Source organism: Scatophagus argus, chromosome 16, assembly GCF_020382885.2.
Source record: "Scatophagus argus isolate fScaArg1 chromosome 16, fScaArg1.pri, whole genome shotgun sequence".
Taxonomy (NCBI): Eukaryota; Metazoa; Chordata; class Actinopteri; family Scatophagidae; genus Scatophagus; species Scatophagus argus.
Window position 1 is genome coordinate 12,510,496 of NC_058508.1, and position 137,079 is coordinate 12,647,574.

The following is a 137,079-nucleotide window of genomic DNA, read 5'->3' on the forward strand; positions in this document are numbered from 1 at the left end:
GAAACACAACAACAAGTTTGATAACGTGTGCGTACAAACACAAAGACCGACATGCAGTGATTCCCCTTGAGACTGCAATTAATAACACTGTAGATTTCCGGCAGAACAGCAGTGTTAGCTGCATTGTTGTCCTACCATAAACCAGGTACCGCTACAGCTAACCCCCAACCTCAAACAAAGTGTCCAAGCCACAGAGGACAAATAAACATGCTTGTTTGTGTCATGCGGTGTATTTTTTTTTTTTTTTTTTTACTTTTTTTTAATTAAAGTGAGATGTTCACAACGAGTGTCTAATAAACACACGTCAGACAATAAAGAGAAGCTACAAAGTTCCACAGTAACAATCATCCGGTTTCCCGCCAAAGCCCTCGACATCCAGGAAAAAACAAAAAAATGAAAAGAAAAGAAAAAGAAAAAAAACCCCTTCATGTGACACAATCTTCAAAAAGGTGACGAGCGGCTCCTTAAATCACAGGTGACAGTTTTAAAGGGTGAATGTGACCCCCCCCCCCCAACTTTCACCCTCACACATCACTGTTCACCCCGGCTCATTTCTTCTTTTTCTTTTTCTTTTTCCTTTTTACAAGCATCACTGCCGTACTTCTCCCTGCAAAAGGCACTGGGCTCGTGTGACGAGGGCTGACCGCCGACAACCAGCCGCGTCACTTTGTGGCATCGTCACACCGGTTCGCAGAATCACGCGTGCTCTTCCTCCACATCGCCTGGCAGCTCGCACTGAACAGGCGGTGCTCACAATTTATTGTTTTTAAGCCCAAACACGTACATTGAAGATTCAGTGGATTTCGATGTGGACCTGCAAAGACACGACGCACTGAGTGGATAAGACAGGACATCTCAAATGTTAACACAACATATATCAAAAAAACAAGTTGCCAGTTTAGTGGATTGAGGGTTCATTTTGTCATGCTGCTGAACTTGCAGCTGGTTGGTTACTCAATTAGTTCATCGGCATTAAAATCAATTAACCACAGTTTTGCTCATCTTTATGATCTTTTATGACTGGATGTGAGCGCTGAAAGCAGTGGACCTGTCAGTTAATCCGTCAACAGTATAAGCAAATAAAGCTTCAGCGGAAGTTGAAGTACCAAACATAGCTGAAGTGTCAGCTAATATGCAAGTATTGACAGTAAATAGAATGCCAGCTGCAATGGGAAAAGTAAAAATTAAGAGTTGATGTGTAGAGGCTGAAAGCAGTTGGGCCGTCAGTTAGTGTATAAGATCTGACAGTAGTTTAATTGTCATTTACCCGTATATGTATTTAAAAAATCTATTTAAGAGTGAAGTTGAGCAGCTGATAATCAAGAGCTTTGTTTAAAAAAACAAGCAGGTGTCAGCATTCCAAATGTGAAGATTTTCTATAGTTAAATATGGTAATAATAGATTGATTACTTTTAACTTAATGTACCTAATAAAGTGGAGTTAAAAAAATAATGTACCTGGAGAGGACAAATTCTTCAGCAGAAAAACAGCAAATATTCCAGTTATCATGACTTAAGGCAGCACAGTGATTATAACCAACTCAATATAGGAGTTAGTCTTTCCCATCAGCTGCTGGCTCATTCACATTAGCAAGCTTGCAAACTGGCAACTTAACTGGTGACTTTAGCTACCTTGTTTGGCTTAATAATTCAAAAACAATAATTACCTGTAACCTGACATTAAACATCATGGAAGCGACGAGGTAGATATAAGGGAATCTGATCCGCAGTCGCCATGCGAGATCAAAAAAGATCAACAAAGTCCTTGTCAAGCCTTTGCAAAACACTCCATAAGTCCGACCAGCGGAGCCCGAAAATCGGAGCACTAAATATGACAGACCCGCCATACAGGCGAAGTCTACCCCGGCGGTGTCTACAGTTTACTGTGTCAGTTAGCGAGGCGACAAAACGAGTGAAGTGATGGCTGATAGGTGACAGGTCATATTTCTATCGCTGACTGACACCAAGCTCCATTTTTACATCGGCTGGTTTTGTTGGCAAAGCTGCTCCACCCCGATAGCTTCTTTACCGATTCCTGTTATGGTCAAAGGGAGGAAACATAATGGTGTGACACACACGGAAATCGAATTCAAATGTATACTTTTTACCCTGACCTTAGACTCTCAGGCAGTTTTTCTTTTCTTTTTTGTTAATTTCCCTTAAAACAGAGAGAAATTTTTACAGCAGCACAAACGTGATCATATTGCGATTATAACCAGAAAGTAATAAAATAGTTAATATCAAATAACTTCTGAAAAATAAACTAAATGATGTATTACGAGTTTTAACATCCTTCTTTTTGAATCTAATGGTAGTTTCATACTCAGATGATTAAGAATATTTATTTTTATGGATGTGGAATTTCCCCATTAATAAACATTTTTGTGACATTATTGGTCATTATCATTATTGGTTAACCTGAGATTTTTTAAAATTGATAAATCAATTGTTTAAATTGATTTATCATTTGAATTGTGTGATTCTCTAATTTCTCATTGCAATTTTCCTAAGTAACAGGTGATATTTTCAAATGTTTCGTTTTTTGTAATGTAAAAAAAAAAATGAACATTTTAAGGTTAAATGTTAATTTCATTCGGTGTCAACGAGCATATGGTGCGGTTTCTTTAGATGTCTGGAGGTGCATCTTAATCATCTTTACTCTTTCAGACTTAAATACTACATTTGTCCAAGTGCTGCCTGGTAAGCTTAATTTATGGCCCTGATATTTATCAGAGAATATTCTGCTTTGAACTACTTGAAGGTTTGATCGAGACAGTGTACAACCTGGAAGACTAACTTCAGGGAAAAATCTCTGCAACCAAGTCCAATCAAGGTTCGTTGTAATGACGCAATTTCCTCAATCCGTGCTACATTTTGAATAGTCCGTCTTACTTTTCATTTTCGAATATCTCATCTAAGTAGAAAAGTTAAACATATTTTTGAAAAGAATAACCTCCGGCCACATTTTGTCTGATTACAGCATTCTAATTTAGAAAAACTGGAGAATTATTTGCAGCTTTTTTCATATTGTTAAAATCTCCGTGGGCGTATCATCAACCAGTGCACCGGATGCACCATCTGGTGGTGGTGGCTAACTTCTTTTTTTTTCTCAGGGGTGGTGGCCGCTGTTTGGCTTCATAGTTTCCAGATCAGCCCACGAAAGCATGGGAATGTTGCGAGGGAATTTCTGAGTTAACTTCTGTTAAAGTGCTAGATAACTTCCCTTAAGTTTCTCAAAAGCTGTTCCACATACCAGGAGCTTCGTTGTACCAACAAAGACTGTTAGCGAAACGCTGTTGGGGCATTTCACCAGCGAGCAATTCCGGACAAAGGAAAAGAGACTTGTGAGCTAACGTTAGCTGGCTCACGGGCTAACTTAGCATTCCTCTAGCTGCAGCGCAATGCAGGCCATAAAGTGTGTCGTTGTCGGAGACGGGTAAGTTAACTTAATAGTGCTGACTTTTAGTTTCTATCTCACGCCTAATATTTAACTAATTTAAGAAAAGTAACGTTAGCTGTAAGCTTAGCTTTCACCAAACCAGCTAACGTTTAAGTCGTTTGCCTCAGATTTTTCCCAAGTTAGCTACTAAGCGTTAACTCAAACTACCTGTTTACCGGCATGATCCCGGTGTGTTTTTAGCTTAACTTTTATATGTTGCTTTTCCGATCTATATGCCATTAATTATAATCATCACTGATAATTGCAGCGTATTGCATTACAAAATAGCTATATTAATAATGTAGTTGGCTAATTTCTGTCTTAACGCTCGTGTATCCCGGTTACATTGTTTTCCTCACTTCTGGGTGAGTCAGATATCACTGCCTAAATCACCTATCCCTCTTAAACAGAGTTTGAGTTTGGCAACAGTTGCTGATCAGTTGAGTCATTTTAGGAGTTAAGCTCTGTTTGTGTCCGGCGTTTAATGGGTATTAGTTGCTGGGTAATGCACTGTTGTGTTATACATGGTTTCAGAGCTTCTTAAAAGACTTTGCCCGCAGCAGCTGAGGATTGGTTAGCTACAACTGACTTTCATAGTGTAACAACATGTGGGAGGAAAAGACACTCATAACCCCTTGTTCAGGGTGTGGTGGATACCACAGCAGCAGAGTCATTCGTGGATCTTTGACTATGTTTCAGTTATTATTTTCAATTTTTGAAGTGGGAAACCTTGCAGCAGATGGGTTCATACCTAAAGTCCATAAAGTTCCTTGTTTGGCATGTACACGTGTCTTTAAAAACAAAATACAGTCACCACCGTGTAAGTCTGTCCCTTCAAATTACAGAATGACCAGGGTGATTTTAATGGTATTTGTTTTAGATGTGGAGTTTTCAGTAGAGCTGAAACGGTTGGTAGATTAATCATCTGAACATGTCACCTTGGCAAACCTATGATGGGCATTTTCACAGTTTTCTGACATTTTGTTAACCAAATGCATTATTGAGAACATGATGGTTAGATGAATTGATATTGGGGTGAAAAACAACACAGACAAACATTAGTTGCAACCCTGCTGTTGACCTGCTAGTTATGTGCTACATAAAACCAAAGCTCATTTGTACAAAGCCATAATAAATTCACACCCAAGTGATTTTTTCCTTGCGTTCTCCCTTCCAGAGCTGTGGGTAAGACCTGCCTGCTCATCAGCTACACCACCAATGCCTTTCCTGGAGAGTACATCCCCACAGTGTGAGTGTCTGAGACTGTAACTCTTGAATAGTTATATATTTACTTATGTAAGACTAGACGCCTATCAGCAATCGCTGCCTGTCGTTTGTCTCCACCATTGTTTTCTATACAGTAACTGCATAATTAAGGTAGCGTCTTGCTCACCAGCTGCCCTTTTTTAAGATGAAATTTGATTTCTTGCCAAATAAGTTCCAATCACTGCTGTAGACAGTGAGTGAGATTAATAATGTTTTCAGGGAATATGAATGTTACCAAGAAAACCTGCACCATGATTCTAAAGCAGCCAAGTAAACTATGTTGATTTCTATCACTGTCAGTATTGCATGGACTGGCTCAGCGGTCTGTTGATAAACAAGTTTTTGTCTCGGAAGAGCCAGATTGAATAAGTGATGAGTCATTTTCAAGAGAGAGGAAGAGGCAAAAGTGCACAACAGATCAATTAAGAGCGTTGTTTTCCATTTTGAGACTTTAGATTTCTGTTTATTTCCTGTCATGTCAGTTTTAATATTTTATCAGTTGATCTTTAGTCTGATGCGTTTAGCTCATTTTACATCCTTGCCTTCCTCAGCTTTGACAATTACTCCGCCAATGTTATGGTGGACGGGAAGCCAGTGAACCTGGGCCTTTGGGATACAGCAGGACAAGAGGACTATGACAGACTCCGCCCACTCTCATACCCACAGACGGTATCATAAAAAAATAAACCTCAACACTCCTGTGTTATATTTCACCTATTGTGATTCTTTTCCAGAATTTACCTCCAGGGATTAATAAAGGAATTCTGATTCTGATTTTGGTGTTAGTGGTGCCTTCACATAATCCATTTGGAAAGTCTTGGTACCTAGAATAAATAAGGAAGTTAGAGGGGGAAAAAAAAAACACCACACCTTTGTGTGACATGGAGACAGGCATTTCTACTGTTCTCAGCAGGAAGTAATAGTTAAGGTCTCTGATTGCATTGTTTTCTTTTTCTTACCAGGATGTGTTTCTCATCTGCTTTTCACTTGTGAGTCCTGCCTCGTTTGAAAACGTCCGTGCCAAGGTGAGTAGATGCAGAGCCTGTATTGTCGAGTGGAAACTGTACCGGCGCTTGCGTGGTTCATGATAATTTTTCTCCAGGGATGAATCTAAATGTGTTCAGTGGTCCAGTAACCATAATCTTATCTCTCTATGGTCCCATTATTAAAATTTACTGTCTTTTTGTGTGTGCCAAGGCCAAAATCAAAGACTACCCTTTTCTTGTGAACTTCTGCTGAGATTGAAATGTTCAAAGTAGTCCAACCAACCGATAAACGTACTGAAATGATGCAGTCAGCCTCTCTGTCTTAACATGGACTAAAAGCACACATATTGAGCACAGACTGACACTTTCTATTTGGTTTCATCTCTATGCTCCTCATGGGAGTTGTTTCAGAGTTCAGAGAAGTCATTATAATGCACTTTGTTCATGCTAGGTGTAGCACGTGTTTATAACTCCAGGAAGAAAGGTTAACCACGCTTGCACCGAATTGTTGTCATTTCTGGCACTGACTGTTGCATTAAGGCCAAAGTTCAAACTGACAGGAGCCCAGTGTGAAGAAAATTGTGGCACCTTCGTCAATCTGAAGTGAGCAGTGCAGGGTCGCAGCTTGAACAAAGCTTAGATTTTGCTACACCACGATATCATCTGGCACAGTGCAGCATTGGCTGGTCAGATACATGCACGTGCACGATCTTGGTGGATTACTTTATAACTTGAACTCTGTATTTATGTACTATGGACCTTGTGGTCGTCGTGACAAAAGATAAAATAGTTGCTGCCATCAGTGTTTTGTCATCTGTTAAACCTTCGAAGGCATTAAACAGTTATTCAAGCTGATCACTATGGTTCATTGTCTTTCTGGTACCTTAAACAACACGCCCTTGCTGGACTCCTGCACTGTTTTAATGCAGGCTTGTTTTTCAGTCTGAATCCCTGCTCATCTATCGCTGCATCTCAGGGAAACACAGGGAGACTTTGTGAATATAAAATATTTATAGACTCAGTGAGAGGATGACTGTGGATGAAGAATGTGCCAGCTGAGCAGAATCTGCTCACTGTCCATTAGCATCAAATAAATTCTAAATGCAGCACGTTGGTTAGATTGAGATAATCAAAATGCAATGTGATTATCTGTGGTTTTTGCGCAATGGCAGTAGAAAGAGCCGCGATCAATTTATTTCCCATACTCTCTCTGGACTAGAACATGTAAATGCTAACCATATTCAACAAGACACATAGACAGTTATCTTTGCATTCATTTTCAGTCATGTAGTTTGAGAATCTGACCCTTGTGTAATGCTATAATCAGATGTCTCTGTGAGTATCACCCATGGTGTTTAAGATAATAGGAAGGTTTGAAAAGGTATGCCGCTCACTTCTCAAATTTGTGGTTTCTACGCAGTGGTACCCTGAGGTCAGACACCATTGTCCCAACACTCCCATCATCCTGGTGGGTACCAAGCTGGATCTGAGAGATGACAAGGACACCATAGAGAAACTGAAGGAGAAGAAACTCTCCCCAATCACATATCCCCAAGGACTGGCGATGGCCAAAGAGATTGGTAACAACACTTGTCAACTTTACAACTTTACTCAGTTTTCGCTGATGTTTCTGTTTTTCTTTTCTCCTCAGCTGAAATATTTAAAGAAAACTAATATTTCTGTTTCTGTTCCCTCAGGTTCCGTAAAGTACCTGGAGTGCTCAGCCCTGACTCAGCGTGGCCTTAAAACTGTGTTTGATGAGGCCATTCGGGCCGTCCTCTGCCCTCCACCCGTCAAGAAGAAGGGGAAGAAGTGCTCTCTCCTCTAAGACTTCCTCCACTGGAACGGTTACCGGGGAACATGACCGCTAGTGGTGAGGGTTTCTTGAGATAACAGGAGAAACACACCAGTATACACGCAAAAACAATGTACTTCAGATTCTTTCCTTCCATATGTGTAGCTACAGCAGTTATACCAACCATTTCCATGAAAGATTTGACTTAGGGGTCAGATTTAGGAGAGGGGGTTGGAGGATTATAGACCTTAGTTCTTTCCCAACATTGTATACTGTATAGACAAGTGAAATGAAAATCTTGAGGCCTTCTGAAATGGATTGGATGTTTTGTAAAATGGACCGTGGAATGTTTTCAATTTGTTCTTCCACTGGTTGTACACTTTTTTTTTTTTTTGTTTACAGTTTTCATTGTTCATTTTGAGTGGATGAAAATGTTGCCAAATGCATTTTGCAAACGTGCTGTATTTTAGCAGAAAGGCAAACTTTTGTTCTCCTGTCTCAAACCTTTGACAATACAACTGACAGTTTTCTGTGTGTTTGGCCTCATGACCAATGGCATTTTATCAAATTTCAGTTTCACTTCGTGAGGACAGTCATGTGTCATTGCACTGTCAATGAGGAACTTGAAGTAACCATCTGTGAAGTTCTTTTTGCCTGAACTAGTGTTCATTCCTAGCACGATTCATGTTAATCCCTTCTCATGGACAGAATGGCAACCCGAGACCTATTGGGAATATAGACCGAGAACAGATCTTCTGACACCATCAGTGCTATTACACTATTAACCATTGAAATGATCCAGTATTTTATGTGGTTGGCTCAAATTGAACCTGTCAGGTTTATGGTATTTTTCTTTCCTCTGCAATATTCCCCCTAGAAGCGTCTCAACTGTGTAGCTGCCCAGAAGTGCAAAAGTTCAAACATTTTTGTTAGATATTGGATTAGAAATGTTTAGGTGTATTGGTGGTGGGGAACAAGAGCACCTTTAATGCTCTGTGGGCATTTATCAGAAACCTTTTGTGCAGCACATTTTGATTTTAATAGCATCACTACTGGCTAAGCAATGTCACTAAGAGCATTAATGTCTGCTAATAACAGTAACAAAGCTACTGTCGGTTATGGTGTAGTATAAAGTGTACTCATCTTTTTTTGTTATAATCATGTGATTTGACTATTTTGTATCTTTCTTCACAGAAGTTACACTTCACTCACTGTATTGTTTAACTAACACTATGAATATCCTTTGTTTATTACCTCTGCAGTTAACGCTACCTTAATCTCCCTACAAGCCTAGCTTTTTGTAATTAATGCAGACAGCATGTATGTGCAACATATACTGAAAACTAAGATTAGAATTGCTACAGTTATATTTTTGCCTATTTACAAAATGTATTTGAACTACTAGATCAGGGGTTAAGTACATGTTGCTCATCTGTATTGTATTCAGACATCAAGCTGTGCTTTAATTCAAGCCAATGTTGTGACTCTTAAGTTTTATGGATAAAAGCTATTGTCACTTTTTGAAAAGCCAATAAATTCAAGTAAAACAGACTCTATTCTGCATTTTTGTTGCTTGACAATTGGGCGGGTTGACTTGATCGATGGTACAAGGTGCTTTCATGGTGTGCGCATAAAAAAAGAAAAAAAAAACCCACAAGGGAAAGAAAATCTTTTAATTAAAGATAAAGCAAAACCTGACAAACACATGTCAGAATATTTGGCAATTTATAAACCCATGAGATTTTATAATACATGTAACACAAAATCTGAAATGTTAAGTTATTCAGTCTTCATACAGAAACGGTCTTTGTACAACGCAAGTATTCCTCATCTTAAGTCACTGGCGTCGACCAAAGTGCAGATCAGTCAGTCTTGTTGCTGTGGTTCAGGTATCAACAAATCGTAACAATGTTCCTGAAGTTGTAGGTATGCTGGGAAGAAAGCAAACATGTTATACAAAAAAAAAAACTACAAATTTCCTCAGTGGTTCAATGTGAGTAATATATCAATTTGGTCAAATTAAATTTGCTCATGTTGCCTTGGGTCATTTTCTGATGGGGCTCAAGCTGGCTGGTTTGACAAGAACCACAAGCACATATTTTACCACCTGAGAGACAGCAACCAGCCTGTGGCTAACGGAAAACCCCTCAATTACTGGACTGAGAGGATTGTAAAATAAGAGAGCAGCTGCTTGAAGTTCTTGTCATTTTCTTTTGACAGACCTACTCCAAAACCTCAAATTAAAGAAATCAAAATCTTCTCAGAAACAAAAGCATGCAACCAAAAAAAAAAAAAAACCAACCAAATATTACCTCTCCACCAGCTCTGCACCAACAATGTCATGGATGTGATATTTCATGTGGAATTTCACATTCGAGGCCGTTCGCCGCTCTTCTAACTCTGCCTTTAAGACTTCACTATATTTGGACTTCTTCACCATGCCAAGCACTGCTTTACGACCTAACAGGAAAAGCAGTCAGTGGTTTAGAAACAAACAATCAATTCGCATTAGGAAGGCACTGTCAAACAGCTTTAAAATGAGAAGTTTACATGTGACATCGTTAAAGCAAAGTTGCAACTATCCAGCAAACTACTTATACCCACCTTGTATAAAGTACTTGGTGAATTTGCCAGAATTGGGAATGGAAAGCCACCAGCTGCCTGCGTCCCTCACAGTAAGGACCCCTGATTTAACCAGCTGCCTACATAGTGAGAAAGCAAAGTATGTGCTGATCCTTTTTCAAAGTAAAAGTAGAAAAGCTCCAAACACACGAGAAAAACAAAGTTAAAGTGAGTCCATTATATAAAACCTATATTTTGGGGTTTTTTTTAATACTTAAACCAAACTATGCTGCTTTAAAATAAAAAAAAAAGTGACCTTCTTGTCTTCACTGTTTCTCAAAAGCAAAATACAGTGTTTTTATTTCACTCAAACAATATTGTTTAAAGCTTGGTGTGACATCAAACACAGCTTCATTATGGAAAAAGCTCCAATTTTCACTGTAGTATTTCAAAAAGGAAAAGCTAAAAAAAAATAAAAAGTGGGATGGATCATTTTCTCTCGTACGTAATCTCAGAGTCTGTGAAGAGGAACTCCCTGAGCATCTTGTCTTTGCTGAAGCTCAGATCTGTGCAAGACGAAACCACTTTCTCCAAGAACTTCTCCACCGTTGCTCTTGTCTCTCTGCCCTCCTCTCCTGCCAGCACTTTGGCCTTGTAATCTGAAGCAAAGACCAGCCCGAAAGCTTCTGCATCAAACCCGAGCTGAAACATCAGCAGTTGTCCTTGTTCCCGCAGTTTATTCTGTGGACCACAAGTGGAGCAGTGGGTTGTGGTTTCACATTTAGACAGATACAAATCTGACTTTTCTGATACTAAAGAGCCATCTTACCAGCTCCTTGTCCACCAAGGTCTTGTCACTGTGTACGCTGTAGAGCTGGTGTTTAAGAACAATTTGAGGCAAAGTGTCGTTGAAGAGCTTCCTGGGGAACAGTGCCATGAGGTGCTCGAGGGTGGATTTGATGTCAGTTGGTCCTTTCGTGTGAAGAAATAAATGACAAGTGGATTTGACATCTTTAAATGAGATTTCAACAAAACTGTTTATCGCTTTGTTTTTGTTTTTTGTTGGAGTGACACCCACCATCTCCATTGCTGACAGCTCCAAACTTCTCTGTAGCCGTTCGACTTTTCTTCACCTTTAAAGTGTCTGAAATGAGGGTCCGTTTCCTGTTCATACCTGAGAGAAGAAATAATGGTAAAGAAATCATGACTTGCAGAATTAACCTGTTCATCACGCAGACAGCACCCCCCCATGTAAGAATATAATTTGGGCATTCAGAAAAATGACTAAACAATGAATTACAGCCACTTCCCTGCCACCGTGACATAAATTAAAGAACCACTTTATAAATACCGGCTAACTTAGCTATCATTTTCAAGCATTAGCGTTTTCTGATCCTTTTGTACTTATCTTGTTTTAACACAAACGATAGCTCTGAGGGGAAAAAAACTGTCTGTCATACTCATTTGAGACAAACACTTCAGCGACCCTATAGTTCAGTTCCTGGGTTTGTCTCTCGTTAGCCAAGCTAATGCTAACGCTAGCTGAACACACAAATAACAAATATCTGACTAGTCAAACTAGCCGAAAACCGTACCTAATAGCTGGCAATAGGAATAATACTTCTCATTGCCTTGTTCTTGTTCAACACTGCACAGGGTTCACAGCTTCCAAAAACAACCTAAAGAGTCTCCTTTAAAGTGACTCTTGGCAGGAAGTGTTTTGACTACTCCTCCACGCGGATTGGATGACTAACTGCATGCGGAAGTGGGGTTGGTTTTGGTGTTAGCCTGACGCTAGTTAGCTACCCAGCTAACGAAACAAACACACTCTCTCTCTTTGATTCGTTGTCACTTGCATGTCTTGTGGTAATTAAAGTAGACTCTTCAACACACGATAATTATTTTCAAAGAAAGCCGTGGTTTCCATCGTGGCGGACACCGGCACCGACAGAAACTTAACGTTAGTTAGTTGCTTCTGATGTGAATTCTGAATAAGGTAGGTTTTCATTTATTTACCTGTAATCAAATACTTTTAACAAGAATGGCAAAGCAAAGCACACTAAATACGTATATTTGGGAATCTTTATTAATATACAGCGGACATGCAAATAAGTTACTGGTTGCCCTGCACTCGTTTGTTTACACAATGCAGACACATTTCTACACAGACGTCAACACAACAACAATGAACACCTTTAAATTTAAACAAGTATTTATTTACAACACGCACGACAGGCAGTTGTGTACACAGAACACGAGTTGATGTGTTCAACTGGAGATACGATAAACTGTAGATCCTATGCAGAGGAATTAAAGTGTTACAGCTGCAAAAAGATTTAAGATTTTTATTTGCCATTTGTGCACAAACAAACAGTCCAGACGCACAGGAATTCTTGTGCAGGGCTCTCTCTCGAGTCAAGTAAGTTAAAAGGAAAAGATAAGGTTCTTAAAACACTATACAAGAAATAATAACAAGAAAGAAAATATATAATAAAATAAGAATATATATATAAAATATCACAACTGAATTATAAATTATGAATACTGCAACTGAAGTATGAAGTGCAGTATTCAAGCGCAAAAAAGATTGATAATAAAACAGATAAGTAACCCAAAAATCTGGTATACTATAAACACTATGACCATCTAATATATATTTTCCTACCAGGTAGCAATGGACCACCACAATCCCAACTCAAGTCACCACAACCGCTACTCAGCATACACAAGAGAGAGGGGTGACAGTGGAGGAAATCACAGCAGGATTAAACATTCAAGATCAGCTCGCCACCAGCATCAGTCTGGGCCAGCTTTTTGGCAAAACCCACTCAGCTCACAGGGTTTGAGCACCAGAAAAGAGCTATATGAAAGAGACTTTCCTGTTTACAAACAGCCTGTCGAAGTAGGATGTTTTTCCCTCGACTCTGAACGTAGATTCTTTAACGACAGCAGACAGATGAGATACTATGTGGAGCCTGACAGAAATCCTAACTTTGACCTGAAGGATGGATACAAGGACCGCTTCATAAAGAGAAATGAAAGTGTGGTGGAGAGGCTGGACCTAATGCTCCGCTGGATCTTGGCCAACAGATCAAAAGTCAGCTCAAAGGCCACCACAGTCTCATCATGGTAAGTGTTATTGTGATCTCACATCCAGCCACCTCTGACCACGGCTGTGGTTACGCTTTGATCAACCTCTGCTCTTCCCAGTGCTTTAGATGCTGACTTTGTGACATGGCGTGGTCATCTCACCAAGCTGCTGACAACTCCCTATGAGACAAGGGAGGGCTGGCTGCTGGCGGTCACGAGGTTCAGGGGCACGCTTTACATCAGTGAAGTGGAAACAGAAGCTGCCCGCAGGGAGCGAGACAACCGCACTGAGAGGCATGAGGAGATGATGTACTGGGGCTACAAGTTTGAGCAATACGCATGTGCAGGTAGGTAAATTTAAATAATAGAATATTATAGTAGCTGCTGTTTACTTTGTTTTCAAATCTTGATTACAGATCAGTTGATATTTGATAGTTGATATGATATGATATTTCACAAGTCTATTTGTTTTATAATTTGTCATAGCTATGAAGGCCCTTTTCTGCCAGGAAAGGAAAACAAATATAAAATGTTCTTAATGACAAAAATAAAAATGGTATTTTGAAATGCAAAATACTAAGACATCACTTTACTATCTCGGCTTTGAGATAGCAAGTCTAAATTAGAAATGTCAAGAGGGAAAAAGTGAATTGTATGTATTTTTCTGCTGCATCTTTTCCATTCATCACCTACTGTCGCCAAATTATGGTTTAGTATTTGGTCATTTTAACTTTAAATGTGTATATTTTGACTCAATTTGACATCATTTTAAACTTGACGTGAGTATTTTTATCTTTACTAACACTCCTAACTTTTGGTTTTTCCCTTCCTGACAGAAATGAGTCTTCATACATACCCATCTGTCTCACTATTTCACATTTGACACACACACTTATACCATATGAAGGAAAAAACACTCCACCTTTGTCCATCCCTGTAGATAACGTACACAGTCTACCCGACCCAGGCGGAGTGGTTAACACTAATGAGGCTTTCTGCACTGTGGTGCAAACTCGGCTCGCAAATCACAGTCTTCTGTTCTCCGGTGAGGTGGACTGCCGGGATAAAGATCCCAATTCTCCAGTTCCTCCTGCATGCTACGTCGAGCTGAAGACCTCTGCAGAGATCTGCACCCCCAAACAGCGCAGCAACTTCCACAGGTAGGTGATGAAACAGTTAAGTGTTGCGTAAAGAACATTTTCATGCCATGCTGTCTGTGGGTGATTTAATTTATCCACTTTAAGCTATGTGGGGGTTTTTTTCTCATTTTGGTGGCCCTCAGGTTCAAACTGCTCAAGTGGTGGGCCCAGTCTTTTCTCCCCGGAGTCCCTCGTGTTGTGGCAGGTTTTCGGGATCACGACGGAGTGGTTGTTGCCGTGGAGACTTTTCTCATCTCTAAGATTTCACATCTCATCAGGGTGGAGTGTCATTGTCTGCTGTGATCGCTGACTGATCATCTCATATGTAATTATTTTGATGTATTTTTTTAAATAAAAGACTATAAGTATATATTGTTTCTTCTCGACAGAACGAACACAACTGCTGGAAGCCAACGGTCTGTATGAACTTCTGTTGTGATTTCCTGTCTTTTGTTAAGGCTACAGCTACTGAAGACAATCCAGGGTGAGTTGCAATGACAGACTGCATTGTGGGAAAATATATTTCAAGCCCTCTGTGTTGTTTATAAGTCATTATTGTCCCCCCCCCTGCAGTGTGGTGTACCTGTTCTCCTATGAGCCCTACAGAGATGTGACCTACTCCGTCCACAGGGACTCCCAGTATTCCTTTCTGCCACACTGGTATGTGGAGGAGATGACCAGTATTAAGGACTGATTTACAACTGATACATGGTCAACTTGGACCATTAATTCAGACCTCCAATGCAGGGTTATTTCCCAAAATACATTTGATGTGTATCGAGTTTAACTCATCCTCTGAGAGTAGCTTTGTGAGTTCATTTTATCTCAAATCATTTTTTGTTTTCAGTACTACTTTTTTCTTTTTTTTTACTGTAAATAAAACAGTCATTACTCTTTCAATAGTGTTTCTCAAACTTTTATTATTCATTGGTTATAACAATAACAGTGGTATGTTAATCAAAACAAAATTAGAAATATATGTAAAAAAACAAACAAACAAACTGTGATGTAAAATAAGTGAAGATGACTTCAAGTAAGTATTGCATCAGCAGTTACAGGGTTTTTTTTTCATACAAAAAAAGATAAAACATTTCAGCAACAGAATGAAGAAGACGGTAATTAAGGCCCATCGTTTTGTAGTTGTCCAAATGTGTCACTGCCTTTGTGCTGTTTTATAACTAATAGCGACACGTTCTCCGGCTTTGGGCTTTTTCTGAATTGTTAAAATTGAAATTTGGTTCTCCTGCCTCATCTGATTTATTGACATTTCCTTGTTCTTCCTGCTTTTCCACACTTCTGCTGTTTTTCTTTCCTGGGAGTCTAAATTTGCAGCCTTACCGAACATTCATTACTATCATCGCTATCCCCCAGCCGTCAAAACACCTTGGCCCACACCAAAACCTATCAAATGGCATTCAGAGTGGAAGGCAAAGGCAAGAAGTCCCTTGACATGAAGTGAGCCAAGACCTGAAAAGTTATTAAAGAGCACCTGTGACATGTAAACCCAAAAGTACACAGTTTATAAGTTTTACAACATAAAACAGAAGTGAAAATGTACAGAAGTGTAAATTGTAATCCCCTTTCTTGACTTATTTGATGTTAACTGTAAATTTACAGTATCACTCATTGAAACTAAGCTACCCCAAAGGCATTGGTTAATAACATTTAACAGTCAAAAGGCTGTGGTTTCCTAAATATGTTACAAAGTAATAGAGCAAAATCACATGGTGACAGATTGAACAACCAGTTTAACAACAAGAAGTCAATCAACATTCACATGGTTTTAAGATGACAGACTTTCACTCACCAAATCAGAGAAAGAGCACTGCGATAAACAAATACTGCAAACTACTGCGAGCTCCGGCTGCCCAACGCAAAGCAGGACGCTGAGGTAAGCAATGGAAGACCTGCGTGACGAAATGTTCACACTGACCGATATCATCATGAAGACAGCAGACAGCTGAGTGCATCATGGGTTCATATGAAAACAGTCGTTAAAGCTCAGTTGTTAGCGCATTTTGTTTGTGATGTAATTCTGAGGCCCTACTACAGTATTACTACACATGTAACTTTTACTCTCAAACTGTGTGGGCTTAAGTATTCATATACCTATCTATATTATTACATTTATTTTTACTTAATATAAATATTAAAATCAAAACCTGTCACACTTTACATGCAAATCTTAAAGTATGAATCAGAGCTTCGCTTCGTCCCCTTCTCACAGCTATTGTTATTACTGCTGCTTAAGTTCACAAATTCACAGTTAAAACACACAACTGAGTGTGTGAAGAATGGTCCAGTAGCTCAGATCAACGCAGTACAAATGGTGTCGAAGCAAAAAGGCTGACATTTTGGGAAAGGCGCTTATTCATTCTCTGGCCGAGATTTCACGGAGAAGATTGACGTTACTCATAATAACTCATTCTCTCCCCAAACATCAAACCTTTCCTTTATACAGTAATGTGATGTTTTTCCAGATTTGTTCTGAATTCTCAACTAATGTTTTTTCTCAAATTTCATGGCGAAATGCGATTCCAGTCGCGAGCGAGTGACTTTCTTAAGTAAGTGACAGTCTTTTTCCTGTGCGAATGAAAGCACTTTCATTCAGACTGGAGCCAGTTCAACTCTGCAATCGACAAACTACTTCTATCAGAAAAATGTGTGGGTAAGATAATGAAGGGACAAATTCATTCTCATAACTTCCGTTGCTTTCTTTTACTCTGAAAATCAAATTAAATTAAGCTCCTGTGAGGTCACATGAAATCATCTCGACTGAAATTCACCAGAGGAGAAAAGCCTGCACAAATGGAACCAGCTGAAGGTTAAGAAAGAGATCGTATTTTAAATATTACACCCAGCTCTGTTTGTACCCTATGTTCAGTGTGAGTGTAGCAATCTATGGCCCTAAAGACACCAGACCCATCTCTTATTATAACGTTGTTGTGACAGATACAAGTCATTGCATTAACATATCACCGCCAGGCACTGATAAAACCTACTGATGACGAGCAGTACTGCAGTACTGTATTCAAGTAGGTGCGTGTTCACTGCTTTAGTTTCCTCTGCAGGCCCATGACTTTGAAGGTTGCAGCGGTGATTTTCTCGTACACAACGAACATGAGGGCAGCCGTCAGCACCGTCTGCAGCAGCTTGGCCTCCAGGCCTTTGAACAAACCAAGAACACCATACCTCCTGCGAAAGAACGAAGGGATGTATGGTAACCAGCTATCATAACATATTCCCCAGTGTGCTCAGTCTGTCAGGGAATGTGTTCATGTTTGCAGATGCACTCACTTGATCCTGTCCATGAGCAAGGAAAAAATGTTTGAGAGGCTCCCAGTCACACCGCCTTTGCCATCACCTTTGTACTGGCCGAACTGACGAGAGAGCATAAACCAGGTTATTTTCCTTTCCTCCCATGAGACCTGATTTACTGATTTTTTTTTTTGGGGCTCATTTTGCTCACTGTTACCCAATACTGTGATGAGATTTTGAAGATACTGAGCATCAATAACATCTACAATAAACATTGATTACTGAGAGCTTCATTCATTTTCAGTGACTAGACTCAAAATTCTTTTAAGTAGGATGAATTCATGGCTGTTTTCTGAGGTTTTTATTAGAGTTGTTGATGATCCAGAAGTATAGATAATCAGCATGTGAGTCACCTTGGGAAAGAAAGGAAAAGAATGACATTTTTATAACATAGTATTTACCCTCAGAATGGCCTGAATTGTCTGAAGAGGATATGTCGCGGTGGTAGCAATGGCTTTGGCGATGGCTCCGATGACAAAGATCTCTGCTGAGGATATCTGCGGAGGGAGACACACCGATTTAACTTTGACCGTAAGGTCAATTGTTTTTCTACAAATATAATTTGCCTCTCAAACCATAAACTGAACAACGCTATATGAACTTTAACACAATCAAAATTCGACTGATTGTATTCCTTAAAGTGGTCTCCACAGAAATGTCTGTCTCGTGTCCACTCACCCTCCTCATTCCCTTCCCTGCCTTCCTCTTCATGGCCTCATAAAACATGAACTGAACAGCAGGGTTGAGGACGAGGATGAGAGAAGGCAGAGTGCCGTTCCACAGAGCTCCCACCCCCTCATTGGCTACGATCTGTGAGAAAGCATCTGAAAGAGAAAGCCCAAAAACAGGAGGGTTTTTACAACTGTGCAGCAACAGAAAAAACAAGTCTGCACTGTCAAACTGTAATACATAAATATCACTCACCACATATGCCCCTGTAATGGGTCTGCTGGAGGTCTTCGTTTCTGAACTTTGCCCCCTGCAGCTTCAGTCGAGTGTTGACCACCCACATAGGAGTTGTCAGGATCACATTCACCACCCCTGCATGAACAACACATCATCTGCTTTCTTGAATCATTCTTAAAGACACCTTGTCGAGGTTTTATTTTTAAAAAATCACTAGTAGCTCTATGGAGCATGATGATGCGCATGCCCGCCAAAGGTTTCATCTGATTGATCTATAGGTGGCAGTACTGTGCCAACAACAGCAGGGAGGAAGACTGCTAACAAGTTAACATGAATGTAAACCACAGCTGAAAGGATTGGTCGATTAATTGATGAAAAGAAAATGGACGTTTCTGTTTTACGTCCTTGTAAACTGAATATCTTTGAGGTCTGAACGGCTGGTTGAACATTTGAAGATGTAATCTTGGGCTTAAACTTAAAAAGGTAAGTAACTGAAACATATTTGTTTACAAGAAAACTCCACAGGGCACCTTTAAGTCCTCCACTCAACGCTTTTAATATTTGACAGGCGCCATTAAGTCATTCATGACCATCACTTCAGCTGTGTGCGTATTTACCTGATACGACGCCCATGAGCAGATCTTTGCCAGGTCTGGACTTTCCACTACCAGATGCCGTCAGCTTCTTCAACGTGTTGAACGTGTAGAAATAGACAAAGTTGGAGCAGCAAAGGCTGGAGATGACTGGCAACCAGCCTCTATACAGCGCCTGACTGGGAGAAATGGTGGAAAGACGTTTGAATAGTGAACATTCAGTCATGTGACCAAATCATCAGCCTAAACAGAACTGAGTGTGCAACAGTTTTAAATAAGGCTGCAACTACTAATTATTTTCATTATCTATTAATCTGGTGATTACTGCTAACATGTCAAAAAATTGTGAAAATGCACATTTCAGATTCTGTTCAAATAGCTCATTTTGTTTAAGAAACTGTCCAAAACCCCAAAGGTATTCTGTTCATTTTCATAGATAACTGGCAAATACTTACAGACTTAAACCATTCATTGATTAACAAGATCATTGCAGATTAATTTACAATTGACCAGCCAATTGATAAACTGACAGTTTCAGCTGTGGTTTAGAAATATTTTACTGATTGTGAATGTCTCACTCATTCAGTTGTTGAAATCAAACTAAGAAGACTGAATTTAAGAACAACACAAGCAATAACTTACACTTACTTACACACAATTTTAACTCTGCGACAGTGCGACTCAAATACTTACAGGCCTTCTTCCTTTGCTATCTCAGCTAGGATGATGGGAGTAGAGTTAGACTTTCGCTTCTCATCCACTGAAAAAACATTTACAAGAGTGACAAAACTCAGTGATCGAGTCCTTTAAACAGGCTGAATGAATACTGCTCAGCCTGAACAGCCATGTAATGATTTCTGTGGCTATGGAGAAGTTTTCTTTTGGTCTGAATAATAATCCAGGCAATGCCACCAGAGCAGCAGCAGAAGAAGAACTCAAATCTTGAGTCTACCACAGTGTAGAAACACTCTGTTACAAGTAAAAGTAATGCATTCAGTATCTTACAGTACAAACATATACTTAAAGTACCCAAAGTTAGAGTATTCATTATGCAGGATGGCATATTTCAAAATATTTTATATTACTGGATTATAATCGTGGAGGCACTGATGTGTTCATAACTTTAACCTGAAGCTGCTAAATGTGGGATGAATAATTACTGCTTTATATGCTTCATCTGCTGAGTAGCTAGCTCGAATGAGGCAAAGTATTTCACAATACAAAATAAGGCAACTGAAGATAAAGATAAATAAAAACTAGACAAGCGCCAGTCTCAATAGGTGTTACTTGAGCTGCTTCCTTAAAGATGTCCAAAGTGTGAGTCACTGGGCTCATACAGGACTACTCCTTTACACCTTTAGGAAGCAGCTATAGTGACTCCACAATGAAGTAAACTAATAATCAAACAATCAATCAAGTCTGTTTAGAGCAGCTGTAATCAGGTAACCTCTGTCCCAGATGATAAGACCTCAAGACTCACCCTGCAGTCTGCTTTTGGCCGTGTCCAAAGGGAAGAAGACGGTCATAGCTGTCACACTCCCCTAAAACACAACACATTGTGATGAAACTGACGACTGAAAATACAAAACCAAATGACAAAAGCCTCACTCACACCCAAAGCGCTAACATCAAGTTAGCAAGACGAGAAGAGACCAGGAACTTCCACATACTTCTCATAAACTTATCGCACGTCTTTTGCGCTTTTTCTCTGCTCACCATTGCACCTGCCACAGCGTGAACCAGAGTCTCGTAAGACAGAAGGCCAACAGTCGAGCCATCGTTCCCGGACATCTCTGCGGCGTCTCCCGGTAAGTAGGACGGCACAGACCAAACACTGGTAAGAAAGCGCGGCGGGCGACCGGAGGGAAGATGGTTAGTGGTCGGTCTGTTTTTTCTAGCTGCGGAACAGTTGGGGGGGGAATTAGATAAACATTCACAGATACAGCTCCATGGTGTTCATGGTGTTCACAAGCTCCAGGGCGGCCAGGGTGAGAAAGAAATGTTTCCTCCCAGTCACTATTCATTGGTTGAGCCGGGTTGAAAAACTTCTTCTTCTTCTTCTTCTCCTTATTGTCGGCTTGTTTTCTTCTTCGTCTTCTTTTTTTTTTTTTTTTTTTCCTTTGGCGTTGGGCGAGTCATAAAGATGTATCATCCACCTACTGGACTGGAGGGCGGAGCGGTGGACTTAAAAACAGGGACGCAATGTAATAAATGTAACTTTTCGGAACACAAAAAACCTACGGACATAAAAAAAATCATACAATTTATTTTTTTTATACTGCACTTACATATAAAACTTATAATCCCAGCGATAAAGCCATATGTAAAATATAGTCTTCTTTAACTATAATACATAACTTATAACTAAATAGGTTCATTAAAGTAATACACTAAAATGCAAATATTAATTTGTTTACTTTACAAATTCAGATTTTACACAGAAAACATATGAAGAATTTTCATTAAACTACCCAGCAAGTAGGAGCTTAAATGTGCTGCCTTTGCATCACATGTTAAGCTAATAAGTGACATATTGTTTAATATAAAAGATTCCAAACATTTTATTTTGTTTCAGGGTTATAAATGTGACGATTTTGTCTTAAATTACTGTAAACTCAGTCATTTTTAGGACTGAACTCTTGATTGGACAGCACATATTATTATATTATTATAGATTATTATATATAATGATAGCCAACACTCACAGAGGTTTCTGCTTTGGGTACTTTTACTTTTCATACTTTAATGTCTTGATATTACTTATTCTATAATGAGATAAGATGTATTTTTCCTTATTAACAGAGCAGTATGCTCATACATGATAATAGAAAGACTAGATAATCATTAATGCATCATATTTTATAAGGTGCTGTTTTCATATGTGATATCTTTATCTAAATCTACATTAAATAGTAACTATAGCCGTAAAATAAACGCAGTGAAGTCCTATAAAGTACCTCAAACTTGTACCCATAACACTGCTCTGACAGCACTTATGAAATACTGGTCTCAAGTGTTACTTGTGTTTGAAGAAATTGTGCATCTGACAGCAGTGAACTGGACTTTGCCACTGGACTTTTTGTTTTATGGCTCTGAGCTGCTGATATGTTGACGCCCAGTGATCACATTGTTTGCTCGGGTCCACAGTCACGTCAGTCCATGCAGTCCGTGGAGTGGGGGGAACAGAGGAGGAAGAGAGATTTGTTTAAACTTTCTGTGCTCTTTTAGGAGATGTCAAGGTACCACAAAGCAGCGATTGATGGATACTTGGACCTCTTGAAGGAGGCCACGAGGAAGGACCTGAACACTGCGGATGAGGATGGCATGACTCCCACCTTACTGGCCGCTTTCCATGGACATATCGATGCTCTTCAGCTCATTTGCAGCAGAGAGTAAGTACAACTCACTCCTCAATATCACCTGTGCTACTCACAGTCCATCCAGACACTGAAAGATCCTGTGATAATTGCAGGCTTTTCTCCATGATTATTACCTTTGTGCTCTAAAGTTTACTGAAATGTTTTGATTTCCCAGAGAAAGACTGATCAGTTTGGCTGTATATTGTTAAGCCGAGACAAAGAAATACAGACATGTTAATGCAAATTGTACAAAAATATGTAGTGTGTAATGTTTTAAAACTAAACTAAAATCACCAGCAGAACTGTAGTGTTCACTGAACAAAAGGCTAACATGTTGTTCAGTTCATTTTATGGCCGAAAAATAATGTGCTTTTTGTATTTTCATACTGTGCACCGGCTATTTAGGACTTCATCTGGGTTTTGACAACACCTGCTGGTGTTCACATTTCATTCACTATAATATAATGAGCCAAAACTCAATTCCACTCTTTGGACTGCTCTCTCCCATGAGCTGAGCCAAATGTTTAATCAGCCAAAGCCATGCTTTAAAACAAAAGAGGCCCTTTTCTACCTCCCCCACACCCCCCACCTCCAGCATTCATCCAACACAACAAAAGCCTATAACTGCATTCTCAGCGTAAAATGAGGTCCAGAAAAGATGCTGGGAAGATATTTAGTAGGGCAAGTCTCACCTGCGTGGCCAGAATTAAGTGACGCATTTCCGTTTTTTTCATTGCCGGCATGAGGTGGGATTTATGAGAAGTGGTTGCTGGAAACCAACAATCAAGACTTTTATGGTTGTGACACTGGGGCACAGCCCTGGAGGACTTAATAGTTTACTAATTATTCTCAGCCCTGTTTCGTAATATTTTGTTAAACGTTGCAAGTATGTTTTGTATAAATTTGAGCCTTACATATAAAGGAGTGGTTTGACATTTGGGGAAAATTTTTTTTTTTTTTTTCTCTCTCTTGTCAAGATCAAAAGACTGAACATGTCTATGAGGTAAATATGTAGCTGAAGCCAGCAAACAGTTAGCTTAGCTTTTGCATGCATAAAACATGGGAGCTCGTGTAATTCTCCTTCTGAAAGCAAAGAGTAAAATCTAACAGTATGAATGAGACAGACAACATTTGATTTCACATCTTCAATTTGTCTTTGAAAGATTTTTTTTCCCACATTTCCTCTTATTGGCTCAATGAGTCACCTTACTGGTTATGATTGATTGATCAGGAATCATTATTATATGGAATTATCCAGTGATAGACAGTATCAAAAGCTGCAAATATTTTTACTTTAATGAAGATTTTCTTTTGTGTCATGCAGAGGAGATCCCAACAAGAGTGACATCTGGGGAAACACACCGTTGCATCATGCTGCAGCTAACGGCCACATGCACATCCTCAGCTTTCTGGTCAACTTCGGCGCCAACCTGTTTGCACTCGACAACGAATTCCACACAGCCATGGACGTCGCTGCATCTCGTGACCACATGGAGTGCGTGCGCTTCCTAGACGCTGCCGCCGCACAGCAGACCAACCACAATCCCAAGAAGGTCGCCAGTGTAAAGAAGGAGGCAGTCAAAGAAGCAGAAAAACGTGTGAAACTCTGTGAGAAGGTGAAGAAGAAACACCAGAGCAAGATGGATAAAATGCAGCGCGGAACGAACAATACTGGGTCTGTTACAGAGGCCAGCATGGCATCAGCACTCTCGAACGGCGGCACCGTGACCAACGTCAACGAGCAGTTCTCCAAACTTATTGCTTCCGATAAATCTGGTTCTCTCACAGCTAGGGTTAAAGGTACACTCCAGAAGAAGCTCGGGAGGAAAGATAAAGGCACAATGGAGAGATCAGGAGGGGGTGGGAATGTTATTTTCCTCAAACAGGACAGCGGAGTATCCGAGAAGCCAGAATTTCTGGATGTCTTCAGCGAGCAGGACGAGAGCATTTTAGATGAAGAAGGAACATCAGGCTATGAAGATGATGATGACAATGAGGAACCAGGCCACGTCAAGCAGTCCATCTTCAACCGGCCCGGCCTTGGAGGTCTGATTTTCATGAAGAAGATGGGGCTGGAGTCAGAGGACATCCCCACTGGGAACAACGAAAGTCTCGGCTACCTTGTTGAGAACAAGATGTTTGATGCGGAGGACGACGCTGCTGGCTTTGAGTCCGATCTGCCCTGGGAACAGGAAGATCTGGGACTGGATGATGATGAGAATGATGAAACCTCTCCTTTAGATGTGTTCTTGTCTTCCATCTCCTTGCCAGAGTTTACCCTTGCATTCAACAGAGAGCACCTGGACCTGGAGGGGTTAATGCTTTGCTCTGATGAAGACCTGAAAGGCATTCGCATCCAGCTGGGACCCAGAAAGAAAATCTTGGAAGCTGTTGCCCGCAGGAAGAACGTGCTGGAGAGTCCTGGCATTATGAAGGACAGCTGTTTGTGAAAAGAAAAAAAGAACATTACCTTTTTCTAACCATTTTACCAACCAAAATTCTCATAATTTTAAGTGATCAAACTTACACTCTCTAGGAATGGAAATGTTTTGTGCAATGCTCTGTTTATATACAGTATAATCCATGTTATAACCAATTACAGCATGACGGTGTCAGAACCTACATTTAAAATCTGGTGGGAAAAACATGAAAAAGAAATGACCAGAAACTCAGTCTTAAATCCAGAATAACACTTGAACAAAAACAAGAGATGCTTTGATGGGAAATAGTTTCTCCCCATAAATGACATAACAGTGTGGCTGATTTGTTTGTGCTGTTGTATAATTGGTTTGACTGTTGACAGCGTGATTGTCAAATGAATAAAATTTGTGAAATATACTGTGTCTGGCATAGGATCCATGAATAATGTTTTTAATATAGTAATGCAGAGATGCAATATAATATTCATGGTTTTCATTAGTGTATATTTGCCTGAAACTACAGAACCGATGTTTCATAGCTACAGAGGGAGCAGGTCCTCTGTCATGGAGTCAGTCATGTTGCACTGCCTTGTCTCTGCAATTGCCCAGAAATGACAAACTAAACACTTGCTGCATGGAGAGCCTCCACCATAGAGGACAGAGTGACAGCGGGTGGTCAAGTGAGTTGACTAGTTGGCACTAAATCCTTCACACTGGACCTGTGAGGTGATATTATAAAGTAGATTGTTCCAAAATGGACCATTCCACACAATAAACTCTTTTACTTTTGGTACTGTAATTTTTATGCTAAAGGTTTTGAACTTCTACATGCAGCAGTTTTATTTGTGACAAAGCATTTCTGCGCAATGGTACTGCTACTTCCACCACTGGTCGGTCAGTGAGGTCCAGTGAGTTCCAAAACACGGGGGCGGGACCTACTTTTCCTTGGAGCGAAGCCGGAAGTACGGTGAGATTTGTCTCTTTACCTGTGGGAGGAGCTTCCGGTGAGAGGCGTAAATTGCTGCTCTTGACCGTTTGATGCTAGAACCGTGTGTGGGGGAGCGTGTACGCACCGCAGCGGTCACGATTATGCCTGACAGGTAATATGTGTCACTGTTACAGTTGTTATAGGTTTATTCACACCTGTCTGTACGTGGTAAGGATTCACATGAAACTGACTGACTAGTTTGACACGATGGAGACTGCTCGTTTGCGCCGCCAAGTTGCGACATGATTGCTAAGCCTCATTAGTGAGCTACTAGACAATCTCAGCTCGTCTCTCCGCCTTGTTGCTTTCGTCCGCTACTTTAGCAAAGTGAGAGCTTGTAGGAGCTCACTTACTGAGACCGAATTCCACTTTGCCCAGCGTGTATTTAAATCGTTGTTGGCATCCGATCGGAGCTTTTGTCGTCTAGGTGTTCTAACTATCATGTTTTGTTTTGCCTCCACTAAACCTCTCAGGCTTCCATAGCAAAGTGAGACATGGCCGAAGTGATTGGCGTCTGCGCCGGGTTGCCTTTGCCGTCCACTATGAACGTCACCTTCCCGATCCAGGAGGACGCCAGCACGGCTGCGGTCGCCCCTTCAGTCCCTCTGAGCAGCGAGGATTACCTGTTCGTGGATGCCAGGCACCCCAACACTGTCCTGCAGGGCCTCAACAGCCTGCGGCTCAACAACGCCTTCTGTGATGTGACCCTGTGCTGTGGGGGACAAGAGTTCCCCTGCCATCGCATCGTGCTGGCCTCCTTCAGCTCATACTTCCAGGTAAGCCTCTCATAGTTATGTCAGTGACAGACAGGTGGAGTCCAGCCTCCTGTTTCTAAACTAGAAGATCATGTAAACAGCCATGAGTTATGTCTGCTCTCGTCCCTTCAGGCAATGTTTTCCACTGACCTCATCGAGTCCAAACAGGAGCGGGTTGCCATCAATGGAGTTGAGCCTCAGATGATTGGGATGCTGGTGAGCTACGCCTACACATCCGAGGTGTACATCTCTAAAGCAAATGTGCAGGTGAAGTCTCTTGCCTTTTCTTCATCCGCTGTCACCCTTCCGAGGATGCGTGCTGAAAAATATTTGAATGTGGTGCAGGCCCTGCTGGCAGCAGCCAACCTGCTGGACGTGATGGCAGTTCGAGAGGCCTGTTGTCGTTTCATGGAGCGTCAGATGGATGAGATGAACTGTGTGGGGATTCACTGCTTTGCAGAGGCGCATTCTTGTAAAGTGCTGGAGAAACGTAGTATGGACTACATCCTCGAGCACTTCAGCAGCGTTCATCAGCAGGTGAGAGGCTCATCGAGTATTTATCAAGCAACAAATGCCAGTTCTGCTTCTCAAATGTGAGGCATTCGCTGCCTTTCTGTGTTTCATAGATATGTCGGTGTCAGTCAGACTGAGGATTATGTCCAGTTTTCCCTGGCTACATGAAACAAAACAATCAAAGCTATTGTCAAGTGAATACAAAGCTGCCTCTGCACATGTCACCAGTACCTCACCAGGATAATTGAACCTGGCAGTGTTGTTGGTTTCATGTGTGAAAGGGCTTAACGAAGATAATCTTACCTGCCTGTCAGCACTTAAACTGACATTTACATGTGATAAACTCCTATCATAGCCTGTTTAGAAAGCAGCCTGCCCCTGATTTCTGCCTCCTTCTTTTCTTTTTTTTTTTATTATTATTATCCGCCAGGAGGAGTTCCTGTCTCTGTGTGTGGACAAACTGACAGAAATCCTTGCCAGTGACTTCCTCAATGTGCCTAAAGAAGAGATGGTGTTTGAGGCGTCCATGCTGTGGTTGAATAAATGTCCCTCTCGCAAACAGAGCTTCGAAAAGGTAGGATTCACTTGAGATTATGCAACCTTTTTGCGACCTGTGCACAGTTCTGTCCTGTACTACGGTCCAAAGAGTATCCTGCAGAGATGCGTGTGTTTGGAGCTGACAGTGCAACGTGAAAGAAACCTCAGCAGCCGCCGCTATTAGTCTTAGAAGCAGCCATAAATCAAGGACTACGTGCCACCACTGTCAGGCGCTCATACTGACAGCACCTCCGATCCACCACCACCACCCCACTGCTGCAGCAGTCTGATGCAGCCAGCTGCTGCTTAGCTTAGCTTAGCACAAAGACAGCTAGCCTGGCTACGTTTAAAGGTGAACCCACATGCCAGCACCTGTAGATCTCATTCGTTTAATCCATGCAGAAAACGCAAACACGACACATTGTGCTTTTACGACAGGATTATGTGCCAGACTGCTTGCCGTTCTCTGTCATGTGGTTCCTGTTGTTGTCACTCCTACATTGCACTGTGGGATATTTATGTCGGCGTAGCGTCCAGTGCTTGCATATTGTAATATTTTCCTGGAAATAGTGTACATTTCACTTTCTGTTGGTTTCATACGAACGTTTTGGACATGCTGTATTAGCTTACTGTGGTTTGGAATTTTTCAGTCCGGGCTAGTTGTTTCCAGCTCCTGACTGTATCTTCACATTTAACATGTGAGTGGTATCGATCTTCTCATCTGAATCTTAGCAAGAAGGCGAATGACTATATGTGGAGGTGGCGGGTGGCAGATTCTCGTGTTGGACGTTGGACACATGAGGTACAGTGGCAGTTCACTGGAGCTTTTCTTTTTCCATTTGTTCCTTAAAGGTGCTTGAGCATATCCGGCTGCCTCTCATCAGCCCCTACTACCTCCATGATGTGATCGAGTCTCTGGATGTGGTGAAGGAGAGCCAGGGCTGCCAGAGGCTCATCTCTGAGGCCAAGGACTATCTGCTGCTAAAAGACCGTCGTGGAGAGCTCTACTGCCCCAGAGCGAGGCCACGCAGATCCACAGGTGAACACGCTCACACCTGCACGTTCATGTCAGCCGAGAGCCAACCACGTGCGCTTTCAGTATGGTTAGATGCTCTGTCTTTGTCATGCTAACGTGTTGACAAAGATGGGGAAACTGATGTCCCACTCATCAGTTTGGGGTACTAAACAGCTCACGTGCCTGGTAATCTTTCGTTTGATCTTTGAGAAATAATTAATGACATTTCTTGCACTTTGTCCTGACATTTCATGGGTGAAACAGTTAATTGATGAGCAGAGAAACTGATGAGCAGATTAGTGGGTAAGGAAAAGAATCGTTAGCGCATCTGTCCAATGGCCTGTTGACGTGCTTCGGCTCACTCCTCCTCTCTTCCTCTGCTCTTGTTGTCATGGCAACAGGGACAGCTGAAGTGATAGTGACAGTTGGCGGGGAGGACGACAAGGTGGTGCTGCGCAGCGTGGAGAGCTTCGATCCTGTGACGAGTCAGTGGAGGAATCTGGCCTGCCTGCCCTTCGCTGTGAGCAAACACGGGCTGGTGGTCTCGGGTGAGGAGGGACTCTGATTGAAACTTACTGGATGATGTTGCTCCCATATTGTCTCCATTCTGGAATGAACAAAACCATCGAAAGTGACGTGTTTCTTTCCCTCCTCCTCTCTGTGTCTGCAGACTCCACTCTGTATTTGGCAGGAGGAGAGTTTCCTGACGGCTCAGCCAGCAGGGAGATGTGGCGCTACGATCCCTGCTTCGACTCCTGGATTGAGATGGCTCCCATGAATGTAGCTCGCTCCGAGTTAGGTGAGGGAGCCTCAGTTTGAGGCCATAAAGTACTTCATTTTGCCTTTCTACTTTTGCTGACATCCATCCTTGTCCTTTTTAAAGTTTTTGTTGTTCAGGTAGATGCAGATGCAATTGTAAATTTGTAGTTTGTTGCAATCGTCCTTATTAAGATGTGACGACACACGGACTTGGCCACAGTCGACAAACCCTGAATTTCCATGAGACTTCTGAGTGATGCCACAGTGTACCTCGGAGAACTTGTGCTCAAAGCAGAACTAGTGACAATAGCTGAAGTTGTAACTTGGTGACCTGATCAATCTTCCTGACTTCACTCTCTCCTCAGGCCTGGTGATGCTGGACGGCTTTGTGTATGCAGTGGGAGGTTGGGAGGGTCGCTCTCGTCTGGACTCGGTCGAGTGTTATAACCCGCACACCAACTCTTGGCAGTTCACCGAATCTGTCAAGATGGCCGTCACAAGTCCCGCTGTAGTGGCCCTGGATGGACTCCTCTATGTTACTGGTAGAAAACAGGCCACTCACGTGCAGGTTTTTGTTGAGAGTTGTGCTTGTATTGAAAATATTTGGATTTACTGAAGTTAGTTTCTCGTGTCCTGGTAGGTGGTGCGGTTCTGGAGGATGGCGACGGCACGGACCTCGCTCAGGTCTACAACCCTAAGACCTCTGTGTGGACGGAGGTAGCCCCCATGCAGATCGCTCGATCCGGTTCAGCGGCTTGTACACTCAAAGGAAAGCTTTACGTTATAGGTGCGTAACGTACATCATAGCACCTTAATGAACCTCTAATGAAATCAAGAGAGTTAATTTCCATCTCGCTTTCGTTCTCGCAGGTGGATGGCATGCCTCGACGGAGAACACAGATAAAGTAGAGTGTTACAATCCCAAAACAAACCAGTGGACCATGTGTGCCCCCATGAAAGAACGACGCTACCGGCCCGGTGCTGCTGTGGTGGACGGAAAAATCTACGTCCTGGGAGGGGAAGAAGGCTGGGACAGGTGAGCGGTTTATCTGGGAAAATTCAGAAAAGGTGCTTATGAATCTAGTTTCGCAAAGTAGGAACCAAATTTAGCTCCTCTGTCATAGTTTGTGACTTTTTGACAGAGACTGACAACTTGTTTACAGCTTGTTTCACGTATTTAATCCTCCACCAAGTGCCGCAAGTATCAATATCAAAGTGAGGGACAGGCATTTCTTCGAATACTTAATAACTTTAAAACAGAGTAAGCTGAAGTCCAACTATGAACCAACTATTCTAAGCAGAGCCAGACAAAGAGATCCAGGGTGTGTTTGTATGTGTGTGTGTGAATTATGCAAACAAATGGACGAGACAGTGGACAGGTGGTGATTGAGTGAGCAAGCAAGTGAACAGGAGAAACCAAATTTTCTTTGCTATATGATTCAGCGCAGTTATGTAACCCAGTAAAGCAGAAATAAATAACATATAACACTCGAAGAAGTGTCCTCTGCATCTGCATATCTTCTTTTGCATCATAAACAGACAAAACACAGAAGTGTGTGTGTGTTCAGATGCTGTGGAAATATGCAAATGGGGACATTCGGTTATTGATTTACATCCTGAAAGAGAAGGACTGACGCATTTACAGCCTTTCTTCTTAGCGAAAAGCAGCATTGTTCGACTCAGTTTTTGAATGTACAGCTGTTTAATTCTGATCACCATTCACGTGCAGATATCACGACACTATTGAGAGGTACTGTGACGAGACAGACACGTGGGAGATTGTCGGGGAGATGCCCACCAGTCGCAGCTGGCTGAGCTGTGTGTCTCTTCAGCTGAGGAAGGACATCCACATGAGCAGCTGTCCTGGGACGCCAAATGACAACTGAGCAAAGGTGTCGGTGGAGAGGAAATCCTTCCTGGTTCTTATTTACACCCTCACTGGGAGACTGTGCACCACAATGCTCAGAGCTGAGGACAGCAGCGAGCTGAGAAGAGAAGCCTGGATTTGGCACAGCACCGTCTGAGCTGTTGCCGATGGCATAAAGAAGTTGGTTTTGAAATCGGTGACTGCTTGTGGACTGAGTCTCTTTTGGGGTGAAAGAAGAGACACGAATCTCAAGGGATCAACCGACTAATCGACGGCTCAGTCAGCCGTCTGAACTCACTCTCTGTGTGATGTGAACATGTTTAGGATACTGTTTTAATGTCCGAGCACCTCAAATCTGTGAAGATTTTCCCAGCCAACATAGTGTATTTTTGTATCATTATTATTATTATGTGATGTATTTATTGGGGTGTGACTAGGTATAAGCTCTTTTTTTTTAAAAAAAAAAATAGTAATCATTTGACTCAAAAGATGCTCTATGGGCCAAAAAAAACTTGCATTGTGAATATTTTTGAAGGTTACCTGTGAAAAAGATGTCTATATGTGATCTGTGTTTTTGTATTTAAACTTTGTAAGTTCTGAATGATGGTCTTTACTACCTGTAACATGTTGAGTATATTTTTGTAATGTAGCGTGCATCATGTATCTTAGTGACTTATAAATGGAGTTGGATTCTAATAAAGATGTTTAATTCTTTAATGTGACTGCAAGTGTTTGTTTCTTTCCTTTTTAAGAAAATGCTTACATCTAATCTGATGTAAACTCTGCAGTATAAATTGTTTTTTGTCTCCAGAAATTGTTTCTTTTCATTTGTATAAACTTAGAAGTGTTAGTCCTATGAAATGTATTGATGGGACCAGTGGAAAATGGGGGGAAAAAAAGATTAAATGTTATAGAAATAATCATTGAATCAAAATGATTTAAAGGGAAAGTTCACCACCAAATCAAAAATACATATTTTTTCCCATTCTACTATTATTTTTCCCCTGGATGACACGGGAGCTCAAAGTGCCCAAAAAAGTAAATTTGAAAAACTTGTCAATGGTTAATAAGGTTCTTGTGTTGGAGTTTTTGACCTGTACTAATGTTAGGGAACTGTATAAATGCACACACACCATATAGACAAAAGTATTGGGGAACCTGACCATTAAACTAACAGGGACTTTAATGGCATCGCATTGTTGAATACATATAAAGCTTTGTAGCTTTAACAGTTTCCACCCGTAAGAGAAGGCTCTCCGCAAGATTTTTAAATAAATTATTTGTTTATCGATCAAAAACCGAAGACTTTGTGATAGTTCATGGTAACTTTAAGCCTGGTGCAATGATAGGAAGTTTATCTTTACGCCTTCAATCATCTTTGATTCGGTGGCATGGTGCAGTGCATTGTGGGTAAGACGTCCGACCGCTGCTATATCTGTCTTTCTGCACCGGCTGAAGGAGACAGTTAGTAGCTATGAGAGGAATCCGGTCTCTGAACAATCTCCCCGTGAGTCCTGTTGTTTTCTCGGTTTGATCTGAGCTGGATAACCGACATGACCTAAAACATGCTCATTGTAGTTGTCGTTCTGCATGAAAAGTGAAATCGTGTTTAGCTGTTGTTAGCCTGCCGGCTAGTTAGCTTGCTAGTTGGTTAGCTAATGTAGGTTAATCGAAGCTATGGTGTGCTTGCGGGGTTTGACAGCGTTAATTAACACCGTCACCCTGTGTGTATTGAATGTTAAAATGAGGTCCAAGTAAAATAACCTGTTTATTCGGTTTAGCTTTGCTGCTTGTTGTAGCCTCTAGTGGTTCTTTGAATGCAACCTGAAGGTCATTTCCGAACTCTTGTATCTCATGTTTTTGGATCGAGGTGTCTCGAAACGCCCAACATCCCTAATTTGGTCATAATTTGGTGACATCCCTGTATTTTACTCATTCGCTGTTACAGTAACTGCCGCCTTTGTTGATAAAACACACAGTGTGTTTTTCGCCTGTACCAAATTTGCTCCGACCACTTGAGGAGATCTTCTTTGACCCAGCCCGGTCTTAATGACAGCTCGTCAGTGTCTGCTGTTTGACGTGCCACACATAGGGACAGTATGGACTACATGTAGTGCAAGTGCATACACATCGAATTAGCATAAAAACATCACTATTTAACTGCTTAACAATAGACAACTGAATCATATTTTTAATCGTTATTTACGTTAAATAAAGCTATCCAACATAATCATCTGTAGAGGCTTTTTTTGCACGGTATGTGAGGGATTTCTAAGTCATCACTTTTGGCCTGTGCCATTATTTTACCTCCAAAATAATAATAATAATAAATGTGATGTAGGGTTTTGTTTTTTGACTCCTGACTACTTGAGAGTCTCAAGTAGATATTTCATAGTTATTTCTTGTCTGTAAGTGGTGACCCGGTCAATTGGAAATTGACAAATTGATTTTTTTTTTTTCGTGTTTTACACTAATAGCTTTTAGGGGCTAAAGGAAGTAAAGTTATTCAGTAATTTATAGCTGCTGCTGACCAATTGATCTCTCACTCATTTACTTAGTTGGGTAGATGACAGCGAGTGTCATGAAACATTAGATGTCAAGTCAGTTTTTCATGGGAGGGGGAGATTTGGCCAGTCTAACATCAACCTGCTTTTGTCACTTGCACTTGAGCCTGTGGGGGAAAATATATCCTTCTGTACTGTTTACGTTTCTTGGAAGCTTTGCCACTCTCATGTAGAAATACTCTGAGCTAAAGTCACAGATAGTAGAAGTACTTCAGCATTTGTGCTTGTGTCCCATTACCACCAAAGAGGATGCTGTTGGAGGAAATGTTAAAGTGCTGCTAAAACACTTGTTCTAACTTTGGTTTCGACACTTCCTACAGAAACGTTGCTACGCCGCTGCCAGGAGGAGTGATTCTCTGACTGTACCCCTCCAAGGCCTCAAACCGTCCCCGGCTGCACCTCTCTCTCCCCAAAATGTCCAGGTAGGTGCTGCTCCTGTCAAAATCTAAAGCATTTATTCAGCTCACTCAATGCGGTTGTTAATTAATGTATTTTAATAAGTAAAGCAGAAGTTGTTTCCAGTTTGATTGCAAGTTACCAGTAAGATTTATTTATTCATATATATATTTTTTTACGCTGCTTCAGGTGTCCAAGCTTCCAAATGGTCTGGTGATAGCATCACTGGAGAACTACTCCCCCTTGTCCAGTGTTGGTGTGTTTGTGAAAGCAGGTAGTCGCTATGAGACTATGGAAAACCAGGGTGTCTCTCATGTGCTACGACTGGCAGCTAACCTGGTAATTATCTCTGCCAGGTGTGAGCCTGGAGGAGATTGTGTGTGTGTGTGTGTGTGTGTCATGAGGATTCATAATTTTTGAAAAACCTGTTTTTGTTCTGTTTCATACCATCATTGCCTGCTGACACCTCTTAATCAAACTAGAGAGGCCACAAGTGATTAATAACTGCCTCAGTTTGAAATAAAGGCACAGTAACTGTTCCCATCGGACCGATCGCTGCCAAATTTCAATACCCCTTGTGGGTTCTGTTGTGAATTCAAATAAATATTGATAAGATTCTTTTTTAGCTTTTTTTCTTTTCTTTTTTTTTTTTTTAATGAGTTTTTGCCATTTTAACCACATATGTTACAACATGGCTAAAGCGCTGATCGTGCCTTTTGGAAAACTGTAAAGCATGTCTTTAATAGCTTCTCTTAGCTGCTTATTGTGATTTAACATAGCAAAGACGCCATCTGGCAAACTGCAACAAGTGACCATGTGTTTTTACTAAATTAGCTGTTTTTGACAAATTAAGGACAGCTGACTCTCACTTTCCTTTTGTAGTGTATTAAACATTTTTAGAAGTGGTACCGTACAACTTGTACAACCTGTCACTTTTAATTCTTAAATCACCAACTCGCTGTGGTCTCTTGTCGTTTTGTAGACGACTAAGGGCGCGTCTGCCTTCAGGATCTGTCGTGGTGTGGAATCGCTGGGGGGTAGCCTGAGGTCAGTGAGGATACTCTCTGCACATGGACACACTGACGATCTTTTCCTGCTATAAATAAATACAACATCAGTGTAACTGTAGCCCACCACATTGAACCAACTGTGTCGTCGTCTGTTTTACCTGCAGTGTGACGTCATCGAGAGAAACCATGGTCTACACAGTAGACTGCTTGAGAGATCACCTGTAAGCGCATTCATGTTTTTACATCTTTTACTTCTAGTCAACATGAAGTTGTGTTGATGCGTCAATGTGTGTAGTAACTTTATTGTTTCTATGTGTGTGTCTGTCCAGAGATTCATTAATGGAGTATTTGGTCAATGTGACCTCAGCTCAGGAGTTCCGGCCGTGGGAGGTGAAAGACCTGACGCCCAGGGTGAAGACTGATAAAGCTCTGGCTCAGCAGTGTCCTCAGATAGGTTAGTTGAGCTCCCAACATCCTGCATTTTTATTGTGGAAATTGTGTTGTTAACATGTAAGGCTCAACACGGGGTTAAGTGATCTTGATCACTAGGACCAAAGCAAATAGCACAGAACTGTTGCCATGATATGCTATATTTTGCCAAGTTTGAGCGCAAAATTAGGGCAATATCAGACCTTTTTGACAAATGTAGGTCCGTTGTTCACTGACAATTTCTTCGGTTAAAAGCTGCAAGAAGAAGACGCTTAGCAGGCTGTTGATTCTCAGTAGGGCTGGCACATTGCGGTCAGGATTTGACGCTAACTTTTTTCAAAAGGAGCAACTGTGCTTCTAAAGGAAAAGAAAATTAGGAGCACACAAAGAAATTGAAGAGCACACAGAAAAATGTTCGAGTTTATTGACAAAAATATTACATATTTATACTGCTCGTGCCTGTGTGTCCAAAGTTATAAAATTGCCAATTATCAGGCAAATATAAAATATGTACAAAGTGTTATAATTCGTCTGTCTTCAATCAGTAAATTTAAACTAGACTTAAAAAGTAGTAATGTTTAGTTAGATAATACTTGACTCAAAGCAATAAAGATAATATATTTGCTCACTGCGCCTAAATAACTTTCTGGTTCACACATATCTATGTTCATGGGCAAATACGAGTGAAATACTCGCACTGTCAACCCCCCTGGACTCCATATTCACATTAACAGTAGTTCTTAAAGACAGAGTGAAATAAAAAATACACTTTCAAAGTACTAATCTCATGTCCGTTGTGTTAATTGTTCATGTTTGTCTTGTTCCATGCTGAATATGTGCCATTAAAAAAAATTCCCCCCATTTTCTGAGGTTTAATTTATTTATTTAAACCTTCACCATCCTCCTCTCTGTGACTCTGTCTGAGATTTAACGTGTCATTTATGGAGGCTGCTTTCTTTAACTCTGCGTGTTTTCTGTTTTCTCCCGCAGGTGTAATTGAGAAATTGCATGAGGCAGCGTACAAAAACGCCCTGTCCAACTCTCTGTACTGCCCTGACTACATGGTCGGTCGAATCTCTCCCAACCAGGTACTGCTGTGTTTTGTTGTGTTTCTCCACATTCTTTATGAAAGTAGTTAATTGTTTGGTCTCGGAGATCATTCTCTGTTAGTTTGTGCATAGTTCTTACACACCTCTACTCCTCCTTATCCTCCCCTCGTAGCTGCATTCATTTGTTGAGGACAATTTCACCACTGGCAGAATGGCTCTTGTAGGACTTGGTGAGTGTCTACCTGCTCTTGTCTGACTGCACGTTTTGTCACGGCTGCTCTCTTCTCATCAGAAGCCATGGCCAGACACACTGATGAAAATAAAATGTATGTGTGTGCGTGTGCGCTTATAGTCCTCTCACATTCCATTTGACTTCTGACCAGGGACAGGGTTGCTTAGTCAGTACTGTCTAGCCACAGTCATACCCTCACATGTATGCATTTTTGAACATGTTTGCACATGCTGGGTATGTCTGAATGATGACACAACGCGCTCTTATGGAAGTTCCTGCCCTTTTTTTGGTATGTGTGATATTTCTCAGGACATGAAGCTGCTCTGCTTAATGTTTATGTCAGTATTGTCTCATTTCTGTCTCCAGGTGTGAAGCACTCTGTCCTGAGGCAGGTGGGCGAGGGGCTCCTGAGTGTCCGCACTGGTGCTGGAGCACCTACGGCTAAGGCTGTGTACCGTGGAGGTAAAGCTCATGTTTGATCACAGCATTATGCTCTCTGAGATCTATTACTGTCTTGATGCTATTGGGTGCATGTGTGTTTGGTGAGTTTAGGTGAGCTGCGGGTTCAGACCAACGACGACCTGGTCCATGCACTGATTGCCAGTGAGGGTGGTGTGGCAGGTAGTGCAGAGGCTAATGCCTTCAGCGTGTTGCAAAGGATCCTGGGAGCTGGGCCACATGTAAAGAGAGGCTCCAACATCACCAGCAAAATGAGTCAGGGTATTGCCAAAGCTACTGGACAGCCCTTTGATGTAAGTTTTTTTTTTATGAAAGGAAATAAATCCAGCTATATTTCTTTTTTAGTTTTTAATACAGTAAGTTGAGTTTGTCACCTAATGTCAGATGACCTCTGGCTGTCTTTCAGGCCACAGCCTTCAATGCCTCATACTCGGACTCTGGTCTGTTTGGCATCTATACAATTGCACAAGCTGACTCAGCAGGAGAGGTGATTGCCAAATTCTCTCCTTCCAAGACAAATGTCATCCACAGCTAAAATGTGCAAAGGTGCCAGAATCTGTATTTCACTGAACTCGTGCTTGTTGCCATCCTCTGCGTAGGTGATCAAAGCTGCAGTTGCTCAAGCAAGAGGTGTGGCTGAGGGAAATGTATCAGCAGCTGACATCACCAGAGCAAAGTGAGTTCACTTACTGAAGGTGAACCTGCTGTGTACCAGATGGAGGTGGTTTAAAATGTGTTCTTGACTCTGATCTGTGTTTGACTTGCCTACATAGGAACCAGGTGAAAACAGAGTACCTGATGTCACTCGAGAGCCCTGAAAGCCTTTTGGAGGAGATCGGTGCTCAGGCTCTGGCCACTGCAGGGTACCAGCTCCCCGACAATGTTGTCCAGGCTATAGATGCTGTAACCAAGGACGAAGTGGTCAAGGTGAGTGCCTTCACTATAGAGGTGGAAACGCTGAATGGTCATAAGTTTAGCTTTTTTGTCAGTCCTTCATTTCTGTGATGCTTTGCTTTTTACATGTTCAGTAGAATCTACTATTGCACTATCAAACCTCCCAGCTTTCCAGCTGGGAGTGCACTGACCAGACTACAGGAGGTAGCTGTGGTGTTATTGGAGAATCAGCAAGCCTATCTATTAGACATAAGAGGCATCACTACAATTTATTTCCATTTCATTAGTTGAACTGTTGGTTTTGCAATGAGCTGCCCTCTGACTGCCCCCTTGGTGGAGGTCTGAGAGCAATTTCTAATCGAGTATCTAGTTATCATCAGGGACATCCCAGGGTTTTTAGGAGTCTGCTCACACTGATACGCTAATAAAAAAAAGATTCATTTGTAAGAAAGTGAAAATATTAAATATAACTGGTTAAGTAGGTCTAAATAAATAAAGTCCACCACACTGTCTACTTAGAAAAATCCCGGCCTTTAGACAAATGTAGTTGATGACCCCTGTTGTACCTAACCAGTTTACCTTAAGTGATAGTGAGAGTACCGATATCGGCAAGTATGTAATTGCAAGTATTTGTACTTGGGCAGAAAGAATTCCTCCCTAATAAACACAGTGTCCATACCTGGTAGGACCAGTTTGCGGATACACAAACTTAGCGATAAGCTGGTGAACACAGAGGAACATTTAGCAGCTTCCGAGACACATGTTTCCCTGAGGAGTGGAGACCAAAATCAGAGCTAAAAGGATTCATACCGATAAATGGGTGCTAATGTTGCATTCTCATTTTTTGCTGAATGTGTAAATAGGCATCTATCTGTTTGCTAACCTGTTCATTACAACAACTTCGTATGGTGATAATTTGTCAAGTGTTGTGTTTGCATTTTACAGATATATAAAGTTTATTAATTTCCACAGATGGAATTATTGAACTATTTATTTGTTTATTACGGATTTTACTTCAACGACAGTAAGTGGAGTTGTGTGCTGTTTGAGTAGTAGTTTGGCGCATATGCAACTGACCAAGTAGTGAATTAAAAGGTTTTAATGGAGCATTTGAATGAATTTCTTTTTTTTTCTTTTTTTACAGGCTGCAAAAAAATTTGTAGATGGCAAGAAGACCATGGCAGCTAGTGGATGCCTTAAGAATACCCCGTTCGTAGATGAAGTATGAAAGCAAAGTATAAGAAGTGCTGATGTTAAATCAGGCATGATGTGCCTGGCTGCGTAAAACAGAAAGAGGACCTCAGAGCTCAGACCTCAGAACCACAGCCACCTGCAGCAGTTCATCTGATTTCAACAGTCAATTGTAATTTGTCCTGCAGTAAGTGTAAACACCACACCAGGGAGCCAGAGAATCATAATGCAATTTTTTTTTGTTTTGTCAATTTAAGTGTATATCTATGTAAATTAAAATAATAACTTGAAGAACATCTGGTTGTCGCTTGAATCTGTATCCTGGAATGAATCCAGTGTTTACTGTAGGTTTTAATGGTGTGTCAGGAGTGTAGTGGTTGAAAGGGCTGTTCAGGCAGTAAGTATTTTTAGCATGTAGATAAATTATTCTGTTCATCAGCCAATAGGGGGACCCAAAGGTATAAACAAAACCAAGGATTGAAAGTTGGCTTTAATCCAATGCTGAACATCCTTAATTTTGGCTCAGGCAACCCTGTGAAATAAGCATCAAGCTCATTTACTTTAGTAAAAGTTGCTATAATAGCAAAATGTACATAACTGTACTCTTTGTATGTTGAGATCTAATCGAGATCTAGTATTGAATTATTACTGCTTAGTTTAGCAGAATTTATATGTTGCAGCTGGATGAGGCTGAGCTAATTTTAACTGCTGTAGTTTAACAACAACGATGCATTGTATTTTATAAACATGATATATTTTGCATGCAATATATTAAACACTGCAGTAAAAAGTACAATAAAATGGGAAAATGGAATCATAAATACCTCAGAATTGTACTTTAAACATACCACTTGGGTAAATTCGTCCTGTGTGCACTGTGTATTTTCTCTGTTACCTTGAAGTTCGCCTCAAACTTATTTTGCCCAGTCACAGAGTACCAATGTCATGGACTAAGACTACCATCTTGTCAATATCTGTGATAAATTCAACAAAATAATGTTGACTTTTAGATTAAATTGTTTCTTTGCATTTATTGTTCAACAATAAAATGTACCTTAGTTCACACTGCAGTTACATGGTGCAAGTTGCCAAATTTCCAACAATTGACATATGGCACTTTATTATCTACATCATGTGGCATTATAACGGTATAAGTGCAAAATCAGGGTCACTTCACAGGTGCTTGGCAGGGCTTTAAAAAATGACTCCTGCTGGACTAATTCCATCCCGACTACATCACTGACCGTCAGTCAATTGCCACAAAAGCGGCCACTCAGGACAACACGAACCCCTTGTTTTGTATATTATCGCGAGAACAGAACGACCCCCGCCCCCGACCGTGAAGAATGTGTGTGTGTGTGTGTGTGTGTGCGCGACGCTGCGTGGGGGTGTTCGCCTGATGTCATTTGGCAGAAAGGGAGGCTGAGCTAACGGTGGGCACTCGGGTTGAAAGCATAACAATAACGTTACCGTCCAGATTCGGAACTATAACGGATCGTTTGGATTTAAATACGCAGCGTTAAAAGTCCATGCTCCTTGTCGTGGTCCGAAGATGAAGATGGTGATGAGGAGGTGAAGCTTGCTGGCTAACGGACTGAAAGTACCAGATGCTATTCCAGCGGAGAAGGAGAACGGGCTCGAATAAGCAGGAGAGGGTGATGGGTTCTAGTTTTCCAGACGGCTAACGTTAGACCTTTGATAGTGTAAAGTGAGGAGATCTTGGTTTGCCTTTTCCCCCACCTCCGTCTGTGTGACATTGGGTCTGAAATGCTAGCGCAGACACGGTCTCGGTCGTCGAACAGCCTCTGGGCCGCAGCTCGGCACACCGAGCCCGAATCTGGGAAATAAGCTAGCTAGCTCTCTGCTAGCCGCAGCTGTACCCGATGCTGCTGCGGCGGCTGTTGCTGCTAAACGGATTCGAAAGACGGCGGTTCAGGGCCCTGGCGCTGAGTGAACTATTGTTTTACCTTACTGGACTACAACGAGCATTTGAGATGTGATGCTTTTGTGCGTCGTATTTGAGCCTTTTGTAGCCGGAGGCTCTCGCTTGCTTGACGCGAAGGAGCTACGTTGCTGCAAAATGCACAACAGAACCACAACAGACTCCTGTTGAAGGGGGCGAGGTTAGACTGATAACAGCCCACACTGTGTCCTCAACACCCGGGGTCACATTTGGACAACGACCACCACTTTTTCTCCACGTCATACACCGCTTCATCAGCTGGCGATATGGATAAACTAACGATCATTTCAGGGTGCCTGTTTCTGGCAGCAGATATCTTTGCAATAGCCAGCATTGCAAACCCAGACTGGATCAACACTGGTGAATCAGCAGGTAAACGAAGCAGGCCAGCACTGCCATTCAAGACCACTCTTATGTTTTGTGTGATTTTTACCAGAACATTTGCCATCAGATCATTTCAAAACCAAATCCACAACGTGTAGGATTTTATGTGCAACAATATCTTTTGTCCTCCACAGCTGGGTCTTTTGTGCATATTTATGGTTCTTGTTATTGACTGCCAGACCAAAATGTCACAGATCATCACAATCTAATAACTGATTGATCAGTACCATGGACGTCTGTAGAAGCGTAACTAATGATTATTTGTATTGGCTTTTCATCAATAGATGAATAGTTATGTCAGAAAACAGATTTCCTAGATACCAAGGTGAATTGCAACAGTAAAAAACAGATTTTCAATTTTGCACTGATTTATAAAAATGAAAAAGCAGTCAATCTTCAGAGCGTGAAGCTGAAACAAAAGATTTACTTGATGATATTGCTGAAACAGTTAATCAGTTAACAGTTGTTATAAAATACATTACCTACAGTTCTGATGAGTGTTTAATAGCTTTACCTCCTTTTAAGCCAAAAAATGACCTATGACAAACTCCTTATAGCTGAGAATTTGTGGCTTTTCTTTGATTTATATCATTTAAATTAAATATTTTTGTGTTTTGAGCCACTGGTGAAACAAATCAATCAAATCAGAAATCCTGATTTGATTGTCTTTTAAACTACAGAGGCTATTGATGGGAAAAATATAGTCGTAGTTTAATCAGACATGAAAAAAAATATTTAGTTGTGGACTTTATTCTGTTGACCAATGAATTGATTAAGCGACTAAAGGTAATTTGGTGCTTTGTTTCTCTGGTGACTCCACATTTGAAGTGGCCTGATCAATGGAATCAGCAACTTGAGGTGCTTATTTGTGGCATCCCTGCTGATTCTGGACAGAGGCACTCGCTGTTAGTCTTCTTTTATTTGCGTCAGTGCTGAAAACACATTCAGGCTATTGATAGACAGCTGCTCTTCTTTGTTCCCTCTGCAGGATGACAGCTTAGTAACTGGGTCAGGGAGGATCCATCATCCACCAATACACATCCAGGCTGTATTAGCTCAACAGAATAAGCAATCTGTGCAAAAGTAATAATAGGATTCAAATGAAATGAGGCCACCATTTGCAATGTAGTCCATTTGATGGTATTGGAGAGCAAATAACGGATTTGCAGCTGTGTGTGAGTCTGTGTGACAAGGTCAGGACTTTTTGGTTGAGTTCACATCTGAAGTTAAGTGTGCTACTGTTAAAAAAGCGCACTGCCACCAGCCTTTGCTATATTTAAACCACAGTGTTGTGGTTAGCATTGGGGTTGTTACAGGCTGTTACACACTGTTAACTTCCACCTTGCTGTCACTGTTCTCACTTCCCCTCACAGTCAATGCTCTCTTTGATGATTGTGATGTGAATTGTCTTGCATGGTTTTATGAGAGTTGTAGATGACAAACCCCTGACATACTCCCTCACACCTTTTTACCCCTCCTCATCATTTTGAGAATGTGTCAGCCACTCTTTTGGAATATATATATTAGTAAAATAATGTAGGTCTTCTGTAGTGTTCTTTAGTACATTTTCACTGTGGTCAGTACATTACACTTCCTGTCTATCTTTGTGTGGCTCAAGTGGCTATGTAGTCATGTCTAGTTTTACTTACTTATTATTTAATCAATGTAAAAATAAATGGAATTTCAGTACTATATGCGCCTTAAATGCCAGATGTAGGTGAAGTTATTTGTGACACACCTTTGCATTTTGCAAAGGTTGTTTTCTTTATGAGTTGAGTGTGCCATCTTTACCGCAAGCATGTAGTTAGATTTGTGGTACCAATTTAGCATTTAATAAATTACTCAGTAGACACTATGATGTAGTTTTAAGCAGATTGTCAACAACTATAACCCCTTCTGTGGGCACCCTTAAGTGGAGCCTGGAGTCATTTTTATAAAACTGTGTAAGATATAATGTCATTAAAAACACAAGCCACAAAAGAGCAGGTCCTATTTGTCAAGTACCTGCTGCAAATACTGCAGCTCATTCTGTTGTGTATTGTATTGATGTTGGAGTTGTCAAAAAGCCGACCTCTTCTTCTCCCCTTATCTGTGAAGCAACACTTACCAATAGATTTTCTTTAAACTTCTTCCATTCTACTTTGGCAATGGACACCACATATTTGCAAACTCTTTGTTGTTAGCATGAAATTCTCTTCTGCGAGTGGTCAAAACATGGTCAAAAAATTTTTAACATAATTTATTTTATTTCCCAGTGTGGATTTTTACTCACAGTTGTACACATAATTGTGTAATTCTAATATAGATTATTTTTTGCAAAGACACATTATGCTTGTCATATATAAGTAGGCAAACCCACAAACACATTTTCATCAAAAAAAGCAGCAAAGTTCATCATATCATTCTTGCTTACACCACTTTAAAGTTGGGGGATTTGCTTTAATTTCAAGTTATTCCCGGACCCCTCTTGTTGGCTGCCCATTTCATTTCACTTTGCTGTTTCAACTTGTGACCTTTGTTTCTTATTTTCAGTACAGCTTGTCTGTTTGTGGCTTGTTTTGTCTTGACTTTTAAGATTGCCTAGGCATATCAAGCAATTTCACAGTTTCTCTTTGGGGCTCTGTTAAGCTGTCTTTAGTTAATTTGAACACTAGGCCTCTGTTATAGCCGACATGCTGCTAAATTGGATTCAGCCTAATAATAACAACAATTCGTGCATTGCAGTACTTTGAGTTAAACTATGAATTAAACTAGCATGAGCTGTTTGTATTATTTTGTGTCAGGCATTCAGCAGTCTTGTTAGAAGTTATTGTGAAGTAAGAGCCTCTGATGACTCCCTGCATTTTATTATGCCCAGTCAGCTGATCTTGTGCGTTGTTGTTGTCCTACCAGAGGGGCTCAGTGCTGGACAACCTGCCCTCGTAGGACATCAGAGTGTCATCTTTGTGCAACATGTTACTGTGGGCAGTTAGATTCTATTAACGCTGATTGAACTAATCAAAAAGAAGTAAACAAACTATGAGGCTTGTCAGAAACACCACCTAGTACTGATAATGAACCCTAGAACATCCCAAGAGGGAGGAGAAGTAGCACTGAAAAACACGAGTACCTGTGACAGGCGTGTGATATCCTCAGGTATTAAAGGCTGAAGCTGATTTCCTTCACTGAGCTTTACGACAAAGCTATTGTTGTTGCAGTGTCAGATACAAACTGTGAATCTCTGCTGACGCTTGTCACCCTAGTCAACGGCTCAGATATCCTCTGAAACACTCAATACATGCACTCACACTTAAAAAGCTAAATTACATCTTGTCACTGACAGGCTTTTCATCAGTCCACCATATCCGGGACAAGTGATGATTTTCACATTTACTATCTTTCAGTGTAACTTTTCTAGAATCAAAACTTAAAAGGCTTTGTACAAAATCTTGAAAGTTTGGAAAATTGTAACCATTGTGTTTTCAAGGTTAGCAGTGTGCTTTAATTTGAATATATTCCCTGAAAAAAAAATTTTCAACATGATCTGGTGTTTCATCTAGATGGCCTCTCATGAGATGAAATGATCCATCATCATATTTGTCAACTGGTGTCAAAAGTGGCAAGGATTGGCTGCTAAAATAAGTGACAATATAAATTTATCGCTGTGTGTATGAAAAAGATGTAACCTTACTAAACGATTTAGATGTAATGATAAAGGCTGTGAGAGTCTGGAAATTTTTCGTTCAGGTACCTTGAAAGTGTGTCAGAAGTTTTTCAGTTTTGCTCTTAAATAGCTGTACGAACCCCCTGTTGAAAGAGGCAATTTCAAAATTCGGTTTCCAATGCCATTGCAAGTATTTCAGAATTGTCAGGTGGATTTAATTTGGGTGGAAAGCATTCTCTGTTTAAGAATGAATTATTAACACTCACTGTTGCAACCCTCTGTTTACTGAAGTGTTAAGTGAAATGTTTTATTGTGTGCAGTGAGCTACTGAATGAAGCAAGAGTTAAAGTGAAAAGGCCCTAGTTGTGATGGGAAGTTGCCACAATTTTTCTTTTCAAGCAAGCGTATTCTTAAGAACCAACAAATTGCACTTTACATTTTTTGCCATATCAGTCCTTGATTAGAAATATTCTCCACACTGCAGACCTTCTCCTTTGCACCAGCAGATGTTTATCACCCCAAAGTGAATGCTGTTCAGAATCACTTGTGTAATAATAAACAGATTTATTTTAGGAGCTGCAGTAGCTGCTACAGATGGTGTCAGTACCAGAGTTTTGTAATCTCTGTAGTCAAGCTCTTCATATTTGCGAGAGTATAACTATTGTAAGTCTGCGTTGAGCAAAAAACTGATTTATTGGAAAAAGAATGTAATACACGTTACAGGAAATAAAAGAAAAATGTATGAAAAAGATGAAAGTTGCTTTTGCCAAAACTACATAAACAATCACACGTGGTCAGGGACTGATGCTGTAGTTAGGCCAATTCCCTACATGATCTAAACCAGATGAAACAGGAGAATATTACATTGCGTTACATTTGGTGTCCCTTTTCAGAGCACAAGGACGCACATTGCCACTGGTGCACAGCAACTGAAACCAGGCCCGGGCGATATCATCCAGCTGCAGATGCAGAGTCAGCAGTTTTGACCTGCAGTTCAGGTCCTACCTGTGCCACGAGAGGCAAGGGCAAAATAAACAGCAGCTCTGGTTCAGAACTGCAGATGTAGATGTGACAGTGTTTGAAAATTACAGGCAAGCATAATTGTGATATGTGCACCAGAGTGTTGAATATAAAACCTTAACAGCTGTTTGTGTTAAAATTGCAGCAGCCATGACTTTCCTTTCCTGTAGTTAGAGGCTGCTTATTTACTTATTTTGCTTTCCCACATGTGCTGCAGGCTTTTCTGACTGAACTGAGGATGCCAATTGCCACAAAAATATTGTTGATCAGACATATACCTTTTTGTTTTTCTTTTATGTCTGATTCTTTATGCGTTTTTACTGGGTTTGAGGGGAGGGACAGTGTAATTTGCATATTTACATTTTAATGAGAAATATCACTCCTTTGGACTGCAGGTTGACTCTGGTCCAGATCTGCTGGATCTGCTGGAACTGGTTCTTGTTTGTTTGGTAATTTAAGTTTGTTCACCAGGAGGGTGTTGTTCATGACAGTACAGATACATTAAAGAAGCAAGTGAGTCTCCTTTCTGGGAGATTATTGATCAACATTTTATTCTCTGTAAAAGGGCAGATGACTGTGGACACTTAGACAGCAAACAGGATTCAGATAATAACAGCACCTAAGAATTTGAAGCATTCAGTAAGATTCCCCTTTACTTTCCAAAGTCTTGCTCATCGTGCTTGGCCAGTACCCTAGATAGTGGGGGGCTTACGTTTGCTGACACTGTGTAATGGACATATGTGTAGTTTGTCCTGTGAGTCTTGGAGAAATGTTATATTAGTTCAAGTTAATTATATTGTAACATTAGATTCAATTTGACAGAATGAACAGTAGAAGATGATAAGAAGCGATGCGTTTCTCTTGCTATCTGCTGTGCTCCAGTGTCCCTACAATCTAAGCGGCTGCTGTAAAAGCCTCTTAACAGCAGCGGCAGAAGAACATGCTGGTGGCTGCTTTAGCATGCTTACTCGTCGCCCACCACAGTTCAGAGGCCTGTTTGACTCATCCCTCCAGAGCTTTCAAACAGCAGCACCTCCTGTGCTCCGCTAATGACAGCATCATCATGCTGCAGATGAGCAGAGACCGGCCCCATTTCCTCTCATTTGGACTGAGATATGATGAGAGGAGTATTTTGATCATACAGAGTTGACTGCGGGGTAACACCATGATGGGGGATTGGTCCATTTTTTTCCCATATGTGTGAAGAATCAAAGACATTTTTTTTAATGAAGAGCATCAGTTTGGCTCAGGATATGGTCACACTTGCTCAGTGCAACAGATGAGTTCCAGTATGGTTGGGTGATAAATCAAATTTTGGCTTCCAGCAAATATTCCCTTTGGCTATGGTGCTCTCCTTTTGTCTTGTGGTATAAATCTAGCACACCTCTTTTCTTTGCAGCAGTGCCACCCCTTTCCTTAAAGTCCAGACACGTTTAGTTCAACTCCTGTGGTCAAGAGAGTGAACATTACACGTATGATAGATGAGTATTTCTTTTTTACATTATTACATTATTACAATCAATTAATGCATGTTTCCATTGTCAGTGGTGTACTGTGTTAAATAATCGTTATCTCAGTATTGACCAAAATAATCACTTTTTTTTTTTTTTTTTTTTTTTTATCGCCGTAATTGTGAAGCCCTGTGTTCAAGCAAGTTTCGATGCAGTTTCAAGTTGGGGTGGACTCGTGTCAGAGTTCATCTTCATTTGATCAACCAATTATAACGCTGAGGCACGAAATGGAGAAGTCATTATTTTAGTGCTGTATCACTCTACAAGACGTATTCATGCTCTGGGCTTCCGGTGAGAAGATTGACACCACTCTTATGTCTGTTAAATGTATCTCATCTCCTAAAAGATGGTCTTTTTTTAAAATTGGGCTGTCTGTGCAGTAGAAAGATGCACATTTTTTTTTGAAAATGTTGCTACATGATCAGAGAAAGCTGAGAAAGGGGGTTGTTGTTGCACTGGAGCACTTAAGGCTTTTGCTGCTGGGTGACATACTGTAAGCCGGGCGATGCTTGGTTTTGGCTCGTCATATTCAGTTTCTGAAAACACTTGAAGCGCGAAATGCATCAGCAGAACGTTGATTCATATTTGGTCTGCACTGCCTGGTTTGGCAGTTTGATTTGAGTTTCGTGAGCCCCCCCCCCCCCTCTTGATCCAACTTTTTAGTCCAAGATTGGCGACACAAAGTCACGTTTGTTCATCCAAACATAGCTCACGCTTTTGATGTCAAACCCAGGGAGGTTGGGGTAAGAGGCTGGGGTGGGTATTGAAGGTTTGTTATTATTGGATGATTTAGTCACCATGCTAGGAATAAAAAAATATTGTGTCTGTGGAGGCTGGGATATAAAAAATATGCAAGTACAAACTGCCCAGAGCTCTAGTCTTTCCAAAATGTGTATTCTTATCATTTCAACTATTCCTTTCATTTCTCCTTATGCATATTTTACATAGCCAGTCCAAATTTACAGGGTTGTGTGTCTGTCAGTTGAATGTTGCAATGAATATGTATCATGAACACACTGTCGTCGTTTTACTATCAGACCGGACTTCAACGTGAACTGTTTGTTGAGTTGTTTACCTGTATCCATGTACCATAGCGTGCCTGCCTGCTGTAGGGCAGGAATTCCACACAGAGCTAGTGAAACAGCAGGAGGCCCCAGGATCCAGGGGAAGTGGTCATAAACCGCTGCCATTAAACTTTTGCTTTGTGTTGTCCTGTTCCCAGCGCCGTTCCGTGCTTTCTTTACCTCGTTCACCTCCCGTTCTTTAACTTGTTCGAGTTTACTCTGCAACGCTGGGCCAACGTCAGTAGGCTGTTAAATAAGACTGTGAACCATTCTTCTGCCATCCTTTTCCCTTTTCACTGTTCCCGCACAAGTGTTCTGCACAGTATGACTTGAGTTGCCATAGCAATAAGACAGACGATAAGGTAAAAGAGAACCTTATTTTCACTTGTTCCTTTTCTGTGATGAAACACATGTTCTCTATTCACAGCATTACTGTGTTTGGTCTGAAAGGTAGGTTTTTATCCCTGTAGAAGAAGATATAAAGCTCTCACTTCTGCAGTTCCAGATATGGCTCACTTTAACATCTACAGACTCTCAAGGCGTTTCTTTTTGAACCACTGGCATTGTTTGTGTGGGTTGTTACTGTAAAAGCGGCGCTCTCACTGGTTGTTATAAAAGGGGACAGGATTTCCTCTGGACAGCCTGCAGAACCCACCACACCCCCCGCAGCAACACGAACACTTCCCACACAGGCTTTGCTTTTTTTGTTTGAATTCAAGTGCTTTAGACACAAGAGGGTTAATTAGCAGCATTATGTATGTATTCATTGTGTAAATATAAAAAAGGTAATTACAGACGGGTTATGAAATGTCTGGATTTGGGTGCCAGCTAGAGCAAGTATGACCTTCTGAAATTCCAGCTTGCATACTTGTCTCATGCACACGTCCACCCACCTGCTCAGCCTCTGTTGAACTTGATGGTGATGCCCACACAGGCTTGCCTTTTCCGTGAATGGGTTATTTTGTGGTCAGTGGAATGAGTGTTTACCACTCATCAGCTTTTCTTTTTTTTTCAGCTTATGCCTCAGACATGCAGAGGATATGTTGGTATATTATCCCAAGACAACAATGTGACAGTCAGTCCTCGAATTAGAATTAGCTTAGCCACATACCCTATATTCTGAGCTGTTTTCATTCATAAATGGACAAGGTTTGTTTAATGGTTTCCTGTGCTATGAAGGGGTTTTCCCATGTTTAGATTCCCATTTTGTTCATCACATAGACTTGCCCATGGAATTGCACTATTCCACTGACCAACAGACAGCAGTGTTGAGCCAAGGTGTGCTGCAGTGCACAAGGTAGGGGAGAAGAAGTCAGTTAACATGAATGTAAATAATGCAAGATTTAAAGCTGCGTGTGAACAAAACTCCACGGGACACATTCTAGTTTAAATTTGTTTTATTCAATTATGAGTGGATTTCATGAGCGTGGAATTTATTGTTTAGGAATGTATGACATGTATTTAGTGCCATTTCAGTACCTGCTGGGTTTTGGTACTAATGGAGTGTGAGACAGAAAACTGCATTTGTTGTGGTGCTGCTTCTGGTGCCCATTTGACTCTGAAATGCAGTGCAGGATAAAACATCTTTGGTTGAAACATCAGTGATTTGGAAGGCATTTCAAACCCCGGAATACACTTCAATAGCTTGTACCTTTGTTAACATGCCAAAGAGACAGCTGTTGTGCTTACTCAGGTAGATATATTCCCCTTGAGAACGTGCTCTTAATTGAATGGCATCCCTCCAGAGTGAATGCACCACTGGAGCGTGTTTCTGCTCTGAGTGCTGGCCTTCACACTCACCCTGAGTGAGGAATGAATCCATTTGTCTCCCTGTCTGATCAATCATGGAAGTCGTGCCATGTTTTGTAATGGAAGATGTGCATACTTACATAAGATCTCAGCCAAAGACGAGAGAGATGAAGGAAGGAGATGGTCATTATATTTGAGTATGAAACAGGAAATATTGTGTCTTAAAGCTGCTGAACATTTGTCTGGTATCACTGTAACTTCTTTCCCTGTCGATGTTAAGTGTCATATCTGCGTGGGACAGATTCAGTAATTGGCAAGATTGATTTAGCCCTCACCCTCTCTCCTTGACTGTGAGAGTGTGAGGAAAAAATGTAGGCCCTGCACTGGTTTAATTGGCTCCCACCAAATCCCTGCCAGCATCGAATTGGTTACAAATTAAAGGAGCTTCTCTTTTCTTTCTTCATTCTTCCCCCTTCACTTGTTCCTCTTTCACGTTGCTCCGACCTCTCCCTCACTGGACCTTGTCGTCGATTGAGGCACCAATTTGTCACAGCTTGACTGTTTTTCCCTAGCATGAGACCCTTAACCTTTTTTGCTCTTGTGGGTTTTTTTCCCACTTGCATTTTTTGTGACATACTGCTACCCTCACAGATGTAATGTAAGAAATAAGGATCATGTGCTCAAATGTCAGCTGTTAGAATGCCTTGCCATAATTTGATGTTAGTCTCCTGGTGTGCACAGATACACTATATAGATAGACAGAGCCACTTTGCTTGCGTTTTAATCTCTTGAGCTTGCAATGTACATTTACTGATGCTTTAGTGTTTTGTTTATGTGCTTTTTATTAGCTGTGCTGCTTTAAATTCTTATGGATGATGATTGTAGATGATTTCCAAACCCTGTGCCATGGACCAGTGCTGAACCTACGTGTGCTCCGACCATATTATAGCTAATATGTAAAGAAAACTGAAATCATCATTTAAGGTTTTTAAAAGAATTCACTAGAGCTGAAGTGCAGCAACTTTTGCAATTGACGCCTCACCATTATTCAACTCTCTCTGCAGGTGCCCTTACAGTCGGTCTAGTCCGGCAATGTCAGACCATCCACGGACGAGATCGGACCTGTATACCACCACGACTGCCCCCAGAGTGGGTCACCACGCTTTTCTTTATCATCATGGGCATCATCTCCCTCACAGTCACCTGTGGTCTGCTGGTGGCTTCACACTGGCGCAGAGAAGCCACCAAATACGCCCGTTGGATCGCCTTTACTGGCAGTAAGTAAACAAGACAATGACTTTCATAGTGAATGAAATTATTTTGCTTTACTCGACTTTCCATTAGCATATTTCCCTTTGTGCTTCCACACCTTCCTCTGTCTCACTGCATAACCTTTAGAAAAATAACCTTAGTTATTTAACGTAGCCACATTGGTATTTTCACAAACATGGTTTCTTTGGGGGCATGAAATAATGAAAGGAGAAGAGATGAGATTGAGTGAGTGTGAGAAATAGTTATGCACTGCTAATTTGATGGATGTGTAGATAAATATGACGTCTAAAATATCCAAGGCCATATACAGGGCTTTATGTGTTTTTGTTTCTGAGAGTGAAAAATAAATGTGTGTGTGTGTGTGTGTGTGTGTTTGGTTGCATTTGCACATCTGTGAGTGTTGTTTTTGCATGTTAGACGAACACTCTTGCTCCCCTGAAGCTGATTTATTGAGTAATGCAGCTGGTCTGGTACAGAGTGGGTGGCTTGTGTGCCACTGCGATTTTTTTTTTTTCCCCCAAAACGATTTCTGTATAGATGCACTTCCAGCACTCGATAATAACTCAGCATCCATCTCGCGCGCTGTGACTCGAGCTGGTTTCGTAAGGCTGTGTGGGAGAGCGGAGTTTGATTGGTCGGTTAGTTAGGGGAATAGACAGCCTCAAGCACACTTGTACAGACGGAGCAGCCTGTGAAGCCACAATGCTGCATATTATTGTTTGAAAGCTCAGGGCATTTTTTTTTTGTTTGTTTTTTTGGGTTGTTTCTTTTTTTTGGGACACTGTGCCCTTTTTTGCCCTGTAGATTTTGAACAAACACTCAGTGCTTTCCTCATGTTTTTGCATGTGGAGCCAAATGCAGATTCATAATTAGATTTTGTAACTCTTCCTAATCACTTGCAAATACCCGATGAATCACCACTTTACAGAAGCCCGAAGCCCTCCACAAACTGTCTGTCCGGTGAGCACAAATCTGTGTCACAAGCTAAATTGGAAGGCATTGAATCATTGTTTAACGAGCACACGCAAAGGAAAGTAAGGCGGTTGCCACGGCAACACTGAGCAGTTTTCACCCTTATCCCCCTTCAAGGCTTCTCTTGGCCATATTTGACAAGAGGTATATTAATAGTACTGGTTCTCTCTGAGGTGGCTAAAGCATGGTGATGAGTATGGCTTTAAATGAGGAAACAAATGTAGCTGAATGAGTTTGCTGAAGAAGATAGAAAATCATCACTTTATGTTTTTTTTTAGCACCCCAGTTACCTGACACTTAAGTGGCTGTGGATCTTCTTGAGATCCTCTTATTTCAAGAGCCTGTTTGAAGGATAGGAGGACAACAACAAAAAGCCAAAAATGGGACCAATGTACAAGCTTGTTTTTTATTCCATCTAATGTAGCTGAACTCTAGCTGTGATGGAGAGCACCTCTTTGGTATCAGCCGAGCGGGAGAGGGAGTGAGAGGTCAGGAGAGGGGAACGGGTGGTGGATTAAGAAGAGTAAAGAAGGCAAGCTGTGTGAATAATCATGTTTGTAGTGGTCAAGAGCCGAGACTGCGAGTGAGTGAGAGGTGGTTGCCAATGTAAAGACACAAATGGAAGGGGAGAATAAAGTGAAGTGGCTGTGTGGAGATGGGGGTGGTTCGGTCGGGGTAAACAGGTCATGAAGGTTGACAGAAGGTGGGCAGTCTGTAGAGTAACTGGCTCCAGGCCACCAGCACCTGAATGGACAGCTTTGTATGATCAGCACAGACCCGCCTCTGTGTCTCTATACTCTCTCTCTCTCTCACACACACACACACACACACATATATACACACACACACACCCCAGATGTGATGATCATCTGTGGCCATTTAATTGGGTAATAATAAGTGTAATTCTAACAAGACATTAACTAACTATGGAATATGTGGTTATAAATTAAATTCTGAAGACAAGGAAAATGTGTATAATTTCCCCTACCACCCCAGGTATTAATTACAGCCTCAAAGACGTTCATTGTTGGTCCACAATAACGAAGATGCTCCCTGAACAGAGAGAATAGCCACTTCATTATGGAGTGACTATTGATGGTGTTCAACGCAACAGAAGCTATTTTCGTTTTATTTTCTGCCCACAAACTATGAGGTGATGTTACCCTTCAAGTGCAGTTCAAGTTATTTTTCATTGCTTTTTAAAAGTGGATCGTTTTACTATTTACAGATTTTTATTCTTAATCCCATTTACCTGCACGCTTCCTGTGATGTAATGGCAACCTTTTTGCCAAACTGGTTGGTAACCAGTGCTCACTGGGTCCTTGTACAAAACTGAAGCAGTGAAAGAAAAATATCTCGTTAGCCAACATGTAAAATGATTATGATAAATCTGCTAATGTCAGCCGATTACAGTGGGTGACACCAGTTTAGGCACTACTGAGAAGCAGCGGACCGTGAGGTGCACTTCAGTTAAATTGTGCAGGAATAATGCTGAGCCATGTATTTCTAGGTCCATTTTTAGCTTACCTTTCACAACGTCCTTTTGCAATCACACCCCCCTCACGGATAAACACATGGCCGGAGCAATGAGCAGGCAAAATGACAGACATAAATATTTGCTTGTGTGCGGCTTGTGATACAGGGTTACCAGACGTTGTTCATTTAGGCTTGCTGACAGACTGGAGACGTTTGGCCTGTTTGAGTCAGCACAGCATGGACCTGATCATTTATGAACATACTGCCATTCTGATTGTATATAGTATGTAATGGCTCACATCTTAGATAAGGCACAGTGAGAAGTACAGGAGTCTGACAATAACAGCTAACTAACAGTTAAACTGTAAAACAAGTTTATTAGTTAACCAAGTAGCTGCATGAATGTCACACTCAGTTAATCTTATTCATTTATGGTATGAATATACTTGTGGCTCTATTAGGATATTTTGAATAACATTGCAAATAAGGGAGAATGGGTGATTTATGACAGTGTTTTATATTAAACTGTATTAGGCACATGGCTTTGTCAGGTATTTAAGCTGCTGGTTTAGCCAATACCAAATATTCCCGTCTGTTTGTTTTATCAGTTAGCAATTACTCACAGTGATAGAGTCATATCGCACATCCCTAATTAAATATTTAAGCCCCAAAATGTCTTGTAATACCAGTATCTGGATTGCTGTACTATAACAGGCTCTTCTAGCTGCAGGCTGCTTGAAGAAACTGTTAAACTGTTAAACATTAGATTATATTTGGAGCAGGAGAAATGATCCCTCAGGTACTGACCAGCACTGCACACTGACAAGCTGGAGTGAACAGGTTAAAGCTAAAAATGCCTTAATGTGCCATCACCAGGTCAATTACACACTGTTGAGGAAACCAGAATAATTCAGCACAGCCTCAGCTGACTTTCAGGTGCTGCTGGCGAACACAAAATCTTTATGCCTCTGCGCCAGCAATGCTTTATGTTTTTGTATAACGTCAACTCAGACTCGAGGATGAATTGTTTTACATTTTGGTGGTCAAAGGGACCGTTCCCTTACAAAACACGTTTTTCCACTTCATCATAATGCTCTGCAAAAATACCTCTGTGACCGTTATCCAACACCATAGCTGAAGAGGAGATTGTGACCATATTTCACATTTGATCAGATACTGGACCTTTGAAACTGAGCCAACATGGAGCAGTAGATTAATGTTATTGCAATAGTGACAAAGCTTTCTATCAGTCCCCTGTAGTCCTCTGTATAAATGAAGTGTGTGTGAAAAGACAATAGATATAAAACTGAAACTTGACCCATGCATGGAGACTTTTCAGTGCAAGGCAGTAATTCTGTTTTCTCCTCAGGTGGTGAAGTCATATTCAGTGAGCACAAAACATAGTTCGTACAGTCACAGACAGTAAATTGTTCAAAACACATCATTCTTGACGTCAAACCCAGTGAAGTTTGGCATTTGGTGGCTGTTAAAGGGTTTGACATCAAGAACAATGTTTGGATGATGATTCAATGTAATGAGTACTTGTGATTCTGCTGGAAACTAAGGTAGTTAAGAGTTTTTGTAGCACACACTAGTAACATATGATGGGCAGCCCTTTCACCCCACCACACTACTACAGACAGTTGGTGCAGGAAGAACCGACTGCACCGAGTCTTATTTTTATTTTTATTTTTACGTGAAGCTATTCAAAAAATTCTGCACTGCCATTGGCATGGGATTCACAAATTCACACAGCTGGCTTTGCTATTTAACTTCATTAACTGCATTACATAAAAGAAGCTGGACTGAATGTTTCAGGAAAAACATCTTCAAAGTAAGCAGAAGAGGAAGCAGTAGATGATTAGTCAACCACAGATTCCTGCTTCCTGGACAGGATGGTAAAACTTTATAATGACTTCACGAATAGCTTCACCTCTGATGTCTGCTTTGCTTTCAGCTGTAGACAAATCTGATGCATCACAACATGTGTTCCTTCAGTTTTATGTCATGCACATGCATGCTTATGAAAGGCTCCATCTGTCTCAAGGCTACATTAGCCACTGCTCGCAGAGCACAGCTTAATCTCCAACCAAACTGTCAGAGGTTGAGTTCATTGTGGTTAAAGTAGATATCGAGTTTCAGTAAAAAAGATCATATCTCTGGTTCTGCTGTATCAATTCTGATTTGGAGTCTGCCAGTCTTATTTGGGTATAATGCTAAATCGGTGGAGTGCTCCTTTAAATCAGGGTTCTCTTATCCCATACTGCACTTAAAGAAATTGGGTCTCTTGTGTATATATATATATAGATATATATATCTATATATATCTATATATATATATATATATAGATAGATATAGATATAGATATATCTATATATATATATATATATATATATATATATATATATATATATATATATATATATATATATATATATATATAGACATATATATATATATATATATAGACATATATATAGATCTATATATATATATATATAGATATATATATATATAGACTTTTGAGAAATCAGGTGCAGAAAACTAGCCTGGTTCCTTAAGTGAAGATGAGCTTAGCTGTGGTTTATGAACTAGTGTGTGTGTGTGTGTGTGTCTGTTCACACCATTTCTGATTAAAATCCCCACTTTCACTTCTGCTACTCTATTCTCTGAAAATGAGTTTCAGTCGAGCAGAATTCAAACACACTGTAAATGGAAATAATTGCTTTGTAATGCGTCAAGATTTATCAGTAAATTATGTCTTATACCTAACATGTCGTGGCAGCTATAGGAGAGTACGACAGCGTTAACATATGTGATTTCCTCCAAAGCCCCTAGTGTTTGTTTTTTTCTTTACTAGTGCAGGAAAGTCTGTTAAAGGATTTAACCTAATAAACAGAGCTGGATGTGGCTGTTTAGAAAGCTTGAAATCTGATTTGCACCTCTAAGCATGCAGAGAAATTTTAAACTGTGTTAATCAGCCTGAGGTCGCATAAAAAGCTTATTTATGGTTAACATTTACTGAAACTAATGCTGTGTTCAAGTAGTGTTGGAAATACTGTAAGTTTGTGTTGGGTTCAAGAATAGAACTTGATAATGATATGGTTTTACCCACAAATTCTCGCCTAAAGCCACATAAAGGTTTGACTTCAGAGCTTAAGTTCGGTGAAATACCTGTGGGATGGTTTTTAATGATTTGCTGAGATATTTGACTGTGGGCGAATGCTGCCTTCATGAACTATCGAAAATATCAGAAATGTTGTAATTTAAAGTTGGAAATACTTTTACAAAAAATAAAAAAGCCCCAACAGAACAACAAATATAAATTTTCATGTGCCAGAGTGTAAGAACTGGTTGACACACTTCTGGGGGAAACACAGCATTTGAATATCACTCCTTTTTTGTTTTTGTTTTACTGCTCCTGTATAAAATGTAGTCGAGTTTTTATTACTGAGCTGCTGTAGACCTGTGCTCTCCAAACATGTCTGGCCTCGTCTTTGAATTGCGTGTCTTTCATTTGTCTGGTTGTCTGTACAGGAGATGACTGATTTACAGGTTTAATTCGAGCACACAGCGCACATTTGTCATTCCTGAAACTTTTCAGATAACTCGTCCTTTGTTTGCTTGTTGTTCTTCTTTAGTTGAAAAGAAGACAAGACAGCGTTATTAATAAGATTGTGATCGCTGGGTTGTCATCTCTCAAGACCACAAATAAACAGAAGTATGAAATAAATGATGATATTAGAATGTCTGCTGCCTTTGCCTTAACATATGAAAAGAGTGACATGACGTACTGTTGAGAGATTTTCAGAAGTTTTCTGGAGTAATTCTTATGTTTCCCAGATTATATGGCATATAATGCGGACATGACAAAGGGTCATATGTTCTCCAGCTCTAGCGTTAGGGTTGTTTGTCCCTGTGACAATCAGAGGTGTAATATTTGTCGACAGGTTATTGACCTGGGAAACATAGGACCCCAGCAGCAAAGATATACTTCTGGTTTTCTTGTTGATGTTCAGGTTGCACTTTGGCTTTCTATGAGAGACAATTATTTGAAATTTCCAGCTAAAGGCCTGTTGCAATGATCTGTGCCAAATATGCTCCCCAATTTCTGCCTCTTTATTTTTTTTTTGCTTGGACGTACATTTGTTGGAATAATGTATAATCTGTGACGTTTCACCTATTTTTACACGAAATCATTAAACATTAAAGTTACATAAATGGCTGAGAGGCAGAGTCATGCTGATCACAAAGCATACCATGAGTCTGCGGCGTATAATTGCTCTTTGAAAGGCCATTTGAAAAGCGCTATTGTACATCGGTAATGAACTTGCTAAAATTGAATTCAATTTGAGCTGTCGAGTGAGTTCCTGCTTAATTTTCTGCAACTTGTGTGGAGCGCAAAGGCCAAAGCGTAGGCTGTGGTCAGACTTTTCTTGCTTTTATTTCTGTCTTAAAGTCTAGAAGTATATATTTAGTCACATGAGTCTAGCTCTGAAATACATTTGGTTTACATGTAGGATGGACTATGGAGTAAAAGCGGGTGTCTGTACAGAATCATAGCAGTCATGTTCAAGCGCTGAACTAACATTTTCTCTCCTGCTTCTTCCTTCTTTCCAGTGATCCTGTTCTGCATGGCGGCGCTCATCTTCCCCATAGGCTTCTACATCAACGAGGTGGGAGGCCAGCCGTACAAGCTGCCCAACAACACAGTGGTCGGCTCCTCGTACGTGCTGTTTGTCCTCTCCATCTTCTTCACCATAGTGGGACTTCTGTTTGCAGGCAAAGTTTGCCTCCCAGGCTGAGGACTCAAACCATGCCCGCCTCTGGACTGACACAAGAGGCTCTGAAAATTTTATGGGATTTACAAATACTCACAATGACTGAAAATCAAAAACAACAAACTCTGGCCACAGGGCTGATACAGAGATGTCTTTGATTTATGTGTCAAGGGACCGCAGACCGTGAAGTATCTAACGACTAAAAAATGAAAACGAATAAATGAACAAAACACTAAAGGTGGGACATGGCCACAAAGGGGTGGAGGAGTGTGACAGAGGGCAGCCGAGGCTGTCGCTGCACCCTGCCACTGTTGATTTAAAATATGGCCGCCTCTCCGTTGTTGTTCTGTTGGGGAATAGGGTGTTTAATGTGCCGCTGTCATGGCAACTGCGGCCATAATGCTGGCGCGCATTGCATGAGGACCACTACAGCCGCTCCTCGACTTGACCCCTCCGCTCGCCCTGAGCACACATCTGCGCCGTCACGACTGCTCCTGTTGCTATTTTTGGCTTCTCTTAGCTATTTCAGTTGTGTGGTTTTCTGTTGTTGTACATTTTGTGTTTTTTTTTTTCTTTCTTTCCTTTTTTTCCCTCTTCCACCTCCCTCCCCCAGCAGCCTTGCCACTGAAGCTCGAGTGTACTTGAGGTTCACTGAACAGGATCCTTGAGGGGAACTGAAGAGTTTCCTGCCAGCTTGGCTTTTAGAGCAGGGTTTATTCTCGCCTGTCACTTCAGGAGGCCCCAGGTGTGCAGCTGGGGAGAGCAGCTGTGAGTCCAGCTGTCTGGGCCAGTTCACTGGCTGCTGTGGACCTAAGGAAGGTGCAGGTGTGCTGCCTCTTTTTCTCACAAACAGGTGCAGCTAAGGAGCCGGTAGCAATGAGGGCTGACCTCCCTGGGCAGCAGAACAGGAGGTCAAGTACCACAAAGGAGAATGCCACTCAATGTGAGAGCTTGCATTATGTTATTTACATGGACAGCAAACAGAGTATTAGTGAGTGTTGACAGCTGTTTTGCTAAGCTAAAGCCATGATGCTGATGCACATCATTTGCCAATATCTAGAAGACTGTGAATTTAGAGAACAATCATCATAAACATAAACACAACTTGTATTTGTAGTAATACTCTTAATACATTTAAGTACAGGCCACAAGTACACTGGCCTTTTCAAGGTATTTTCAGAGGTGAACATTACTGTGGGGTTGAAATGAACTCATACATGTAATTATAGCAGACAGTATTGACTTGTACAAATAGAAGCTGATGTTACGTCTGGTGTGAAAATAACATATGTGAATGCTGAAAATTGGTGGTATTCTCCTTTAATGTTGGACAATAAAGAAGGGAGCCAGGAGTAATTTTTTTGTTGTTGTTTTTTGTTTTCTAAACAGTGAAGGCAGTGGGACTGCAGGTCAGGTCCATGCATGAGGCTGTGCCTCAGTGTGCTACCCTTGAGGCCTGTGAATGTAAAACACACACACACACACACACTTTAATTAACCTCAGTGAAATTTTAGTTTCCAAAGCCCAAATGTGATCCTTCAGATTCAGTGTGTGCTTCAGTGCAAGTCTCTCAAAATTAGGACACGTCACACAACTCATTTGTATAATGTCGTTCACATTTTGACTAATTGGCACCATTAAAAGTATGCTGAATTAGATATTTGAAGCTCTTGTTTGCAGAAAACTAAAAAACAACAAAACAAAACAGTGATTAGTATTCTTGGGCATATTGAAAAGAGTGCATTTTTTATTCTAAGCACATTTATAGACGTTTATTTGTGATGGATTATATTTGATAATTGTTAAAAACCTGGTCTGCAAAGCACAGAAAACCAACCATTCCTCAATTCACAGACGGGAGTCTGGTGACATTTCATAACCCACTGATTTACAATTTAGTATCACAAGAAGCAAAGCAGAAATGACTTTGACAGTCAATTGAAGCAATCAATTGATTATCAAATCCTTTCAGCTCTTCCACGTATGGGCTGATACTTAACATGCTCAACAATTTGGGTGGTGTGTGTGTGTGTGTGTGTTTTAAATCAATCACAGAGCCCAGTCGTTAAGTCTTAGACTTTTGTTTTGTATTTCTGTTTGCTGCTCAGCTTTTCTTACTCTTGGTCTGATGATGTATACTGCTATCTCTACACTCTGCAGTGGCCTGTCTTGGTTGGTTCAGTATTGTGCCATGACCTGTTTTTGTTTAATAATGTACAGACACAAGAGGCAGGTTTTCTGTATTAGGAAGCACTGTGCATTCAACAGTATAGGTAACAGAAATAGAAGCACCACAAATGTATAAAAAAGAGAACTTCTTACCTCATTGTTTTTGTTTCTGCTATTATTTTCTAATGGTGGCAATGTGTGCCCTCTAATTTGTCTCTTGCCTTGATCGGATGTCTTCACATAAAGCCTATGATCATAGGAAATTATTTATCACTGAATAAAATGAGAAAAATGGGTGTGTGTGACTCTGACGCCGGCTGTATGAGTTATTGTGCTTATATGAGGGGATGCTAAGTATGACTCTCATCAGTAGCTAAGCAGATAATTTAATCAGAAATCAGAGAGAACGTATTAATCTTATAATCAGTATACTTCTTCTGCAGGATGTTGCCCAAATGACCTTGTACTCCCACTTCACTCAATCTAAAAAATAAAAAAAAACAGGCACAAACCTAAAGTGATTCAAGGGCAGCTTACCAGGATGCATTAGTAGAAGTGCTATCTGTGTTCCTGGACTACATCTGTTAAATGTTCGACAGCTCCTCGCTGGGGAACAATCACCCCTAAGCTTCAGTATCGACAAGCAATCAAGCTGTCAGTGACCTTCAAATCTATTTTTAGAACATTATTGTCTGGGCTAAGTGGATTAATTTAATTTACACGGTAAACATTTTCCTTCCAAATAATAACTTACACTTTCAGTTTCAGCAACGGATGCACTTAAACTCTGGATAAGAAAGGTTGGGTATGAGTCAGTTTGTGGACATGCAGTCATTGCACCCTTCCTGTTAACCTTGCTAGGTTGTCAAATGCTTTGATTTGTTACCGGGAAAAAGAATAATCTGTCCTAGCAGGTGCTGGTGGCAGCCTCTGATGTTGCTTTTGAACAAGTTCCTCTCCAGATATGTTTTATTATTGTATGAAGACATAGTCTAAATGACTAATATTTTGTTCAATGTTAGTTTCCTACATTTAAAAAAAGCACATGTACTCTTTCTCCCTCACTGAGAAATTCGGGATTATCGCTGTCCTTGCAACCTTTCAGCTGCTGGAGTTTGCTTCAGGTTGACCGAGGTGACAGAGCAGTGCTCATCGCGATGTCCTCAGAAATTCAACCATAAGGTTGCAAGCTTGAGCCTCAGTTGGACCCAGGCTCAGATAAGGAATCTTTCTCGCACCGAAATGGGGCAAAAGCAGACACAGCAGCCAGTGTAAGTTTGAATCGTATTTTTGGGAAGTGCAGAGATCTCAGTAATGTGAAAACACTACAGATGCAAGACATACAAAGTCCAGTAACTCTTTCAATGCACGACTTTTCCTTGTAAAGTATTTTTACAGTGTGGCATTAGTAATGTTACTTAACTAAATGGCCTATATATTTCATCACTGTTTGAGACATAACTATGGTTATTTCACAGAAAGGTTCACAAAACGTTCAATTAACTGGTTCTTAAAATTACATTTACTCCCTTATTGAAAAATCCAGAATTTATACTCAAGTACAGTGCTTGAGTGAATGTACAAAAAAATGTCTAGGGCGGATATTAGCAGTAATAAAACTGTGCGAAGGAGGCACAGCAAATTAGTTGTTCTTTAACGACAGATAGATGGATAGATAGATCGTCAAGTGGAGAACAGAGAGCTGGCACAGCCTCAGGAACAGATGGCGTCCATATTTCCCTCTAAGTACACTTGGCAGCAGTAGGCTGACACAATAATCTATCTTACTGGGCAAAAGGACACCACACTGTAACCCATGAACGCAACATTCATGGAAGGCGCACTCTTCACGCATTTGCAAATAGGGCCTGCAAAATACAGGAATATGTGCCGCTGCAACATGTCCACAGAGAATTTTTCTCACCGCTTCGTCCACCCACACAACTTACCACAAGGTCATAATAAGGCAGCTATCAGTGAGTGAAATCTGCACACTATATCAGATTATTTATAAGACAGATGTTTAATGTGTAGATGTGAAACAGCAAACCACAGCTTTTGTCAGAGGATGTGTTTTGGGTAAATCTGCTTAGTGATATAAATAATGGAGTTTATTAAAAAAAAACATCCTCGGATTGTCTCTTCAGTCCGTCATATTAAGTAGCTCCAAGGCAGTTTTCATTCTTTTATTGGCTCTGATATTTTGTGAAAACACAATTACACAAACTAGAGCAGCGCAGACCCTCGCTACTTCAGGACTGTAATAAAAGCACATTAAATGTGAAACAGACACGGCTGTAATCTGCTCGGAAAGCAGCAGGCTCTCACTAAACAACAGTCATTTGCACAAAATTAGAAAGGGATCATTGCTTGATGATGTCCCATTAAACATATTGGGTTAGTGTAACATTTGCACACAAGAAAATCAGCCCACAGAAGCCGTATTAACACGATTCATCACTACGCTCTGCAGTGCTACTTCTCAACAGTCGAACAATCCGCAGAAAACTGACAGCTTTCTTAATTAAACCTTGAGCTCCATCCTGAATCATTTCTTTATTGAGTTTGTTACCACCCAACATACTGTATATTGCTACACAGCTCATTTTTAATGGTAAAGCAGGCCACATATTCCTCTTTTAGCAATTTGATTGGTTAAATATAATTAAATATATCAGCTCCATCTGGACTGAGAGGTGCAGTTCTAGGATCTGTCGGTGTTGATATGTCCTTCAATAACTCATGATTAAGAGTCTGCTGCCGGTCAGGAGGCACTGACTTAAATCAAGACGAGCAGTCTCATGTGCGAGTCCTCCAGGCTAACTTTAGATGGTAACTCCCATACATATTCAGGGTGACATGCACACACAGTAAGTCTGGGTAAAAAAACAAACAAAAGAAACACTGCAGGAGCATCCAGCGGGACTAAAACAGCAGTAAATTTGTTGATAGGTTTGTTCTGCTTAAGCAGTGTACTGTCTTTTCACGAGCAGATAGAAATGAGAAGCATTGTTATCACTTTTCATACAATAAAAAAACAGTTTTAGACCTTTCTTGCTTGTAGAAATACTTCAATAGATACCTCAATACCTCTTAAACCGTGTCTACTGGAGACTGATCATTAAAAGACAAGTTTTATAATTTTTTTCTTTATAATCATCATGGATTTTTCATTTGGAAAATGTCTTAAACACTTCCATAAAATCACTATCGGTTTTGGCAACCAGAGTGGGGGCTACAGCACTACAGCATGGCTGTGCCTGTGACAGAATAACTCAATTCGAACCATAAATGCCATCACGTATGTAAGGAGCTAAGATCAAATATTCAACAGTTTATTTTTCCCTGTAGTTCTGTTTAAAGTCCCTCAGCTGTTCTCAGAGAGCACAGCGCCGCTGAATGGACTGAATATTGTGACCTTCTGAAATCCAAAATGGAAACACCGCTCATGCTCGACTGCACGCTGCAGGTCACTGAGAGGCCAAAGGAGGCGCAGTGTTGAGGAGAACAGTGCTGTTTTCAGCTACACACCAACAGCAAGAAAATGACAAATAAATGAAAGTGTCTTGTCCAGCTGAGTGTAGGATGGACATGACTATAAAGACCTATTGTGGACTTGAACTGAAGACTTGGATCTCTGTGCCTGCTTGTGTAAAGTGTGAGAAATCTGTTTTCTCGAGGGATTGTGAGTGTTTGAACTGTTGTACTGCATTGTTAGTGAAGGAATGAAGGGTGTTAAACATATCTGTAAATGCTAATTAGGAGAATCCATAAACCCAAGTGCTAATGCTGCAGAAAAATCAACTAAGCTCTCAAACTTCAAAGATTTTCTTGTTTTCTCTGCAGCAGAAGGCTTAGAGGGGGTTTCATTTTGGGAAATGTGCTTCTTTTTTGTTTTTTTTGCTTGCCCAGAGTTAGAAGAGAATATTGATGACACTCAAACACAGCTTTGCGTTCTTATGTATCAGATACCTTAATTATTCTGAGCTGTTTCCACAGACATGCTGCTATGTAAAAAAAATAAATAAATGAAAATCACTGTCTAGCCACTGTTTATAGATCCAGACTTTGTTTTACTGTGTTTAAATGCTTGAAGAAAATGTAATATTAATTTTCAAATGCATTTATTTTAATGAGCCTGTTTACATCCATGTATTATCAGCTCTGTAATTCTCCTCTGTCAGTCTTTGTAGAAACAGGTAAAAGAAATACATACATACGTCTTCATCGAAAAAACACAGAAATATTAAAAATAACGATGGCTTAGCTGCTTTTTTAATGGTATTAGTACCACCTATGAGTTTCCCACAGTGACAAATCCACAGTTCTGCTGTGAGAAGGCCTTTGTTAGCTCACCTTATTCAAAGTGATGTGAGACACGCTGGCCTAAGACCTCTGAGATGCTTTGTTAGTGCTAACTTTAGCTGTCTTCACTCAGTATCGATCAGCATCGGTCAGAAGGTGGGTGGTAGAAGTCCAGCAGCCATGTCCTCTCACAGATGGATGTCTGTCTGTTGCTCGTCAGCATCCATCGCACAGCAGACCTGCTGCCGAGGCAAGAAAACAACGGAAACAACACAGTCAAGTGCTGTTTGTGGAGGGCAGGAGCTGCGTCATTGAGAGCAATCACGGTATCACAGGAGACATAAAAACAGTGTCTTCTGTTGCAGTCAGAGCTGTGTCATCGGTGTGTTTTTAGTAACTGCCATGTGAAGGTACAGACATCATGTGTGGCTTTTTTGCTTTTGCCATATTAAATCATAACTCCATTAATTTTTAAAGTTTTGATTTCAGTTTGGCATGAGTTAGTTTTCATTAAGGCCTGAAATATCTTGTTTACTACTTGTTCTCATAACTTCTTTCTTTCTTCCACATTATTTTTGTCATTATGTTGCTTCAAGTTTTTATTTTAATATTTTTAGTCAAGGTGGTATTTTATCACCTGATATGAGGCTCAACTGTCAACTTGTTTCAGTCCATTTCCATCTACAGATCCGAATCAATCAACTCGGTGGAGTGAGTCTGGATTGAGGCGAGGTATTTTAAATAACAGAAAGTCTCATTGTGTGTCTGTTTTAAAACAAAAAACACCCATTTAACACATTTATTTTATGTTAGTTAATGTCAGTGGTGAAATGTAACAAAGTGCATTTGCTCAAGTACTGTGCTTAAGTACTTTGCTTGAGTATTTCTATTGCATGCTATTTTTTCCTATTCTGCTACGATTTGGGCACAAACACACAATGAGCACTTTTTGTATTTATACTTTAATGAGCAAGAATAAGAACATTTCTTCCACCACTGGTTAATGTAATGTAAAAGATGATGTAGTTGTTAACTTGCTAACTTGCAGGGTTTTTTTTTTCAAGACTGCAGTATGAGACTGCAGGACCCTCAACACTACGCAGCATTTTAGCAACTTGCAGCTCACTGTTGTGTTTTTCCAGGTCACAGCTGTTGATTTCAAAGTGCTAACACGTTTATCAGCTGTACAGAGTGTGATACAATTTGTTTAAGTCTTCACCCACTGCCCCCGAGTGGCCAAAAACTTACTGATGCTTCAAATTCAAATTTCCAGCCTTGTTTTGCAGCTCATCTCTCAACTCTTTCCTTCTTCCCACACTGCTGTGATGTTCAGGTCTACTCACAGGCAGACAGCTGGACTTTCTGCTCTCTCACTGTGTACTTCTGACAATAACAGAAGTCAGCACGAGTAAACACAAACACGTGTTACCACCACATGATCGACACTGGAATGCAAAGGACATCTGCTGTCACTTAGGTGTACCCCAGTATGTGAACAGATGGTGCTGAATGCGCACACGCACACACGCAACACACACGCACACACACACACACACACACACACACATGTGCTGTCATTTGTAGCTAACACAGTTGCCACAGTTGGTACAGAGTGCACCTGTGACTGGTGTGTGTGCTGCAATGTTGTGTTTTCTGACATCACATCCTGGCTGATTACAGCATGACTGAACTGTAAGAGGGCAGACAGGGGTGACTCAACCAGTGGGCGAGAGAGTTTATGTATTTATTTCAATATTTGATAAATATTAGATCTCAGCTGGACCACTGAAATGAGCTTTGAAACATCTGGAGAGGAATTGTCTGACATTATCAGCTGTGGTTAAGTCACCGTTTGGATTCTTTGCTAAAGTACTAATACTACACTGCACAAATACAAAAAAAATTCTTTCCCCATCACTAAAATACTAAATCTGCCAAGCTGTTATGTAGTTTTCTGGATTTCTGCCTGTGCCAGAAAAAACACACAGAAATTAATCACAAACAATGTTATATCATAGTGATGGTAGCTTCAACAGAGCCAATAATAATAATAATAATAATAATAATAACAATAATAATAATAATAAAAAGCTACAGTACTGGACTTGAGCCAGATTAAACATGTCATGTCAGTTTGATACTGCATGCTCAGTATATCTTTCTCCACAAAAACAGACTGAGCCAAATATACACCTGATAGTCAAGACTAGAATTAAACTATTACATAAGCCAATGTGTTACAGAGATATCCCATCAAGCAGTTAACCTTTTACCCCATATGAGTCCAACCAGCCCAGTCTCCACCGAGGTCCACAAGACTTCCGTCAGTCATCGGGCCCCGGATATGACTGCTGGCACACATCCCTTTAAGTGTTGTGCCCCATTATTTCTCAGACAAGCTTGTGGCATCCTTAAGAGCCGCTCAGTCACTTCAGCCTGAGCTCCCTGTGGACGCCGATGTGTTTGGTATGTTGTTGTAACAGTAGGAGCTGGGGGAGAGGCTGCAGTCTCACGGCCCGCAGACGAAGCCCTCTGACCAGTGTGTATTTCTGCTGGGCCCTACTGTTTATTTTCACGAGGGTATTAATGTCTATTTTGATATGCCTCTTGTGTTATTTTAGATGAGTCACTGGGGAACGTGTGGGTAGTACATGTGAGAACAGTTTGTGCCTTGTGTGAAGATGGCTGGACGGGTGCACGTCAAGGAGGACCGTGTGTGTGTGTGTGTGTGTGTGCATTTGTTCTCCTGAAAACACACACTCTCATGATAATGTAGGCTTCTGTATTCTGTTGAACAGAGAAGCTTGCTTCTTTATCCACAGTCAACGATGCTACCAAGAGATGAGAACAGACTGTGAAAGGGAACATCTCTTGTGTAATGCATTTCAGATTTTTGAGCTTTGCAAACATTACATAATAGTTCAATTCAAACAATATCATGGCTGCAGCAAAACAAGCATCATGTTCAGTGTTCATTGTTTTCTGTATTGTCTAGTTTGAGGGAAATTATGTAGGCAGTAGTTTTGTCTGTAAACTCTGTTTACCCCCAGCAGTACCATGCTACATGGGGGTGGGGGCTGAGGTCCCAGGGGAGGAAGAAAAACCTCTTTCAGGCCCTTAAGAGAGACCTTGAGGTGGCCGGCTGTCACCCTTGTCAGTCATCTCCCTGCAAAGCTCTGAGGACTCAAGGAGCTGGGAATGACTTGCTGAATTTCCACATTAACTTTCTGCCTCCAAAACAAAAACAAGTGTTTGAAGAGAATAGTTAGGGAGTCTCCAAAATTATTAAGATTTGGACACATGCATTTGGGCTGACATAAATGTATAGTATGTGACATAAAGTGTGACAGCTCTGTGGCTGTGTTCACAGAGGTCAGTTCAGAATACTAACATGCTCACAAGTGACACCTCTCACAAGCTGATGTCTGGAACATAAAATGTTTACCATGTTTATCATCTATGTTAAATGTGCTGACTAATGCTTATGTAACACTATAGGCATATCTGAGAATGATGGTCATAAACAAAGTACAGAACAAATTTTATGGAATCAACAAATTTATTACAGTTCATCCTGGGGAGTGCATGAATGCAGTATTTGACAGTCAGTTCAATTGTTGTTATTGTCATCATTAGTGTAGCTAAAAACACACACTATACAGGCAAAAGTATTGGGACACCTGACCATTATATCAATGGGGATTTTAATGATATCACATTCCAAATACATCAACAGCTTTGCAGCTGTAACAGCTTCTACTCTTCTGGGAAAGCTTCTGGAAAATCTTGGAGTGTTTCTCTGGGAATTCGTGCCCAATCATGCGGTACAGCAATAGTGAGGTCAGGTACTGATGTTGGACCAAAAGGCCTGGCCCGTAATCTCTGTTCCAGTTCATCCCAAAGCTGTTGAGATCACAGCTCTGTGCTGGCCAGTCAAGTTCTTCCACACCAAACTCATCCAACCATGTCTTTATGGACTTTGCTTTGCGTATTGATGCAAAGTCATGCTGGGATAGAAAAGGGCCTTCCCCAAACTGTTGCCACAAGGTTGGAAGCATAGCATTATCCAAAATGTCTTGGTATGCTGAAGCATTAAGATTTCCATTCACTGGACGAGCTCAACCCCTGAAAAACAGCCTCATACCACGCCTGAATTCAATGATAAAGAGGTGTCCCAATACTTTTATCTATATAGTGTATACCGTACACGAAAAGGTTTAATCACTCTGACTATGCTTTTCTGACTGTGAACCAGTGCATGCTGGGACTGCAGTAGCAGCAATCATGAATAGACCTCCATGTCTCAGATAATAACTACTCAGTGCATACAGAACATATTGTTGTTGTTTTTTTTGACCAGTGGAAATGAATAATTAATATCACCCTGGTTTGAATGGAGCTCAGTGAAAAGAAGTCACGTCGTCCCAGCTTCACTTCAGACTTTAGGAAAACACATGAAACCTTTGAGCTCTTGTTGAGTTTTGACGGGCGCACGTGTATGCTGATAGCTGAGCCAGACTAACAGTCTCTATGAGGGACGACTGGAGGACGCTGCAGTCATTGTGAAAAAAGAGGTGACTGTAATCTTTTTTGTCCTCTCCTTGTCTTTCCCTCGTACTGCCCTGCAATTAGAAAACATGTGCTCGTGCATTTTCTCCTCCCGTTAATCATGTCTTGCTTTTCAGCCGCAGATAAATGCAGAGTTAATGCTGGAAGCTGTTCACCTTCTGTCCTCTCCTTGTCCTTTGCTTTGAGCCATCAGGTGCATCAGGACAGCTGCTCAGCTGATTGGGCTCTGGAGCGATGGATTGAGAGGTAACTGCCAGATATTGATTGCCTGCAAGCCTCTGACCTTAACAAGAGCAGGCTTAGAGTAAAAGCTATTTCTCAAATGCTGCTACAATATTATCTGCGTTGCTGTCGAGCAGCGTTCTAAGAGGTTTTTAGAAAATGTTGACTCAAGGTGACAAAACAGCATGCTGAGTACCAGAAGGAAGCTGAAATAATAAACCATATTCTCTTGCTGTTCAGTTCCCTTTTGGTCCAGTCCTAATCTGTTCTTGACAAAACAGTCAGTCGGCTGGCGTCCCACCCCCCTCCATCCTCCACACCACCTCTATTTTTTTTTTTTTATCTGTCCTTGAAACAGCAGTACCGCCATCGTCTTCGTCCCAAGCTTCCAATTTCGTCCTCTAAGGAATTATGGGCTTGTCTGTCATTTTCTTAGTCGCTTTCTCCTTTCTCTCTCAGAGCGAGAGAGGAAGCAAAGACGATGAATTCACTGGCAAAATCTGCTGAAATTCACCATCTATACTAATGTTATTTTAACGTTTTTTGTCATGCCAAGAGTCCATTCTGAATGAATTCTCATTCAGAGTCAAAATAATATTAAGTGGATTGGTGCTCTAGATATAAACAAGCCACAAAACTGAAATGTATATCAAAACATACCATATTGTACATTCAATACACTTAAACACTGAAAGGGCGTGAGTAAATATTTGATTTAAATGTCAATATTCCTCCAATGTATTGAGTAATTGCAGTTTTTACACAATTAATATTAAACTAAACTAAACTAAAGATCAGAACTGATGCAGCAGAATTGGAGAAACAGCTTTTTTTTATTCCACTCATTACTTTTCCTTGTCGAAACAGGTGCCTATATTACCCACAATGCATCTCCACTGAAAAGTCGGTGTAAGATTCAGGGTTAGTAGCTGCTAGTTTAGTTTTATTTAGTCTTGAGATGTTACCGTCAAGCAGCAATGAGGAGTTACAGAGTTCTGCTAAGATCACTTCTTTCCGACTCCACACCTTCAGATTCTCTTCTGTTTTCCAACTTGTCATTTTTGGCCTCATCTGACGCTGACTCAAGTGACATCACATGTGGCGATTTATCAGACTTTACGCTTTAATACAACTCTAGTGTACTTCCTGAAAAGATAAAAAGCATACTTGTACACTTGCAGCATTTTAGAAAATGTGTTATGATTTCTGGCCAGTTGCCCATCACCCAAGGTCAAGAGTTTTAATCTCCTTCCTTTTGTTTAATGTTGACTGAAAGTCACTGAGGAACACTTCCTTTCCTGTCTGTCCTCTTCTCCTCTCCTGTCCCTGCATTTATTAAATGTGTAGGATTTGATTAACTTTGATCAGTGAATCAGCGCTCTTGTATCAATATGTACCTCCCACTCACTTATAATATTAGTCACTACTGACACTTATTTTCAGTAAGCCCCTCTTTTGTCTGCTTCACACCTATCTCCTATGCCTCTGACATAGTATGTGTGTGTGTGTGTGTGTGTGTGTGTGTGTGTGTGTGCACGAGGGAGTGTTTGTAGAGCAGCTTGTGACTATGGGACCAGTTGATAAGCAATGTAAACGTAGATAAAACTTCCACAGCTTCCGCCACATCAGCCTCTAGCGTTGAAATGCTAATTGTAACAGTTATATGTCAGTATGTCAGTGCCACCGCTTTGGCCCAGACTGAAATATCCTCATGAATATTGCTATGGATTGCTACGAAATTTGGTTCAGATATTCATGGTTCACAGAGTCAGAGAGACGCTAATCGCTTATTCTGTCTGGTTTGTAATGATTTGATCTACCATGAAATTTTGTGGTTTATGAGTGGGATGTCTTAACAGCTACTGAATGGCTTGCTGCAAAATGAACTTAGGTGGTCCTTTAACCTTTTTTCTACAGTCATCAATTTGTCCAAATCTTTGTTATATCACCAAAACTAATGTAAGAATCGTCAGCTGTGTCATCTGTACTTTGGGTTTGATGCTGATTAGCAAATGTTAGTGTTCTAAAAAGGTGAACATGGTATACGTGGTAAAATATTACACCTTTTTTTAATATCAGCAGTCATCGTGAAAACGCTATGCTAATGTTAGCGTTTAGCCTTGTCTGCAGTCAGCCTCACAGAGCCTGTAGTGTGGCAGCCTTCCTACTGATGTGCAGCTCAAGTGTCCATATAGCCGTCAATAAACATCTTGTGCGCTGATAAGTAAAATTCATCCTCCTCTCTGTGCAGCTTCCTTTCTCTCGGTGTCCCACTTTATCACACAAGTGATTTGAGGGAGGCTTCACATAAAGTCAAGCTAATTGATTTAGCTGAAAATCCTCTCAGTGTATTAGCTCATCAGGCTGCCTTTTTTTTTTTCCATGAGGGTGACCTCAAAGCTCTCGCTTCCTAAAATGAGCATGAAATGAGATGACTAATCCACTTCAATTACTCATCTCAGCAAAAAATACAACCTGCCAACATACTTTCACTGAAGAGAGTTAAGAGCAGGGATTTGGGTAATTGCTCTATTTTGAAAGTCGACAAGTTTAAACTCACTTAACAAGTATAATATTCTTTGATAACTGAATAGTATGGCATGCATCATTGCCTATGACAGATATATTTTTTTTTTGGTATTTCCTCTCCTTTCAAGAACACATTTTTAGTTTATCTTTGGGATCTCTTTGGTATTTTAGTTGTCAGTCACAAGCTGCTGCAGTGTGCATTATGTCGCTGGCTACTCTTTTTTCTCTTTCTGACAAGCTGGTGTGTTTCAGCATGACACTGTGTGGAAAAACAATGACTCCTTTACCTCAGAAAACCTCCCACCCTTCCTGGCATGTCATCCAGTGTGCATGTAGGTTTGCTGCATGCAAAGTGATTTTTTTTTCTTTTTGTCTTGTTTTTGCTGCTTTTGACAGCTCTTCAATGCAGTTTCTCCTCGCCATGTCTCCTCCAGAGCTTCTTCACATACTCTCAGCTGTCTACTTCCTACTTCACAGCTTCCTCCACGAAATTCATCTGTCCAAGTATCTTCAATTTGTCTGCCATGAATCCCCAATTAAGGCCGCACCAGAGTTTCAGTGGGTGTTGATGTAATTCTGTCTCTGTCTTGTTTCTTTTGTACGGCGACTTAAAATCCTTATGAAAGTGGCCTTTGCTTCCATCATAGACTTCAGTAAGTGATCACCAGGCTTTGGGTCTTATGTGAAAGCCTGTGACAATGTGAACCTCTGTTCTCTGCATTTTGTCCATCTTTCTCTCTGACCGGTTCAGAAACATCAGGAATCTGAGCCTGAAAATGGTCTTCACTAGAGAGGCTGATCTGACATCAGTTTTTCAGCTCATCTGACTACAGTTTATCTTTCAGTCTGACCTGGAATTAGAGGTAACAAAACCATCTTTTACCTTTCAGGTAATCTGCAGTGTATTGTGGCTCGTGGTGTATTCAAATGTTGTTGTCTTGCGCCACCTGCTGCCCGTTACTGAGTTCTGTGATTTCTTCAATGATGAGTAGTTGTTATTTTTTCTAGCAAAAAAATGCTTCAAACGCTGCTTTTCTTTGTCTCTTGTAATGGTAAACTGAATGTTTTAAGGTTTGATTCTACTGGTCAAACAAATAAGACATTTAAAGACATAACATTATTGGAACTTCTGATGGGTGCTGTTATCTGATATTCTCTTGGGATAAACAGGCACTTAATTGATTAATTAATTCATTAGCTGCAGTCCTATATGAAGTAGTTTAAAATTAGCTCAATCAATCCATTTACTCGCAAAACGACAAATGGAGCAAATTCTGAGAAATGAAGTTTAGTAGAAAATTTGATCAGGAAGATTATCCACAGGCTTAGGCCGCTCTGTTTTCACTCCCTCTCTGTCTTTCAGTTAAACCAATCAGATTTTGCCTCTACCTCTGTGGCCGAATCATATCGTCACAGTCAGACTTCCTTTCCTTTCCCGGTTCTCTGCTGCCATCAGTTGTCACTTCAGTGTCCTTCCTTCACCCCATTCACCTTCAGTTTTCATCACAGGTCCTTCCACTGAGCTCATCAGAAGTCCCACTTCACATCACATCCATCTACATCTTCAGATATTTGTCTTCACTCCTTCGCTGGTGTCAAGGCTCCACATGCCTGTGCTGCTCATGGCATCACTACCATCTTAAAATTAGGGTGAATTTATATAATTACTCTCCTTCAATACATTTGCTGAGTTAAATAAATGACAGAAACTGATCATCATCCTGTGATCACTTATCTAAAGTATGTTCATCATCTGAAATTCAGCCACCACAAATTTGTGATCAGCCTCATCGGGCCACCCTATGAAAAGAATTCAGGGTGGCACCACTGCATTGGTGCAGCGTGAGATCAGGATGGTGAGGCTGCTGGCTAGTGTGTAGCAACACAACACCGATTAAACAAACATAGCCCAGCAGCTGTGTAGTAAAGGGGAACTCTACCAACTTTTACAGGTCTACTGAATGAGTGAAAAATTATGACTCCAGAGAGAAAGGTTTCTCAAATGAATGGTGTCATGTTACATAATATTAGGTGGAAATCAGAAAAGGGCAGGGTCATTCATTCTACTGCACTTTCATTTGTTTTCAGATCTCTATACTGCCTGTGAGACTCACTTACATAACTGAAAAATGTGATGCTTTTCCACTGCAGTGGCAAGCTGTGTCTTTTGTCTATTCAAGAAAAACACCAGCTTCTCTATGGTGACACATCAACAGTTGAAAAGCTGCTGCTTAGCCCAGTTGAAGGTAAATATATCTGGGATTGGAAATAAATCAACACATGATGTACTTTGCGTTAAAAGAGGAAAGTAGATTTATCCCAAAGTGCAGGCCTTTTTCTTTGCTTCAGCTTATCTCCAAATTGATATATTCAAGAGTTCCATTTGGTAACTGCTGAAGATTTTTTTCCTCCTCTTTAATTACGTGTAGTACATTTAACTGTCGGCTCAGGCTTGGCAGTTTGTCTGCCGTCTGCTCAATAAAACATGAAGTGTCTATTTCTGTCCTCTCCAAAAAGCAAATGATGTTGCTGGTACTGTTGTGTACCTGACCTGTTGTCGTGTCAAAGATACAGCAGGTCCATCGTGCCTGAGCTTTCATTAATGATCTTATGTCGCCTTTCACAGATAAGTGAACAACATTTCCATGTGTTAATTTATTAAAGGAAATTCTTCTAATGTGTTATGATTAAATATAATGGCTGGGGATGAGCCAATGTTACTGAATGATTATACTGCAAGCAGCAATCCACTCACAGAGTGTGGGGCCAGAGAGAAGGAGAAGAAGAAGAAAGAGATTGTAAACATCTTTTTCTTCTGTCTTGTGAGTATCAGAACCTCTAAGTGATTCATACAAAGATGATTCATTATGGATGACAAGGAAGTTAAACAACCACAAAGAGATATTACAGGCCTCTGGGTGTCTTGGAGGGTTGAGGGACCGTTTATATGTTTTTTCATGACTATGGGCTCTTTGGAGAAAAAGCTGTTTATTGATATAATTTCTTACTATAATATTTAAAGTTAATAATTTGAGACTAATTTGTTATGCTGAATAATCACTGTAACTATTAATAATGTACAGTTTATGACTGTCAGAACCAGGGCTTTGAATCGGAGTCATGTCTTTACTCTTTTTCCACCTTTGAAAGCCTGCCAGTTATGCTTGCTCTATAAAGCCTCAGTGAATTATTTATTAATCATTAATAAAGCGTAGTTACAACCTACAGACATGTTACAAAGGCTTGCCTGATTATTAGAACATTATTAAAGACTGAAACTAACTTAATATTTAGCTGTAACATTTATATCCTGCATTTACATTCTATTCTACATTTGAGAAAAAATTTGACTTAATTTCATTCACAGCCAAATGTGGCTAAAATGACGTGAATTTAATTTGAACATTCAACGTTTTATGATTTTGCATCAGCCAAAATTGTACTGTAAAGCAGGGCTAAAGGTGACAAAGTGCATGGCACCTCGTCTCGTGGAGGAGTGAGGCTTGCTTTTTGTCTCAAGATAACAGTGGGATTTAAGTTAACCGGGCCTTTTGGACAGATCAGAGGCTATAACTCTGCTGTGACACAGGGGCAAATATAAAATATTCAAATTCCCCATTGGCAGCAAGTTTTTTAAAGGACGATAAGACAGGAGGTGCGCGCTGCATCCAGACATTACGGTAGGCGAGTCCTCAGGTGAACAAGGTGATTGACAGGTGAGAGAGGCGACGCATCGGGAGGGATCACGAAAGCAAAGGGAAGGTATAGAGACGGGATTATTTCATGAGGCAAAGGTAAAGGTACGGATGTGAGAGGTCGAAAGCGATTTTAAGGTAAGTCAGTTAATATCAGTTTTAAAGTGATCTAATGTGCACATCTTTTAGGCCTTTTTATCACGCCATGCTAAAAGCACTGCGCAGGTTTTGTTCAATATGACATGTTAAGCTATAGGATGAGCAGAATAGAGACTAATGACTGACGACGTCCCGTGAAACTTGTTTGGTGAGCTTCAAAATATTTTTTGCTTCAATTCACAGTCGACAGTGTGGAGACAAAGGAGTAATAAACTCTGATCTTACTGTTGGATATTATACATTCATTCGGTGATTCACGAGGACGTCGCGAAAAATAAGTTAAAGATGTATGCATCACCATCAGGTTGTTGTCATGTCTCACTTTAACACATTTGAAGGCCTAACGCAATTTTATTGTGACTTTGCACAACCACAGAATAATCCCTTAAAGCGTCGCTTTTCTATATGAAAAGCCTAGTAAACGTTCAAGAAAATATTGTTATTCAGTTGCGTAACGTGCAAATGAAACTCTGGTATTCTGTCCATTTTATTTAAGAAACCCATAACAAGCAAAGGTCAGTCATTCCAAACCCATGCTGCCAAATAGTGTATTTTAGATTCTAGCTGACAGCCCAAAGTTTCCAAATGTCATAAAAATGTCAAGCTAAATTTATGGGAAATTTTGTGTAAAATGATGCAAATGTTCTCTGATGTAGTGGTACTGCCATTAAAAGCCTTAACTCAGTGAACTCTTGACTTGGATGAAACAGTAGATAACCAATATCTCCCCTTTCCTCACATCAGGATATCTATGGAGCTGTGCAGTCCCAACATGAGTGAGAGTGGAGGATCTCTGTGCCAGGTGAAGCAGCTTGCCTGCCACAGTGTACCCCTTTGTCGCCTGCAGGCCAGTGGACACCACACGCACAACCTTTCCCATCTAACCCACCAGCCGTGGGTCAACCACCCAGCCCCAACTATCGCCTCCAGCACAGCCATGGCCATCCGCCAAAGGGGAAATGGAGCCATGATGGCCAGCTGCAGCAGCCATGAGTGTGCGGCCTCCAGACTTGGAGAGGAGGCAGCTATGGCTCCTCGGGGCATCTCCACAGGGAAGGTGTTGGTGACAGGAGGAGGTGGATACTTTGGTTCCAGGCTGGGAAGAGAACTAGCCAGTCAGGGGTTGTCAGTGATCCTTCTGGATATAAACAAGCCTCCTGGTGACATCCCCGATGGAGCAGTCTATCATCAGGTATGGGCCAGAGGAGAGAGATCTGACTGTGTTGTGTTCTTGTACATTTTTTGAAATCTCTCCAAATTTTCCCTGCATTTTACCCAATAACTTTTTACCAAGTGGACCAACTTAGTCCCAGCCAATGCTCTGGCAGTTGAAGACAGCACCTTATATTTATTGTCTCTAGTTCACCGAGAAAAGACTTTGTTTCTGGGCCCTCTTGCAACACAGTCCTGTTTGCTGCAACATGTTTTGCTTAGCTTTGGTTTTGTTTTATAGATTAAATGAAATACACACTGTGCTCTCTTTCTGACTTGCACTGAAGTGTGCGGACCTGGAAATCAGTTCTAGTATTTTGTTGCTTCAGCCAGCGTCAGTCTCTGTGGTTAGTCTGCATGCTGGGTGGAAACAGACACAGGTGAGTGATCCGCCTCAGAGCACCAGCTGCTGACTGGGTCAGAGAGGGTGGAGACCTGATTCAGGTTTCACCTGCGGGCCTCATGGTACACTCAAATTAATTACAAGTGTCTTTTCATGGGATGGTTATTGACTCATACTCTGCGTGCAGTACTCTACACTTGCCAACTTGTTGTGTTGGGAATAAGCAGTAAATGTACTAGTCCTAACATCATATAAAAATTAAATGTTCTCCAAGGTCGCGTCCATTAACTGACCATGATATTTATTCCCATTTCCTTACAGAGTGACATCCGGGACTATGCTTCCCTCTATAAAGTGTGTGATGAGGTTGACTGTATATTCCACACAGCGTCTTACGGCATGTCCGGGCCAGAACAGGTGATTTACCTTCATGTCCTCTTTAGCATCTGCTCACCGCTTTATGAAACAGAGACTGTATGTAGCGAGGATGTTCATAGAATCATGAAGCTTGTAGAAAACATACTGTATTGGCATACTTGGTGGCAAATACATTTTTATTCAGCTTTTATATTCCCTCAGAAAGGCACACTGAGCAGTAACAACGTTTGTTTTGCAGCTGAGTCAGGACTGAGGACTGTGTCACTGAGTGCTTTTTATTCAGGATAAATTATGTACTTAAGGTGAATCAGTTCTCATGAAGATTTAGGTGTGTCATGCTAGTAGCGGCCAATATAGCGTGTTGCTATTCTAAAGACTACAGAGCTCTGGTAAACTCCACGCCTCCAGATTATTTTCATGTTCAGAATTCAGCCCCAGCAGACACTGACTCAAGTGACACGATTTGAGTAAATTTATCAGGGTTAACACAACGTCCTGTATAGGCATGAAAGGCTTCATCCAATTTTGTTTCTTTCACCTTGTAATCCACAAGATGTGTGAATAGACTGATGTGTAACATCACTGGGGTTCCCTCCTAAGGCTCACCTTTTGTTCACAAACACGTGTAATTAAATGCACTAATAACATCCCTGCTCAAACGCTCAGTGCTCCAACAACGAAGCAATTAAAGCAAACACACCTCCCCACCATTAGTCTTTATTTAGGTTTGACGGCTCTATTGTGTGTGTGAGAAACTGCGAGTGGCTGTGCTGTAAGACAAAATGGGCATCAATGTCCAGTAACGCAAATTGAATACATACAGTGAGAAAAACACAAGAAGTGAAAATGAGATGAATTACATAACAAAAATGATCTTTTTTTCTGTCTTTCTCTCTGTCTGATCAGCTGAGAAAAGAGCAGGTGGAGTCAATCAATGTAGAAGGGACCAGAAATGTTATAAATGGTAAGAATATATGAAGCAATCATCTTATTTATATAGCCAACACCCAGCATACCGCATAGAGTATGAAGCATAAATAAGATGAATCTCTTGAAATCTGTAAATCCTCATAAGTGATGTTGAAAGGGCATTTGACAGTCCTGATTATGATGTGAAAATGAATTGTGTTTTGTGTCAGGGCTAATTAAGATTTTGGCTCATTTACATACAGTTCACTTACAATGCAAACTACGTTAGCAGAGATATCTAAAAAATTTCATACAAGTAATGTCTACAATACTGAAGCTTAATTTGGCCAAAATATCAATCTTTGATGTAAAATTGGCTTTCTTCTTGCTCTTTTAGTGTGTAAGGAGAGGAACATCCCCAGGCTGGTGTACACCAGCACCGTCAATGTAGTGTTTACTGGGAAACCAATAGAGGAGTGTGATGAGGCCTCAATGCTGTATGTTCCCCCCAATGTAGTGAGTAAAAACAACAACAATCAAACCATATCAACTGAATTGTTAAATTATCGTGAATGTCCCATCCACCCATGTATCATACACACTTCCAGACCCCAACGAAAGCTACATAATATGATAATACGTCTATATTTCTGTCTGTTCTAGCACATCGACCACTACTCCAGAACTAAAGCGATTGCAGAGCAGATGGTCCTTTCTGCCAACGGATGCTCCCTAAAAGGTGCCAAAGTGATCAGTGTGTATGACAACAGCATAGCCACTGAATGACACGAAATAAACGAGGGGCACGAGCAGAGAAAACTGCCATTCTAGTTTTGTTTTGTTTTTTTTGTGTGTGTGTGTGTGTGTAAAAACTGTTATATAAAGCGTAAGAGAGAAACAGTGAAACTGCATGAAAACTGGAGCCTGCAATCCAATACAGCACCAGTGACTCCAGTTTAATTTTAGCACAGAACAGTACCAGTGAAGTGTGTGACTATTTTACAGTATTCTAATACACTGTAATGGGTTTCGAGTTCCTGTACATTCCTTACGTCAACAGGTGCAAAGCCACCCGCTTCCTCCCTCGGTGTAACTCTACGCCCTTTCATTGACCATCACCTCATGCATGCAATTAAGCTCAGAGCTAAGAGCTTTCTCATTATATGTCACAGGTCAAAGTTTATGGCTCTGCCACAGGAGGATGTGGTTTTTTATTTCCACTGACTTGGGCTGAAAGACTTAAATACAGCTCAGCAGTGCTGGAAACCACATTTAACCACTCACAACAATCTTGTTATGTTTGTTTGTACCTTACTGGATTTTATGCTACTTATACATAGTTAAAAGATTAAACCAGTGCTTTCCAAAGTTTTTTTTTCTGCTTTACTACCTCAATAATCGGCCACTGATGCATCAGTGTTTAATAAAAACGTATATCACGCTGTATCTCACAGTGAGGCCATTGTTTGATCCAAACTTTTACTTGTGCAACTTCAAGTTTATTTAAGTGATAGTAGTGTAATTCTGTAATAGGAATTTTACTTGCACTCCACCTCAGCGATTCACTGAATAGAAGCTCGAAATGTGTGTTTACTGATATCGCCCACGATCTGTTGTACATCTGTATTCAGTAAAGTTTTAAATCCTTTCTCGTGAAGGGGGAGGCCTGCTTCGCACCTGCGTCCTGCGGCCCTGTGGCATTTATGGACCAGATGAGAGGAGACATCTTCACAGGGTGATGGTGAGAGGCTAACTCAAGCAAAACATATATTTAAATACGTATTATCTTATGATTAAGTCAAGTCTTTTATGTTGTGACACTGGAAAAAATGTACATCTTGCTGTGTTTGCAGCCTCCCTGGCAGAGTGTGTTTCTGCCTGAAGAGTTTACATTATTGATAAAGCTCTCCGGGCATCCAGTTACAGCCGTTTTTTTTTTCTTCCAGTCTGTCTGTCCTTTACGAGCCTTTTACTGATGGACTAGTGGTTCACAGAGTTCACTGTCGGCCAAGAGGGTTGAAAATGTATTTTATTATGGGTTGCCTTAAACCTCATCCTTAGCCTAGAGTACATTTATACAGCATATGCTCTAAAACTTTTGCTACTTAAAATTCTTTTTGAGCATTTGTTTCTGTTGAGCTCATTTTAAACTGTCCCCTACATGCATGACATCATTTTCTTTTGGCACAAACTTAGCTGTAAGTCTGACATCTTATTTTGTAGTACAAAGCTGCCAGGAGCACAAAATAAATGAAAAACAAAACCTGATTGCTATTAAATTGTCCAAATATTTTTGTCATAATCTCTCACAGACAGACTCAGAAGGTTAAGACACTTTGCTGGTGTGTTCGAAGAGGTTCAGCATCCTAACTTTAACAGTCATCTGATGAAAAGCTGGATGATGTTGCCAGTGTTGCTACATCTACTTCTGTGCTGTCTTTTCAGATACCTGCTATTCCTTACCTGTCGGTTAGTTGTCCCTTATGTTGTCCCACTATTTCCAGTCATCTGATCACCATTCACTCATTAGCTTCCCTGCATTTCCTTTGTTTTCCCCTCCCTGACTGATTACCTTTTGTAAAACTCTGATTCCATATCTCCGTTTGCTCATCTTACGGCCGGTTCTCAATCTTGCATGTAATAAGATTTCAAGACACCACTTAAATTTAGCAAAAGATTGAGGCAGTGTTTGAAAAAACAAACAAACAAACAAACAAAAAAACAGACATGGAAAACACAATGAAAATGAGAAACACGGTGGGGTTGATGAAAACACCTCATGGCAAAACATGCAGCAAAAGGAAATCAAGGAGTCTAATTATAGTCCCCCATCCTGATCTCTCTCGCTTTCTCTCAGGTGAATGTGGAGCGGAGGTTGTTCATTTTCAGGTTTGGAGACCCCCGGGCCAGGATGAACTGGGTACACGTAGATAACCTGGTGCTGGCACACATGCTGGCAGCCGAGGCTCTCACAGTGCAGAGGAGCTACATATCTGTGAGTCAGGACGAACACCCATTCATCCATGTGATTAGACTACTCTCAACAGTAAAACAGCACACAATAAATTGGGTCTACAGATTCATTTTTAAACCTTAATGTAATGTTGGTTTTATTTTCAAGGTTATTGTTCCCTCTGGTCCTGCTGTAATATTTTTAGTCAGGCTTCCTGACGTCATAAACTAAGACCAAAGACAGGAAACAGTGGTCACTGCTCACTCTCGTGTCACTTTTATAGTTTAAATAAAAATAACGTACAGGCCCCTATTTGGTTCTGTTCTTTTGCAGAGTGGACAGGTCTATTTCATTAATGATGGAGTTTCAGTCAATCTATTTGAGTGGTTGACACCGCTGGTGAGTTAAATAAGTCTTGAGTCTGCCTCCGTCCTGCATTTTTCTTGCTGTGAACAAATCCCATGAAAACACCAAAACAACAATGAATTTCTAAGTATACTCACAGGCTTTGAAAGAACTTTGAACGATAAAATAGTACATTGGAAACTCTTTTCAGCTGTGTATTAATCCACTGCTGAAAATAGTTTTTTTGAAAAAAATTAAATGATGTATTTGTGAGTTGTTTTCAAAGATTCAAATATTCAGTAGGAATGAGTGGCCCGGGGCTGAGTGCCACAGACGGGTGGGAAGGTTGGAAAGTAGTGAGGTATGGACTGATACATCACTAATTTTGTCCTTTTCGTGGGATTTGTTGACAATGAGAAAACTGTAGAATAAATCCTGCTTTATGTTTTAAAACTTATATTTTTATTTTTTTATTACTTATATAACTTATATTTACAGTATAATTGAAATGCATTTGTCAAAACTTCAATCCTCCTGTTTAATATTGTCATTGCAGTTTGAAAATCTGGGCTACAGCAGACCTTTGATAACCCTGCCTGTGTCATTCGTCTATTTAGCAGGTCGCTCACATCTCTTCCTCTAACATTTTTAGATATGCCTTAGATATTTGTTTAGCGGCTTGTTACTAGCTCATGTTTTGCTTCTATTTTCAGCCAACCTGGTAGAACGTTTACATGTAGTTCTGAGACCTGTGATGGAAGTTCCTCTCCTCTTTACCCAGAGTGAGGTAATTATGCTTCTTTCTGCTTGTGCCTCTTATAAAACTTTTATGGATGGTGATGACATGTCTACAGTGCTGAAAGTTACAACGCCGTGTGACCGTACGCGGGCGTGTGTACCTGCCTAATTGAAAGTCTTGTTGGAGATGGTTTACCTGCTCTCAGATGAGGAGATTGTTGTTTAAGTCTCTCTCACAACAGTGAAGACAGACTTCATTAGAGAGGGTATTTTCCTATCAGCTGCCCCCCTCTCCCCTTCTCTTGTGCATGAATTATGGAGAACTGAAGTGAACCTGAATTCAAAAATAATACTGTCAAATAAGTAAATCCTGAGGGTCTCATAGCCGCTGGAAGTCTTTTAATACTATTTGATGGGCTGAAGAAATATTAAAAAACATGAGAATTGTATCAAGATGAGGGCACTTTGCAGTAAGCCTGCCAGGGGAGACCTTTTACGATGCATCTTAAGGAGTCTCCATTGTGGCCTTTAAGGTCCTCATGAATGTGTAATGAGGCGGAAACCAAAGCTGAGCCCGTGGGCCTGCACCTGGAGCTCATTCTGTCAGACAGCTGCTGGCCGAGGGGGATCGATGATTGTGCTGTGAATAAAACATAAACTGCTGTGGGTCAGAACAGGAAGTTCAAGATGAGGTTTACAGGAAGTGACCTCAGTACAGTGGCTGTTGCTATGGAGAGCGTAATTGGGGAACGTCTCGGCTCGGCTCGAGTGATCCGGCCATCTCTCAGGTTGAGCCATCGCATGACCTACAAGGAAGTTTGTCCTCTCGTACATAAATACCCTCTCTGCATACACGGAGGATAAGGCAACTGTAATTTAAACACCACAGAGAGCTGCACGAAGGTTTTATCTGGAAGTGTTCAATAAGCTTAAATGCTAAATCTGGTGATGTCTTCTTCCTCTGTGCCATAGAGCTCCACTTTTGTCCAAAAACTATGAAACACACATCAGTGTTCCTTCACTATGATGAACATGAGCTCCGTAGTTCAGCTCGATTCTGTGACACATTCACTGCCCTGCTGCAGGAAATAGTCAGTACAAGCACCAAATGTGCAACTGAAAATAGTTCACAACAAGCACACTGTTTATGTAACATTTTACTAAAAACTCCATCAACCAGCTGTTTTAGGAAAGTCTTTGTTTTCTTTTCAAAAATGAGCCCAGAACCTTTTTCTAAGGATTTATCTCTCCAGTAAGAATGAAAGGACTTGAAATAAATTCTGCAGACAGGAAGTCGGAAAGTATTAAGTAAAAGATACACATTTTTTGTCTTTTCAAGGCATTTGTTTACAGTGAGAAAAATCATAGATTAACACATACTACTGCAACAAACCAAACACTGAGATTAATTGAAAATTAATCATGATGAAACGTATAAAAACTTTTTCTCACTTTCTTTAATGTTTCTCACAGGCTGAATATTTTTATACAAGCAGGATTTTGATAGCAGAGCCTTTACCTGTAATGACATATATTCATATTGATGTATTAGGACTTCTACTTTATGATCTACATATTTCTTCCACCACTGCCAGAATTGCAGTTTTTCCAGCTTTTTAATGCAGATTTATCTCAAATGATAGAAAATAGAAGGCAGAAAAAAGGCGCAACTAGCAGCGATGTAGCAAGGATGACTGTCAGGTCAGACAGGACGAGCAGGATGATGATGTACGTGCAAATCAATAAACAACAACCTGGCGTGAGTCATCCAGCGAGACTCTGAAGAATTTTTTGCACAAGGTGTGTGCTGATTGAAGCAGTTTTACATCATAAGAGAAGAAGAGCTAACTCATGGGACAATGAAAAGCTGTGAAAGGGCTTAAAAGCCCGCCGATGTTGGTCTGAGCTCTTCTATCACTGCACGTACTTTGCATGCAGACACCTTATCTCCGAATGGTAAGAGGATGCAGTAACCGGAGGCATCCATCAGTCACAGGCTATCAGAATGTAAAACCACGTTTGCCAAACTGAGGTTAATCTGAACCATTAGCTCGACAGTACGACCTTAAACTTGGCCTTGGCAACAACTTAAGGAGATTCTAGGGGTGATTTCTGTCTTGATGACTACATATGATGCAAATATCCTGTCTTCCACTGCAGGTGCGGAGCATAGCTGTGAGCCACACTTTCAAGATTGACAAGGCCCGTCGAGAGCTAGGTTACTGCCCAAAACCTTACAATCTGGTGGACTGTATAGAGCAGTACCTGAAGACCAGACGGCGTCGCTCCAGCTGGCGTCCTTCCAGCCTCTCCTGGACCTCCCAGTTCCCCCAACACCTCATGCTGCTGCTACTGATGGGTCTCAGTCTGGTGCTACTGATGCTTCTCTGTCAGAACTAAGCTATTTTCATTGGAAATGATGCATGGACAACAGCACAATAAGCTGTCTAACGTGATGTTTCTTATGTTTATTTTTCGTAAAATGATGGTCTATTCTCACCACATGTGAATGAAATTTACCAAATGCTGAAAAGTATGAAACCTAAGTTGTGTGAATGTTCTGGATTTCTCTACAGTTTGAAGTTAAAGTTACTATGATTCCATTAAAGGACAGAAATATCTAACTTTGTATTACAGATATTTAAATTTTGATTGATTGTATTTAAAAATTGCTTCCAGCTTCTATGATAAAGATTTGTTGTGATTGTATCTTTAGACATGAATGAGTATTTAATTAGTAATTTTGTACCCTTTTAGCAATAAAAGCATAAACAATGATCGTGCCAAAGACGAATTTATACATATGATAAACAAATTGATTTATACTTTCCCCCTTTCTTCTACTCTTATTAGGGACATTATTTTTAAGTTGAAGACTGGGCTGGTGTTATGTGAAGATGCGGTCTGCCGCAAGAGGGCGCGATTGCACTGCAAAAGATTTTTCCAGTTGTATGTAAAAAATCTGTAAGAATACAATGAGCCGTACTGGCGTTTATGTAAAGTGTTTCAAGCTCACATGCGTCTGCTGACTCATCGTGTGACTTCATGGGGAGGGGGAGACGAGTCACAAAAGCAAAGGGCATTGGCAGCGGTGGGATTCGAACCCACGCCATCGAAATGACTGGAGCCTAAATCCAGCGCCTTAGACCACTCGGCCACGCTACCACTGTAAAGTTCAGGGGAACTCAAAGCTCAAATCATTTACACAGCGTTGTCTGTTAAATAAGGTAATTAATGGACACACAAGCTTAACTTTGCAAATAGCTAATAAAGCATTCCATGTAAAAGGTATGTTCCTCAGCAGAGACAATAAATTACTGGTACGGTTTTGCTTATTATTTCCAACGCACTGATTTGGATAAAGCATTTCAACGCTGAAAACAAGTTTACATCATTTTATTTAGTGTTGATTGCGTGTAAATGCTTAACGTAACTTAAGCATTTACACACAACTATATTGTCTATAGTGATGTAAAAAATGGCCATGTTGAAGCATTTATCTTAATGTACCCTGCTGTGTTTTGTAAAATTCGTTAATGCAGCTTTCCGGTGGCTTCGCCTATACTGCTAACCGAATTAGCCACTAATAATGGCTGACAGAGGCTAATGTGTTGGTAATACTGTCAGTACCTACTAAGTAACTGGTGGCATTGAGTTAATGTTGAGCTAACTCCTACATATTTGACTATTTTTCTCATGTAGACCTTGTCAGACTGTAGTCTTTTATAGCTAACACTTTCTTTCTCCCGTGAGGCACAAAATTAAGTAATTCATGGATAATCTACACTTTAGTGAATCTAGTTTTCATGGTAAGGTACTCATTCATCTTCTCATTATGATTTATCTAACTTTGGACACGGACCTCTGCTGAAGGCTTTGCTGATGTCTTTGAAAGCTGTTGGAAAAAAAAAAAACTGTCCTTTTACCCAAGAGTGGTATGCAATCCCCTTGTTTGGAGATTAAATGGTTTGGGGCAAATTGAAAGCAGGGCGGAGGAAATCTCAGTTATGTAAAATCCAATTATGGAAAGAGACAATAGAACCATTAATTGTTTGCTGGACCACATAGCACACTTGGGGACAGAGTTTAACAAAGATGAGAAGTCCTCTGGGTTCTGTAGGAGGAAAAAATGCTTCACTGCTGTTGAGGGCTTTGACTTTTTTCTACGGCACACTGCAGGACAAGTTGAGATATCTCTGCACACACAAACTAAGTACTGCTCACATTGCTACAATGCTTAGAGTTTAGTTTTTTATATGCTTTATATACTCATGATACCAGGGATGGGGTGTTGCGGTGACACAAGAAAACAAAGTACTCAGCATCCTTGTGCATCAATGTTTTTACTTGATAGTTGCAAGAATAAACATCTTGGTTTTCTCGTGGACACCTATGATCACTTGGCGATACCTTCTGCAGCAGTACAACATTCACAGCTTGCTTCTACTCTGCTGTATTTTAGTCAGCATTGTCCATTAAGCATCTTCTTTCTCGTGAGCATCACATCACATGGAAAAGAGAAAATGACAAGCTTAGTCAAGGTCAGCCAATAACTCTTGAGGACCTGAACATTTTTAGTTTTTCCTGTGTAGTAAGTACAGTTCCCCTAATGTCTTCCCAAATGTTTTGATTTAGATTAAAGGGGTTATCAGAATCAACTATTATCAACACAATTTCTGTTCCATATTAAGAACAACAAATGTCCAAGTCAGATGAAACAGTCTGAAAACCTGAGGCAAAGGAAACTGTGTGTAAATAAAGGAAATTCTCTTTCGTGCTTTCCATTTACCTCTGTATTTTTCAATTACTTGTGTCAGAACAAAATACAAAAAAACAAAAAAAAAACAAAACAAAAACAAAATAAGCACCTCAGTGTACATTTACTTTAACTTCTAATCACTCTCTGCTGACCAAGCTGTTATACATATTTAGCAACAAAAAATAAATATAATTTAGATTTCTTTAAATGTACAAAACTAACAAAAAAAGAATAAATAAAACAAAATGTGATTCAGTCATGAAATGTGCAGAACTGTCGACATGCCAGTGACCCCTTAACTGTTGCCAACATGCAAAAATCAACTTACACTAGTCGTTAAGCTATTTATCATAAACTCCCGAGTACTAAATTTTTCATCCTATTACAACATTCCAACATTTCTGTTTACATAAGGTGTACATAACAGCTGCATCTCTAACTTATATCAACATACAAACAAGATTCAGTGTGGGCGTTTCTCTCACAAGCATCAAATGATCCCAAGTTTAACATTATATTTACACTGAATACTGATGGAGGGGGACAAAATACTTGTGGATGTAGAGGCCAACCTACACAATGAAATGTACTTTTCACTAGCTGATATTCAGATGAAGCCATAAATATCTTCCTTTACAATAAATCCTTACCATGATAAAGTGGTAAAAGAGTTTCTGTATTTGTTATTTGTTGTTGAACTCTGGAATGCGTTCTTTATCTTTATGTGACAAGTTCTATGACAATTTTTGATAAGGATGGAATAAAAAAAAGCAGCACTGACTAACTAAGCATAGGTGCATCAAAATGATAGGAGATAAGAGGATTGCAGCATGGGTAAGACGCACAGGGACTGAGAGTGCTTAGTGCATCTGCACCCTCTGGATATTTTTATAGAAAAGCAACCTCAAAATTTCTCTTTTGTCAAACACCAAATAGCCCAAGTTACGGTATGATGAACAACATCATTTGGCAGAGCCCCGGGAATGACTGTTCTCGACTGGACGTCTGTTCTCGCTGAGGTCCTCTTTGGTCTTTTGGATGCAGCTGAAGATCTCGTTGAAGAGAGCCTTGTACTCGGGCTGCTGGTTGTCTTCCAGAACTGCTGTCAGATCAGACAGCGCAGCTGAGCTGGACAGGCGGCGGCGGACCCGGCTGCTCGCAAAGGGACTGCTGGTCGTCTGGACGGCTTTATGGTTGAGCTTGTCTGTGGCCTGCTGGCACCGCCGCAGCAGCTCGTCATATTTCACCTAGACAACACACACATATATTAGGGAAGTGTAAACATTAAAAAGAAATATTAAAACACACTTTGCAACAAACACAACTGACAAAGAAAATATACTTCTGAGTGCTATGACTACACCACCTGCAGTGCGCTGTACTGTGCATCCACCTCGTTGAGCAGAGAGATGCCCCTCTGTTTCACCGCCTCCACTCGCCTTATACACAGCTGCTCGTGTCCTCGGCGAATCTCATCTGGGTTTGTTGCTCTCAAAACACTGTCACTGTTACACCTCTGCCGGCTGTATTTCCTCTGCTCCTCATCCTTTTCTGCCTTCTCCTCCATCTCATCCTGCACGGGGGTGGATCTTTCTTCTGAGCTGAAGAATACTGTATCAGGCAACAGCAGCTGGTCCGGTCTTCTGACACTTGTGGGACAGGGGCACAGAGTCATAAGCCTCAAGTACTTTGCAAAATTGTGCCTTTCAGCAGGTGTTGATAATGGAACAAAAACAATGGGACTGTTTCTTCAGAGTCCAGGTTTACCTGTTAGCACAGTCAGTTCTCCACAGAATTCGCAGCTGCTCCACTTCAGCCTCCAGCTCCTTCTGCCTGGCCCGGCAGCCATCCAGCAGGGCCAGTCGCTGTTCCAGGCCCTGGTTCTCCCTGATTGTCAACTCACTTTCCTGCTCTGCAGCCTCCCTGCGGCTCCGCTCCAAAGCTATCTGGCTCTGAAGACTTTGGATGGAGCGCTGGAGATCCGCATTCTCCTCTGCCGGGTCTTGGCATCTGTTTCGGCCATAGAAGGAGCCCTGCGGTGACCAGAGTCCATCCACGGACAGATCAGTGCGGCCTGGATGTCTGTGACAGGACAGGGCAATGTCAAAACATGAGTGAAAATAACATTTTCAGGTAAAAATAAATATAGCTGCATTTACATTTGCAGCTGACAGGGGTATAGATAAGGGCATAATTTCTACTGAAGTGGTGGGTATGTCCCCCTTACCTTTCAAAATCCTATTCCTGTTTTTTCAATTTGAAATTGAATTTGCCAATATTCTGACTTCACTGTTTTTGCCACATCTGCAAAGAAACCTGTGCCAATGGGCGCTGCCTTGGCATATTTTCTTTATATATAATTCACAAATTTTAAATCCTGTAATATCCACAGGACATCAAACAAATGGCACGACTTGCAGCAAGCTAAACTAACAGTAACAGGTATCTATTAGTACACTGCTGACAACGTGGGAGGATTAACTTCTTCCTCCTTTGGATTATGTCTAAAGGTGGAGGTCTGGTCTGGCTCTGGATCACCTGTAGGTGTCCAGTCAGCAGACAAGTGGCTCAGACAGCAGGGCACTGAGGGCAAGAGAAGACCTGACAACAGACAGGAGCTCTTACTGCTCCGCCACACAATTCCCTTTCTGAAAAGTGTCCACAGTACTAGCAGAACATGATTAATAACATCTCCACATGCAATACCTGTCATGGTGTAAGTCATACAGCTCTTTGAGACAGGACACACTCTTTGCTCCAAGACTGCGTTGCTGCTCTGCCAAATCTTTTTTGTTTTGCTCTGCCTGGGCAGTCTTTAGGTCCTGCACCTGAGTCTGCAGGTCCTCCATGTAGGTCTGAAGCCCTTCAATGGTCTCTGTTAGACTAAAGGTGAAAGAGGAGAAAGAACACACTAAGATCCTGCACCTATTGATGTACAGTCTTTTCAAAATGATATTCCTACATTTAGTGTAACTGCTTGGGTGAGGAATTGTGGAAAACATGTTTTCAAAAGGCAAATTCACTGATAACTGGTAGACGGACCTGTGGATCTTCTGCTGGGCAAGGCGGTTGTCCTGCACTAGTCTCTTGTTGCCTTGCTCCAGATCCCGGGCGGCCGCATCTAGTTGCTCGTACACTTTGGCATGCTGGTCGTTCATCTGGCGTAGCATGTCCACCTGCTTGGTTAGGTACTGGTGAACAAGAGAACATCCATATTCATCTTAACTCACTACCTTTAAATTAGCCGAGATATTTCTCTTTGTTAAAAACTGCAGCTGAGTTCAACTAAGTTCAATTGACTTTTCTCTGGTAGAAATCAATGCGACCATTTGTCTTGCACTGCAGCACAGGCCTGCATCACGCATTAGTGCAGGATGAGGGTCAGCGAGATGTATGAGGATTACCATATCAACCTCGATAAATCCTCAAGCCACTGGCCTTCTCAGTGCTGTAAACAAATTAAGGCTCTTGTCTTTGATGACCTGCTGCATGCCAAAACGGATCAGCACTGTCTGTAAATGCCAAAATTAAATGTCTGAGCAGTGAAATATGAGGCCTATTTGTGTTTAATATAAGCTTAAAAAGCCAAAGACCGCAAGTAAAGCAAAATATATGCTAACATAACATCCATGTAAGATATAATCAAGAGTTTGGTACATTTATATTGATTTAGGGAACAGATTAATTAAGATCTTGGTGACTTGAGCAATGTCCAAGCAAAAGGTAGAAGGTAGCAAATAAGCTGGTGAAAGTTTTCCTATAATTAGGTAGACAAACATCCTGCCCAGAGGACGCACCGTGCCAAAGGCTCACTAGGTCAGACTGGTAAGGATTAGCTTTTACTCCATCCTGTTTAAAGCTAGGAGGAATTCACAATAAGTCTTTCCTGTCATTGAAAGAGCTTGCAGATCTCTCAACATGGAATTTTCTCAATGAATCATCTCCACATGCAGTCTCATTCTGCACCAATATGTGCTGACTGACAAAGCTGTGAACAGTAGGGGATATACTGCATAAACAAGTGCTTTGTATGGTGAAACGGACATGTCTTACTCATACACCGCCTTCAGAGAGAGATTAGTGCTGCTGGAGCCTCAAGAGCTCTGTTTAGTTCCTTCCTAACATTTTTTCACCTCTATCTCCAGCAGCTGCTCCTGGTTGGTGGAGTACATCTGCTGCAGGGCCTGTTCCAGCTCATGGTTCCTGTCGAGGAGGGTTTTCCCCAGCTCCGCTGCCAAATGGAGATCTGTCAAAACAGAGGAAAACATGTAAACACAAGAGACGAGGCAGTTTCAGTGACCAAACACAGGCATTGGATAGAACAAGATGTGCGTATACTGTCAATAAAGCTGATTCTTCTTCTTCTTCAAGGGTATTAACACACACACACACACACACACACACACACACACACACAAGTGTCACACTATTAGTATCTGGCACTGGTGAACTGTGGAGGAATCTGAGGAATGCCTTGGGATCTCCTTGTGACCCTTTCTCCCACTAAAGTTTGGATCTTGTCCAGCAACAGTGTTGTCGAGCCTGCTGAGGTGAAGTGAAGCATGTCTTATCCAGGACTACTCCAGGCACAAATCACACAAAAGATCTGCCCACTGTTTCCTAGCTTTTTTTCTACTTCCTGTTTGTAACTATTCAGACTTTAACAATGCAATTCATGCAGTAAGCAGTGTATGCCCGGTGCCTCTTAACTCAATTGACTTTTAGCTAAATCAACTAAAGATTTCAGTTCTATCAGCTCAAATTTCTGTCCCCTGTTCTCTTGTACTTCTCACACTTTCTACATTTATTAAATATTAATATACTTTGATTTTAATATATGTTATGAAAGCACAATCCAGGAGCTTACCATACAGAACATATAATTATGTGCAGTACACTACTGGAAACCATAGCTGTGCAGTGTACATTCAATACATGAGAGAGTTAGGCTGTAATTTTACTTCTAGGTTGTGGTTTCTATTCCATTAATTATTATAGTGACTGTATTATTTCTAATATCCCTATCTTTTATTCATGATTAATGTGACTTCCACAAACAACAGGCTTGGCAAAGCAAGCATATCAAGAAACAATTAACATTAGACCTGTGACAGCCCCAGGACACAATGGCCACAACTTTTACCCCATGACTAGAGTGACTGTGTGTCACAAGAGTAGACTATAGTCTTCAATCTCTGTTAATCTGTGAGCCCAACTGTCGGGGCTTGTTTCACGTCCGACTATTTCAAGATAATCCACCAAATGACATGCAACCAAAATACTCCAACGTGTTAATTTATTAACAAGCTTGTGCAACAGCTGATCTGATAGTAATTCGGCTACATTATTCTGCTGCCTGTACGCAAATGTCTATGGCGAAATAAGATGTCATCCCACACAATCAGACCGAGTTTAGGGTGCGACCTGAGGAGAGCCGAACAGCCCTTACCGTGCTCCAGGTCCTGAGGGTCGTACCAAGCCTCTCCATTCTTGTCAAACTCTTCTTCCAAAATCATATCAGTTAACATTTTGAAGGCGAGCCGGGGCGAGCGATGACTCCACCTATCAGAAACTTGTGTGTTTAGTTACGTTAGTTCAGCACCTTGAAGTTGTCCGCCGTTCACCACCCCGTGTGGAGAAATGCACATCCTCCCGGTGTTGCATGCGATCGTGTGAGGCGTTAAGTCTGTTGTCTACAGCAACGTGGCAAATCTCTAATACACCCCGACATCCGGTAGATGGCAGATATAGCGTCACCTGCGACAGAGGAAAATGAATATGACTTTTACTTCACTTTAACTGGAAATTCAAACGAACTTTTAGTAATATTCAATAACATTCAACAGGAAAGACTGACAGTTAAATATTTTTAAAACATGTTTTTGTTGTCGTAACTTCCTGCTTCTGATGACAGCCATTTGGATCGACGAATCACGAAGAAGATAGTGGAGTCAAAGAACTCTACTGGCCAATTGGATGTTTGTTGTTTTAGTTTACTTTATAAGCCCCGACCCTCCCGGTAGTCACAGAAGTCAAGTTTGACAAGGTTTCAGTTTAATTAGTGGATGAAATTTTCTTAATATAACAGAGCCTCGGGAAACATATAGGATTACTTTTTAACGGTAACATCCTGACACGTGAACATTATGAAAATTAGTTAACAAGATTAGTATCGTTACTGAACGCTTTTTCGCACTGGACTGCAGATCGATTCAACTATTTTTGCTAATAGCAGCAATCTAAAGCAATGCTAAACATCAAAAGCGTACAGTGGCGTCAGCTGTAGGGGGAAAACACCTGGTTTGATCGACAGGTAACTTGGTCGTGAAATCTGAACCGCCATGCCCGTGGAGGAGAAACCTGACGCACGTTTGCGCTCCGGAAGAATGAACTTAGGCCGGCACCTTATAAGTTTTGGCGTTAACCCTGCAGCTGTGGCTTATGCCATGACTACACTCGGGTCTTGCATGATAAACAATATATTCAGCTTCTACTATGTCAAACTGTTTATCAATAAGTACAAGATATCAGAGGGCGCTTTCCACCAATCACAGGCGAGTATATTACCACGACATATTGCTGTTCATATATTAATATGTGTGAAAAGTACTGGTCTTGTTAAAATTAAAATTGAAGGTGACGATTATAATCATTATTGATTAAACTGTTTACTATTTATACCATTTATTGATGAATTGTGTAGTCAATAAAATATCTGATAAAAGTTTAAATACCCATTATAATTTCTCATAATTCTCGTTGAATTCTTCAAATGGCTTGTTTAATCTAATCATCTGTCCAAAACCTCAATTTAAAGTAGCCATGTTATGCATTTTGGGTCTGCAAAGTTGCAAAGCCCAGTGGCATGGGGAGGTACTTTCTGCCATAAAAAACACTGCTCTCTGTCAAATGCCTTGTCAGGTGTCTTACTTTTACTTCCTGTAACTTATCTGAGTCACTATGTAATGCAACACCACCTCAAACCTGGACTGTCCTCAACCAAGTCACAGTCACGCCCACCTCACTGTCTGCCGTTGATATATGGAGATATAGAAGGTACGCGCAAAGAAGACAGCTTTGGCTGGATATTTTGATGGACTGCGACGCTTTAGAATTTTTAAGTGTGACACCATCTTTCAGTGTTTCTAAGCGTGAAACCACTGGATATTTTTACCCAAATGAGGGCCAATACAAAGCTAAGAACGAAGCACCAAGACCTGCTCTGAGTTGGAAGAATCAACATGAATGTCGTGATGTGCTCCCAGTGGATTAACTTAATTTGTGAGGGAAATTGTCCCCACAGTTCATTGTTTCTGTACTATATGAAACATTACTTTAAATAAATAATCTTCCACAGGTGGTGTACATGATGTGGAATGCACTCAATGACCCTCTCTTTGGCTACCTACAAGATAACTCCAGGTTGTCCTGCTGCTCTCAGAGACGTCTCTCCATCCTGTATGGTGCTCCCCTCTACTCGCTCACTTTTCTTCTAGCCTGGTTCCCTTGGCGGGCCTACACCCCTGGTGACTGGTTGAGCGGCTTACACTTGACAGTTGCACTGTGTGCTTTTGATGGCTTGCTCACTTTTGTGCTGCTGGCACAATGTGCATTGTTTGCAGAGATATCTAGTCACCATCAGAGCCGACTCAGACTTGTGAAGTACAGCCAGGTAAGGACTTAGGATAGTGAACACTGCCTTCCCTTTTCTTCTTTATACTCATGTGAGCCAACAGGGGAAACTGTCCATCTTTCTCATATCCCCTCTCTTAATTTCCAGGTGGCTTCTCTCATTGGCTCCTCCAGTGTTCTCTTCTGTGGTATGGTGTCCAGAAACATGGAGGACTTTACAGCCTTCCAAGCCTTCACAGTGCTGACCGCTGTCATAAGCTGCGGATGCATGCTCTATACGGGCTTCCACAGTGAGAGCCGCTTTGATAACAAAGTGTCTGCATTGAATGAACAGTTCTCTGTTGACAAGGCTTCTGATCAGTCAGTGTTTTCGTTCTCCACGTTAAGAACTTTGATGTGGCAAATCCTGACCAACAAGGATTTCCAGATGTTTGTGCTTATGAACTTCTTCCAAGTGTTCATGTTGGCATTTCTCAATAATTTTACCATGATATTTGCTGAGCACCTGATTCCTCCAGATGTGCTTCCATCACTGGCAAAAAGCATCATGTATGGAGCAGGATTCATCTGTCCACAGGTATTGTCCCCTATTGGCTTAGGGATTAAAGGATAAATGAGAGTTGTGGCACTTAAATGGGTTCACAAACCCTTCAATTGCTTTGTAATGTCTTTTTGTCCTTGCATTACCTCAGAGCTAATGGTCTGGTCTGTCAAAATCACATGTCCTTCACATTACTGATGACTTTCTTTCCAACCCTGTCTTCTAGGAAGTTATTTTTTATGTTTTTGGCAGTGCTAAATGAACATCAGCTTCAGGTCAAATTTGAAACTGTAACATCCCAGACTTTTTTTTTTACTTATTTTTAATCACCTTAAGGGTGTTTGTTGCTTACAGCACAGCTCATGAATGCATTTCTTTTTGGCAGCTCACTCTCAAACTCATTCACAGGTTAGAGCTCAACAAACACCTGAAAGAGGAAAGGAATAAGAAAATGCTTTCAAAACCCTTGATGTACTACTTAATCATTTTGTTTTTATGTGCTCTTCCTGACTTGTCTCCATTCCAGCTGTTAGTATTGAGCTGTCAGAGCCTCCTCCGTGGCCTTGGCTACTACAGGATCATCCTCTTCACCTTCTATATGGAGGCTGGGATGGCAGTTGTGATGCTGGCACTCGGTTCTCAGCACTACTATATCCTGGCATTTTTCCTCACTGTTAACATGTAAGCAGTTCCTAACATTCTTTCATTTTATTATAGATAGACTATTCAATCACTCAGGTATGTAATGTGATTGCTCCAGTTTGATTGTACTTGCGCTCTCGTTCTTGATCTTCTACACAGGGTCATTGTCCAAGCAGCCTTCAGTCTTTTTGGTTTGCCTTTGGCTGACATCATTGACACAGACCTGCATATGTACAAACGCAGGTACATAAAAGGCAGTGTTTTGCTTTTGTACCCAGTATCGAATATACAGATGTACCTCATGAAGCCAGTTTATTTTTTGGATTATACCCACACAGATACATGCTATTTGGCTGGTGATATAATATTTTTTAATCATCCACCCCCATCCCTCATTCTACAGTTCCCCTCTCTCCTCCATGGTGTTTGGGACGAATGCTCTGTTCACCAAGCCGGCTCAGTCCCTGGCCCCTATGATAGTGCTTTACATTCTCAACCAGTTTGGATATGAACAGCTGAAGGACACAGGGAGGGATTCAAATCCAAGGTAAAGAGAGTTTCTAGCTCCTTTATTTCAAAGCTCACCCCATAATGTAATTTCATATACTCAGAGTCAATGAAATATTTGCTTTGGAGTCAGATATTTGACCTGTTGGGTACTGGCTGAAAAGGTTAATTCACACATCTGTTAAATAATCGGCATGTGTAAAAAGGAGTGATGTTCACTTTACTTAAAAACATTTAGAAACACATTATTACTCTTTTTTTCATTTTAAACAGATTACCTAACATGCTCAGTTTAAGACCTCCACTGGGCTTCTCTTAAGTCTGATATTATTAGTATCAGAAACATCCACATAAGCACAGTCAACACACGCAGGTTTATGCGTTCGCAGTCTCAAACGATGTGTCACCATCACACAGTGTCATAGCAACATTCCTCTTTCTTTCCAGCGCCCTGGAGAGTCTCCACAACATCATGTTCTACTTGGTGTGTCTGGTGCCCATGTGTGTCGCTGTTGTGCAGGCCCTGGCTTGGAGGCTGTTTTCCATACGCAGCAGTCACACTGTTGACACAAAGTACATTGATGGCTAACATCAAGATTTTAAATATTCAAAGGGATTTCTTGAAATGAGAGCTTGTTTATTGCTAAGTAAGAGATTGTGTGAACAATGTTTCACTTACTGGATATTTGGGAGAATTTTGGGTTTTACTGATGCTGGTTAAGTGGTGAACGACTTTAAGTCCTCTTGGTGAGCTCATAGGTGACTTGCTCTAACTGTCTTTATCTTTTTCAAAAATAATAACTGGATAGCTGGACCAAATATGGCAGGGATCGTGATACTTTGTTAAATGTCAGACACTTTGTCCAGTCAGTGACCTCAGTGGGTAATTAGCAGGAACATACTGTGTGATGGACACTGCGTGAAACAAAGGACCAAGTCCTCAGGAGGCATGTGAAGACTGTCCTTGTCTAAACTGAAAGTAAATTAGAAAGTTACTACAGGAGGTTTTGAGCAGCATCCTAAAACATCAACTGATACAGAAGTGATACATACTGACAGTGGTAATGAGGGAACATCCAATTTAAATAAAACATGATGCCAACATGGCGTGCAGCTTTGGCAGCTAAAGGTCAGAACTCTTGAGCTAAGACAGGTCAAGTAGATGAGCCTGAACTGAAGATTAATGAATACTTACTGTAGACTCACTACCTCTTATGTCTGAGCACACAAGCCAGAAAAAAAAATGAAATAAACGATGAATTTTAATTTTTTTCACTGAAGAACATTTCACAGTCTGAGGTTGATTTTGATTGTATGACTTCAGTCAGCATGTGATTCTCCATTTGCATTCTCCATTTGGCTTCTGGAAGATTGGAATCACAGCGCAAATGATTATCACTTGCAAGATGCAAGTAAATTTGGAAGTCCTAGAGGGCTCTCGCAGGTTCCTGCATGGGTCACGAGTATGATTTTTGTTTTGACGAGTGAAGCATGTCACAATGGGTGGGAGAAAATGGTCTCATATTGCAAATCCTCTGGCTTCTTGTTGGTCGAGGGGCTCGTAATGGAAAATTCATTTCATCGTTACATTGGACATTATGAATAAGTGGCATTGGTGCAGTAAATGTCATCATCTGTACTGTAAACCATACAGTTATAAATCAAAAAGTGCAGTAATTCATTTTGATGCTCTGATGTGTTTACATCTGTGGGGCCTGAAGCAGACTTTTTTGTTTCATTGTAAATTACAACCAGTAACTTCAGATCATATTAGGTCCTGTCACAGCTTTTAATGTGTAAAAAAAAAAAAAAAAAAAAAAAAGACACGTATACATAAACATCGACTCACAGGTGATGCATAAGTAAAATGTAACGTTAGCTTCTGATTCTGTGAGATGCCTCACAGACAATCAGGTTGTTAAATTTTGCCTTACTTTAAGTTTACTATAAGCTGATGATTTTTCACAGAAAAAAAAACACTCCAAAACCAAAAATACAACATTTTCTTTATCTGTCCTACACTGTACTGTAATGTGCCTCTTTTTTGTCACTGCAGTTCACAAATTATTTTTTCTATAAAACAGCTTGTTGTCATAAATATATTCAAGAAATGAAAATGATGAATTAAAATCATGTGAATGAATTGAATTGTATTTTCCTGTTGTTTCAAGTAAACACTGCCCTTGTTTTGTAAAGAAGAATGTGGTTGAATGTAGATAAAACCACAAATGCTGGAGGAGGGGACCTTCTGTGTGTCACTGCAGTAACTCCAAAAACTGGAAGGAAAAGGACAAGTGCCTCAGGATCTTTGTTGTGGTTGTTACATCTCAGTTCAGGAGAAAAGCACGAGCCTGCACACAGCTATCCTGCAGCCTGTGCTCGTTTGCTCATTTCCTCAGTCACGTAACTGCATCCTGCATCAGGTGTTTCGTTGCTTTGGAATTTCCTCACCATCAGGATGACGGAGGTCTAAATCTGCCGCTGAGTATCCTTCTGTGACACTTAGACATTTTGATAGATGTCATCAGTTGAGTTGTCGAGGTCTGTGCTTGTACCCTGCAATGAGATTAAATTTCCCATGAAAGTCATGTCAGAACAGCTCATTTTCATATTAGCAGGAAACCACCTTTGTGGCGTAACACAAACCGGACAGATAATTCATCCTTGCTCAATCTGTGGTCTAAATCTAACATGCTGCCCTAAGATTTACCTCTTGTGTGTGGTTTCTTCTCACAGTTACTTTGCTGGCTGCTTCTTTGTTTTTCTCCAAGTTCCTTCTGCTGTACATTTCCTGCAGCACATCACGGAACTGTCTTTTCTTAGTTGAGCTGTTCTGCTATAAGGAAAATTATTCTTGAATTAATTTATTTTTAAAATCATAAAATAAGAAGACATTTAACGTAGACGTTTTGGATTTAATTTCCAAGAAAAGCCAGTGAGCAACTGCTTTGTATTTTGTGATTTTGTAAGAGCCCGTAATTTCCTGTTCCTCTTTTTGCTTCTGCTGGCTTTTCCCCCATTTGGTAAAACATCGAGCACAGACAGAAACGAAGAACACAAAACACAGAAACAGAAAACCAGACACGTATCTACAAACCTTTTCAATTTTGCGTGTCCTTCTGCAGTAATGCTAAAAAAACGGGGGGACAGGTAGATTTCACATCAGTCCATTTGCGATCTTGTTCGTACAAGTTCTGATGTTAACAATAAATAACATTTAATATGAATCCGTCTACAATATTTACCTTCTTCAGAATAAGTATCACTATCACCAAACTGTAGATGGCCAAGAGGAGAAATGTCAGCCACAGAGGTATGTGCCTCACCATTTTAGTTTTTTCTGAAAACATAAGAAAAGCTGTCTGTTCCAATTCATCGTAACACATCCAAACATCTGTGTCTGACTGAAGAAGCAGTTTTCTCTCTTACCTTTCATTACAAGAGTGGTACCCGGCCCTACATGCTGTGCGCCGGGTGCTGGTTCTCCATCTGATACTGCAGCACAGTGGTAGATTCCGCTGTCATTAGCATGAAGTGAATTGATGTGTAAAGATGCTCCTTCCAGTCTGTACTTCAAAGGATTGTCAAGCAGCTTCAGATGAAAATGAGAGTTTTCTTTGAAAGAAAACCATTCATACCTCCAGTCTTTGGCTGAACAATGTGAACTGACAAAACAAGGGAGGACAACACTTTGTCCTATTTTCTGCCAGATCACCTTGTTCGGTTGTGATAAGCAGCTCTCGGCTTTTCCCATTTTTTCCATGCTCTCTGGAATAGAAAGACAAAGAAATTTAACAGATTTAGCATCTTGTAGCTCAAAATGTGTTTCAGAGAAGTCAGTGAACTATTGTTGAACAGAAGCTGTGATTCCTGATGTGGAACAATGAATTCCCTGAAAGTATTATTTCCTAAAGGAATAATGTGCGTAATGTTAGAAAATACATAACAAAGACATCTTACCTATTACTGAAAGGTAGCTGATAAGGAGAGAAAACCAAAACAACCACTTCATGTTGGTAGCTTCACAGCCTGTGAATGATCTTATTATTCCTTGCATGAGGTTGTCTAATGCCTGACAACATGGGGAGTGACTGAATTGCACTTCCTCAACTCTTAGTTCCTACTTGTTTTCCTGCCCTTTGCAGTTTATAGGTAACACTGGGTTTACATAAACACAGTGCATAACATGTTCCATAAGACACCAGATAAGATAGCTTAAGATTGGGTAAATATAACAAGCCCAATATTGCAACAGTTTCAATGGTACACTTGCTATATTGCCAATAAAAACTGCAATTAAATACATACACACATGCTCTGATGACATCCACTACAGATATGTTTCTCTATGTATGAAGCAGTAGCAAAAATCCACAATGTGGAGCAGTAAGAAATAGTAAAGAATATCAATATGCTTTATGTAGACTTGCACTATAGAATTAATTTATGTTGTTGTTATCCTATGTCTTATCTTCCTCCGTGTGTCCTTTCGTTGTTTGTCTTTCGTTTGATGTTCCGGAGAGACGTGGAAGATGCAGACTGTCTGACGGGATGAGGCATCGCATTTAGAAATTGTTCTTGCATGTGGGGCACTGCAGAGGGCCCTACACTGTGTTTTCTCCATCTTCACTTCATGACATACTCCTGGGGGTCCTTCAGAGCTGGGGAGTAACAAGTACATTTACTGTTAGGATGTTAATGTACTCAGAAGTCTGTGGGAATGTACTACAGTACATTTATTGGTAGTGCATGTATTATAGTAGGCTTCCTTAGGTTTGTTGCTCTTGTTGATGTGGGAGAAGATACACTCTTATCACTCAGAGAGTTAAAGAAAGGCATCTGGACTTGGACTTCACATGTCCAGACGCCTTTCTTTAACTCTTTGAGTGAATATGACCTGGATGACAGAGAATCTCCACAGATATGCACTCTTATCATTCTTATTGGTTTATGCAATGTCAATCAAACTACATAACCTCAGTACCTCAGTATATTACTTTATACTTTTACTGCACCAGGCTAGGCTAGCTTTTTTTTTTTGCTCCATCGCATGTGTGTGAGTGTATTTGTTTGCGCGCGCTTGACTTTTCAAATACTGACTGCATGCGTCTATCTATCGTTATTGTTTGCATTGCAGATATCAAGAATAGGCCGAAAGTTCAGTATTATGTCCTCCTTCCGCAGGTCTCAGGTTATCACTCCGCTCAACTCGATGTAGGCGGATCGGCCCGTGCTGTCGTTCAAATTGTAGTCCAATCCAAACCCCTCTCTGTGTGTTCGCCACGCCCCCTTCCACGTCGACCTGCACTCTCGCCATATTTTCAATCGTGTGAATCCCGTAGCCCGGTTTGCCACTAAGTTGGGGAGGTGACGCGTTCACTCAAGAGAGCAATAAGTGCGAAACGATCTACTTTAAAGGGAAAAAGGGACTTTCTCGTTAGCTTCCCGGTTGTGTGTGTTATTTTATTCTGCAACAATGAACATTTTCAGGCTGACAGGAGACCTCTCTCATCTGGCTGCTATCATCATCCTGCTACTCAAAATATGGAAAAGCAGATCATGTGCAGGTGAGACCTAGTTGTAATTTTTTATCACATATCCTGTAGTGTGGTTTTCCTGTCGTTACTGTTTAACTTTGTCTCCTTTCAGTTACAATCAGCTTTATCTCTGCATACCCAGCAAGCTCCAAGCTAGCTAATGTTAGCAATGTGCTAACGTTCGCTACTCATTCATTTGAGTCAGTGGTTGGTCGCGTTGGTGCTCAATGAACTGCATGTAACAACTAAAAACTGCTGTGTGCACCTACTGTTGCGGTTATAACGACCAAAAACACATGCTTAACGTAAACTTTGAAGCCAGTGGCAATAATATTCAAACACAGCATAGCATCAGCTAACTTGGTAGGGATTGCTAGTATGAGTTAACTATGTTAGCTGGAGGAAGTGTGGAATTACTAAGGTGCCTGCTGTTTAGTTGAAGAATCAACAAATTATTACAACAGTTACCATATTTTGGGGGGTTACTAAAGCTATAACTGATTTTGACTTTACACATCGCCCATCCATGTATTGCTGCTCTCTTAATTTGGGTGTTTGGTGTTCGATTTCTTTGGTCTGGCGTCTGACGTGGCGTTCTAGAAGGCGCTACGGAAGAAGCTAACTTGCTAAAATATTTGACCCTTTTTACCGTGTTTGATTGGTCTAACTCCCTACAACACGTGTTAATGTGTTAATGGTAAACAACACTTTGAATCACACAGATTACAGTGATTTCTGGGGCGACAGTGGTTGATCCTGCTTGCTATATGAGTGCTGTGATTGGCCCTCAAAGCTGAAGGGTTGACTTTAGGTCCGAAGTTAAAGGAGGTTATGTTAGGTAACAGCTAAGAGATCGTGATGTTTATGTATAATTTAGGTTGCTTTAAAAATGCTTAAAAGTCATACATCTAATCAAAAGAGCTTTGCAACCTGCACAATACATAACATCTGTCATCTGAAAATGAATAAAAAGGAAAAATCTTCCATAAATCAGAGCCTTCTTTTGGGACAGACAGACATGTAATAGATGTTGTGCATATGGACTAGAAAGAAAGAATAATAGTAGAATATGGAGAAACATAGTGACAATGTTAGGTGAATAAAATGCATACATATATGAAGAATATGATCAGAGAAGATGTTGAGCAATGAGTGTGCTGCCAGGCTGCCCATTCAAACCTCCACTGTTTCATGAAAACATAGAAGGGGGTCATACTTGTAAACAGAGGTCCAAAAGAGGAGAGCAAGTATATGCAAAGATGGAGAAACACTTTCAGACCCGCTTATCCTGGAGACTCCCCCATCAAGAGTTAGGCGAGCTTCAGAGGTACACATTGGACAGTTTGCCAGACTATCACAGGGCTACAGGCAATCCCTTTCCATTTCACCTGACTTACATGTCTTAAGACTGTGTGAGGACACAGGAAAACGTGCAGGTTCGAAACAAGCATTTCAAGCTTATTTACAAGGTAAAATCTTAGTGTTTTTGGCATGGTTGCAGTCGGAGAAAGATGTGGCATGGATGCACATATCTACCTGTAGCTTTTCTTTTAACCAAAATAATGTTGTAAGAAGCTCTGTTTGACTGGTTGCTTTATAAGTGCATACAGACCCAGAGAGAAAACCTGTACACACATCTTGTTGTCTCATGGTACCCTGTGATGTCTGACTGACTGTTCTGTGTAAATTTAAGAACAGAAATCCATGTACTTGTGTTGCTCTTGTGTCTGCCAACCTGAGAGGTCATCAGTTTGTGCATTTCACTTGGAGACCATTAGTTAAAACATTAAGTTTATCTGTTACTAGGGGTCCTATACACATAATTTCAGTCCAAAAGGGAGAAAAATATTTTCAAAATTTTCTCTGAGACTTCTGATTTTCTAGATAAATATTCATCGGGTATCCAGTAGATGTCGCTGTTCAATCAGGAAACACATTATGATTCACGCTTTATCCCAGATGACTTGTTAAGCCATTCTGATGTTGCTTGCATACATCAACTTAAGTCACAAATCTTCTTGATATTTTTCATTAAAGGTATCTCTGGAAAGAGCCAAATCCTGTTTGCCATAGTGTTCACCACACGCTACTTGGATCTGTTCTCCTCATTCATCTCACTGTACAACACAAGCATGAAGGTAAGACACCAGTCAAGTCTCAGCTCTGAGCAGTAGCCTTTCATTCTTATTGAGGAGCTGCTTTCATGCAGATATTTGAGGAGCTGCCCTGTGCTTTTTCTCCAGGTGATCTACATGGGTTGTGCATATGCCACAATCTACCTGATCTACGTGAAGTTCAGGGCCACCTATGATGGCAACCATGACAGTTTCAGAGTGGAGTTCCTGGTTGTCCCTGTTGGGGGTCTTGCTGTTCTCATCAACCATGACTTTTCTTTCCTAGAGGTGGGTTCAGCTGCTTGCGTTGTTATCAAAATGTGACACAATCAAAACACATCAAAAACAACCTGATGGTTACGAGAATTCCTATTCATGCATGTTTAAATGTAAATGTATCCATCAGATTCTGTGGACGTTCTCCATCTACCTGGAGTCAGTGGCCATCCTGCCTCAACTATTCATGATCAGCAAGACTGGCGAGGCAGAGACGATCACCACTCACTACTTGTTTTGCCTGGGCCTGTATCGAGCCCTGTATCTCTTCAACTGGATCTGGCGTTACTACTTTGAAGGTTTCTTTGACATGATCGCCATTGTGGCTGGTGTGGTCCAGACTGTGCTCTACTGTGACTTCTTCTACCTTTATGTCACCAAAGGTGGGTTTCGTACTGTCTCTTCCATTATGGCAAGCCCAAATTAAATAGACAAAACTGAGGATATAAAAAAAATAATTATCAGGCAGTTCCTGGGGATCAAATGATTTATTTATTGTTTTTGCTGTATAAAGACACTTTTTATACACATGCAATATGACAGTAACTTTGAGTTAAAACCCAAAACCCTACATTCCTTGTTCCCTGCAAAACCTCAGTCTAAAGTTCAGCTGAAGCTAATATGAGGCTTTAGCTGTCAGAGTCACAGCTATTTAGTGCAAAATTCTCTCTTTGTATCCTCCTCCTCCTCACCAGCTCAACATGGAAACACTGTTCCAGGAAACACACAAGGGAAATTTTGTGCAAAAAAGACTGTAAATGTGGAAGTATGCACTTGAATTTGCTGCTGATGAATGTTGAGGCCTCATATTAGGCTGAATCAATTTTTCTCACAAAACTAGGACTGCGTATTTTATGTACTATTTCGTGCAGTTGCACAAGAAAGAAACTACTTGTGAGGAAAGTCAAGACAATTGAAGCACTTTCCTTCACTTACAGTACACTCTTGAGTCACATCAAAGTGCTTCCAAAATTGCAGCTATTCACATTAGGGCATTTTCTTTTCAAATAACAAAGATGTAGAGACGCTTGGGCATTATAGTTTACTGGAGTCTGTTTTCGTAGGGCTTACTTCTAGGTGAGGATATGTATCTTTCTTCGTTAATTTGGTTGTTACTTGTAGCCTGTTCCAACTGCCAGAACCTTTTTAGGAAAGCATCAAGTTTATTTGCATTTCCACTACAAGTGTCAGTTCATTTCCGCTTCCAAAAGGTCTGTGTGTCGCGTACTCTGATGGTCAAGGAACTGTGCTTGTCTTAGCCTTAATTAAAATCGCTGTGTCACATCAAATGTTAGGGACAAGAAAGGTGCATTTCTAATATTTGATATTAAAAATTTCAATATGAACAGTTAAGTATTTGGTCTTTAGACTGAAAGGGCAAGATAAAAAAAATATGATGTGCAAGCGAAAGGAAAAAAAACGAGAATGTGAGGAACAAACCTCATTGCTCGTATGTTAGAAATTAGAAATCAGTAAGCCAATACTCTTAACAAATTGTTTATTTGGAAAAAGTTTTTTTTGCATTATGAAGGATGTTATTTCTTCTGTATGAAAATGCGTCTCCAACACACTAAATTGCAAAAAAAAAAAAAAGCAAAAAAAATGTTCATATGAGCCTTTTTGTTTCGAGTTTAATTTCCAGGGCTGAGTAGTTCCCTAAAGTTGCTTTTGAATGTAAATCACCGATTTCCCCTTAAACTCTTCAAAACATCTATGGCAGCATGAACGTATGCCGGCCCAGTGGTTGTTCTTCCATTTTAACTCATCTTGTATCTCACCCCCCTTCAGTGTTGAAAGGCAAGAAGCTGAGCCTGCCAGCATAAAGCGTACAGGAGACGGCGACTCCCAGCAGACTCAGGGGGTGTGGAGATGGCATCATGGAATTTCGTGACCTACAGCTAAAGATGCCTGAGACAGAGAGCCAACTATGGTGGGGAAAAACACTAGTCGTCTTGATGACCGCTAATGGAACTGGTAAATGCCAACCAACACCAGAGCTGAACAAAGATCAACCCAGGTCAACCTTTGGATTTCTGTGTTCAGCATCTTGCCTTAAACTTCTTTTCATTGATGTTCAAATAGGAGAAAAGGCTTTTTTTTTCTACATGTGAGGTGTATACGCTTATTTTTTATGTTTTTTAAAATGTCACAAATGGGGTCGACTCTGAGAAGTACCTTGTTTGGCTTAGTAATGAAATGCACAAAATGTACAGTCTTATTAAAGAGTGAGATAAAGAGTAATGTATCTGAGTGCCTGGTGAGGATTATGCCTACTTTCTCAGTATTTTTTTTTTAACTTTTGAATTTAAATTTTTTTTTTGTCTACATAACTGTATGCATATACTTGGAAACATTTAAGGTGGCCAACAACAAGAGTTTCACGCCAACACGCCTCCATTTTGTAAACGCATTGCTTTCAAGAATTGCTCTAAACACCATTTTAACTGGTTACTCGTTTAAAAATCAGTTTGTCTTTGTAAGCAGAAGTCATAAGAAGACTTGTACTTCCAAGTTTAAGAGGTAACTCTTAAAATAATCTTTAATGTGCTCATCGTAGAGATCAGTATTTTCAAATGGTGTCTCACTTTTTCACCCTCAGTTCACTTTCTTATAATCTTAAAATAATATTTACTGCACCCCAGGAACAAGCTCATGAACACCTTCCAGCAGTGACTTATCTTGTCAGTCATATCACAGCTCAAACCAATAAAATCAGTAGCAAGCAATAATGAACGACTCATCGATAAAGGCACTCGTCATGCCGGGACCTGAGAAGTGTGCAGATGTTTGGCATGAGCATCCTCCAATACTTTGACTGGTTGTGATATTTTAATTGTTAACCGTATGTCTGGAGTGTGCAAAACAGACTTAACATTATGCTGCTCAGTAACCGAGTAAGCCTGATCTTGGTGCGCAGTGGGTGCATTTCTATTAAATTCAAAGTCCTGTTGTTACCTTCAACTTTTTCAGATCAGTAATTCCTAAAGGATTACTTCAACTCTTTTGTCTTTTTTTTTTTGTTTGCATGATATCACCTCCATTAAACATTTTATGAGAATCACACCCCTGCCTTGCTGTTTTATTATTTAAATCATGCAAGCACAGATGAGAAGCAAAGGTTCTTTGTTTGTTTTTAAAGCTACCCCCCTTGGTGTGATTACCTGTAGGTCCCTGGTTTGTTGTGTGTTTGTCATTTGATGTGATACACCTTCACAAGATTTTACAGTTTGACTGACAGACTGATGACAAGTGGTGATGGTAATGTGCTAAGAAGAAGTAAACCTGGATGTAAACCGTCCAGTTTACAATATTTTAAAATTTGACTTGTTTTGTGAGGAGGGAAATGTTTTCAACACCTTTGTTTTCAGAAAATAAACGATAAAACTGAACTGTAGCTGAAAATTCTACATGGCACCTTAAGTGTTTAGCTTTTTATCTTTGACAATGAAAATGAGTGTCAGGTGAGCAATGTTAACAAGTTATCAAATTAAGTATGAAAATTCAGTGTTCAAAAATAAACATGTGTACAAAATAGATAAAAACATTTAACACCCATCGTCACACCCAAAGAAACCTCCCATTTAAGAAAAGTGACAGAATAGCTGTCAGAAATACTGAAATATGACCAGAGGTAAATAGAACAAATATGCTTACAAATTCAGTTTATTCCAACAAAGGTTTGGCCCCTCACAACCAAAATGTCCCTTTAACCAGACATACAGGATTCAGCTGGTACTTTGTTTTTAGATCCATCATATTCAAATGTAAGACAAACAGCTCAAATATTAATTCTGATTAGCTTTTATTCAAAGCTGCATTACAGACATACAACATTGTGCTCTTAAGCTAACCGCAAACATATACATGTAACAGTTATTTTGTAGTGCATTTTTTGGCATGTGCAGACAAACACAGCCTACACAGGTAGTATCAGACTGAACACCAGAATCCACATTGGATTAATGTCAAGTCAACATTTTCCTCCTTTAATTGAAATAAGCCGCCATTTGAAGACATTTAGAGTACAGATTAGAGTACCATAATCCTTGAATATTTGAGTATTAAGGCAACTGAAACATTGGTTATACCATCTTTTGGGCAGTTGTAGATATTTTATGCATATTTCACTGGATGTACAGACACAGAGACCACCAGGGAGTCTTTATGCTTAGAAAATGTGTTACACTTGCAGATTTTGCGCTCAAGTCACCATACGGTACACTACAGAGTCCTCTGAATCCGACTCATCGAGCACCAGTAGTGATTTGAGGTCTCTGTACATGATTTTGAGCTTTTTCACATCAGAGCTGACAAATGAAAGAGAAGAATCAAACTACTGCATTTCCGTCTGCTGTGAAATTTCTCTCTCCTTCTCTTGGACTTTACCTTGCTGGTAGGAAGAAAAATGAGCCGACAAAAGAAGAAAAGAAAATTAATACAATACAGATTTTATTTTGAATGCGTGTACAATGTATCTATATATATGAAGTGTATATTTATCATTAAGGCTGCAGATGAAACTTATGAAACCATGTGTGCTTAAAACTTTGGTGATACAGTAAGATAATTTCTCTACAAGATGTTACCTTAATTTTGAGGACGTTGGAGATGGCCATATAAAACACGCTAAAGACGAAAGAAGCCACGACAGAGAAGAGGGCGATGCCGGAGAGCACACACAGCAGACTCAACCCTCCTACAAACAACAGGAACACTGGCAGACAGAAGTAACGGGTTTGTGGCTGCAGTGCTGTCAAGATATTAGTAGTAACACAAAGCGTCATGATGCATACATTGCTTTTTGACGTGACTGCACCTACCTTCAAAGAAAACAAAACCTACTGCAGACATAACAATGGTCACAAGAGCAAAAATGAGGAAAAGTCCAACAGGCAGTACAGCGATGGTGCTGAACAGCACCACTGTCAGAGCTAAGGCAGGATGGCTGCTGAGGTACTGCCCGATTCTTGTATTCATCAGCTGTGACACCTGGTAAAAGAGAGCAAAAAAACCTGTGTCAGAATCTTAAATGGCAGATCCTCTTGCTACAGAATATTGAATAAAGTATTGTCTTTATGGACTCTGCTTTGTGCACTGAGGCACAGTCATGCTGGAATAGGAAAGGACCTTCACCAAACTGTTGCCACAAATTTGGAATCATAGCATTGTCCAAAATGTCTTGCATGCTGAAGCATCACTGGAGGTAAGGTAAGCCTAGACAGCCACACCAATAGTTCTGTCCACATAGTGTACCTTGATGTTTACTTAAGGTTAGAAGAACTTCAGAGCTAGGGTAGCTTGATGGACAGGGTTTATTTAATCTGTGCTGGTGCTGTGTAACAATCTTCCTCTTGCAGTAAAGGAAGTGCTGAACTTACAAACCTTTAAGAAAATAGTTAAACGGAGGTTTGACATCTCCAATTAAGGTCAAGGTCAATTTTAATACAGTGATTTTTTTTTTAAATATACACATTTGGGTTTTCTTTTTAATTGACATACTGTACATGTATGTTTCTGTAAATAGGGGTGTGGTGTTATGTTTTCACAGAATCATGGAACATCAAGGAAGAACATTGGAAATACGTCCTAAACTTTGTCTTGTTACACCTGACAATGTTTTACATGCTTGTAGATTTTTTTTCCCCCCACTGTATTTGATTTTTGTCAAATAAACTAACACTAAAAAAAACTGAGCTGGGAGGAAATGCATCTTGCGTTTCTCTGATTTCCTGATGGAAAAGTATGCAAAATAAATGATAAAGAACAGGGCTTAAGACATGTTACCTTGGGGTCATCATATAGGCGGTTCACCAGGGTGGTCCAACTTCCACACAGCTGCTGAAACTCAGTCACACCGCTGTGATTCATCTCCACACATCTGACCAGGCTGAAGACAGGAGGAAAACCGAGTAAAATCACAAGACCGAGGACAATACAGCAGCTTACAGATAGTGGTTGTACTTCTTTAGATACAGACCAGATTCAAGTGAGTAACAGTGACTGTAACAGAAGACAAGTCTTTAGTCAACTAACTGACTAGCTCTTATGTTTACATGTACTTCAACAGAAAGTACTTTAAAGCATTTGTAAAAAACATATCACAAAGTAAAGTTAATAAGAACAAACCTGATCAGTGTAGTTAACTTGGTTTGCAGCAAAATTCAGCTCACACCATATGAAACTGTGTCCTGTGTTTCCTACTGGCAGTATAAATATACCCTTTTAAAAACCACACCTTCATCTTGTTCTTCCTCCTCCTTCTTCGTCTTCCTGGTTTCCCAATGTGACAGACTCTGAAAGGTTTGATGTCGCTGCTGCTGCCATCTACTGTTCACCAAATATGTCCCAGCAAAAGACAATGAAATTTTACTCCCGCTTGTTGGTTCAATGTTATTTGTGGAATATCATATTCATATAGCGTATTCTCTAAATTATTGTGAAAACCTTTCATAAAATACCCAAATACCTGGTCTCACCCCAGTTAAAAATTTAATTGAACTAGTTGACTAACTAATAAAATATCTTTATATATTTGTGCATTTATGTCTGTCACCATCTTATTTCATATGTATTTATTTCAGTAGAAATAATACAGATATTATTGATTCTTATTCTGCTCTACATTTCGGACTTGAGTCTACTTAGAGCCGTGACTATTTAGCGCCCTCGAGTGGTCACAGTGAGGAACTACACAGCCTAGTTAAATTAGTCATTATGATCACTCTTTATATGAAGTACTGGTAATAATTGTTAAAGAAACGAGCTGTATTTTGATGTGGAGATTAATATTTCTTCATCAGTGTCAACCCCATAAAAACAACAGTAACACAGAAGATACAAAATACTATATTGCTGTAATTATTTACTCCTAATTTCTTCTTCTTCTTATTTTAATAACAAAAAACAGTCATTTGTGTAATGTGCTCTATGCTAAATTAAAAGTCAATTATTTACTGTGCAACCTTAATAGCCCAGCGTTGATTTGCTATCAAAGAAGCTTATCGAATCTCTAGTCTGCATTGGTTCTGTCTGCATCTCCCTCCAGCCACATATCATCTACTCCTTGTCTGGCATATTACTCATGGTCATTAAAGGACCACTGTTACTAATTATGACGGATTTCATGTCCAGCCCTCTCTGCTTCTGCCTAATTGCACCATAAACCACAAATTCTCTTTACTGGACAGGTGATGAATGTATGAAATTATTTGTTTTTAAATTTTGTGAGGTAAAGGAAGTTCTCTTTTTCTCTGACTTTCTCTCAGGTTTCAAAAGTTGAATTAAGAATACAAGCATTTTTCTGTATGTTCATATATATTCAAATACACTGCAGTTTGCATGTAGCAGCCAGTAACTTTTTTGTAACTCTGATTAGCGGTAAAACATCGAGAACCCTGTCGGCGCGTGATGTAGAGCTTCAATAAGGAGTATGAAGCCTTTTAAAAATGCATGGCTCAATACTGTGATTGATTGCCGAGCTGCTGCTGTGACTGGTTTACTATGAGCAAAATCACAACAGAAGTTTTCCGGAGTTCTCCAGAAGAAGGGAGTTCCCAGTTCACCCTTTACAGCTGTCAGACTGAAATGACTCCATAAAAATAATGACCACACTTTCCCCCCTTCTGCGCTACGCTGCTATTAGATGGCAACACGGTCGGATTTCTCTGTGAAGACGGAGACTGATCAGAATATCAAATGACTGAACTTCACCACCACCACTGATTACTTCTTCAATCAAAGATAGGAATTGCTGGTCTTGCCTCTACCGCCCACAAATTAAGTTTAGCCCCCTGAGTTCTGGATAGCATTAAATATATGCAGGCACATAACTGTGAGGTCTTCGCGAGGGAAATGGCAGTGTGATCTGTTCTGAACTACACCAAAGAGAGACACCCTGGGGACCAGTGATGACAACTTATTTGGACCCTTTATAGCTGCTGGCCATACTAATTAATCACACTCTATTGTTGTATTGAGTACAAGGGGAATGATTTGGTGAGAGAGAGGAGAGACTGCATCTACTTCTCCAGACTGCTAAACACAATGAACTCACTGAACCAAGGCCTGAGGAGTGAGCTGTGTGAAAGTGTCTGCCTGTGTGTGTGCAATTTGTGTATGCGCAACAAGGAATTCCCCAAAATTAAACATAACTATTCACTCTAATGTCTTTTTTTATGACTCTTCCATATCAGAATACACCTCATAGAGGAAACCTTGTTTTGTCTTCCCTGTATTCTGGAGTTCACTGCAGCATGGGTTGCTGTAATGCTTAAGCACACCATATGTGACTGCTGACCCACACACTGGCACACTGCTTCACTTGATAACAAGGCCTGGTTTGCAGTTGGACGTTGGACGCAAGTGGCTGATCAGTCATTGTGCAGTTCTTCTGTATCCTGGTGTCACACTACTTACTAGATGTGCATAAATGTTTTTAAAAAATGTGAAAATAATTATACTAACACGGCTTTTGGACTTATTATACTAGCAGTGGTTCCTAATCTGTTTGAGTTGTGACTACAGTGTTTGCTTGCAATTCCTCATCATTGTTTGGTCTAACAGGGTGTAAGCAGTTCATTAGAATCATTTTTGAGTGCTGTGAAGGTAATAATGTAAATCAAAACCACACTCAAAAATTGGGCATTTTTTGGCTGGATTGTGGTTGTAATGGACAGTTTGGCAAGTTTGAAATGTCATATTTTACCAAAACAAATTCATAGAATCGGTATGCAGTATAGATTTGGGGCACAGCTTTTGTTTTTCACCACTAAAAATGGTGAAAGTCTGTAACAGGTTTACTGTATGTTACAGTAAAATGTTACCAACATTTTCCACATCTAAAACATATGTTAATTTTATTTAAATCACATACTGGCACTAATAATTCATGAAAAAGAAAGTTCAAGACAATTTAATAAAATGAGCTACTGGGAGAAATGAACTCAATATTATCTGTTACTTTGTGAAATAATCAATCAAGCAAATTAAATAAGGTCAATATTAGTCATCACTTTAGCTGAGGTTGCACAACTGCAACCAAAGTAACTGTGACCAACAGTGGTACATTTTTTTTCTGAACCATTTTATTAGAATAATCATTTTTTAATCATTTTTATTTTTAAGAATTTCCCTTCAGGGACAAATAAAGGAATTCTGATTACACACTTTGCATACATTGTACCACTTTGTTTTAATTTATTTGTTTTCATTTGAAACCAGCGACATAATCAGAGACTATAATCTTGGGTTGTTATTTTATTCCATAAACTTTAAATTAGAAACACATTTTAACCTCACGAGTTATAACACAAATCCTAAAATATACCACGCACAATAGTTTAAAATTGTCTTCCTGCTGAGCAAAATAAGGTAGCTGAAAGTTGTTACGTGGCTCCTGAGACAAATGACTCTTGTGACAGCAGCCCGCTCTCCTACTCAAGAGTAGATGAAAATTGAATGTTCTTAATGTGTCCCATATACCTTTGGCACAGAGATATATCTGGGTGCCTGAGAGCAAATTGACTGCACGATATGTCTACTGGCACGTGCTGAGCCGCTCAATACATTGCAGCCAGCGTGTGTGATTGATGGGCTGTCAGCAGATTCTAATTTGCATGCGCTGATTGTAAAAACTAATCACTGCGAGAGGAGGGGCATAAAATAGTCAGAAATCCCCTGTGATTCCTTGTTGCTCGGTGCATGTCCACCTCTTGTGTGGCTTCTAAAATTGTATCATGCGTTACATTATTGACATCTGTCCCTCGCTGACATGACTGCAGCCGAAGCCTGCTGCATTTTATGGGAAAGTGAGAGGGACCTGATGCAGTTTTCTTTCTCCTTTTCGCTTGTCACACTCGATACCCACACTTCTCCATCACTCTATCTGTCTCTAACACCCACCACCCACCCACCCCCACCCATCCTCTCTCAGTTCTGACTTTGTTCGCCTCTCTTTGAAGTTGCACAGGAGTGTTAGGCCAACAGCTGGCCACGGGAGAACAAAATGTCTTTGGAGTCTGCCCTGTGTCAAATACGATAGTCATCATTGTCAGTGGTTGTCATTTGGCCAGATGAAGGGGACCGTTTTCAGTTCCTGTCTCTCCGACTGGGGAGAGCGAGAGGCTCAAAGGGAGCTCCCTGGAGGGTGGTAAAGGGCGCTGTGGAGGACGGAGCCAGAACCCCTTGTCAACCTCTCACAGCTCTCCAGCAGCACCTCCAGGGTACACACAGTATAGTTACATTTAAACACTTGGGGAATACGCTCACTCTGCCTTGTGCAGAGAGATTCCCACTGTCTGTAGTACAAGGAGAACTAGAGACCACAGCCAGCTAACCTAGCTTAGCAGAAAGAAGGTAAACAAAGGGAAACAGCTAGCCTAGCTCTGTCCACCTTTAAATGAGGATGATGCATGTTAATTCAAGAGCTTCAGAGGTGCTGAACCTCTGGTTTCTGGTCTTCATGCTAAGCTAGGTCAGCAGCTGCTGGTTTTAGCTTCATATTTATATTACAGAGCTGAGAGCATGTGTCAACCTCCACGCCTAGCTACTATCAAAAATGCTGTTTCCCCCTATTACTTTAAGCAATAAATACACCCATATACTTACAAACGTGTTTCACATGTTGCCTTTTGCTTCTATCGCTGCATTGTACATCTTTGTTGATAAAGCCTAACATCAGGCTTTTGGTTCATCATCCACTTCACTGACAGTGATTGAATTTGAATATTTAGTCAGTGTGTTTCCCACATGCAATTATAATGAATCAACACAGCCGCCACAGTCTATCAGAAAACAAACCTTTTCATCAATTAGATGCAAAATCAATGAGGCGCCGTTGAATGACAAAGTAGTGTGGAAATTTTCAAAAGCTGGGTCAGTGGGTTTACAGTCTGAAAAACTGCACCTCAAAGAAAAATGGAGCTGAACAGCAAAATGTTGTTGAGTTGCTTGTGCTCCTCATCAGATATGCAGCTCCCCTTCTCAGCTCCAGTATTTTGATAGATTGCTGTTGCTGCCATTTGTTCTCATATTTTGATACACTGTTTGAGTCATGATTGAACAGGGAGAAAAAATCTGACGCGGGATTAGTGACAGGTCTTGAGTAAGGATAGAATAAAAAGGAGGAGGAGGAGGAGCGGTTGGAGAGGTCATCATTAAAGAAAGGTGATGGTAGAGTAATACACCCTCATCTATTATTTGCTGCACCTTTGTGAGAGTCTGACCTGGATGAGACCTTTGGAGTGAGAGGAGGGGGGAGAGGAGAGTAAAGGAAGAGGATGAATAGGGGTGGCAACATGGGGGCTGCAAGAGGACTTCTTCTGTCTCATTAAACCTGTGGCCATCCTTTTGTATTTTCCATCACTTCACAATGTGTCCCCTGAGGAAGGCAGGGAAAGCCTCTTCTGTCCGTGCGCCACAGCTTTAACGCCAGCCGCTGGATTTGCTCATTAAACCTTGCTTGATTGTCTTGAACAAAAGGAAGGAATTCATGCAGCCGTGTATGTTTTGTGCAGCCAAGGGAAAGTCAGATCTGCCATGTATTTCATGCGGTTTTAAGGATTGCTGCATTGCACCACATGGGAGAATATCCTCTGATCAGACTGCAGTGTTCAGCTGCTTGCACCAAACAAATCTTTTATGATGCAAACATTCACAAATTTGTCAGGTGCATGTGCATAATATGTCACGCACACAGTCGCACACATGCAAAAACAAAAACACACGCATATGCCTGGCGTCAACTTCACAGGTGACCTTTTGTGTTTGTGGTTGTTTGGACTTGCAGATTTTATTATTTTTAATTCTTTTTTGATGTTCTAACCACACCAAATTAAGCACTGCTCCAACATGAAGGTGCCGTGGTTAGCTAGATGAAAGCAAAGGGGGTTTGCACGGCGGGTAATACATTAAACAAGCAGGTATTCACAGTCACAGGCGAGGCAGCTGTGGAGTAGGACGGGGTGTGATGAAAGGGGGATTAGCATGGTTTCATCATCTCTCTCTCTATCACAGGAAAAGCCATGAGTGCTACATGAAGCTACTTTGTGATTGTCAGGAGGGGAGCACAGCAGGTTTGTTTGTTAAAGTAGGACAAAGTGGCCAAAAAAAAAAAAAAAAAAAGCATTAGGATATCATTTTAGATGGCAGACATTTGATACCTGACAAAATCTGACTGGTTAAAACACCCAGCACCTTAAAACAAGTGAACACCTGGATAGGATTTCAGGGGTTATTTTTCTACAACATTTAATATACGTCTCATATTCATGGCTAGCAAGCATGAATTTAAACAATGTTTAAACAGATTTTAAGGATACAAAAATGTTTTACGAGGGAGAAAATGCATTTGTCCGTTTTGTTAGACTTTGAGATATATAGATAACATTTGTTCACAAAAAGCACAAAGCACCTTTAAATATTATTTATTATAAAGTATTATTCCTTAGGACTCTAAAAACTGCTGATCTGCTTCACCACAACTGGGTGGATGTGGTTTGATTGGATTTGATTGACTGGGAGTCGCGGCTGTCATCACTTTTAGATTAGAATATTGCAATGTGCTGACTGGCACAGCGAATGTGAAGTCACCATTTTCAAACTGAGGCCTACCCATTATCAAACCACTGGAGCACTAGTGAAACAGCACGGATGTCAATCTCTCTTGTGATATAACCAAACTAATTCTTCTAACTTGTTCATTTAAGCCCCTCTTGCTCTCAGCTAGAATTTGACTGAGAATATATGATTTCTCTTTCGGGGAGCAGATCAACCAAAAATGTAGAAAATTTTGTCGTTATCTACTTACTCCCATGAAGACTGAGGTTGGACAGGACACGTATGTGCATTCAGGCCAGTGCACCCACTTCAGACAAGGTGGATGCTCACTCTTTCAGCTTCAAGGTTGGAAAAATTACCTTGCTTTACACTGTTTGACATCACCACACACACACACACACACACACCACACATACTTTATATCAGCCTGTTCCATCTCTTTATTGAAGAAGAAAGCTCTTTACATTGAGTGAAATATTCAAACACATGTTTTTATAAGACTGCACACTTCCATCAAATGAAAATCTTTGATACTGCTGAAAACTTTGAGACAGTAAATTAAAACAATGCCCTGTAGGTTTGGATGTTTGGTGTATATATATATATATATATATATATATTGTTTGCGTTCCTATGTCTTTTTAACTCGCAGTGTCCCTGACTATAAACCTCTATTTCAAGAACTGCTTTGAATCGTCATCACCCCAAAGTATAATTATTTTCACTCTGAGGGCGTAATTTTTCACCAGCTGCAGTCTGCAGTCAGAAAGAGGATCAGATGTGACAAACTTGTGACTTGTGTGTAATTTTGCAGATATGTGTCACTCAGTGATCTGTGCATGATGAGGCTTGTTTAAAAAATCAATTGTTAACCTCATCAGTTGAGTCACAAGACTGCATGTTTCCAATCTTGGACTGACTACACAAAAGATGATGAAAAGATGATAGCAGTTATTTCTCAGTAAAGAGGATGAGTATTTTAGAGAGGGTCTGGAGCAGTCATAGTCACAGACACCTGCATCACAAACCGAGTCGTCACAATAACAATAAAATATAGCCCAATACAACAGCTCTACAGTGAAATCCAGCTTTTATGAAATTATCAGGAACCCCACTGTGCTGAAACTCCTTTGTGTTCGGAAATACACTATTTTGGATTGTTATTTGTGTCCACCTGACTATAAATATGATTTTCCATTAGCAGTTTGTGATTTAAACACTTTGTTTGAAACCATACATTGTCTTGGAAACCCCCGCTGTCTTCTGCTCAGACTCTGAGTTGTCAAGATCTTTAGTTTAAACTCCTTTAAAGAAATTCATGATATTACGGTAGCATGGAATCAAAGGACTCGGGTTGTCGGGACTTCACGCTAAGGATCAAGACCCAGCTCCAGAGGTCATCGTGTATCACGTCTGCAGCTTCATGAGGATAACAGTAAAGCCTCAGACGTCACAAACACACAAAGTGCGAGTGAAACATATTACAGAGACAACTTAGCTAAAAGTCTCTTACCTGATCCCCCATGATCCCAGTGCCGCTTGTGATACCATCGATCACTCAGATCTCATTCAAAGTCTAAAGGATTTCTTTTTAGCCAGGGGGGAATTAGAGTCCCAGTTCCTACATGATTTGTTTGACACATTTTCTTTGTTGTTTTCTGACAACAAGGAAAACAGAAAACGCCTCCAATCTAGAACAAGATCCCATACCAATCACCCCACTATGACTACAACTCACAGGAAACAGAAAATACTCACATAGTGGAAGAAAACAACTGTCCCCACAGCTAAATGTGGCTAGAAGATATGATATTTCTTGTAAGAAAAAAAATAGCCCTTTTTCACAGCAGACAGTCTGACTTGTCAGAAAGCAAAGCTGATAACATTCACAATGACTCGGCTCTGTTCAAGCATCCCTGTGAGCCACGACGATGGGAGGCAGCATTCGTGATACCAGGACCCTGAAACCGAAGCAGCCAAATGGAATTCAGCCATTATTCATCTTCCCCTTTAAAATTTGACAACATCTAATCAATCTTTAACCTTGCAGCCTGGATTTCAAAGACAGTTTATGTTTTACCTTTGCAACGTTTCACAGTATTATAGTATAACACTGAAATATGAGAGATACAGCCATGAAAATATACAGGGTGACAGGATGCAATGATTTTAATTTTCCTCAATTCCTCAATTTGATACATTTAAAGCAATTGTGGTTTGGATACTGGCAGGCATAATAAATAGCCTTTACATAAATTTCGAAATGTCCTTTTTCTTATCTTCATACTAACCTTTTCTTTAAAAAAAATTGTTTTTCTTTAACTCCAAAATGCACACGCTAGCCTGGGGTACAAATAAATAAATAAATAGATCTTTGCATGTGCGCGCACACCCACACGTACACGCGAACCCATGAGCGACGGCAGCCCCAATCACGGCAGTGGCAGACAGGCCCATCCATCTTTATCACTGCAGCAGCACACTCGTAAGACTTGAAGACTTTGCACTACCGCACACACACACACACAGACACACAAAGACAAACACACCGCCTGTCCTTCCAGCTTTCTCTCTTCATTCTTGCATTTTCTCCTTTTGTCTCCGAGTGACTCTCCTCGTGTGTTGCATAAGCTTCACATGAGGGATGTCTCAGGGCTGACAGCACATTGATCAGACAGGCTTATTTTATATACACAGTGTGGATGAGAAGTGTGGTGACCTCAGCTCAGCCGATGTGGTGATCTTGATTTACTGAAAGGGGCCATTTGTCTCACTGAAACAGAGACTGTGATCCTTTTGTTCAGACTTGATTGCTTATGCAGGGAAATGTGAGTTAACAGTAAGCCATGTCTGGCAGGAGTGTTTTCTGCATGTTTGAGAGGTGTTAATTGGCTCATCGTGAGTTCTGTGTGTTGACAATATGAACATCAGCAGGAGCGACCGGGTTACTGTAACCAGGGGGAGTTAGAAAGCTCACACACATGCTGCTTTAACTCCAATCAGGGGTGAATATAAGAGAATAAAATAGCGACTTCATGTTAATGTCAGTGTTTGTTCTCATGTGCACTTTGCAATGTTTATCACTTATCCTGGACATTGACAGGGACAAAGTGTCGTCTGAGTCCCACCCCCTCCCCCACATGCACACACACACACACACACACACATCTGAATCCTTGATTATCACCTGGATTGTTACAGTTGAGCAGCTGAGTTGGTGCTGGAAATATCCTCATTTGCCACTGCATTGTACTGAATTATAAAAAACCACTGTGACACTAACCCCCTCAATATCTCAATATATAACAAAGGCTGATCCCCCCCCCACACACACACTGTAGCCACACAGAAACAGCACTTGTGGATGTAGCCAACATGGCTGGGGATCACATCCAGTCAGTAATAATTAAAATTTCAGAAACAATAATGTTCTGGTAGAATCAACTTCACTTTAAACCTAAGTAAGTATTAAAGAATGTTTGAGTAGAATCTGAACATCCATGTTTAGTTCACCTGCTGTGCACTAAGGAAAAGACTCTGAGTAACATCTGAACACTGTCCCCATTTTTCTTACAACACAGTGTAAAATTACACCGTTCTTTTCAGAAAACCTTTTAGAAATCAAATCAAATTATGGTCCCTTCAATCAAAGTGTTCCCCAAAAAATTGAATTTACCATTAATAGCTCAATATATAACAAAGGTTGATCAGATTTTTGGTTTAATCCAATTTGTGATTGCTGAAATCAGCAAATGTATGAACTTTACCCTGATATATGCAAAATGTATATATCATTTAAATTTATTTATAATTTTAATATCCAAAGACACTGCTAAATAATATTTGCAGGCTTTACTAGCCTAAATTTCCTCATTTTTTAAAAAATATGTTTGTAGTTGATTACAATGTTGAAAATTTGAGTTTCAAGTGAGCTCTAACATGCAAAAAAAAAAAAAAGACACAGATCATCAGCAGTGTATCTGAATCCTCAGAGATAACGTCCTTTATTTCTTTAATCAAAAATACTGATATCAGCCGATACATTTCTGCTTACTTTTTCACAGCACGGTAATACATACTTTTATACGGTCAGTACATTCATTGGGAGGGGAAAAAAATTGAATTATGCAAGCCTATAATCACTCCAGTACAATCAAAAACCGCAGTTCTGAAACGTTGCCATGGAGAAAGATAAAAGACTGCTCAAAAAAGTCATTGTGTAGAAAATCACAATCAGAAAAATACCAACAAAGATGCTAGAAGCGTCAGTCGTACATTCAAAGATACATCATTATAGTACTGTGCTGTATGTAATTATATTCATCATGACTGAGTATAAATACATATTTAATTTCATACATTACAGGTCCTATGGGGAACAAACACTTTTTAAAGCTTCTTTCTGTCTAATACACACACACACACACACACACACACACACACACTGTAGAGCTACACAGGTAGAGAGAGAGAGTGAGAGAGACGCAGAGGAAACTGAGCAGAGCAGGAGGTGTGAGAGGGAAAATATAATTTTACCCGCTGATTGATTTATGTTTGGTTATCTTTTTAATATCTGGCTGGAGAAAATATAGCTGCTAGTCTTTTTTTTTTTTTTTTTTTTTTTTTTTTTCTCATAATGGGGAAGATTTCTTGGCATCACCCTCCCCTCTCCCACCTGCTCCTGAGTGCCTCACGTGGGAGCTGAAGCAACACCTGCATGTGACACTCTCTCAAGCCCTCCCTTCATCCCCGTCGTTTTGGTTTCCCAGCATGCCAGCCTCTTTCCCTGGAGGCCACGGGAATGAGGCTCTGGTTCTTGCACAAATGTCACATTAACATGGCCAGCTCACTGGATGGGGTTAACACGTGAAAGAAATGTCATGGCAGCATTGATCTGGCATGAGCTCCTCAGACTGAAGCCCAAATCATTTTTTTTTGAGTTCACTGTCTTAATGATCACAGTTTGGTCATTAGGGTGTATTGATTAGAATTAAAGCGCATATTTTAGTGCCTTTAAACTAAATGCATTGTAACATCCTAGTGGGGATGACTTTAATGGAGTGGGCGTCGAAGACCTTGCTGGGTGATTATTGGTTATTGAATTTCTGGCTCCATTACATAATACACCAGCATCAACTCAAGGTCCTTAACTGCATGAATCTATTTTCTGATGAGAAATGGCGCCACAATGTGCTCGGTATATGCACATGTCGCGCAAAAGACTACAAGGTAATCAGTTAACAAGGAAAAAATAGGACACTTGTGGAATTAACTCTGAGTGAGTGCTTTTGACTTAAAGTGGGAGGAAAGAGGGATGAGTGGGAAGAGTACGGAGTGAAGGAGGTGAGGAGCAAGTAGCAATCGGTAACTCCCTCATTCGCTTTGCCATTTTGAAGAAAATCAATTTGTGAAAGGAACAAAGAAATGAGAATTTCCGAGTGGAGGAGCAAGTTATGGCCTGAGTGAACGACTTTGCTGAAAAAGAGGGAGTTTGGAAGATGGAGAATTAAGTTTACTCTGGTTACAGAAATCTTTGATGGGAAAAGAAATCACATGCAATTACAGTCTACAAATACAGCACAAGTGAAGACCACCAATTACTGCTGAGGGCTTTGGCAGCCCTTTGCAATACTGAGATGGAGTTTGGCCAAAACTTTATGTACTTAGAAGGTCAGGTGGCAATAGAGCATCAACACTCTTAACTCATGAGTTTCATAGTGTTGATTTATAAGCTTTTAGATATTTTTAAGTATCTATCAGTTATGTGCTTTATTTCAAATTTTGCTCATTGTCCTATACCCCATTAGTGAATGTGTTGTATGTATGTATAATAAGTGGTCTTTAATTTTGCTATTTCAATTTTTTTGTACTCATTAGTATGTGCATTGCAGCACAAGCTACCAGAAGATCCCAAATTAACCCAAATATAAAACCAGTAAACAAGGATAAACACATTGCGAAATGATTGGAATTATCATTTACTGTGGTTCAGAACAACTTTAGGTAATTTTACTATGACTTGTGCTCCTTGTCCTAAAGAACTCTGTTGTCAAACTGAGTCTTGCAGAGTCACCATGTCCCCATATCTAAGTGATAAAGTTGTCAAGTTAAATGTTATTTTAACTGACATGGAAAAATGCCCAAAACTATGAAACTCTTGCCCTGGTCTTCAGCTGCAGCCAGTTTTTGTTAACCCCTTTAAAGAGTCCCCTTTAATGTTGAACAAGAGTTTGGAGGGCATGACTTTATCAGCAGTGACAGACATGCCTAACATTCATCAGATTTACAGTCTTATCCATTTAAAAAAAAAAAGGCTTGATGTGTCTGATCCCTCCAGGCAGGTATTAGTAGAAATCTGCCCTTTGGCACAGCTCCATTCTCATGAGATAGATGAACACTTCTAATGCCCCAAGGTGCCTGCAGAATGGATGTGCATTGATCTCAATGTGCTCTTTCTGTGGGCAATACGAGCTGCAGTGTGTGTGTGTGTGTGTGTGTGTGTTCACATTTTGTTTTGTTACCGGGCAGGATTCATGATAAACGTGACTGTGTTTTGATGTAAAATGTTACTGAATTGCCATAAGCCAGCAGCTGATTGGGCAGAGCTGAAATGTGTCTCTCTGGCCCTGAGACCAAATTCACTGCTGCATCACTGGGACAGAAAGCCTTGGATCAGGAAAACAACCCGAAGAATATGAGGGCAGATTGTTCCATCCTCTCTCTCTCTCTCTCTCTCTCTCTCTCTCTCTCTCTCTCTCTCTTTTGTCTCATTTTCTTGGAAAACTAAAGGGTCAAAGAGATGTTCAGTTACATTCAGTATATTCATCCAGAAAATGGCTAACAGTAAGTCATCAAGGACCATTAATAGTTAATAGAGGACTATCTACAAATAGCAGAAATTTCCTCTTCCTAATATTGGAAATGTGATAACTAGATTAATGACAACTTGGAGCCAAAGTGACATATTCCCCAGTCATTTTTTTTGTCTTGTATTTTTGCAAAGCTACAATAACAGTCAAGTCTACCATTAATAAATATTTAACCAACAATAAGCAGAGTGTCTACTCGTCAGTACGAAGAACTGTGAGCTTGGATGTGAGATAACTTGGTCTTCCATAGCAAACGCCAACTTGTAGGTGACCTGTACTGCCAGGATGAACTCAGCACACATGAGAAAAGTCTTGAAGGGCTGTTCGTTTTATAAAAGCCCAAATTAACATGCCTTTGAGACTCCTCTGCATATTAAACTGGAAATGACAGAGCTGTTTTACATTGCTTGAGAGACAGTCAGAGCTGTGGGCAGCGGACACACCATCGATGGCTCTGCCTGAGTGAATCACCCCTTGAGGTGCGATGTTTCGTGCCCAGACTCTGACTTGATTTCTGCTTCCTGGAAATGACTCCCAGCAGACCAAGACACAGCTGTTCAAAGCTCTTCACCGTTGGCAGCGGCGTCCAACAGAGAGTGTCCATAAAGAAACCTCTGTCACCAAGCATTTGATGCTTCACCAAGGATTAATCTAACCATCAGTTTATACTTTAGCACTGTTACAAATGGCAGTTCATTAAAGATGGTGAAACTATCCCTTCATCAGTCTGTGAATCTGGATTCACTCACTCATGCAGCAGTCAGTCATTAGCTTTATTTTTTTGCATGAAGGAAACAGTCAGCACCAGTTTGATGCTGGTTGCTGCTTTTGTGAATACGGTGAATACCTGCTATTTGCTTTTCCACCTTGCTAGACTACAACTTTGTCATCGCTCAAAGCTAGCTAAACTGTCACCTCTGTGTTCTCTGAGTGTGTTGACATTTTCAATGCTTTCCATGTGGGAAAAGCTGGTCACCAAGGTGACAAAGCCCAACTATGTCCCCCAGTGATTTAGGGTAGGGCAGCTGCTGGTGGCTGAGGATTCAAGAGGAAATACAGATGGGTTTCCCATTTTTGTCATACTGGTACACCAACATCTTAATGCAATGAGAGTTGGCTGGTGAGATCCAAGGGCTGCTTGTGATGGAAAAGTTGTGGCTGGCATAGAATGGCAGTGGCTGCTTCCTGCAGTGAACCAGGGCTCGTAGTACATTGGCCGCCATGCCCCGGAAACGCTTGCTGATGAAACAGTAGAGGAAGAAGTTGACACCGGTGTTGAGCAATGCCAGCATGTTTGCCACATCAGTGAGCACGTGGAGCAGTCGCCCAGCACCTTGCGAGGCTGGAGGAGGGGAGTAGAAGTGGTAGAGGATCATGAGGGTACGTGGTGCCCACAGAACAGCAAAAATGGAGGTTATGGCGAGAAGAATGGCTGTGGTCTTGCCAGTAGAGTAGCCACGCAGACGGAAACAGCTGCGGCGTCTGCGCAGCTTACGTACGATGACGGCGTTAAGGGAGAAGAAGACAGTGCAAGGGAGGAGGTAGACGGTGGCACAGTGGGCCCACACCAGCACGTGCTGGGCCACGGTTCTCCTGTTGCCCTCTCCTCCTCCTCCTCCACCACCGCCACCTCCCACGCCAGGCAGGCTGTGCCACAGTTCAGGCCACCAGTAATAAGGAGCTGCAGAGAGCAAGCACCCAATATACACAGCAAATATCACCCTTCGTGTGCGGGCCGGGTAGGAGACCGTGTGGTAACGTAGTGGATGGCAAACAGCGATGTAACGGTCAATGGTGAGAGGCACTGTGATCCAGATTGAGGTGTGGATGGAGGAGAACTCCAGAACCTGCACTGCGTTGTTTAGTGACAGAGGCAGCGGCGTGGCCAAAATGAAATCCTCCAAGATGAAGTCGACAAAAACAATAAGGAGTAGGACTAGGATGTCAGCGGCTGCCAGAGCCAGAAGATAGTTGTAGGAGGACTTCTGACGGCGCAGCACCAGCTGGGACAGGATGACCACTGTCAGGATGTTAGCTAGGAGGGGGGAGGAGGGGAGGAAGGATGAAGAAAGTTGATTGAAAGTAGAGAGTTGGAGGAAATAGGGAAATGATTGTAAAGGAAAAAGTATGATGGCATTGGAAAAGGAATGAGCACAGGTTAGGGCAGGGAGGGAAACAGAAAAATTGAGTGTTAGTGGGCAGGCAATTGAAAAGTGGAGATACACAATATACACAAAGACTGGGACAAAAAAACATTTGTGTGTGTGAAAATTTTCATTCATAGCTACCACAGAGATTGAAGAGCACTTCAGGTGAAGTCTTTGCCACATTTTATTTCAGTTTCAGCCTGCTAATACATATAAAGAATAATCAAATCTGTTATCATCCCCAGTCAGTATTTACCATGTTCAACCAGCTCTCCCTGTTTATTGCTCCCTTCCCTTTCCCCCTTTATCTACACCTGCTGTGTAATTCCGGCGGCACCTGCCTCTGCCTTTGGTCACATTGTTATCTCTAATAAAGAGTAAAGCTTCAACAAAAACAGGAGGGCAACGTGCAGCATCACAGCCTTGGCAATCTGCTGAGTTCACTACTGCCTGCCGCTGGCAATTTAGCTCCTAAAACAAAGCACAAGGACACCCCATCTCTCCCTGCCTGCTTTTCTTTTTCAATCTTAGCTCCATATCCCCAACATATACCATCATACCTTCTTCTCCACCTTGCCAAATTAAATGTTTTCCTCACCTCCCTCTGTTTACTTATTGCAACTCACTTCCTATCACAGGACAGTTAAATATCCCACAAGGTGGACCAATACTCATTTTTTTTTTGCCAACAAAAGCATGTGGACACAAAGGCCTGGATGTGATTTATCCCACTGCTGCCAAAGCATGGCCTCCATGTCTCCGCAACAGACAGGTGGAGTGCAGCTTTCTGCCTCTCACGTGGAACTGCAGTTCGACAATTGAATTGAACAGGCTCATTACACATTATCTTTCTTTGTTGTCCTACTGTGTCGCCCCCCTCCCACCCATGTCACTGGATGTGCATATTATTCCCAGGTTATTCTTGTCGTCTCCAACAACTGAATTTACAGGCTTTGAGAGTGCTCAAAGCTTTCCGCAAACCTGGAGGAGGCAATAAACAAGACACTGCTTAAGTTTACATTGTCGCGTTAGCAGGATGTAAAATCTAAGACCAAAGAGTCACACCAGTTACATGAATTAAGTTAAACAACATTTTCATTGTTGGTAAAAACAATTCCTAAATTACCTCAAGGACAGGCATACAGTAGTGTACATTCCATACACCACATGTTGTCTCTGTCTAATGAAAATGTAATCATTATATTTCTAATCATTTAAGATAGTGATTAGATGATTTTTATGAATTTTGAAAAATTAATTCATCTTTGTTTCATAAAAATTTCTAAAAGCTAACCTGGCTAACCTCACTGTCTTTCTTTTTCACTTGTGGAGGTTGAGTCATGTGATAACAAGTGCTGGTGCAGCGGGTGGAGATCATAACTTTCTTTGGTGTTGGAGGTCAGTGGTGTCCTTCAGTATATCACCAGTACCACCCTATACCTGTGCCCATCCCATTAGGTCATAGGATGTAATTAAAAGCCGAGAAAAACTAGTTTAAGTTGAGTTTTGTTTTATTTTTGAAGCAAAGTTACAGTTTAATTCAATATTTCTCATGACAACACATTGCTTGAATCCTTGAGGTCTACTAAACCTAAATCGTTGTGTACATGCATGTTTTCTTCTGAACAGTCATCTTCTTCATGGTTTTTCTTAGCCCTATATTTGCTTTTTAAAAATCACAATAAATAGATCAAAGATGCATTTTTTCATAGAGAGCTACTAGTGGCCAGAAACCGCACAGGGTGCCTTTAAAGGATCTTAATTAATTTACTTTGTAACGTGTATTAATCCCAAGGTCAAGAATAAGCTTCATTGTGTATGAGACATTTTAGATATAAATGGTTTCCTTAGGAAAGAAATGTCGCATGAATTCTGTTTACAGGTGATTGTTTTTCATTGCAGGAGAAGGAAACACAAAGAAATGGGTGTTAGCGCTTGCACATTAGGAACATTGGATACACGTGAGCTGTAGTGTAATATTCAGAGGCATCAGCACTTTTCCAGTTAATCCAAAGATTCCTATTTCATGCTGTACTATTTCAAGGGCCTAAATTAATAATCTAATACACACAATAATGTATCCATCCTATAGTGTTGCTAACCATCTCCATTTAGTGAAACGTGCTGGTGCAGCATGAAGCCACGTCCAATCTGTTTAAAGATGCCTCTGACATTGATTTGCATCGCTGAGACATCAATGCACTTAGCAGCCGTCACTGTCTATACGTGTGTGTGTGTGTGTGTGTGTGTGTGTGCGTGCATGTGTGTGCGTGCATGTGTTCCGTGGCTCTGTCCCTCTGCAGTAATAGATCTGGGATTGGATTAAATATGGCAGCTTGAGGTCTGGTACATCACACTTCACAGCCTCAGCTACTATCAGCTGATTACAAATTACAAAGCTGGCTCCAGATAATGACTAAAGATGTCCTTGCCAGACTGGAGGATGTGCAGCAGAACACACACACACACATAACACATGTTTGCACACACGCACACATATAAACACACAGATCATTAGGGATGCACCAATTCATTAACACACAATCTATCAATAACCATAAATGAGGTGTCAAAGCAGTTTACAAGGCTCAACAAGCCAATATATGTGTACATGTAGGGCTGCTGGATTACACTGCACCTCACACCATCACAGTCACTCCCGCTTGTACGCCACACTGATCTCTACACAGGCAAGTTAAATTGCTTTCATGTTGAATCTTGAGTTATTGATTCTTTGGCTTTAGCCACTCGTGATCCACTTTCTCTCTGATTCAGTCTGTTTGTCCATTAGGCTTGTTTTGGAAATTCCCAGTGTAATATCCCTAGGTTTTTTAAGACACATTTTGCATTTCAAAATTTATTTTTTTTCGTTTCCCTTTCGAGCAGATCTGGCTAAGTTTAGATGTTGTGTCCTAATGAGGTAATTTTAAAGAAGATATATTAATGTCACTATTTTCCAAGCTTGTGTTGTGCTTCAAGATGACCAGTGTCCTTATTTATTTGGCCAAGCTTCGGTAAAAAAAAAAAAAAAGGGTAATGTTAGCTAAACAATATTGAGTCAGCGTAGGCTGAGGCTGACGACTACAAGTTTGAAAACAGGACTAAAATCTGAGGGTGTGAAGTGAGAGAGAAGTGAGCTTACAAGACCTCAAGGTCATCTCTGCTAGCGGCTCAAGTTTATATTAACATATAACCTCTTGAATTTCTGACCAAACTGTTGAACTTGCTGCATTGTGGGTTTTGACAAATAATATTGGGTAGAATAAACAAGATGTTATCTCTGTAATGTGAAATGTGTGTGACTAGGCGTAACCAATGTCTGCTTGTTTTAAAAAATATGACAAAAATCTGACATTTATGGTTGATATTTTCCCTATACATTGATTGACAGTGTCTGCCTACAGCCTACAGCATGCTGTTGGTGCTGTAGTGTAATTTGCCCTCCCACAAATCCCCACATGGACCTATCCTGAACTTCCTCCCCCTCGCTAGAGAAAAATCAATCATGTTAGTTATTAGATTGCCTAACCATAGTTCATAGTTTGGTTGTTTCGAATTCAATTTAAACACATGTTGCTATGTTGCTTTATTGTTTCTCGATTTGACCTGCTGTTTGTTTTAAGAGTCTCTTTGGTCCGGTCTTACTGACACCGTCATTTCCCTCAAGCCACCTCACACAGCCGTCAGCATCTTCTTGATGGGATTGAATCAGTATTATCAGTGTTACCAGGAAAAGTTTGCTGCCAAGCTCTGTGCTACTCAAAAATATCCTGATGGAGATCCATTGCAAATCCTGCACAATGTACTTCACCTTTAATCCAGTGCCTCACTTTCTCTATTGTGCCTCTCGTTCCACATGCAGCTCAACAGAGAGAAGCGACATGAAATGGAAACAGTGAGATGTTGACTGTCACTGACTGGGTATTATTCTGTTTGGGCTCCCCAGTGAGACGGTGCCCTCTACAGACAGACAAAAGGGATCTGTGGCGCGCTTGACATTTCCATTTAGCTCTAGCCAGCTTGCACTGGGATGCCCATTCATTTCAATTGACTCTTGCTCTTTGCGTTGTCTTGGGAGGCGGGGATGGGGATGGGGCGGGGGGGTCGCTGGAGCAGGATGGATTTGCTCGGCATTCTGCGGGTATGAGGTGGCACATGCAGGGCTGAGGTCTCAGCAGGGAGTGGGGACAGATGAGTTGGACAGATGCACACTCATGCACATACACAGCATAGAGACATGAGGAAAACGCATACACTGAGGCATCCATTCATGTATACAGAGACATGTGCATCTAATGCCTGGACTCACGGACATTCAGGCGGAGACATGTGCAAAATTTCCCCTTTCTTTTTCTTATTGTCTACAGCTGGGTGGGGGGTTGGAATGACCTGTAGGACAGATAATGAGCACATTTGCTTGTGTTTGTGTGTGTGTGTATGTGTATTTGCATGGGTGACCCTTCTGTCCGTTTGTGTGGGAGTGCTTTTGTGTCTCTGCTCCCCCTGCTGCTCCTCTAACATAACGAGGGCCATTGACGTTGTTTAGCGGGAAAAGAGAAGGCACAGCGTGCTCCCTGAGGTGTGTAACGAGGCTGACTCATCCCATCTCTAAAGGGACGTGTTCAGACGGGCTGTCGACAAATGACACTGCGCAGCTTAACCCCTCGAAACTGGTGGCAAAACATGAGATGCTGATACCTCCCAGCAAACTAGTCATTAGGATTTCTCATGGGCCTCATATGAAACACTGCAAAAAGGAGATTATGCTCTCACACAAAAAAAAAAAAAGATAGCAAGCACTGCAATTAAGTTTTTCGTCATCTGGAAGAAATTGAGGTCTGGCTTTGACGGCTTATCCAGTGGCTTATAAGACAAGAGGAGAGGATGACAGAGAGATGGAGGGCAAAGGAAGGTGCGGTTTGAGGAAGGTCAGGTAGAGTTAAAAAGAGAGCAGGTTATTGAGAGGGACTAGAGGGGAGGATTAGATGGAAAAACAGAATGAGAGAGAGGTATAGAGGAGAGCAGTGAGCCGATAGGGAGGAAAGGAAGAGAGGCGAGAGACAGAGAGGGGGTGAATATCAAAGCTTGCTTCAAAGGTCACAGGCACTTTGTTCCTGATGACAACCATTTCCCTTTTGTTTTCTCTAAGTGTCAGACCGGACATAAAACAGGACGATTCCTTACTTCACCCGAACAAAAACCAGGAGCACATCTCTGCTATAAAGCCACAAAAAAAAACATACATTGAAGATAAAAATATGCCTTTACTGACATGTTTTAGAATCTGTACACTGTTAAAATCAAGAGAGAAATCCTGATGTTGCCATGAATGAAATCCCACTTATTGCTAATTTGAATTGAATAGCAGGCTTGTAACGGCATGCAAATGTGATATTATCAATCACACACATTTTATTGTGAGCATAAGCCTGATGTGTGATCTGAGAGTTAATGGGGAAGAAGCTCGTAAGCAAAAGAAAGATGCAATAAGGAAAATAGAGCCGAAATGAGAAAATGAGAAACATATATTGAAACAGGGTATTTAGGTTTAATAGGCATATTAAGAGAAGGACGCCCCGGCTGCTGCTAATGATATTGATGCTACTGCAGTGCTCTGCCTCTGCTCACAGTTTCAGCCATTTATTTTACAGACAGGCCACAGTGAGGCAAAGTTTGGTGGTGATGGCCGTCCTTACATCAAGGACTGCTGCCTGTGATGTTGCGTTGTAGACTGACAAACTCAGCTCATCACGTTTAAAGAGCTTGTAAACACTGCTAACAATTACAATGTGCCCTTGGATGCTCTCAGAGTTTTATGATGTTTCAGCTTCAAATAAACAACAACAAATAAAGCAAAAAACAAAACAAAAAAAAACCCCACACAAAAGCATTGAAGTTATTTGGAGTGAGGTAGAAAGTAGAGGAGGAACATTAAATGAAAGAAAGGGTTAGGGAAGTGTGGCGAATGGATGGACAAAAATGACACATAAAATCATGTCCAGGGAACAGCAGTATTATTATCTTCACTTTGATGCACTGCTGGTGTTCAAAGAAGGCCAAAAAACATAGAGGGATTAGGATTTGTGTTTGCTGTGTTTTCAGCAGCAATTTTGTCAGCTGGTCAGACAAAGTCAGCTCTGTCATAGCATCAACAACGTCACTGATTTATTGCCTCGCACAACTCCTCCCTCCCCTCTTGCCCCCGTCTGTCCTCCCGCACCCTCTCTGGCTCGTCTCCCCCATGACAAGTTGACACTCTCATCACTTCTCTCCCTCACTTCCTGTCTTCTCCCAAACGCCAAACTGGAGACAACCCAGATGCTTAAAATCTCAGCCTTCTTCCACTAGATGTACTGAAATATTCTTTCCCCCCACTGTCCGTGCTTCAACACAGACCTCCCTCACATCCTTTCCACCTCTTCCACTTCACACCTGCCTAATCTCAAACTTCTAACATTTAGAGTGATAGGATCTATTAACAAGCCTGCATCCCACCACAGATGCCCTGCTGCTGGTGCAGACTGACAGATCAATAGACCAAACTGAAAATCGATGGGGCCCATCTCTTCATTAAGTAGCGGCTGACACCTGGCCTACACTGTGACGCAGAACAGGGGGGTCGTTAGCGCCGAACATCCCTGACCTTTTCCCCTTGGGTGGGTGGATAAGTAGGAGTGGGAGGAGTGAGCCAGTCACACTGCTGACTGTTGAACAGCCACACAAACTGCAAGATGCCTCAAGGAACACGCCGAACAGTGCGGAGTATGTGAGCACGTGCACGTACATGTGCATGTGAGCCTCGCAGGATGCAAATGAAAACACAGACAAGGGCACACATCTCCCCGCCGCACGACCACTTGTTGTCACGTAGTCCACGTCCCACACTTAGAGTACGTGTTGACCCCTGAACCAGCTTTATTCACCGGCTGTAAATACTGAAAACGATACTCGATGTGTTATTTAGTCACACATGCCGTTTCTAACAAAGCCTCTGACTTTATATGACAGAATACATCATTTAAAGGCCCTCCAGAATGACACGTATGGTTCAACATTATTTTCCAGGGCCTGGTGATCATTGTTTTGAAAATTAAAAGTGGTATCTGATGTTTATGTTTTGGTCAGGTTTAACTGCAAAAACAACTTTGTTGGGGTCAGGGAAACATTGAGATTTGGGTTAACTTGCTCACTTGCTGTCATATTTACAATAACAACCATGTTACAGTGTGAAGGTCACACTTACAAGACTGTTGTCTGTTTTGTCTCCCATGTCAAAGTCCGTTGGTCTGTGGCTTTAACTATTAATGCTCTTCCAGTCACATATTTTTATGCACATTACTACCACCTACTTTAATATTCAAGATGACTTACTGGTAACTTTGCATATTACAACTTTGCATACAAACCTTCCACCACTGTTCAGATATTAAATATTCTTGCCATCCTAGTGTGACAGAACACTTTGCAGAGCACTTGAAAGCAACACAACGTTTGCATACACAAAGAAATTAGGTAATGAGGTGTTGCTATAAATATAAATTTTGTACATCTAAAAACCATGTAATGTTGAAGAAAACATGTTGCTGGTATGCTGCTGAAACAAATCAATACAATGCAGCTACTGGTAAAGCTGTATTTTAGGGGAGCCTGATGACTAATTAAATAAATCAAATTAAACAAATAACTACAATTACACATTTTATATTATTCATTAAAATACAGCAGAATTTAATTTAATCTTCTTAGTGGCTTTATGCTGTTGTTGGAGCATTTTCATTCACATTAGTATATTTGCAAATCCTTCAAATGCAGACATCTATAGGTGATATTCAAGCCCTCAAAAGGTAAAAAAAATAAAAATAAAACATAGAAAGTCTCTAACTGATTGTGCAGGGAGACGAAAGCAGCTACACCTGAACACCCAGTTATGCCGCACACAAAGAACAGACCACTCGACATCCAACGTACAGGCTCAAAGTACAGTATTTGTCTTAGCAGTGAGTGCTTTGAGACACAGTACTCTTACTGTACAAAGAGCAGGGCTCACTTCTGTAATCCCAAAATGTCAAAGACTGAGGCAAAGAGCCAACCCCTTCATTGTGCTGTTTGCTATGCCAGCACACGTCTGCTCTGTCTCAACCAGTGTGGCGTGGAGAGAGAGAGAGAGAGAGAGAGAGAGTTAGCGATTAATTAAAAATGTGGCAATTCGTCTCGGCTCTGTCGTCTGTAGCTCCCCCACTCAGGACTCAAAAGGTGCTACTTCACTGGTGCTGCTGTTATTAATCTCTCTCTATTACTGCTCAGAGCTTGCACTCGTGACTCTATTCCTTCTTCTTCTTCTTCTTCTTCTTCTTCATCTTCTTCTGAGTGTCCTTGTTTCCCATGCTCTCCAGTCTCCCCCCCCATCCCAAGCTTTTGTCTTAACGTGTCCCGAATTCAAACAGTAATCATTTCCCACCACTTGACCTGCTTAATCCCCTTTCTCTTCACCTTCCTTCATCTTGCTTTTCACCCTTCAAATCTGTCGTCTTGATGTGACCCACCTCAGTCTGCAGCTTAAAGCTCAGAAATGCAGACATGACGACTCCTCTTGTGAAGCCCTGTTGCTCTTAACTAATGAAACGTTGGCCGGTAATCAAGGTAACAGCCTCCAGTTCATCGACAGTGTTAAATATGTGTGGGTCTGTAGGTCACACCGCTACTACTTACACATGCCGCACTCATGAAACATTCATGATTCAGCTTGAGTGGGACAAGCTATGCTATAATGACTGAATAAGTCGAACTTTTCTGCTGCAATGTCTCAGCCTGCTGAGCTCAACTCTGCCATTAATTCAGACAACTATTGTAAGACTGCATTAAACTCTCAGGTTGTTGTTACTTAGTGATTAAGCAAACAGTCTCAATCACATTTGACTCAGCGGCAGAATTGAATAAAACGTCTGAGACCACGCGGGAGAAACTTCAGCAGAGAGAGCTGGGTATGCGGGACTTGATTTGCTGTCCGTGAGAAATAATTAGGCGAGATTTGATCAGAAAGACAGACTTTTACTTTTACTGAGACTGCAAATCTGTGGAGTAGCTGCAGCGCTGGCATACAGAAGCTTTTCACTTTGCATTGCAGATTTGTTTTGAACCCTAACAGCTTAGGTTGTTGATAATATCTCACTCACACAAATGAAAGGGGGTACAGGGCTATTAGGGTAAGCAAAACAAAAGTCTTAGTTTGTATTGATTAAAGACATGTGCTGTAGATTTATTCATGTCAAATCTGTTAATAAACCTTGCCTTAAACTCAAGGTTAAATAGTAAAACCTTTGAATTATCCTTTATGTTACTGACTCTAGAAAGAGTCTAGCATTTCTGTAATGGGCTGAAGCAGGGTGGATGTGCATCTGACAGTCCAGAGGGCTTTCAAGATACAAACCTCAATCTCTGATTAGGCATCAGCACCTGTCCTCTTTCATCTGACCTCCAGGTTTCCTGTCTCCATCTCACGCAAACACACACACACTCATGCACATATACACACACACATATATATATCTATATGCACACACCATTTTGCCACCCTGCGTGAAACGAGGTCAGTGCTCATAGATCACAC

General features: G+C 40.8%; 16 protein-coding genes and 1 non-coding gene across 29 annotated transcripts in view; 9 read left to right on the plus strand and 8 right to left on the minus strand.

The window, feature by feature from the left end:
* Positions 1 to 211: 211 nt before the first annotated feature.
* Positions 212 to 2,070, minus strand: LOC124073921 (small integral membrane protein 10-like protein 2A). Its single transcript, XM_046416486.1, has 2 exons — positions 1,667 to 2,070; positions 212 to 814 (listed from the first exon to the last, which is right to left on the minus strand). The coding sequence occupies exons 1-2, from the start codon at positions 1,844 to 1,846 to the stop codon at positions 794 to 796; spliced, it is 201 nt and encodes a 66-aa protein (XP_046272442.1). The 5' UTR covers positions 1,847 to 2,070; the 3' UTR covers positions 212 to 793.
* A 979-nt stretch (positions 2,071 to 3,049) lies between these two features.
* Positions 3,050 to 9,036, plus strand: LOC124072809 (ras-related C3 botulinum toxin substrate 1-like). The gene is made up of 6 exons (XM_046414510.1): positions 3,050 to 3,435; positions 4,616 to 4,687; positions 5,256 to 5,373; positions 5,667 to 5,729; positions 7,111 to 7,270; positions 7,388 to 9,036. The coding sequence occupies exons 1-6, from the start codon at positions 3,401 to 3,403 to the stop codon at positions 7,516 to 7,518; spliced, it is 579 nt and encodes a 192-aa protein (XP_046270466.1). The 5' UTR covers positions 3,050 to 3,400; the 3' UTR covers positions 7,519 to 9,036.
* A 103-nt stretch (positions 9,037 to 9,139) lies between these two features.
* Positions 9,140 to 11,778, minus strand: LOC124072808 (serine/threonine-protein kinase 19-like). 3 transcript variants are annotated; one of them, XM_046414508.1, is made up of 7 exons: positions 11,643 to 11,778; positions 11,126 to 11,221; positions 10,877 to 11,019; positions 10,553 to 10,788; positions 10,090 to 10,187; positions 9,798 to 9,945; positions 9,140 to 9,416 (listed from the first exon to the last, which is right to left on the minus strand). In XM_046414508.1, the coding sequence occupies exons 2-7, from the start codon at positions 11,217 to 11,219 to the stop codon at positions 9,371 to 9,373; spliced, it is 765 nt and encodes a 254-aa protein (XP_046270464.1). In that variant the 5' UTR covers positions 11,220 to 11,221; positions 11,643 to 11,778; the 3' UTR covers positions 9,140 to 9,370. The 3 variants fall into 3 exon arrangements, with proteins under 3 accessions (XP_046270464.1, XP_046270463.1, XP_046270465.1); XM_046414507.1 differs by lacking the exon at positions 11,643 to 11,778 and adding an exon at positions 11,508 to 11,551; XM_046414509.1 differs by lacking the exon at positions 11,643 to 11,778 and adding an exon at positions 11,456 to 11,475.
* Positions 11,779 to 11,811: 33 nt separating this feature from the next.
* dxo (decapping exoribonuclease) lies at positions 11,812 to 15,183 on the plus strand. The gene is made up of 7 exons (XM_046414504.1): positions 11,812 to 12,043; positions 12,716 to 13,176; positions 13,258 to 13,484; positions 14,078 to 14,297; positions 14,420 to 14,555; positions 14,666 to 14,760; positions 14,850 to 15,183. Exons 2-7 carry the CDS (start codon positions 12,722 to 12,724, stop codon positions 14,968 to 14,970), a joined length of 1,254 nt encoding a protein of 417 aa, XP_046270460.1. The 5' UTR covers positions 11,812 to 12,043; positions 12,716 to 12,721; the 3' UTR covers positions 14,971 to 15,183.
* On the minus strand, positions 15,177 to 21,168 carry LOC124072807 (peroxisomal membrane protein PMP34). Of its 2 annotated transcripts, XR_006845601.1 has the most exons (10): positions 20,810 to 21,168; positions 20,574 to 20,634; positions 19,787 to 19,853; positions 19,118 to 19,272; positions 18,519 to 18,635; positions 18,273 to 18,418; positions 17,996 to 18,091; positions 17,574 to 17,656; positions 17,221 to 17,471; positions 15,177 to 17,163 (listed from the first exon to the last, which is right to left on the minus strand). XR_006845601.1 is itself a non-coding variant. In XM_046414505.1 (9 exons), the coding sequence occupies exons 1-9, from the start codon at positions 20,882 to 20,884 to the stop codon at positions 17,324 to 17,326; spliced, it is 948 nt and encodes a 315-aa protein (XP_046270461.1). In that variant the 5' UTR covers positions 20,885 to 21,168; the 3' UTR covers positions 15,177 to 17,323. The 2 variants fall into 2 exon arrangements, 1 of the variants encoding a protein (XP_046270461.1); XM_046414505.1 differs by having other exon boundaries at positions 15,177 to 17,471.
* Positions 21,169 to 22,238: 1,070 nt separating this feature from the next.
* Positions 22,239 to 25,300, plus strand: anks4b (ankyrin repeat and sterile alpha motif domain containing 4B). Its single transcript, XM_046416594.1, has 2 exons — positions 22,239 to 22,485; positions 23,777 to 25,300. Exons 1-2 carry the CDS (start codon positions 22,325 to 22,327, stop codon positions 24,900 to 24,902), a joined length of 1,287 nt encoding a protein of 428 aa, XP_046272550.1. The 5' UTR covers positions 22,239 to 22,324; the 3' UTR covers positions 24,903 to 25,300.
* A 539-nt stretch (positions 25,301 to 25,839) lies between these two features.
* Positions 25,840 to 32,028, plus strand: si:ch211-256e16.3 (kelch-like protein 20). Of its 2 annotated transcripts, none has more exons than XM_046416320.1 (12): positions 25,840 to 25,972; positions 26,334 to 26,636; positions 26,748 to 26,882; positions 26,961 to 27,152; positions 27,559 to 27,702; positions 28,518 to 28,704; positions 29,070 to 29,228; positions 29,351 to 29,479; positions 29,805 to 29,981; positions 30,080 to 30,226; positions 30,310 to 30,475; positions 31,169 to 32,028. In XM_046416320.1, exons 2-12 carry the CDS (start codon positions 26,355 to 26,357, stop codon positions 31,323 to 31,325), a joined length of 1,875 nt encoding a protein of 624 aa, XP_046272276.1. In that variant the 5' UTR covers positions 25,840 to 25,972; positions 26,334 to 26,354; the 3' UTR covers positions 31,326 to 32,028. The 2 variants fall into 2 exon arrangements, with proteins under 2 accessions (XP_046272276.1, XP_046272277.1); XM_046416321.1 differs by having other exon boundaries at positions 29,082 to 29,228.
* A 654-nt stretch (positions 32,029 to 32,682) lies between these two features.
* Positions 32,683 to 39,826, plus strand: LOC124073074 (cytochrome b-c1 complex subunit 2, mitochondrial). Its single transcript, XM_046414986.1, has 14 exons — positions 32,683 to 32,813; positions 34,191 to 34,292; positions 34,456 to 34,605; positions 35,249 to 35,313; positions 35,441 to 35,497; positions 35,606 to 35,730; positions 36,696 to 36,793; positions 36,927 to 36,984; positions 37,353 to 37,448; positions 37,539 to 37,738; positions 37,852 to 37,932; positions 38,045 to 38,121; positions 38,219 to 38,372; positions 39,484 to 39,826. Exons 1-14 carry the CDS (start codon positions 32,781 to 32,783, stop codon positions 39,565 to 39,567), a joined length of 1,380 nt encoding a protein of 459 aa, XP_046270942.1. The 5' UTR covers positions 32,683 to 32,780; the 3' UTR covers positions 39,568 to 39,826.
* Positions 39,827 to 40,856: 1,030 nt separating this feature from the next.
* Positions 40,857 to 61,847, plus strand: mosmoa (modulator of smoothened a). The gene is made up of 3 exons (XM_046414987.1): positions 40,857 to 41,865; positions 51,929 to 52,141; positions 59,206 to 61,847. Exons 1-3 carry the CDS (start codon positions 41,760 to 41,762, stop codon positions 59,388 to 59,390), a joined length of 504 nt encoding a protein of 167 aa, XP_046270943.1. The 5' UTR covers positions 40,857 to 41,759; the 3' UTR covers positions 59,391 to 61,847.
* A 15,031-nt stretch (positions 61,848 to 76,878) lies between these two features.
* On the plus strand, positions 76,879 to 86,657 carry sdr42e2 (short chain dehydrogenase/reductase family 42E, member 2). Its single transcript, XM_046415389.1, has 12 exons — positions 76,879 to 76,994; positions 77,760 to 78,207; positions 78,892 to 78,987; positions 79,855 to 79,912; positions 80,255 to 80,373; positions 80,521 to 80,596; positions 81,516 to 81,598; positions 82,715 to 82,852; positions 83,144 to 83,209; positions 83,712 to 83,775; positions 83,869 to 83,942; positions 86,054 to 86,657. The coding sequence occupies exons 2-12, from the start codon at positions 77,767 to 77,769 to the stop codon at positions 86,291 to 86,293; spliced, it is 1,455 nt and encodes a 484-aa protein (XP_046271345.1). The 5' UTR covers positions 76,879 to 76,994; positions 77,760 to 77,766; the 3' UTR covers positions 86,294 to 86,657.
* A 319-nt stretch (positions 86,658 to 86,976) lies between these two features.
* trnal-uag lies at positions 86,977 to 87,058 on the minus strand. Its single transcript has one exon. It is a non-coding gene; the product is annotated as a tRNA-Leu (tRNA).
* Positions 87,059 to 88,663: 1,605 nt separating this feature from the next.
* On the minus strand, positions 88,664 to 94,567 carry cdr2a (cerebellar degeneration-related protein 2a). Of its 3 annotated transcripts, XM_046415183.1 has the most exons (8): positions 94,510 to 94,567; positions 94,255 to 94,409; positions 92,786 to 92,898; positions 91,695 to 91,843; positions 91,359 to 91,535; positions 90,420 to 90,734; positions 90,019 to 90,301; positions 88,664 to 89,899 (listed from the first exon to the last, which is right to left on the minus strand). In XM_046415183.1, the coding sequence occupies exons 2-8, from the start codon at positions 94,298 to 94,300 to the stop codon at positions 89,615 to 89,617; spliced, it is 1,368 nt and encodes a 455-aa protein (XP_046271139.1). In that variant the 5' UTR covers positions 94,301 to 94,409; positions 94,510 to 94,567; the 3' UTR covers positions 88,664 to 89,614. The 3 variants fall into 3 exon arrangements, with proteins under 3 accessions (XP_046271139.1, XP_046271138.1, XP_046271137.1); XM_046415182.1 differs by having other exon boundaries at positions 94,255 to 94,519; XM_046415181.1 differs by having other exon boundaries at positions 94,102 to 94,519.
* An 88-nt stretch (positions 94,568 to 94,655) lies between these two features.
* Positions 94,656 to 99,259, plus strand: mfsd13al (major facilitator superfamily domain containing 13a-like). The gene is made up of 7 exons (XM_046415180.1): positions 94,656 to 95,206; positions 96,010 to 96,324; positions 96,433 to 96,861; positions 97,352 to 97,506; positions 97,627 to 97,710; positions 97,871 to 98,014; positions 98,422 to 99,259. The coding sequence occupies exons 1-7, from the start codon at positions 94,994 to 94,996 to the stop codon at positions 98,561 to 98,563; spliced, it is 1,482 nt and encodes a 493-aa protein (XP_046271136.1). The 5' UTR covers positions 94,656 to 94,993; the 3' UTR covers positions 98,564 to 99,259.
* Positions 99,260 to 100,301: 1,042 nt separating this feature from the next.
* Positions 100,302 to 102,595, minus strand: si:ch211-139g16.8. Of its 2 annotated transcripts, none has more exons than XM_046415186.1 (6): positions 101,935 to 102,595; positions 101,404 to 101,742; positions 101,220 to 101,314; positions 101,072 to 101,104; positions 100,685 to 100,807; positions 100,302 to 100,530 (listed from the first exon to the last, which is right to left on the minus strand). In XM_046415186.1, exons 1-6 carry the CDS (start codon positions 102,029 to 102,031, stop codon positions 100,477 to 100,479), a joined length of 741 nt encoding a protein of 246 aa, XP_046271142.1. In that variant the 5' UTR covers positions 102,032 to 102,595; the 3' UTR covers positions 100,302 to 100,476. The 2 variants fall into 2 exon arrangements, with proteins under 2 accessions (XP_046271142.1, XP_046271141.1); XM_046415185.1 differs by having other exon boundaries at positions 100,685 to 100,810; positions 101,935 to 102,586.
* Positions 102,596 to 103,266: 671 nt separating this feature from the next.
* Positions 103,267 to 108,964, plus strand: LOC124073610 (ER lumen protein-retaining receptor 2-like). Its single transcript, XM_046415950.1, has 5 exons — positions 103,267 to 103,541; positions 105,549 to 105,649; positions 105,755 to 105,913; positions 106,032 to 106,284; positions 107,690 to 108,964. The coding sequence occupies exons 1-5, from the start codon at positions 103,451 to 103,453 to the stop codon at positions 107,722 to 107,724; spliced, it is 639 nt and encodes a 212-aa protein (XP_046271906.1). The 5' UTR covers positions 103,267 to 103,450; the 3' UTR covers positions 107,725 to 108,964.
* Positions 108,965 to 109,686: 722 nt separating this feature from the next.
* Positions 109,687 to 112,206, minus strand: LOC124073611 (lipid droplet assembly factor 1-like). 6 transcript variants are annotated; one of them, XM_046415953.1, is made up of 5 exons: positions 112,137 to 112,206; positions 111,686 to 111,788; positions 110,722 to 110,890; positions 110,488 to 110,615; positions 109,687 to 110,291 (listed from the first exon to the last, which is right to left on the minus strand). In XM_046415953.1, the coding sequence occupies exons 2-5, from the start codon at positions 111,767 to 111,769 to the stop codon at positions 110,235 to 110,237; spliced, it is 438 nt and encodes a 145-aa protein (XP_046271909.1). In that variant the 5' UTR covers positions 111,770 to 111,788; positions 112,137 to 112,206; the 3' UTR covers positions 109,687 to 110,234. The 6 variants fall into 6 exon arrangements, with proteins under 6 accessions (XP_046271909.1, XP_046271908.1, XP_046271910.1 ...); XM_046415952.1 differs by having other exon boundaries at positions 111,686 to 111,791; positions 112,041 to 112,172; XM_046415954.1 differs by having other exon boundaries at positions 111,686 to 111,827; positions 112,041 to 112,166.
* Positions 112,207 to 125,942: 13,736 nt separating this feature from the next.
* The window catches only part of gpr139 (G protein-coupled receptor 139), a 12,004-nt gene continuing 867 nt past the window's right edge, over positions 125,943 to 137,079 (minus strand). Inside the window, exons 2-3 of the mRNA XM_046415887.1 lie at positions 133,693 to 133,695; positions 125,943 to 127,360 (exon numbers count right to left, since the gene is read on the minus strand). Of these exons, the coding sequence (XP_046271843.1) occupies positions 126,369 to 127,360; positions 133,693 to 133,695 (995 nt within the window). The 3' untranslated portion in view covers positions 125,943 to 126,368. The remainder of the gene's footprint in view (positions 127,361 to 133,692; positions 133,696 to 137,079) is intronic.

Excerpts from the sequence above, each read along its gene's own strand:
- LOC124073921 (XM_046416486.1), bottom strand. The coding sequence starts at position 1,846 with ATGGCGGGTCTGTCATATTTAGTGCTCCGATTTTCGGGCTCCGCTGGT. Across the intron at positions 815-1,666 it reads TGTTTAATGTCAGGTTACAG|GTCCACATCGAAATCCACTG; the intron begins GTAATTATTGTT and ends GTGTCTTTGCAG.
- LOC124072809 (XM_046414510.1), top strand. The coding sequence starts at position 3,401 with ATGCAGGCCATAAAGTGTGTCGTTGTCGGAGACGG. Across the intron at positions 5,730-7,110 it reads TTGAAAACGTCCGTGCCAAG|TGGTACCCTGAGGTCAGACA; the intron begins GTGAGTAGATGC and ends GTTTCTACGCAG. Across the intron at positions 7,271-7,387 it reads GGCGATGGCCAAAGAGATTG|GTTCCGTAAAGTACCTGGAG; the intron begins GTAACAACACTT and ends CTGTTCCCTCAG.
- LOC124072808 (XM_046414507.1), bottom strand. Across the intron at positions 11,020-11,125 it reads AGCTGTCAGCAATGGAGATG|GACCAACTGACATCAAATCC; the intron begins GTGGGTGTCACT and ends TTCACACGAAAG. Across the intron at positions 10,789-10,876 it reads CCTTGGTGGACAAGGAGCTG|AATAAACTGCGGGAACAAGG; the intron begins GTAAGATGGCTC and ends TGTGGTCCACAG.
- dxo (XM_046414504.1), top strand. The coding sequence starts at position 12,722 with ATGGACCACCACAATCCCAACTCAAGTCACCACAACCGCTACTCAGCA. Across the intron at positions 14,298-14,419 it reads CAGCGCAGCAACTTCCACAG|GTTCAAACTGCTCAAGTGGT; the intron begins GTAGGTGATGAA and ends GGTGGCCCTCAG. Across the intron at positions 14,556-14,665 it reads AGATTTCACATCTCATCAGG|AACGAACACAACTGCTGGAA; the intron begins GTGGAGTGTCAT and ends TCTTCTCGACAG.
- LOC124072807 (XM_046414505.1), bottom strand. The coding sequence starts at position 20,884 with ATGTCCGGGAACGATGGCTCGACTGTTGGCCTTCTGTCTTACGAGACT. Across the intron at positions 19,273-19,786 it reads ATAGCAAAGGAAGAAGGCCT|TCAGGCGCTGTATAGAGGCT; the intron begins GTAAGTATTTGA and ends CATTTCTCCCAG. Across the intron at positions 17,472-17,573 it reads TTGCTCATGGACAGGATCAA|GAGGTATGGTGTTCTTGGTT; the intron begins GTGAGTGCATCT and ends GTTCTTTCGCAG.
- anks4b (XM_046416594.1), top strand. The coding sequence starts at position 22,325 with ATGTCAAGGTACCACAAAGCAGCGATTGATGGATACTTGGACCTCTTG. Across the intron at positions 22,486-23,776 it reads CAGCTCATTTGCAGCAGAGA|AGGAGATCCCAACAAGAGTG; the intron begins GTAAGTACAACT and ends TGTGTCATGCAG.
- si:ch211-256e16.3 (XM_046416320.1), top strand. The coding sequence starts at position 26,355 with ATGGCCGAAGTGATTGGCGTCTGCGCCGGGTTGCCTTTGCCGTCCACT. Across the intron at positions 29,229-29,350 it reads ACACGGGCTGGTGGTCTCGG|ACTCCACTCTGTATTTGGCA; the intron begins GTGAGGAGGGAC and ends CTGTGTCTGCAG. Across the intron at positions 29,480-29,804 it reads TGTAGCTCGCTCCGAGTTAG|GCCTGGTGATGCTGGACGGC; the intron begins GTGAGGGAGCCT and ends CTCTCTCCTCAG.
- LOC124073074 (XM_046414986.1), top strand. The coding sequence starts at position 32,781 with ATGAGAGGAATCCGGTCTCTGAACAATCTCCCC. Across the intron at positions 36,985-37,352 it reads AATGGCTCTTGTAGGACTTG|GTGTGAAGCACTCTGTCCTG; the intron begins GTGAGTGTCTAC and ends TTCTGTCTCCAG. Across the intron at positions 37,933-38,044 it reads AAGCTGACTCAGCAGGAGAG|GTGATCAAAGCTGCAGTTGC; the intron begins GTGATTGCCAAA and ends TCCTCTGCGTAG.
- mosmoa (XM_046414987.1), top strand. The coding sequence starts at position 41,760 with ATGGATAAACTAACGATCATTTCAGGGTGCCTGTTTCTGGCAGCAGAT. Across the intron at positions 41,866-51,928 it reads CAACACTGGTGAATCAGCAG|GTGCCCTTACAGTCGGTCTA; the intron begins GTAAACGAAGCA and ends CTCTCTCTGCAG. Across the intron at positions 52,142-59,205 it reads TTGGATCGCCTTTACTGGCA|TGATCCTGTTCTGCATGGCG; the intron begins GTAAGTAAACAA and ends CCTTCTTTCCAG.
- sdr42e2 (XM_046415389.1), top strand. The coding sequence starts at position 77,767 with ATGGAGCTGTGCAGTCCCAACATGAGTGAGAGTGGAGGATCTCTGTGC. Across the intron at positions 83,210-83,711 it reads TTGAGTGGTTGACACCGCTG|TTTGAAAATCTGGGCTACAG; the intron begins GTGAGTTAAATA and ends TTGTCATTGCAG. Across the intron at positions 83,776-83,868 it reads GTCATTCGTCTATTTAGCAG|CCAACCTGGTAGAACGTTTA; the intron begins GTCGCTCACATC and ends TTCTATTTTCAG.
- cdr2a (XM_046415181.1), bottom strand. The coding sequence starts at position 94,180 with ATGTTAACTGATATGATTTTGGAAGAAGAGTTTGACAAGAATGGAGAG. Across the intron at positions 91,844-92,785 it reads AGCAGCTGCTGGAGATAGAG|TACCTAACCAAGCAGGTGGA; the intron begins GTGAAAAAATGT and ends CTTGTTCACCAG. Across the intron at positions 91,536-91,694 it reads GCCCAGCAGAAGATCCACAG|TCTAACAGAGACCATTGAAG; the intron begins GTCCGTCTACCA and ends TTTCACCTTTAG.
- mfsd13al (XM_046415180.1), top strand. The coding sequence starts at position 94,994 with ATGCCCGTGGAGGAGAAACCTGACGCACGTTTGCGCTCCGGAAGAATG. Across the intron at positions 96,862-97,351 it reads CAGGATTCATCTGTCCACAG|CTGTTAGTATTGAGCTGTCA; the intron begins GTATTGTCCCCT and ends TCTCCATTCCAG. Across the intron at positions 97,507-97,626 it reads TTTTTCCTCACTGTTAACAT|GGTCATTGTCCAAGCAGCCT; the intron begins GTAAGCAGTTCC and ends TCTTCTACACAG.
- si:ch211-139g16.8 (XM_046415185.1), bottom strand. The coding sequence starts at position 102,031 with ATGCAAGGAATAATAAGATCATTCACAGGCTGTGAAGCTACCAACATG. Across the intron at positions 101,315-101,403 it reads TACCACTCTTGTAATGAAAG|AAAAAACTAAAATGGTGAGG; the intron begins GTAAGAGAGAAA and ends TTATGTTTTCAG. Across the intron at positions 100,531-100,684 it reads GAAGAAACCACACACAAGAG|GGTACAAGCACAGACCTCGA; the intron begins GTAAATCTTAGG and ends ATCTCATTGCAG.
- LOC124073610 (XM_046415950.1), top strand. The coding sequence starts at position 103,451 with ATGAACATTTTCAGGCTGACAGGAGACCTCTCTCATCTGGCTGCTATC. Across the intron at positions 105,650-105,754 it reads TGTACAACACAAGCATGAAG|GTGATCTACATGGGTTGTGC; the intron begins GTAAGACACCAG and ends CTTTTTCTCCAG. Across the intron at positions 105,914-106,031 it reads ATGACTTTTCTTTCCTAGAG|ATTCTGTGGACGTTCTCCAT; the intron begins GTGGGTTCAGCT and ends TGTATCCATCAG.
- LOC124073611 (XM_046415953.1), bottom strand. The coding sequence starts at position 111,769 with ATGAATCACAGCGGTGTGACTGAGTTTCAGCAGCTGTGTGGAAGTTGG. Across the intron at positions 110,891-111,685 it reads GCCTATATGATGACCCCAAG|GTGTCACAGCTGATGAATAC; the intron begins GTAACATGTCTT and ends CTCTTTTACCAG. Across the intron at positions 110,292-110,487 it reads CCAACGTCCTCAAAATTAAG|CAAGGTAAAGTCCAAGAGAA; the intron begins GTAACATCTTGT and ends TCTTCCTACCAG.